At 47.7% G+C, this 112,778-nt stretch overlaps 2 protein-coding genes across 9 annotated transcripts; one reads left to right on the top strand and one right to left on the bottom strand.

The window, feature by feature from the left end:
* Positions 1–667: 667 nt before the first annotated feature.
* FARP2 (FERM, ARH/RhoGEF and pleckstrin domain protein 2) lies at positions 668–75,826 on the top strand. 6 transcript variants are annotated; one of them, XM_082056218.1, is made up of 27 exons: positions 668–747; positions 5,253–5,477; positions 21,996–22,100; positions 23,506–23,548; positions 27,615–27,693; positions 29,569–29,666; positions 31,660–31,774; positions 39,586–39,733; positions 40,728–40,817; positions 42,194–42,357; positions 42,504–42,572; positions 43,685–43,742; positions 44,798–45,038; positions 56,044–56,222; positions 58,688–58,777; positions 60,005–60,138; positions 60,761–60,842; positions 61,983–62,220; positions 63,725–63,855; positions 64,654–64,722; positions 65,117–65,206; positions 65,699–65,781; positions 67,309–67,427; positions 68,092–68,255; positions 71,554–71,661; positions 72,938–73,089; positions 74,176–75,826. In XM_082056218.1, exons 2-27 carry the CDS (start codon positions 5,274–5,276, stop codon positions 74,264–74,266), a joined length of 3,144 nt encoding a protein of 1,047 aa, XP_081912344.1. In that variant the 5' UTR covers positions 668–747; positions 5,253–5,273; the 3' UTR covers positions 74,267–75,826. The 6 variants fall into 6 exon arrangements, with proteins under 6 accessions (XP_081912344.1, XP_081912345.1, XP_081912343.1 ...); XM_082056219.1 differs by lacking the exon at positions 68,092–68,255 and adding an exon at positions 69,901–70,013 and having other exon boundaries at positions 40,728–40,823; XM_082056217.1 differs by having other exon boundaries at positions 40,728–40,823.
* A 5,441-nt stretch (positions 75,827–81,267) lies between these two features.
* Positions 81,268–99,882, bottom strand: STK25 (serine/threonine kinase 25). Of its 3 annotated transcripts, none has more exons than XM_082056812.1 (12): positions 99,715–99,882; positions 98,790–98,916; positions 91,940–92,170; positions 90,723–90,779; positions 89,500–89,608; positions 88,082–88,239; positions 87,640–87,825; positions 87,291–87,436; positions 86,306–86,420; positions 85,958–86,029; positions 82,498–82,634; positions 81,268–81,559 (listed from the first exon to the last, which is right to left on the bottom strand). In XM_082056812.1, the coding sequence occupies exons 2-12, from the start codon at positions 98,838–98,840 to the stop codon at positions 81,520–81,522; spliced, it is 1,302 nt and encodes a 433-aa protein (XP_081912938.1). In that variant the 5' UTR covers positions 98,841–98,916; positions 99,715–99,882; the 3' UTR covers positions 81,268–81,519. The 3 variants fall into 3 exon arrangements, with proteins under 3 accessions (XP_081912938.1, XP_081912939.1, XP_081912940.1); XM_082056813.1 differs by having other exon boundaries at positions 99,719–99,882; XM_082056814.1 differs by having other exon boundaries at positions 99,587–99,718.
* Positions 99,883–112,778: the final 12,896 nt, after the last annotated feature.

Genomic DNA, 112,778 nt, shown 5'->3' with positions numbered 1-112,778 from the left:
CTAAAAGCCCCAGGGGGACGGGTAGAGTATGGGATGCTCTCCCGTCTCTCTGCTGCTCTGGATGCTCCGTGCGCAGGGGCCTGGGGTCCCCTGGACCCCGCACCCGGGGCACGGGCTCCTCCGGTCACACCGTTTGCTGGGGTGCTCACACTGCGCAGGAGCGGGTTGGGGTTCCGGGCTATCCTGGGGCTCCCGTTTGTCCCGGGGCTCCGGGCTGTCCCACGGTTCTGGCCTGTCCCGGGACTCTGGGCTGTCCCGCGGTTCTGGACTGTCCCCCAGCTCTGGGTTGTCCTGGTGCTGCGGGCTGTCCCGGGGACTCCGTTTGTCCCGGGATTCCCGTTTGTCCCGAGTCCCTGTTTGTCCCGGGGTTCCCGTTTGTCCCGGGTCCCTGTTTGTCCCGGTCCCTGTTTGTCCCGGGGTTCCCGTTTGTCCCGGGTCCCTGTTTGTCCCGGTCCCTGTTTGTCCCGGGGTTCCCGTTTGTCTCGGGATTCCCGTTTGTCCCGGAGTTCCCGTTTGTCCCGGGTCCCCGTTTATCCCGGGGTTCCCGTTTGTCCCGGGTCCCTGTTTGTCCCGGAGTTCCCGGCCGCCGCCGCCGCCGCCGCCGCCGCGCGCGGCCCCGCCCCCGCCCGCAGTGGCCCAATGGCGGCGCGCGGCGCGCAGAGGGGGCGGGGCCGGCGCTGGGTCAGTGCGCGCGGGCTGCGCGGGGCCGGGGCCGGGGCCGGAGTGGCGGCGCGGCCGCGCGCTGAGGTGAGTGAGGGGAGCGAGGGGTGACGGGGCGAGGGGTGACGGCCCCGAGGGGTCCCCGTTCCCGGGCGGGCCCCGCACCGGGGTTGCCGGCGAGCGGCGCTCCAGCCCGGTGCCTTGGCCCGGCCCGCCTCGCCGCTCGGCCCGCCTGCGCGTCGAGCTGTTCCGCCGCCCGCGGCCGCTGTCGTGTGGTGCGGCCCCGGCCGGGGGGCTCCGGATGGGGCCCGGCCCTGCCCGCGCCGCCGGAGGGGCTGCGGCGCTCGATCCTCCAGCGCCGAGGCGGGGGCAGCGGCTCTGGCTCGGCCGTGCCTCCCGGCGCGCTGCCGGGGCCCGGCCTGGGCGGCTTCGCCACTTGGTCCTTAGGCCGGGGGTGTTTGAGCACCTGCGGCCCGGCCGCTCCGCTGCCCCGGGGACCCGCAGGAGCCCGCCCTGCGAGGGGCCGCTGCCGCGCCGGCTCCGCGCCCCGACCCCGCTCACCTGCGCGACCCGCCGCGGCCCTTCCCTGAGCCCGCTCACCTGCGCGACCCGCCGCGGCCCTTCCCTGAGCCCGCTCACCTGCGCGACCCGCCGCGGCCCTTCCCTGAGCCCGCTCACCTGTGCGACCCGCCGCGGCCCTTCCCTGAGCCCGCTCACCTGTGCGACCCGCCGCGGCCCTTCCCTGAGCCCGCTCACCTGTGCGACCCGCCGCGGCCCTTCCCTGAGCCCGCTCACCTGTGCGACCCGCCGCGGCCCTTCCCTGAGCCCGCTCACCTGTGCGACCCGCCGCGGCCCTTCCCGCCCCGCGCAGCGGCTCCAGGGGCCGCGCTCCCTGCGGGGACAGCCAGGAGGGGCTTCCCGTGCCCAGGGACGGTGCCGCTTAACGGGAGCGAGGGGTCCGCGTTTCAGCGACAGGCGTCTCCCGGGGCGGCGGGGCACTCGTGGGCTTCATCTGTCTTCAGTGCAGTTACGTTCCTGATGTGTGTGTTGGTGCCAGTTTGCTGTAGCGGTGTTAACGGGTTGCTGTTGCCTAGCGAAACGGGTCAAAGAGGAAAGATTGCATCTGGTGAACTGAGAGGACCTGATTTGGGAGCTCCTGCTGAGGGTGCTCCCGTGCTGCTCCCTGTGGGCTCTCACCACACACGGGGATCCCCTCCCACAGGGATCCCCCTGCTCACCCAGGAGCCTGACTTCAGAGCAGCCTTTTGCATGGGTGAGGGATGGAGCGTCATAGTGACCCTGTCAGGGACCAAAAGACACTGTACTTGGAGGAGTTCCTTTGAAAGCCCTGGGTATCTTGCACGAGCATAAGCTGCCTTTCCAGGTTTGCTGCTAGCTGAAAAAATGCTGTCTTTCTTTTGAAAAATAAGTTTGTTCTGTCCGGGTAGAAGGTAAAATTCATTACGACCTCAAAGCTATTTCAGAAAGGCAACAAAAAGTACATAGGTACCTTATTTTTGTAAATTTTGTTCCTGCCTGCTTCTTTAGACTCCCTTGGGGCTGAGAGCAACAATCATTCTGTCACTGTGCTTCTGGGAGCTGATTTAGTTTGGTGCTTGGTTACTTTATAGGAAATTATTGGGATGAGCTCAATGCAAAGAAGTTCAGGGTGGCTGAATGCAAGGAAGATTTTGTTTTTCTTGAAACTGCTAATAGTGCAGTAACATTGCATTTTAGTTTTGCATTGGCGAGGAGGTAAATGAGACCTTGTTCTGGCTCTCCTGGGCTGGGAGGCTCCCTGTGCTGTTGGATGCTTTCTCTCTGCTGCCCATAGAGCCTCTGATGCTTGCAGCCTGGCTCATGCTTCATTCTTTCCTCTTCCTCCACCTTTCGTTTAGTCACCCCTTGACTGGATTGCTTTCTCAGTCATGGCACCAAGTTTTTTGTTAAGAAACGTCATGTAGTCAGCTTAGGTAAAACCTAATACGTAACTATAATCAGTGGTGAAAATGGAAATAGTGCTTGGCTTGGTTAACGCTCCTCACGCTTTTGGTTTTTGAGGCATCTGGAGCAAGCCAGGCTCTTCGGGGATTTTTAGTAATTGTAGCAGCATTAGTGGTGTGCAGCTGGGGGTGCTGGATGTGGCACAGGGAGATGCTCACAGCTGCCACATGGTAGACAGGGCTCTCCTTTCCAGGGAAACACGTCTTGCTTCTGCTCTTGGTGACAACCAGTGATAGGACAAGGGGCAATGGGTGCAAACTGGAACACAGGAGGTTCCGCTTAAATTTGAGAAGCAACTTGTTGGGGGTGAGGGTGGCAGAGCCTGGCCCAGGCTGCCCAGGGAGGTTGTGGAGTCTCCTTCTCTGCAGACATTCCAACCCGCCTGGACACCTTCCTGTGTAACCTCATCTGGGTGTTCCTGCTCCATGGGGGGATTGCACTGGATGAGCTTTCCAAGGCCCTTCCAGTCTCTAACATTCTGCAATTCTGTGTGTGTTTTCTGCCCAGGTGCTTGTTAGACCTTAAAAATCTGCATGTGTGCTGGCCAGGGACTAGTCTAGTGGTACATATTTTTAGGAATGTCTTAGCAAGATGTGAGGCCAAGCCCTGTTGATTTCATTCTTCCTGTTAACACTTGTGAGGAAGGACTTTGACATGTGCAGTTTCTGTTTGATGTGACTTTGGTCTCTGCTGGCCGGTAACCAAAGCTTGTAAAAGCAGCTGGGAGCTCCTGGTTTGGTCCGGGGTGCGGTGGCCAGGCAGCCTTGCCCTTGGGCGCTGGCTGGAGGGGACGCTGCATCGACTGTCACCACGCACGGCTTTTCCTTTTTGAGTAGCTGCAGTGTCTGTCCCTTCCAGTAGCTGTTGTTTCAGATCAGGATGAATGTGTTGATGAAGTGCTAATTTTAAGAGTGGTTGTCTAATAAATAGCCTTATGAGGAGTATAACTGATTCTGGGCAACTTCAGTTGCTTGTAAGCTCCTGAATGGCAGTAACAAAACCCTTCCATAGGGTTAAGTTATAATGGACACAATATTGAGGGGATATAGGTGACACCCACTTGTGGTTTCTCTTGAGCTTAGCAGTTAGTTGTGTAACCTGGACAACTGTCTCTGCTGATTTTTGCTGTTGTGGTGGTTTTAAAATCTGTGACCTAAAAGTTTTTCTCCTTGGCTGCGTGATCACACAAGCTGGTAAGTTTGGCGAAAGCGTATAGACAAAATGGTCTGAGAAAGAAACTTGCTGCTAATATGTCACCTAAAACTGGTAGGTCAGGTACTGGACACTGCACGGACACTTTCATGGATCTGCAAGCATAAAGAGAAAAAAGAAGAGTGATGTTGAAGCAAGCTGGTCTGAAAGCCAGCAAAATGTTTCGCCGGTCTCAGTGCGTGCAAGGATTAAAACCGAAAACCTCCCACTAATTTTTAACAACATATAAGGCTGGCTCCATTTAACTCCCCAGAGCAGGCTGCCTACCTACTCAAAGCACAGAGGGACAAAGGACCGTTGTCATGATCTGCCTCTCTCCTTTCGAGACAAAACACGTTTATTACAACACAATAATCTAACACTTCATTGAATTGTTTGTAGTGCGGTGGCCACGCAAAGGCCGTCCCAGCGGCAGGATCCGCATACTTTCGATTGTTCAGACCTAGCGTGGTATTTGGGAAATGCAACCAGCAGCAGCCAGGAGCCTGGTGGTTTCCGTGTGCGTTGCTGCTGAACGCCTCGTACGTTGTTGGCAAATCCTCAGTGCCTGTGGTGAGCGTGGGGCGGTGGCTTTGCTGGGCGCGTTGTGTCCTGCGATCGTGCAGACCCTGCTGCAATCCCCCCGCAGGCACCTTGTTGGTTTGGGTCTTTTTTCCCCATGTCAAATCAAACATTTTCTCTGCAACAACTGCCACCAGACCATGAAAGTGAGGATTGAGATGCAGGAATCGGCCTCCCTGAGCTAGTATACATTTCTGTGATTGAGATTTTTGCCCGCTGACTTAATCTGGGTACAGCACCAGTTTGTTAAGAAGGTGAATAACTGTTATCTGTGGCACAAATCTGTTATGAAGGCTCCGAGCTGCCAGCATTGGTTGGAATAGTTACGGTTCTGTGTGAGTCATCATTTTGGGGGATGAAGAAAGTTAATTGTTCCTGTTATCTCAGGGCGCGGTTTGACGTTCAGCAGAGTCAGTGGCATGGCTGGGTACTGGTGAGAGTCTTGCCTTAGCCCTCCCTGCCAGTGGCTTTGCTCCTGCTGCCAGCGGTGCCTGGTTTAGGGAGCTAAATCAGCAGAAAAATTAATCAGAAATGAAAATGTCAGTGTGTGAGGAGGGTGGAGGGCACAGGTTTGACTATCCTATTTCCTAACCATGTTTCAGAATATCTTTGGGTTTTTTTTTTGCCACCTATTTTTCTTTCCAGCAGCTGGATTTTTGACCAGACTTTTATCAACTTTAGTATTGCTTTTGGTAGTGGGGTGAAGAGCATTAAATAAGGACTTTGTTTGCGATTGGGCTTCAGTGGGTAGTATTTTCATATGGGATATCAGTGGAAAACTATCTTTCAGGTTGTAATCCTCTGTTTTCTTCCAGATTTCTGCTCGTCGTTGAAAGATGGGAGAGATAGAAGGAACATACAGAGTCCTGCAGACTCCCGGCTCTCGTTTGGGCGTCCAGAAGACCACGGGAGTGAGTACCTTGGAGCCGGGACAGAACCTCTCCACTGCGATGGCATCGTCACCTGCCAAAACGCACGAGCGGGACCTGCTGATCAAAATAAAGATGCTGGACAACACAGTGGAAGTACTTGACATTGAGGTAGGAGAGGTTTAAACCCATTTCGAGTGTGCTTAGCCTCTGGTAATGCAAAGCTCACAGGATGCGCTGTTGTACAGAGCGGGGACGTTTATTCAGTGTCTGAATAGAGATTCCTGTAGGGATTTTACCTGCTTACAAGTAGTGAAATGAATAGCACATCTATTTTTTTTTAATCTTTTAAGCATAACAAATGTTTTGTATTTTTAACAGACTTTAAATGCGAGCACATACTGTAACAAGAAGCTTTAACTGTTATTTGCTTTGGGGGAACACCAACTGTCTTCTGCCAAACTGTTCCTGCTTCCTGAGCCACATGCAGCTTTTTCGATTTGGCAGTTGGGAGAGCAGAAGAGTTTTTTTTTAGTTACTGCTTTCTATTAGTTATTTTAGTGGTTTGTGTCCTCTTCAAGTAAACTTGCTTCTGTTTGAACGTTTTTGCTTGTTGCCACACTTTGGGAGGGAGGCGCCGGAGGGATGACAGCGTTTCTGAAAATTTGTATTTAAAAGTGAGCTTGCTTAGGAATTAGGGAAATCTGCCTTAAGAAATAAAAACCATGTTCAGATTGGGGTGCTTCTGTTTTTAAACAGTTGACAATTTTTGTTTTTCAAATTCTTATTTCATTCTCAGCATTAACCTCAGACTTTAATTTTAGCTTGCCTAAAGATTCGTTGTTGGCAAACAGCTCCGTTCTAGTGAAGACACCCAGCTATCAGCTATTCTACATTAGTGTCGAACTGAACTGCATGATTAGCACTTGTAGCCTTAGTTTGTTGCATAAGCAGGTTTTTCCAAATAAAGTGAAAAAGATGTCTGTGGAGCGCTAAAGAAATAGTGACTTTTGGGGATGTCTCCTCCAGATTGCAGGCCAGCTGTTCAACTCTCAAACATGAGCTCTGATTTTGTTTTTGTTACGTGTGAAGCTGTGCCCGTGTCCCCTCCTGAGGACATCCAGCCCTCATTTACTGCATAGAACACAAAAAAAACCCCATATGCTGACTTTGGTTCTTTTGAAGTGTGATGTTTCCCCCTCCCCCACCAGTTGATGTAGACATTGGTGCTTTTGTGTTTTGATTCTAAAGATTTTTTAAAAAAACACAACACCCCCCCCCTGCAATTTTTTAAAATCAAGAAAGAATTTACAGCTTCTAGTTCCTGCTTTATTACATGAAGTCAATGACCAGAAATCTCCTATATATTAGCATAGATGCTTTCCTTATCTTCCTTGTCATATTTGTACCAACTCCATCTGCCCTTCTCTTGCAAACCATCTCCTTCCCTCAGGAGTCCTACCCTCATCATCTTACTTGGAAACTCTTCTCTGGCTCTTCTGACACGGCCAAGCCTGCTTTCTTGTCTTTGATCTGCTGCTGGAGGGAAATCCTTTGACCGTGCTCGCCCCTGACAGCCGGGGATGCAGGTTCCCCTGCTCCCCGAGCCTCCCCGTTTCCCCTGTGCTCACTATGGTTCACTGCTTGTTTTTTGAAACTCTCTTGACCTGGTTCTTCTTTGCCTACCGGAGCAGTCTTGACTGTACGTCGTTCCAGCTATCTGCATTTCTCTTCTGGCAGGTCCAGTTTAGCTCTGTCCTTAGCCCCGTGTCTTATCCTACAGCACTTTGTTAGTTTTTCCACCGAACACAAATTCAGCTGTGGCTTGGTTCTGTATGATATCTCAACTCTTGACTGTCTCTCAGCTCTAAAGAAAATCAGCCTTTGCCTTGTGACACCTGGTTTTGATATTCATGTGTTAACATCAAGCTTCACATGTAAAAAACCCATAAATTCCTCACTCATGGTAATTTTTTGAGCGCTGTGAGTCAGACTCCAGTCTCACCTGACAATAATGTAGTTTCTGTTCACCTCCGATACCTTCCGTTCCTTCAGCAGCCACCTCCTGCAGGCATCACTAGGGTGATGCCGTTTAACTAAACGCCTGAAACTCATCCCATCCAGGATCACCGCCGCATTTCACACCCTCATTGTGATCACCTTCTTGTTGGCTTTAGCCTCTCTTGCTGTGTACGTACCGCTTCACAAGTCGCAGTGAGGGTCTCCCTGCTCAGTCCTTGTTCCCCGCAGCAGTTCCTGTGGTTTTTGCATCACTCCTCTCTTTGTGGCTTCAAATGTAGTTGCTTCTCTCTGCTTCTACCTGGAGTCTCCTGCAAGAAGGTACTTGGGTTCATCCCCTGACTGGCCCACAATGCAGTGCTTTTGTTGTTTTTTCCCATCACAAGACTTTTCCCATAATTAGGAGCTATCTTAGTTTTCTCTTTTGACCTGGAATGCTCCCTCTGGCTACAACATCCGCAGAAGCACCTGAATTTGGGTAACTATAATAGCATGCTGAGGCCATAGTTAATATCGTACTATTCTTCTTTGCAAGGTCAGTCGGAACCAGAGCAACTTAAAAACTTTTGCCCGGTGTTGCAAGCAGTGAAGAGAAGGGATCATCTGTTCATCTGTAGAGCGTCGAGTGCAAAAAGGTCCACAGTCAGCAACTCTAGCATTAGTCCCACTAATACATCGCCTACATCTCCTTTATTTTTGTCTAAATGAGGTAGCAAACAGGGATGAGGTATTAAATTGTAACCTTCAGCCTCCTAATTTATTCAGTGGACTGGAGGGATAGCAGTAACTGCTGGCTGCTGTTTGTGATGGAAAATGAAATGTCTCTCTCAGGGACTGAGGGCAAGAATTAGGCAAAGTCAGACGCTTTGCTGAATAGGTCCTGTGGGCTAGCACAGATGTTTATTAAAAAAGCAATGAGAGAAATTCATAATTAAGCAGCTGTCACAGAGGGATGAAGGCTCTGATTGCAGTGCTGCTTGTCCATTCCTCTTTGCTTTTGCAATTTTTTCCACTGGTGTGGAAATGAGAGGTGGTGTTGTCTTCATTACCTGCTTCATGGGGCTTGTTGGGATTGATCCAGATCAGCAATAATTTTTCAGTGTAGTGGGACACTGAGGCGTTTCTTATAGGTCACTGCCTTCTAATGGAGATGTAGCTTATGGCAAAAGGTGTTTTCTTCCCTCTTCAAATAATTTTCCCTTCAGTCTGTGAAAAATGCTGCAAATAATTTTAACTGGAAAAGAGAGGTGTTTGGTGGAAGAGGCTGCCAGGGCCGAGTGGTCAGTGCCGCGGCAGGGGGGCTGGTGCCAGCGCCCTGCTTAATGCCTTGCTTGTGAAGCCGCCTAAAATGAGCCCATCAGCAATTTTAACTGTACAGGATGCACAGGGGAGCTGCAATAATGGTTTCATCCATATGGCTTTTCCTTGTTAGCCGCTCCTTTCTCCAATATGCATTTAAAACACTTGCTTATCTACTGGTAGGTGTGGGTGGATACTCTTGTTTGGTAGCTCTTCCCCATCATTTGGGTTTTTTAACTCGCCGAAGAGCAAGAAAAGAGACTGACACAGTGGCGTAACAGATGGGATGAGAACAAAATCGGGAAGGACGGTCTTTCCTTCATGTTGTTGTTGTACCTAGAAGAGCATGTTAGAAGTTCAATATAGCTACATTCCAATGTCTTTTGTCTAAAATCTCTGCTCTCACCATCTGTACTGGAAGGTTTTCTTTCCATCTATGAATTCTGTTAATCAGTAAGAGGGAGCTGGTTTTAAAGGATGCTGGGGCCGAGTTCCTCTCTGGGGAATCTGTTTTGAATGTTAGGGGATGGTGAAATGCTCACATGTTTCTAAAGTTCAAAAACTGCAAATTAGGTATTTATAGTTTTTCCTTTCCCTCCCAAAACAGAAAAGAGAATGAAACATATCCATCCAAAGCTAGACTGGAATATTCATTATTTTTATGAGCTGTATTGTTTTTTCTTTTACTCCTTTTTACAACCAGCTTGTTTAGTTGGTTCAAATCTTGCATGTGCCATATCACAGGTTATCTGTCCTCTTCCCTCCACGCCAAGTCTGTCCAAATGGGTGGTTTTGCAGACTACTAAGTGAATGATCGGAAATTCAATTTAATTCAGACCGTGGGCACGCTTCAAAGTAATCAGGGTTTTACTGTATAATTTCTGCCAGTTTTCCTGATTTTCTTAAGAGATTAAACTTGGAGGCCTATGATCAGCATGAAAATGTGGCAGACTCTTAAGCAAAAGGTACTGGGCTGGGTTAAATTTGCCAAAATGACCACTTGGTGGAATTATATTTGTCTGGGGCTCGTTATGGAATGTGCTGCAACAAAGGACAGCTTAGGCTATAGGAATTTAGGGTATAGGAGGTTGTGTTTTATAGTTGCTGAAAGCTTTTCTGTTGATTTTTGGTAGAGTTGCAGGTTGAGGGGCTGTAGAAGACGAGGAGCGCAGCGTGTGAGCCTGGTGAGAGAAAGTGGGTTTGTTTTGCAAGGCATTGTTGGAAGGAGAGTGATGCTGGTGACAGGTGGGAGGCTGATGCTGTCTGAAAGTCCCAGGCAGTGAAGCAGCAGGTTTGGTCAATAAGGAAGGGGTCAGTCTAAGCACATCTTGCAGCGACGTTGTCCAGGGCAGTACTTTCCTGGGGCCTGCAGGCAGGCACACTAAGCTTTGCCTCTCTGACCCAGTTCTCTCTTTGCACCAGCTTATAAAACATTTAATGGAATTGCTGCCATAATGTGATGTTTAATATTTGATCAATCCGTTGTTCCTCATGTAGGAAATATGTGTGCTTACTTTCACGTGTGAATTATGCTCTATGCTACGAGGAAGTGCCCCAGAAAAAGAAGTTTAGATTATTATGCTTCAAGTTTATTAAACTTTGTTTGGGGAAAACTTGACACCGCTTCAGTTGTGCTGACTTCCACTTAAACATAAAATCTGTGAGTGAGAAATGCTTATGCATTGTATTGTAGTAGAATTTTTCGGTATTTTCACCTACTGGAGAATGAATTCTGTTGAACTGTAGTAGGCATCATGAAATCATAGCTCAGTTCTTAGCACTCAGCAAAGCCAGGCCTGCCTGCCTGCTCTGCTCAGCGGGGAAACTTCAACTGGACTTTTCCTTTCATGCTGTTGTCATGTTGCTTTGAGCACACAAGCCTGTTCTTTCCTTATTTTTTTTTATTTTTTAATATAATAACGTGCTTCTCAGTAATATGTTATCTTGATGTTATGTATGTGTTAGTAGTATGAGTTGGCTTTATGTTTTTTGAATTTGCCTTAGATTTCAAATATATGGTGTTTCTTGTGGTGGGATCGTGCAGTCTCACCGTGCTCTGAAGTTAATTATTGTTTAAGGCTTTCTCTGTTCTTCCAGTGCAAGCATTCTGATGCCTCCGATGGAGAAAATGCTTTTCCGTTTTGTCAGGATTTTTCCTGTTTACTCTATTTCTTCCAGGCCTTGGGCCTGACTCAGTTTCTTGAAGGTGGTTGTTTCTTTTCTCATTTTCTCACCAAGCAAATGAAGGACGGAGCATGTTCCGTGCTGCTGTAGCGCTGGGCGGTGTGTCCCTGTCCCCACCCCGGTGTGTGGCTGGGGGACACGCTCAGCCCTGCTGCCACTCGTGGCCGCAGGCCTCGGAAACAGGATTGCCCTTTGTTTCCCTGTATTTTCTTAGTAGGTATTTTCTTCTCACTGCTCCTGTCTGTATCAGAGATTACTGATGTACCCTGTGAAACTTACTGTTGTATTACTACAACATTTAAGTGGTTTATTCCATACAAAGTTGAAAAAAGCTACTTGATGATTACACTGTGCAACAGTGATACTGTCTCTCCTGGGCACCTCTATATGACTCTTCACAGAATCCCAGAATGTCAGGGGTTGAAGGGCCCTGGAAAGCTCATCCAGTGCAATCCCCCCATGGAGCAGGAACACCCAGATGAGGTTACACAGGAAGGTGTCCAGGCGGGTTGGAATGTCTGCAGAGAAGGAGACTCCACAACCCCCCTGGGCAGCCTGGGCCAGGCTCTGGGAAGAAGTTTCTTCTCCTATTTAAGTGGGAACCTCTTGTTTTCCAGTTTGCACCCATTGCCCCTTGTCCTGTCACTGGTTGTCACCCAGAAGAGCCTGGCTCCATCCTCCTGACACTCCCCCTTTCCATACTGATCCCCAGGAATGAGTCCCCCCTCAGTCTCCTCTTGTCCAGCTCCAGAGCCCCAGCTCCCTCAGCCTTTCCTCACACGGGAGATCTTCCACTCCCTTCAGCATCTTCCTTGGTTTATTTAAATTTACAAATGGCATTATTAAAAGTGCGAAATTATTTTCCATCCCTATGTTTAGAATAGAATAACTATGTTTACATATTGCAGCTTCTGTGCAGTTTGGAGGCATTGGTAATTGAGAAGGTGCCATGAAAGCGGCAGTGCTGTGCTGCCTGTTGCTCCTGTCGGGTTGTGGGGGCCGTGGCTGTGACTCTGCAGTCGAGGGCGCTGGGTTCGGGAGCTGGGCTGGGACATGGGAGGATTTTGGGTTGGTGGGGGCAGCGGTCTGACAGCTTGTACGTGCCTCCTGACTTCCCGTGGTTTGCAGAGGGTGCTTTCAGCTTGTGCACACTGGAAAATGCTGCTCATCGGTAAATTCTTAGGATAGCGTTAGTACCCTGTGGAACTTCATTAGGGCTGCAGCAGAAGTTATGCAGCTTAAAAGGCTGGTTTTGAGCAGTTTTAAGTAAAATACGCATCTCTTAAAAGTGGCGAGTGTGCTGTGGGCACTGAAATACTTGCTCTGAAATGGTTTTTCAGGGAGGCTGTGGCGAGGCCTGAGCCCAGCGCCCGCCTTCCCTGCTAGGCCTAGACTGGGGGGGCTCTGGCCGCAGCTGCTCCCCTCGCCTGCTCACACCCCCGTTCACAACGGCTTTTTTCCCTCTGTGCTGTAAAAGTATTAACAGCTTAAATATGTGGGAAGTGGGAGGACAGGCTGCTCCTGAATCCTATTAAGCGCTGTGCTGAAGGAATCGAGATGCTGTGTTAGTCAGCTCAGTGTTTTTCTTCCCTGGCCTGGAAGAAATAGTCAAAATTCCAGAAAGAATCATAGCCAGATGTTTGTCATTGCTCTGGTTTGACTCTCCTAAATATGGCAAATAAGCTGCCTTAGGACTTATTTTTGTCTGACCTCAGAAGAGAAAGTTAGTAATTCACAGTTTAAAATCTGAAGTTATTATAGGGTTTAAAAAAGAAAGTAATTGAAGCTTTGCAATTTGTGTACTGTTTGATTCAACTACATATTTTTTTAAACCTGTATTTTGTGTTGGGGGGTTTGACTTTTTTGATGCCATGTAGGAGTGTGGTATTGGGTGGGGAAAGGTAAAACTGCAGCCATTTTATTGAGAGACATTTGGTGTGTGATGTTTTCTTTGTATGTTTTTTAAGGGAAGATGTGAGCTTAAATTGTATTATAAAAACAATTTACTACTTTACCTTTTCCTGGACATTAGGTATCCCAATATGCGAAATGAAAATAGAGCTATGCGGCAGCAAAGGAGAACAATCTGAATATTCCTGTAGGAAAAGTCTCTTAAATGCATGTATTGTAACTTGAAACCATTTAGTAAAATTGCAGCCAAGTGTTATCACAGTCCATGGAATATGATTGTAATGGATGTGTATGGCTGTGCTGTACCATAGTGAATGTGCTTCACCATGGGATGTGTGTAGATGAAAAGCTTCTCACGGCGGGTTCAGAAGAGGAACAGTGCAAGGGCTGCGATGACTTGGCTCAACACTAAGCTGGTGTAAAACCGAACTCTTTCTGAGCTCTCTTCAACAGCACACTGAGAACTCCCAGCAGAAATTGTTTTGTCTGGATGAGATCTAATAAAGGAAACCAATGCGTAACTTAATGGGCTTGGCATGCGTGCAGTGGTACAATTCTTGTACTTAATTCCTTTCAAGTGCCTTCTGAAGTACCCAATACACAACCTTGTAAAGAAAAAGCTGTTTCCTGTTGGCTTCCTTACGAATTCCAATAATGAGTCATCATCACTAATAAAGAAAGGAAATACTATTTGTTTCTTAAACACTTCTGCACAATGCAGCTGTTCATTTGTTTTTTCATAATCTAGTGGCGAAGGATAGTGAAAATCCACTGAAATTAGTCTTACACTGTTCTATCAAAATAACGGTAAGAAATGCTGTATCAAAAAAAAAAAAAGATCTTTTTGGACGCCTTGTCTGGTTGTGGATGATACTTAAAGTTGGTTCCACAGATGGATAATTCCATAGACTATATAAAGCCTGAAACGGAAAACCGATCACCTAAGAAACAACCCGCAGTCAGCTAAAGACAGCGGCAGAAATGCAGTGTGCTCAGAGGCGGTTCGGAGAGGTTTCAGGTTAGTGCCTGCTGAAAAAAGGGACTCGATGCTGAGCAAGGACAGTGGCTCCTGGCACCCGACTATGTCACAAGCAAAGCCTTGTGAACATGCATTTAAACAAACAGGGTTGCAAAAGCGTACCTATGTATCATCTGTTTCTCCTTGCAACAAAACACGTTTCTGGCAGGGGCAACGGTGCCTACTTGTGCAAGAGGGAGACCGTATAAACTGAATATTAAAAAAACTGTGCTGTGGTGACGATACATGGTGTAAAAGATTTACTTTTTAAGACTGTGATGTTGGATGTGGAGGGGAGAAGACCTGTCTGTGTGACAGAGCAGTCGAACATGAATAAAAGTAAGAAATTTAAAAGAAAAGAAAATAGTACTGAGCTGCCAAGTAGTCTGTATTGTGAGTTCAGAGATGCTTCTGGAAGTCTTTGAACAGCTTCTACATGTGCTGCTGCTGTGGTCGAAATGCAAAGGGGAAGCAGAAGTCAGGTTCTAAACTGGAGCGTGTTGCTGTTCAGTCATCTCTTTGTGCTTGTGGTAGAACTTGTAACATCCTTCTGACACATTTGGGGCACCGTGCTCGGGTTTTGCACACGTGCGTGTACCACTGTCGTGATGGTGAAAGCAGGTTTGAGTACATCGCTTACAAAACCTGAAGCTGTGAAGGACGAGCATCCCTGTGCCCCTCAGCCCGGACCAGAGCTGTAGGAAAGGCCCCTGATGGGAGGGAGCATGTTAACAAAGCTTTGGCCTTGTCTAACCTGGCCTGTAGGTATTTATTAACCAATGGCCGTGGTATTGAAGCTCTGCTCAAAGTACAGTGGGGAGTGATGTTAGGACAGCTGATGCAATTTCAGCTTTGCACAAAACAGAAGATAACTTTGGCCTTTCCTGTAAAAATACCCAATCTGTGTAAAGAATCTTTCATGGTCAGCTTATTTCCATAGTGTTTTAAACTGTTTCCTTCGGCGAGGCTTCTTCAAGTGGTGTGCCAGCCTGGAGTTCCGTAACACCTCATAGGGAAAGCCCAGATCAATGGGTGATGTGAGCATGGACGGAGGTTTTGAGGCAAAAGTGTAATTAATGGAGAAGGACTAGCAATTTAAGTGTGTGTGGTTTTTTTTGTGAACAAAGGGAAGCAGAGGAGTGCCTCTGTTTAAAATGGCTTAAAAACTTAAAATTGTATTTGTATACATATACAAACACGAAATGGTGCTGTGTGAATTCCTGGAGTGCCTGCTGCGGTTTGCACGGCATGGAAGGCCTTGGAGCAAAGTGTCTCCTAGCTTCTAGTTTCTTAGCTTTGTTACACTATTTTACAGCTCCTATGAACAAAGTAGGTGCTTAGTCGTTCTGTTATGAACCTTAATTTCTTGAAGTGGAAAAAGGTTTTTTTGAGAGTGGCTGCTGAAGGCGTACTGCCCGCATCGGCAGCAGGCCGCTTTATAACTACGCACTTGTATCCGTCCCCCGTTATTTGAGCCACCGAATCATTCGAAGGCGTCAAACAGTGCAGGTGTTGAATGGAGCGTGAGCTCTTTTGCATGCAGGCTCCGTGCCTGAGGAAGGTGTTGCCGTGGTGTTGCTGTGGCTCTTCGCAGAGTATTTGAAATACTACGTGTTGTAAAAACTGTGCTGGCATCACCATTAGCGCGATTTTGTGGCATTTTAACCGCCCCAATCTTTGCGTGGGCCTCACCTCCACGAAGCAGCTGCTTTCCGTGCTGCTGCCACCACTGTCGTCTGCATGTTAAATTATTAGCAAGTGTCAACTCTAGTGCCAGATTGTCACAGAGTGGTGACGTGGTCCAGGGTTTTAACTGGGGTGACCTCGCTCTTCTCCAGGTAGTCTAGAGCAGAGTACGAACCAGAGGTATCGGGGGGTGCACGTCGGTATTTTTCTCTCTGGGTAATAAAAGTGACTGAGAATTTCTCCTCGACGCCTTAGAGTTTTACGTGGATTTTGTGTGTGCTGTTTGTACACAGGGCTCAGGGCCCCGTGTTGGTTGAATGCTTAACACAGTGCTGGTTTTTCTCTGGGCACAGTGTGGTTTATTTCAAGTGCTCCAGGTATTTCAGCACGAGAGCACTTCTGGAACTTGGGACCATTTTTGTCCCTACGTGCTCTCTACCTAAGTATCCATTTCCCAGTCTCGTTTGCATAATTCCCTCCCTCTTGGGGATCTTTTCCCATGTCAACAAATTGTTTTCCTCCTTTCAGGCATCTGGCAAGTCTGGCCGCTCTGGAAAAGCGTGTTTGTTCATTTGGCAGTGAAGTGCTTTAACGCTGCTTGAACCTGTCCATGGCCACAGGTTTCAAAGCTAACCTTAATTATACGAGCCAGAGACTTGCACTTCTAGAATGATTTGTCTGACTGGATTTGTATTTTTTTTTTTTATTCACAACAAAAGCAACCACTAAAATCTCAGGATTAAAATGAAAATCTTAGGATAAAGAATCTTGGGGGCAAGTCTTAGATTTATTTTTTTTAAACAAAAAATTATACCGAATGTACAGTGTAATAATGTAATTTAAATCAGCTCAGAAATTTGTATTTGGCTTTGCAGCTTCTATATTTGAGTAGGTTGGGTTTCAGTGCCATGTAGAAATACCATGACGCACAACATTTAAAAAAAGAAGTACATTTTCCACATGAAAATACATGCTCTCTAAATTAGTGAAGAAGTTCTGAAGTGGTTTTCAGGGTGCTGGTGTGTTCCCAAAGCTCGGTTTGTGACGGTGAATGACATGCGGGTGTCGGTGCGGTGACGATGCTCTGTAGGTTGGTACGTGCTCTGCAACCCCTTTTTGCTGTTAGTGACAGAACCCATAGTTGGAACCTGTCGGCATATAAGAGTGAATAAAACAAATCTATTTATAATTAAAACACAATTTTCCTCACAAAGTATTGAAATAATTGAAGCTGAAAGTTCTTGTTAAGTGTTCAGATTATCAAAATGAAATAGTACGTAATCAGTTACTGGCTGAGCGCATGAAACCGGAGTTCCACACATCTATTGTTACCAGGTACCCTTTTTGTGGGGAGGCAGGGACTGTTTGCATTTGAGTTAGTTGTTCCAGTCAAAATTGAGGAAATTAAAGGAGTACTGAAAAAGAAGACAGTTGCTTTTATTTTTCCAGCCTGCAGATTAAAAACTGTATATGCAGTTGCAAGGTCATCTTGTTTGAGCCATGAAAATAAAAGTTAATGAATGGTATTCCTTGCCATCTTATGTGATTTCCTTCTTTAAAATAAATATGGTTTGAATGTACATGCTGTATTCCTAAGTGCAGTTTTTGTTTACACGTGGCATTAATGATCATTATGAATAGGGGATTTTGAAGGCATTTTTCTGTATCACGCTGCGTTTGGACAGAGATCTGAGAGATTACACAAGGGCTGTGGATAAACAGAGCGATAAACTCACCGAAATGTTTGTGTGGTTCTGGGTAAGAACGGAAATAACAAGTCCAGTGTAACCACTGTGTTTACTTGCTGATTGTCATTTTTTTCATTTGCCAAAAGATAAGAAATCACATTTTCATTAGGAACACCAGTGCACAAAAGGCAAATCAGTGAGTGCTGCAGGGCTCTGTATTTCGGCCAGTTTTTGCTTCTCGTCAGCCACTCTGTGTTGGCCACTTGATGTCAAATCTAAACTTGTTCTCTCGTGCTGTTCATTGTCCCAGCTCTGCAGGTTCAGTAGAACAACATGCAGGGTTTGCTGGGGCCGGCGGCTCCTCCAGCTCTGCGTGCACAGGAGGTTCCGTTCCGCACCTCTGCTTCCAACTCGCATTTTTCTCCAAACTGTTGACTTTTGGAGTGACTTTTTTTCTCTGCAGCCTGGCTGCTGCCAAAAGTGGATTTTCATGTTTGGAAAGTCTGAGCAGGGGCAGTTTGTCCGTTTTGGAGTATGAAAGTACTACTCATTATGAAAATACTGTGTGGGTGGTTTGGGCTTTTTTAAGTTGAAATACGTGGAAGGAGAAAGTTAAGACATTCTGGAAGACAGGTTTGGGAGTTATGAAGGAAGAAGTGGTTTCGATAATACTGAACTCCGGTCTGCTGAAAATCCCAGGCTATGCGTTCCTAGTTTGTTTTCCTGTCTTCCTAAGCTCGACCGTTCCGACAGAAGGAGGCTCCGCCATGGAGGTGGTGGTTGAGCAAACAGGAAATAACAGTTGGGATGATAAAAGAAAAGCAGCTGTTCCAGCTTTATTCTTTTCAATTTACATTTTTACTCCTCTGTCCTAAAAATTGCTCACACTGAATACGTTTCCTTTTCTGATGGACTGAAAAATACAGATGCCTCCTTCAGACAAGAAACTTCAGCTTAGAATTTGTGAGCTGGTGGTCTCTTCCAGCTGCATCTGAATATACAGATCCATTAAAAAATATATAATTGGACCGAACAGCTTTCTGATGATGACTTGTTAAAATAGTCTGTGCACAGTTAGGGCTGGGTCAGCGGGGAAAGCTTTGGCCAGCTCTCCACTTCATTCTTTTTACCCTGTTTCTTTTCTTTCTTTTTATACGGAATAATTCCGTAATATCAGTAGTCGTCGTCTTGGCAGCGTATAAAGAGTAATTGAGAAGTCTGGAATGGAAAGCATGCCGTGTGGTGAATTTGTATTGAAAACAGGACCTTTCTGAAACACATTCATGCAGCTTCTTGCCCTGACGTCAAAATCACAGTAATTAAGTAATTACTTCAAAGATTTTGCTTTGTGCTGCTTTTGTGCAGATTAAACAATGATGTGGCGGTACCCACTACATAACTTTTTTTGTCAACTTCAACATTTTAAGCTTTTCAGAAAGATGGTTATAAATGTAACAAACAGTTTGAGGAACTAAATAGCTCAAATTTTTCCCTGACAGCATTTGAGACATAGTAATAAAATATTGTGTTCTGTCTCAAGCTGTTGTAACCTGTTTTTATTATAAAATAAAACTAATACTGTTCTTTTAAAATGTTACATTGTTATTGTTGCTTTATAGTTTGAAGGAAGTGCTATGAAATGACATTCAGCTTAGAAAAAGGTTTTTCTCAGCTTGTTATCGTAAGTGACATTTAAAGTTACAGTAGATAGCCCAGTCAAAATAATTTTACACTTTTCCCATTTGGGTGGCACCTCGATAATTTAATGAGGTGCAAAGTGCTCCCATCTCCGACCGTCTTGGTTTCTCGGTGGGTTTCTCTGGCCAGGAGCGCAGGGGTGGCCGTGGCACGAGGTGCTGGCGCCGTGTGCCAAACAGATGCTTTTTTGGGGCGAAATGAAGGCAGCTGGGCTGCCCACGGGGCCACAGAAACATAACTTGGGAGAGACCTGCGTATCGCAGTCTGATCAGGAGCATTTTAACACCTGTGTATAATCAGCCACAGACAGGACTCGGTTTGACTGTAAAGCTTGTCTGACTCTCACCAGACGTCTTTCAGCAGTGAATCCGAGTTTAACGATTCTAACAGAACTAGAATTCCTGCTTATTTCACAGACGAGAAATGCGGCATCTCCTGGGCTGTGGCTCCCGGAGGTGGCCACGCGGGGCTGACGCAGCCCATCTTCTGCAGGGGGAAGTTCATGAGGCCACCAGAGCACCACTGCAGCTCCATCTCGGCATCGCTGGCTTAATAGCATTTCTTTCTCAAATGAATGGTGCCTGTGAATAGTAGGCATATTATAATAATAAATGCATGTGTATCTGTACCATAAAATATATTGAAGGATATATTCTGCTGTTACTACTTCAAGATTTATCCACAAGCGCAAACCAAAAAATGGATTTCATTTGAAGTTAAAAATTTAATTTTCAAAATGCATTTCTCCGGGAGCACGTGGGCCCTGTGGCAAGCGACCCGTAACGCGCCTGAGAAACGTGTCTGTAGACAGACGAGGAACAATGGGATTTACTGAAGAGCTGGTTTACCATTACCTGTGCCATTCCTTATTTCATTGTCGTCATTTAAGAACCCAAACCCACACCCACAGAGTCTTCTGCAGGCTAAAAAATAAAAAATAATAATAAAAAAAAATCACCTTTGTTCTTACAAAGAAAATGCCATTTTAGCCATCACAAAACTCATCCTGAGAAAGAGGAGAGTGCTCCTTCTGTGTCATATCTCACCCAGGCATCTCTGTATCGCTGAAATGCTGAACAACTGGATTGTTTCTCCTGACTTGCAGTTTTATTTGGGGGTTTTGACATCAGTGGCATGACCCACCGTGACACCAAGAAACGTTCAGAACAAATGGAGCTAGGGCCGGGTGCATTCGCATCCAGGAAGGTGTTCCTGGTGAGAGTGCGGATCGGCGCTGTCCTGTGCCCCCTGCGCTCCCTTGGTGCTGCAGCGCTGCCTTCGGCTCTGCTCCCACGCTGTGCTTACCGACGCTGTGTTCAGGTTTGCAGTGCTGCACAGCTGCTGTGCTTTTGCTCACTGAAGTTTGGTTTTTGGAGTGGTACAGAGGTATTTAGCCAAATGGCAGGTTTTTAAACATCAACAGTTAATCTCTTTTTCCTGTAAGCTGCAATTACTCTTGAATTTTTATGCATCTCAGTAATGTGAAACAATTTCCCCAACTTTCCTCGTATTTTTACCTTTTTAAACCCGCTGTTTTTAAAGTGGCCCATTCTTTCTGTTAAATATTTTCATTTGCATTTTATTAAATTATTCTCTCTTACAAATTTATTATAATGCCTAATACTTTTAAAAGATACAGCGTTGTGTGTTTAAAGAGTCAGTTACAGAACTGTGTTTGGATGAGGAAGGCTCCGGGCCCTCTGACTTTTCCAAATGAGCCAGCCATGGCGAGGGATGCGAAAGCCCTTTGGATTCTTGTCTGTGTGATCTGGGTGGGCTGGGGCGGGTCCTTAAAAGCTGTTTTTCCCGCGGTGGCTGCTGCAGTCGTGCAATAATAGTTGCTGAGAGCAAGCTTGGATGTTTTCAGCAGCAGACCCAGGTGTGGTTGTGTTGGGTGTGCTTTGCAAGTTTATCATTTTGTGCTGTGTTGCCACAGCCAGGTATTTGTTTTGTGGCTTTGCACCTAACTTGGCTCTGAAGGGGCTGGTGTGAGAGGTTCTCGAGGAGAGAATCATCACAAACGCCTTTGCACACAAAGCGTGGCGTGGGGAGGGTGTTTGGGTTCCAGCTGGTTTCTAGGGCAGGGAACCGTAGCCTTCCTGTTTATTTCTTAATGACCAGAATAAATACTATCGCCTTGGGTTTTCTTTACTCTGTTGTAAGAAAAAAGGTAGACTTAGGGTTTTTCGAAGATGTTCCTTTGCAGAAAATGGATTAAAACCCATTGGATTAGAACCCTTTGCAGTTTTATCCGCAAAGGCCTTGGCTGTGCCGACGACGCTGGGTCAGTGTCGTCCTGGCAGGTTCTGCTCATGCAGCCCCTCCTGTCCTGTGGGGTCGCCTGGGCCATCCTAGGCCAGGCCTAAATTCAGGTTGGGTGCGACCTGCATGCACCATCTTTGCTCAGCCGGCATGGACTCGCATCACAGAATCCCAGAGTGTCAGGGGTTGAAGGGACCTGGAAAGCTCATCCAGTGCAATCCCCCCATGGAGCAGGAACACCCAGATGAGGTTACACAGGAAGGTGTCCAGGCGGGTTGGAATGTCTGCAGAGAAGGAGACTCCACAACCCCCCTGGGCAGCCTGGGCCAGGCTCTGCCACCCTCACCCCCAACAAGTTGCTTCTCATCTTTAAGTGGAACCTCCTGTGTTCCAGTTTGCACCCATTGCCCCTTGTCCTGTCACTGGTTGTCACCCAGAAGAGCCTGGCTCCATCCTCCTGACACTCCCCCTTTCCATCTTGATCCCCAGGAATGAGTCCCCCCTCAGTCTCCTCTTGTCCAGCTCCAGAGCCCCAGCTCCCTCAGCCTTTCCTCACACGGGAGATGCTCCACTCCCTGCAGCATCTTGGTGGCTGCGCTGGACTCTCTCAGCAGTTGCTGGGGGAGCTGCAGGTGGTTGCAGCTGATCTGATCTGATGTGGTGTCCCAGCTGACCCTGCTGTGAGCAGGAGGTTGGACAGAGGTGACATTGACCTCCAGCAGCCCTTTCCAGCTCAAGTTCCTTGGCTTCTGTGGAAGCTGTTAGTGGAGCCATCTCTGTGTAGGGGGTGTTTGCGTGTTACACTGACAAGAATGATGGCGAAAGTCTTTGAGGTATTTTTCTATGGTTTCTAAAGATGACTTTTTTTTTTCATTTGCTGTAGACTTATTAAAATATATTAATCTCACTTTTTTACTTCCTTAGTCAAAGTATTATGGCCAGACGTTGTTGACAGAAGTTTACAAGCATCTGAATTTGATCGAATCGGACTACTTTGGGATTGAGTTCCAGAACATCCAGTCGTATTGGGTAGGTACAGTCTCCTGACCCATTCGGTATAATTCTTGGCAGTGCTACGGTAACAATTGAATTTTAAGATCTTAAAGGTCTTTTCCAACCAAAGCAATTCTATGATTCTATAATAAAAAGATCGGGTGAGTGCTGTTGCCTGCATGGCAAAAGTTTCAGAGTCTGCTAGAGGATTATCTCTTTGATTCCTGCAAATCTGCTTTACTCACCAGAACAATGGCAGCTAATAAAGCAGAGGGGAGGAATCAGATTCTGCTTCTTGTTAAATCTCAAACTATGTATAAAGCAGCTAAATAGTTGCTGATGTTCCCACTTTCAGGGACATAAACTCCTTCCCTCTGGAAGGAGGGACATCAACTCAAAGTGTAGTCTGTGGAACACTTACAAAATCATATTACACGGGTAATTTTGGTAGTGTTCATATTCAGTTAGTTCAGTATTCAATTAATTTCCCTGAGGAGTCATTATGAACCTCTTTCTAATAAATATAAACCTCAGCAGACATACAGACCTGCAAGCTTTTATAATCATTGATCTAGATAAGTACTGGTGCTCTGTAAGTGTCCTAGTCGCTTATCCTCTGCCTTGGGAAGAGGACAATGTGGCTTCTAAACTAGAAAATGTTAACAAAACTGTGTCTTTGTTATTTTTTTCTATTACGCACAAAATATGACTGAGAACACAAGAACGTGAGTAGCACTAATACATGCTGCTCTTCAGTGAAGCAAATACAGTCAAGCTTGGTTAGTTTCTGTTCTGCAAAACCTCTAAAGTGTTTCTGCATCTAATAAGGTTCTTATAATCCTCAACTCTCTCTCAGACAGACAAGTAACTAGTGAGGACCAAACTTCACTGTCTTGTTACGATTCTTTTTGGAGGGGTGGGAAAAAAAGAATAGTTGAGCATCCACTCCACTTTGCATTAGTTTTATGGATACTTCTACTAGAACAACAGAAGTCTGGCTTTGAAAATGTGCTTGTCAAAAAAGAAAACTTTGTGGGGAATTGATCCTGAGTAAAAATCCGTAGGTAGGTAAGAGAGACGGACAAAGCACTGAAGGGGAAAAAAGTTGTACGGTGTCATTTTGTACAGACCTCGTGTAGTTCTGTAGCCTGACTCCTGCGGGTGTGCTGTGTCACTTCTGTGTTCGGTGGCTGCTTTTACTGTCGTGACTCCTGCCCAGCTGAGCTTTAAGCACAGATCAGTGGTTTTTCTATTGATACATGATAAATGTCAGTTCAAATAGGTGAGTATATTTTTTAAAAGCAAAGGAGTTGCTGTGTCACTTCAGGGAGGAAGAAATGTATACTCATAAATTACTGCTTTATTTGAATTTACTTTTGATGCGTTCATATTGTATTCAAATATGAATGTCAGCTTGTAATTCTTTTTTCTTTCATTTCAGATTTGGCTGGAACCTATGAAACCTGTTATTAAACAAGTACGGAGTAAGTACCTTTAAAAAAGGAAGTTTTCCTTCATTTGCATCTGCTTTTATGTGGGTTGCTTTCACAATTATGACTTGATTTACTGGTTATGCTTCCCTGAAAATGGTACTTGCTGGGGGTGATGGCGGTTCCTGTTCGGGCATGCAGACCTGATGTTTTTAATGTGTAATATGTGGTGGGTAGAATGGAAACGCGCTGAAGCCATGAATCTCTGTGATAAGGTTGGCTCAGCTGGTGTCGAGTTGAAGTGAAACATGACATGTGCTGGCTGTGAGCTTTTGTAAGTTGTGTTGTCTGGTGATGGAAAGAAAAAGGAATGTTCTGATTTATTGCGCCGGTTGCGTCTCAGAGCTTCTTCTGCTCTGCGGCCAGGAGAATGTTGCAATAGCGACGCTATCTTTGCTTTGTGCTGCTCTAAAAGCAACGTGAGAGGCACTCGAAAGGTTAAAAATAATTGAAGAATACAGTATGGTAGTTCTTCCGACACTGAAAGATTAGATCAAACCTTTTTTTTTAACCTTTAGAATGAATTTAATCTGTTTGCTTATTTATTTTCCTGAGTGCAAAGGCTTTGTGAAAAAACAAGATCCACAAGGGTGTGGTGGATTCCTGGTCCTCTCAAAATCTTTCTTGAAAAATGTTGACAATGAGTACGGGGAGGTAGTTTTTAGTTACTCTTCTGCCTGAAAGTGATTTCCAGAAAATTAGAAATCACCAACTCTAGTGAGATTTGTGTAACTTTAAGGTCATGGTTTTAACCTTTACCAACATTGGGTTTTAAGCAGAAGAGCCAAACCGGCTGTAAAAGGCGGCTTCCTCAGGAGGGTTTGTCATGCTTTCAATTCCCCCCCTACCCGCCAGAATATTGTTGAGTGCCATTATTTTTTACATTCCATGTAGTTTGGTCTTTTCCCAGTGTTCCTGGCTGGAAGGAATTGTATCTTAATCAAAAGATCTGGTGGAGCACAGGTGCTCCTTGGTTGCTCCTTTTGTATCCTCTTCGGTAGCGGATCCATTGGGGAGATTTGCCCTTAGGCCGCGTGTTCCCTGCTGGTGCTTATGTTGTTCTAAAATGGTTTAAAACCATGAGACTCTGCTAAAATTTATGGCTCTTCTGTTGTTGAATCTGGCACTGACATGATTGCTCAGGAGCGTCTTCCTGGGAACTCCTGAACGGTTCTGCTGAATCCACAGCCTGCAGAGGGGAATTAACGTTACTGTTTGACAACGTGCACATTAAGAACTTTCCGATATTTTCACTTTCAGAAGTTTTGCTGAGGTTCTTTTTTGTTGTTTTCTTGGTTGGTTTGCTTTTTCAGAATGGAATGATTTTGCAGTTCACCTTGTAACTTTTCGCCCAGCAGCAGGGGATGTGTGAACTGGTATCGTGTGCTTTAAAGAACCACAGCCCAGACCTGGTACTTTGTGTTGATGACTCTTCATGTTTAATGCAGTTCTGAGTCTAAAGACAAAAGCTCTAAATTATTAACGTCTACTTCAAATTAGTCTTGGCTAATGACCTCTTTGGAGATGTGAAGAACGTTGTGTTGTATGAGAAAGATTTTATTTTTGATTCATTTCAAATGAACAGAGTCAGTTTTACTGCTGAACATCTCCGGAGGCCGAGGGGTTCAGATCAGACGCTTGACTACCTGATAGGCGTACAATATTGGGTTGGCATGTGGGTACCTTCTCGGGGGTGTTGCCAGTTTATATAGTGCTGTGTTCACCATACCTGCGTGGGTAATTTTGCCTGATGTTTTTGGCGGTGTTCTTGGTTTTGCTCAGATTTGGTTTCTTACAATGTATTCTGTAGCTTCGTTAAGACTGGCTCAGTGTTTCTTCTCCTAATTCTAATGGGACTTACAGAGGAAAGGCAAGATTAAAAAAAAAAAAATGTGCTGCAGAAGCAAATATGCAGTATTATGTACAAATATGCAGTGTTATGTGTTTAGTTGGTAATATTCATTGTCATTTGCTGTAAGCGATGCTCAGAACACTGCCCAGGTTGCTCTGGCAGAGATACTTTCCTATTGATGGGCAAGAGTAACGCACAGATCTGTTCATAACCTTGTGGAGCTCCCCAAAGGCTCCGAGTATTTTCAGAAATTTGATGTAAAGTTGTTGTTTTATTGGTGGTGTTTTCCCCCGCCCCCCGCCCAGAGTAATTAAAACTATTTATTTTCCCCAATTGGTACATCTCAGGGACTATAAAATCCTTAGTATGGTTTTAGTCTCTGCCAAATGCAAGCTTTGTGTATCTTTATAAGGCGTTATTTCCAGCTCCTTTCATTTTTGGATGTGGCACTGTCATTTGGGTGAGGATTTGCGGATTGTGTTCACCAAAGCTGTGGTAATTCTGGGCCCAGAGGCTGGGAGCTGCTCCTCTTGCCGCTGTGTGAGCCTTAGTTCTCCAGCTACTTGGCAGGAAGCAGAGTTTGTTATTCCCCTGTTAGCAGACAAGAGCGTGAGTGAGTGGAGGAACGTTTGGGGTGTGGGAATCGGCTATTCCGGCCAGAAGAAACCAGTGTGCTTTGGGACGGGCAGGGTTAAACTGGGCTTTGTCAAGCTGTAAGAGATCTTAGAGCTTAAAATAAATTAAACCAGGCTGGTTAGTGCGCTTACCAACACGCTCAAACAAATTTGATTATTATTTTTGTTTTAATTTGGCTAGGCTTGCTTTGGAACTGCAGCAGCTGGTGGAATCCCAGGGCAGACAGGGCTGGAAGGCGTCTCCCCCATAAGCAGGGCTGGCCTTGAAGTTTGCTCGGGTCATGAAATCCATGGCCAGCGGTGTAGCAAGAAGCGGGGCTGCAGTTTTTCCTCTTCCCAGTTCTTCCCCTGTCTTTTAGAGGGGGTCTGTCTTTCCAGGGTTTGTCCTGCCTTGTCCAGCTCTGCACGCTCCAGGCGACCTGTCCCTGCTCCTGGGGACAGGTCCGGGTCCCTGGCAGGTGGCTGGAGATGCCATGAGTGGGGCTGTGGGATGAGCAGCTCCTGTCCCGGGGGTCTGCAAAGGGAGCTCAGCTGGCTCTGGAAGCAAAGGTGGGTCAGTGCTCTGCCTGACGAACACGCGGCTGTTCCTGCTTGGAGCCGGGAAATCCCAGCGGCAGAGCGGTGCTGCCCAGTCGTGGCGATGGTGGTGCCCTGTCATATCCCTCTGAAAACCCTGCTGACATGGCTTTGTGGGTGTCACAGAATGTCAGGGACCGGAAGGGACCTCGAAAGTTCATCCAGTGCAATCCCCCCATGGAGCAGGAACACCCAGATGAGGTTACACAGGAAGGTGTCCAGGCGGGTTGGAATGTCTGCAGAGAAGGAGACTCCACAACCTCCCTGGGCAGCCTGGGCCAGGCTCTGCCACCCTCACCAGGAACAAGTTTCTTCTCCTCTTTAAGTGGAACCTCCTGTGTTCCAGTTTGCACCCATTGCCCCTTGTCCTGTCACTGGTTGTCACCAGAAGAGCCTGGCTCCATCCTCCTGACACTCCCCCTTTCCATATTGATCCCCAGGAATGAGTCCCCCCTCAGTCTCCTCTTGTCCAGCTCCAGAGCCCCAGCTCCCTCAGCCTTTCCTCACACGGGAGATGCTCCACTCCCTTCAGCATCTTGGTGGCTCTCATTGAGGCAGCCAGAGTCATGACACTGAAACTGATAATGTGGTCCAGTCACAGTTGGGTTTTGTTGATATAAAATGTTACACGGAGCATTATGGACTATTCCAAATAGTTACTAAGGCTTCTGTTTAGATTTAAATGTTGAATTTTTTTTTTCCCTGTTGTTGAGATTGACAAGAACAGCATTAAGAAGGGGATGAGATGGGTATTGGCGGGCATGCCAGGACCAGGCCGCAGATGGACTTTTTTCCAGAGGAACTGGACAGCCCTGTCTGCTGTGTCTCCGTTGACCTGGGCTATCTATACCCCACGAGCCCTGCTATAGGTGGCCAGCAAGCTGAAAGCTGGCCAGACTTTGTGTGCGCTGTATTGCTCTGCGTGTTGGAAAACGTAATCTGCATGTGCTGATGAAGAACAAGAGTTTGTTGTGAAATGACTCAATGTTTTTTACAGGACCAAAGACTACAATGCTTCGTCTAGCAGTCAAGTTTTTCCCTCCAGACCCGGGTCAGCTGCAAGAGGAATATACCAGGTAAAGTCTTGTTTTGAAGATTTGGATTTGCATGACCTACTGAAACAATAGGAAGGTAAGAATAGGAGGACATGGGTTCTGTTTCCAAACCAAACTGACGTTGAAGATGAGCAAAAAAACACTTCTCATTAGTGTCACGGTTTTGGAAGAGACACGTCGGCAGATGAATGTTATTGGAAAACCTATTTTTCAAGGCAGAAAACAGCGCAGGTTAGGGGTTGCCAGACATCACAGTGCCAAGAGACAGGCTAGAGAGGAAACACTCAAATTTATAAACAGTAACTGGATAAAATAACCAGTACATACTTTGTAAATGATTGATCGTTTAAAATTCCTAAGTCCACACTTCTAAGTGTTCTCCGACGGGCTTTGCTGTGCACGTTTTTCACCGGTGCTCCCCATGGGTCGCTTTGGCCAGTCGCTCGCTGATCATTAGTGAGTCAAGCAGACACTTGCTGGCACCTGCGAACGTGCTTTGAAGTCTGTGCCTCTAACAGGCACATTCCCTGGGATTTTAGTGTTTGAAGAGCTCCTTTAATGCGTTTCCTCTTTTAAATGGAAATCCTTGGAGACATGTGCAGCGTTCCTTATTTCACAGTAAACCAGCAGAACTGCTGTGATGAGATGCAATTGTCTCTTGTAATGATGAATACTTTCTCAATGTTTCCTTTGCTCCCCATTTTCCTATGTTAATTGCAGGCTTCTGTAGGAATTTCATTAGGAATGCATCTTTTTGGAGCAGGAACTGTATTTTTGCCTATTTATGGAGTATTTATTGTGGAATTCTGGTCTGCACTTAGAGCGTCTTGGTATTTCATAATGCTATTAATGATATGTACGCTTTATTGTGACTATATTGAAGAAATCAAAGTAGCTCAGTCAGATATGCAGAAAACAGAGCATACTTTGTACAGGTTTTTAATGCATACTTTCAGTACTTCAAAAAACCCCACACACATTCAAAATGTATACCTTTTATTATCTTTTTGCCTAAGAATATGATACATAATGTTTTAAAATCAATTAATTATTCTTTTAGAAAAAGTTACTGTGTCTTTCAGGGTGTGATTTCATAATGAATATTAATCAGTCTCTCAGTTCAAAGGTTTATAGTAATGAGCTGCCTATTTACTGGAGTCCATATTACACCGTCTTTCAAGTAAAAAGGAAATCACAAAAGACTTGCCAGCATTACTTTCATAGAAATAGATTAAGTTTGGGTTAGGTTGGTCCTTTCAAGGTTGGTGCTTTCAAGGCTGCCATGTTTTTCCTTCTACCCTTGTATGTTTTTCAGGCAGCTTATTATACAAAACTGTTAAATAGAAATCTATTCCTCTTTAACAACTGATTGGAAAATACTTTAGTTAAATGAGCATAGCAGTATAAGAAAGCAAATTGAATTTCTTACTGTCTTTGTAGGCTGCTAACGTAGTCCTGGAAAATACAACCACTGCATAAACAGAGTGCTAGCAGAAATGCTCGTTATTTTTCTTAACAGGATATTAGAACCAGCAATGTTCCTCTGTCTTTTCTCTAATAGATAAAACCACTTGAAGTATTCAGTAAGTTTCTTTCCAGCTGAAAATGACAGCTGCTGTTACTTCCCATATCCGACTTGTCCAAAGTGTGGTTTTCCTTCTGCCCGTGTTCCTGTGTGTTCATTTGTACCGATAAACTGCACTGCAATAGTCACGGGCGGTTTGGTTTGATTCGACTGCCGTTGGTAGCCAGGCTTCTGTGTTACCACGTGTTTGGAGAGGGGAAGAGCCAGGAGATGCTGCTTTTATAAACTCCTGCTTTCAGAAAGCCCTTGTCTCACCGTTTTCTCTGGTGCCGAGGTGGTGTTTGTAACTCCAAGCTGTGGCTCGCTCTCAGGTACCTGTTTGCGCTGCAAATCAAGAGGGACCTGGCGGAGGAACGTCTGACCTGCAGCGACAACACGGCCGCCCTGCTGGTCTCGCACCTCCTGCAGTGTGAGTATCGCGCCTGTGGGAGCTGAAAGCGTTTTCCGTCCTGCACTATTTCCCTCTGCGTGTGCAGTGAACCCCTTGGTTGTGAACACCGCGATTACCCCAGGGCTAGCTGTGGGAGGAACAGCCGGTGCTTACGATGGGATAGCTTTGGCTTCGTGGATGCTGTAGGAAACCAAACCCCCCGCATGCTGTCTGTGAACCAGCTCACCAGGACTCCCCGTCCTGCTCCCGTCTGCCTCCTGGCTTCCCTGCCTTGGTTTCACAATTTCCCCGTGGCTGGCGGGACATCAGTGTATAGAGACTGGGCTGAAATAAAACTAGTAACGCGCCAGAACAAGTCCAGCAGTGGGGCTGTTCCTCCTTGGAAATGGGAAGCAATTGCTTTGGAAGTTCTCCATGTTGCTGCTTGTTCAGTCTGTATGTGCCTAGAGGCCTAAAAATGTGGCCTTGAAGATGAGCAGCTTGAAATCCTTGAATGTGTTCAGACACTGAATCAGCTGGAGCAGCAGCCAAATGATGAGAGTGGTTACAAATCTGTAACCTGAGCTACAGAAAGGGAGTTTTGTGCCTCCCCACTGGCCTGGAACAAAAACCGTTAAATGATACCTCTTCACATGTGCACTGCTAAATAGTTGTTAGTTATGTAATTCTGCATTGTAATATAATAATACAATTAGTTATGGTGATTTTAGTGGAAGAGCGAAGCCATCTTGTGCGTGACATCGGTGAGTGACGCAATTAACATTTGCTGGTGGTTTCCAGCAGTGCCGTGCAGAGCTGGTGGGCAAATCTCAGCATCTCCCCTCGCTTAACTTGCTTCTGCTCTCCTAGAAAATTAGAAATGAGAAAGAATATGATTATTTTTAACATAAACGATATTACAAAAGTATCTTTCAATTTTTTTTCCTTGTCATTTCATATGCTGGCGTGATTTTAAACTCTTTTTAAGAACAGCTGCCCTGGATGAGATGATTAGTTAGATGTTTAGTTGCCCTTGATGAGCTTTGCTTCCATGTATTTGTCCAGTTGTTGAATTTGCTTATATTTTTGGCAACCTTCCATGAAAATGAGCTTTACAGCTTAGTTTTGGTGAATTTTGTAGGGTGACATCTACCCTTTTGTCTTTTTAAAACTTTTTGTATTTTAATTTAATATTGTAACTTCATAGTTTATTATCAGAAAAAGTAAATAATTTTTAAAGTGTATTTATTCATATATGTATGTAATTTTTACATATGTCTGCACAGGTTCTGCCTGCCTCATGCTTTTCTTTTCCAAGCCAAAGTCTTCTGGTTGCTTTGTGTCTTATCACATGAAGCTGTTCCACACTTGGAATTAATGCTTTTTTCTTCTGTAAATCTCTTCCTAAATCCTCAGCATCATTTCTGAAAGGCATCAATGTGTGAAGGAGACACCAAAGGCTCTGAGGGGATTATAGTCACATAACACTCCTTTCTTGTTTGCTATGTATTTATTTTTGACAGTTCCTAAAATGTAAATTCCCCTCTTCCCACGTAGGCTTGTCCATAACTGTTTTACGTATATTTGCAAAAATTAAACGGAAATATACTGGTTTGGTATGAGGTGTCTGTAAGAAAGGAATATTTATAACTAGTCCTACGTTTATACTGTCCTAAAATGAGATTCGGCCCTTTGAAGGCAATCGCGAGGCTGATGTGCCCCTGTGAAAATGGGTTTGACACCCTGGATGAGAGCACCTCATGAGCCTGCTGCACAAGTCTCGATCTTTGACTGTAAAGTCTGCATTTCCCAAATGGTGTTCCAATAGTGCTATAATCCCCAGGAAGTCTGCTTGGAATAAACATGGGTGTTTCGTAAAATGAAGCCGGATACAAAGCGTAATGCACCAATTCGAAGCACTTAAAGGAAAACGCATTCTGGCTCTTGGGGTCTCTGTAATTCCTTACCAAGTATTTTCTGTCATTTTCCTTTGGTTCTTCCTATTCTAATGTTGTTTTCTTTTCTGTAATAGCTGAAATAGGGGATTTTGATGAATCAGAGGATCGAGAACACCTTAAAACAAACCAGTATTTGCCAAACCAGGAAAGAATTGAAGGGAAGATTCTGGAGTTCCACAGGAAGCATGTGTAAGTGAGGATGAATGTGCACCCCTAACGTTTACTCCTGGGAGCAGATGGACTCGCTCGGTAGAGGTTGAGCACGCTGTGCGATGGCATGATGTGAAGATTGTATAAGTTAAACACCGTTTATATCTAACAAGCAAAGTTGGATGCAGCAGTAGTTACATGGTTAAGCCAGAGTTGTTGGGCAATAGTTTTTCTCCAGTGATTTTCCAGTGCACCTTAAATAATGGGCCAGAGAAAGCTACTATGAGCTTATAATAGTGGTTTTAAGCAAAATCATTCTTCAGAATTTCCAGTCTACCAAGTTTAAGTTCAGCTTGCCATCAAATGCATAGGTCTTGCTTTTGTCTAAATAATTATAGATCAGTTGCATTGTACTCATTCTGTACTCATTAAGCATAAAGGAGATGGGGAAGGGTGGAGGGAGTGGGGGAGAAGTCACTTTCATCAGAATCAGATCATTTTTTAAATCAGTAAAGTTTGTTAGGGACAAAGAAACTATTTCCCACAAAAATAAAATTAATTGCAGTACACAGTCAGGAAGTCCAGAAACAAAAATTTCATTGTTTGAAATGCTTGCTTCTGTCCATTTGTTGTACAGTGAGGTTGCGTGTTTTACAGTCTAATGTGTCTGCTCTTAAAATGTGAAGATCTACCCTGCATGCACTGTAAAATCACAGAATCATTTTGGTTGGAAAAGCCTCTCAAGCTCATCGAGTCCAACCATAACCCACCCCGGGCACTGCCCCTTGTCCTGAGAACCTCATGTCCGTCTGTCCAACCCTCCAGGGATGGTGACTCCAGCACTGCCCTGGGCAGCCTGTTCTAATGCCCCACAGCCCTTTGGGGAAGAAATTGTTCCCACATCCAACCTCAACCTCCCCTGGCGCAACTTGAGGCCGTTTCCTCTGCTCCTGGCGCTTGTTCCTGGGGAGCAGAGCCCGACGCCCCCTGGCTCCAAGCTCCTTTCAGGCAGTTCAGAGATCAGAAGGTCTCTCCTCAGCTCCTGTTCTCCAGCTGAACCCCCCAGGTCCCTCAGCCGCTCCCATCACACTTGTGCTCCAGCCCCTCACCAGCTCCGTTCCCTTCTCTCCACTCGCTCCAGCACCTCAAGGCCTTTCTTGGCGTGAGAGGCCCAGAGCTGCCCCCAGGATTGGCGGTTTGTCCTCCCCAGGTCCCAGCACAGGGATGGTCACTGCCCTGGGCCTGCTGGCCACACCAGTGCTGGGACCAGCCAGGGTGCTGGTGGCCTCTTGGCCACCTGGGTACACGCTGGCTCATGTTCAGCCGCTGTCACCAACAGCCCCAGGTCCTTTTCCTTTCCAGCCGCTCCTCCCCAGCCTGCAGCGTTCATGGGGTTGTTGTGACCCAAGTGCCAGACCCAGCACTTGTCCTTGTTGAACCTCAGACAATTGGCCTCAGCCCATTGATCCAGCCGGTCCAGATCCCTCTGTATGGCCTTCATACCCTCCAGCAGATCAACACTCCAGTCCAACTTGGTGTCCTCTAAGCTTACTGAAGTTGCACTTGGTTCCCTCGTCCAGATCAGTGATAAAGAGATTAAACAGGACTGGCCCCAGTGTTGAGCCCTGGGGACACCACTTGTGACCGGCCACCAACTGGATTTGGCTCCTTTCACCACTCTTTGGGCCCGGCCCTTCAGCCACTTCTTTACCCATCATAGATACACCATCCAGGCCATGAGCTGCAGCTTCTTCTGGAGATGCTGTGGGATACGGTGTCAAAGGCTTTACTGAAGTCTAAGTACACAACACCCACAGCCTTTCCCTCACCCACTCAGCAGATCACCTTGTCATAGGAGATCAGGTTGGCCAAGCAGGACCTGCCTTTCATAAACCCCTGTTGAGTGGGCCTGATCGCCTGGTTGTCTCGTATGTGTCACATGATGGCACTCAGGATGATCTGTTCCATGACCTTCCCTGGCACTGAGCTCAGACTGACAGGCCTGTAGTTCCCTGGATCCTCCTTCCAACCCTTCTTGTAGATGGGCGTCACATTTGCCAACTTCCAGTCAACTGGGACCTCCCTAGTTAGCCAGGGTTGCTGACACACAATTGAAAGTGGCTTGGTGAGCACCTCCAGCAGGTCCCTCAGTACCTGTGGCTGGATCCCATCCGGCCCCATAGACTTGTGTCTCGGTGGTGTAGCAGGTTTTTTGGTAAGTAACAAGATTTGGAGTAGATTCAACATGGTGGTTGTAAAGGAGAAGCCAACCTACAGGGAGGATCTGTCATGACCAAAACACTGCTCGGAAGATCAGGGTTTGCACTGCGTGACCTGCATTTGCCCTGACTTTGTTCTTTTAGGCTTGTAAGCACACAGTATTAATATCCCTGCGAAATTTCAGTGTGCGGCCTGCCATCACGGTCCTGACCTCATGTGTGCGGTTCAGAGCTGATGGCTTAAACCAGGAGAAGCTGTTTGATAAAATGGTGATAAAGGTTTGATTTCACCCGATAGGTCTGTCTTTTCTGTAATTTTTGAGACCTCAAGTGTTAGAATTTAGCAGCTTGGAGTGCTTTTATTAGTTGGGAATATCCACACATACATTATATTAAGCATGGTTATGTGTTGTAATGCAAATACTATATTAGAAGTTTAACTTTTCCTTTTGCTCTGCGTGGGGACTCGGGGATTGTTGCTGACTGACTTTAAGACAGAATGGAGATTTTTCAGGGCGGCATCTGTGTTTAAGGCATGTATTTTCTAATAATACATAGCCTTCTGTATTAGAAAATAAGTTCCAGAGCATTTAAATAATTAACTGTGTGCTTTTTATGGTCGCTCTTTTTTATTAGTACTGAAATTATTGATACTGATGGAGGTGCAGCTTTGTTGATTCTTAATGAAATCAGATGTTTTTTCTGATTTTGAACCTTTGAGGTGCGTGTGGAAATGATGAAGGAACATATTAAATGCTGTTTTGAAGTAATTTGAGGTAATTTTGAAGAAAATGAATATGTTTGCTAGGATTCTTCACCTTGGGAAATATAGCTGGGCAAAGAAAACCATTAATTGCTCAGAAGTATTTAATCGTTTTTCTCATGTCAAAAGAAAAGTGCTGAAACAATTAGGCAGTAACTTCAAAGCAAATGAAAGGAAAAGGGGGAACGTCCTTTTCATAGAACTCGTAACAACATTGTGAAACTTCAGTGCTGCAGGACGCTGCGCAGTCTAAAGCTACAGGTGGCTTCAGGAAAGGGTTTGATGGTACCATACAGTATAGGCCGATGGCTTCCAAACTGGAGATTTCTTTCGAACGTGAGATGTGTGATGTTGTAGTTGTGAGATACGTCCATCCAGACCCTGCCCAGAACAGCCCATCGTGAACCTCGTGCCTGGATCCCTCTGAGTGGCTTCTGCTCGCGGGGAATTTTCTGGGTTTACTTTGCTTGATGGGAAGGTCATGACTGACTTCCCAGTGAGTCAGGGACTGGTTGTTTTATTAATTAGGTTTGAGCTTTATTCAGACAAGTTACTTCTAATCATTCTTTACAGTAAGGGAAGTTTGTATTTTTGCCTGCCAGAGGAAGATTAACAGGAAAAGATTCCTTGCTTCATAAGTATACTTTTCATTAGTTGAATAAGAATTGCATCTAATAGAACCATTTTATTAAAATGATGGCAAATCCTATTTTAAAACAATGTTTTAGAACTGTATGTTCAAACCACGGTAAGATGCAAGGCCGAGGCGCTGGTTAGAAAAGGTTCCAGGTGAAGGTCAGTGATACCCGAGCACCTTGGACATGTGCTCTAAATCTCCCCGTGCCTTTGGAGAAGTTGTTGTTAAAGGACGAGCTGTTTTGGAAGCACTGCAATCCTAAAACCAGCTGTGACTTCCTTCTCCCTTCCCAGCCCCTCCCTGCTCTGTTTGCAGTGGGAGTTGTGACGGTGCTGTGGTTTTGCAGAGTTCAGACACGTTTTTCCTTGTTTCAGTTCCAAAGAGCAGGCGGGAACCTGGACCGTGGGCCCTGTCTACTTCCCAGCGACACACAGTGCAGTTCAATGGACTAAATGCTTCTCTCTCCCATCATCCTTCTTTGTCATATTTTTATTTTTGTGGTTTATTTTCATTTTTTACTTCCTTAGCGGACCTTACTATTCCCTTGCTTACATTTGGCAGGCTGATGCTGTGGTTTCTTCACTGATGATTGCTTTTGACAGGGCCTTCTAAAAGCAGAGCCTGCAGGAGAATCCCGTTTCTGGAGGACGACTCAGCTCGAGCGCCCTTACTCAGAGGCCAGTTTGCAGGGGGTTTCTGTGTCATATCAACTATTCAGAAAGATGTCTCATCATTTCCTTGTTCAGGTTGCTGTGTTTGCTCTTTTTTTGTGTGTGTACATATACATAATTTGGGAACGAAACAGAATCTTTGATATATGTATATTTACGTTTACTTTCATGCCTTGTGTCCTTTCACAACTTGTGAGCCTACTTGTCAGTGATTTAAGTTCTTTTTGCAAATAGACTGTTCATAAATTGTGTTTAAATTAGAAAAACTGTAACTTTAGGTTGCTACGTAGTCTAAACAATTTCTACCCATGCAGCATCTTGATATGTCATCTTTAAAATTCTATATGAATCACTGGTTTTAAATGCTCTGTAAGTCAGCTGGCATTTAACAGTGTTTATTTTGAATCGTTCACCCCAATTGCCACATGAATATTGTAACACGCCACCAGTATTTGTCTAGATGGATGTACATAAGGAACCTTTACACTAAAGCCTGTTGCAGCTTCTACCAGAGAATACTTGTAATAGATAGTGTGTTGTCCATTGACCTGGCGAAGACTAAGTAGATTTATCTGCTTAGTGGCTGAACAAAATTAGAGCAGATTGTTTTCAGGCCGGTGTGTGCGGCTTAGTCTGCAGCAAACGTCTGAGGGACCGGCCAGCACATTGTGTGCATGAGAACCAGCGGCCGCTTATTGCTTCGGTTTGTTTTATTCGTTCTGAGATGTGCTGTGCTTTGGGTCATACCTGACGGAACGTAAAATAAGTCTCGGTGGTTCTGCATCAGTTATACCGGACTGTTCGTGAGGAGTTTTCAGGACTGTGTAGCTCTGATTTCCTAGTTGCCGTTTTATGCTGATTTTGGTTTCCCTTCCAGCCCTGCTTCCCAACCTCCAGCAACCTCAGCATCCTTTTAAAAGACAAAGCGCTGCTTTCATGCTTAAATGTGCTCTGCCCGGAGGAATTACAGCAGGAATTAGTGTGGGTGTGAGTTACACACAGTGCTCAGAGTGTGACGCGGGAAATGGTGGCCAAAATTAATATTGATGATCTATGTTTTTTTTCTTGTATGTGTTTAACGAAGAGGGACTGTGGTATTTTGATGCATTTAAGGAATCTATGGACGAAGTATTAGTAGCACTTAAAGCCGGTATGAAAACACTTCTTCCAGCATTACTCATTTCACTAAGAGGAAGAGAAATTTGCTTCGCCAGTTTAAGCTTTTAGACATAACTAGAATATGTGTTGGTAACACTGGTAGAAATGCAACTACAAGACTCTTTATGTGGTTTGGCATTTCTTTTTCCATTTGAAATCAGATTTTTGTTCCTCTGTGTTTGTTCTTTACAATCCATTTATACATACCTGGTCGTATAATGCTGACATTTGGACATGGTTGGAATTATAGACTGAACTTATAAAGTCAGGAAGTGCCCTCAATCCTGCTTTCTCCAGATGGAAAAAAAAGATTTCCTGTTGTAGTGGCTTAGGTTGCTTTTTTCCCCTTCAGAATGAATAAGGCAATAGAAAACTGTTGAAATCCTATCGACAAATATATGTGTGTTCAGGCTTTACTTTCTCAGTGCATTTTTGTGTATGTGTGCATTTCAGTCTAAGGAGCATTTTGCTAAGAATCAAAGCAGCATTGTTTCTTCTACCAACTTCCATTTAAAAACGTTAGCACGCTTAAAAAGTTTCCTAGTTGCACTCTGAATTTTAGAGACAGCTCCTACATGCAGTTTATAGATATATTGTCCCCGTTTCTGATAAATTCAAAAGAAGTAATCATCGACTTTAATATTATAAATTTATATTTACAAGAAATCTATATGGAGCAAAGAGGTTGTTTCATCTAGAGCACGGCTGCAGGTAGGTGGGAGGTAGCAAGGGGAGCGGGAGAACTTCGTACTGATGTTGTGGTTGGCACTGCACAGTGCACCAAAATAGATCATGCTACAAACAGCCTCTCCTCTGGTTTAATTGAACGAAATCAAATACAGATTTATGGAAGGAGGGCCATTCCTTGGAAAACAGCGTTTATAAAATTCGTCTTCGACTGTGTGTGTAGGAATCTAATCTGGTGTCAGCACTAGTTGGTTGTAAATAGAACAATAATAAATTGTTGTCCTGTGTCTTCTTTATACCGTTACGTTTATCCCAATGAACTTGTGCCTTGTGGGAGCAGTTCATTCAGTGCCCTAGCGAGGTGGCTCACGCAACACTTGCTTGGAAGTCCCGTAATATCTATTATTTGTAACAGTTTTCAGTGGGGACGCGGGGGTCACTGTATATACAGCTCACGGGTCCGAGTACCCAGCGTGTCCTGCGCTGCTCGTGTTTCCGTGCGCTCTGCACGGAGAAGGGGCTCCTGCCTCAGCCAGGCCTGCTGGACCATACTTATGCCTGAAATTAGCTGGTGGTGTTGTCTTGCAGTATGTTTTTAGTTCGGGCACTACCTGAAACAACAAGCCTGTGTTTGTCTTAAGGACTTTTTTACTTTGCAGCATGATTGGGGCATGCTGAGTAGCAAGAACTCTCCTGCATTTTCTTGGAATGCCCTAAACTCCCCATCAGGATCCCCAAACTGACTCAGACAGGTTTGACTTGTAGGGAAAAGCCCTCGTCAGTACAAGTACTGGTGCTTCAGTAGGTCATTTCAAGGCTTGTGAAATTACTTATTTCAGGGTGGTCTGTGTTTTGGGGTTATTGCATGTCTTGGTGGCCTGAGGTCTCTGCACTGCGCTGTGTGTCCTGGGCAGGGTCCATGGCCACCCCTGTTGTTGAGAGTCAGCCCAAACCTGGACTGTAATCCAAGGAACTCCCCCTCCTGGAGAAAAATGGGGGCGAGAAGATGCAGGAAAACAAGATGTCAGGTTCTTGTCTTCAGCAAACTTGTGAAGAAGCAGATGGAGGCTGAATCTGCGCGTGGTGCGTGCCAGAGTCTGTAACAGCCTCTGCATTTCTCACCTGACTTTGTGCACACTCCAAAAGGAGGTGCTCCGTGCGTCTACATCTTCTGCATGGTTTCAGGGCTATTTAAACAGCAGATGATGCTTCCAAAAACGTGTTTGAAATCCTCCTCTGGATTCCGTGGCAAGGAGGAATCCACTGCGCCCGGCAGCACGGGGAATAATTGTGATGCGGTCTCGAATCCCACCCGAAGTGTGGCATTCTGGGCAGTGTTTGCTTTGTTTCTGCCGTGCTGACTGTGCAGCTCTTTCATCTCTCGCTTTCTATCTGGTTAATATTAATGTGTATACAAGCGAGCAGGACAGGCATTGTGGATTGAATTCTGATTTGTTGAAATTTCTAAACCGGAAAAGTTCTGAACTAGCTGACATTTGTTTCAGTGCCTCTGTCTAGGGGATGCATTTTGGGTCTGTTATCTGCCCCTAACACAGAAGTTTTGATGTAATACTTGGGGTGAAACTGCCCAACTAAATGAGGCAGAGAAGTCTCACTTAGTGCCAGAGTTGAGCTTTAAGTTTCTTTGCTGTGTTGGCAATATTGTAGAATCAGATTGTTCTTAAAACTTTATTTATTTTTCTTCCTCACTCTAGGGGTCAAACTCCTGCTGAATCGGACTTCCAAGTGCTTGAAATTGCTCGGAAACTGGAGATGTACGGCATCCGATTTCACGTCGCGTCTGACCGCGAGGGCACCAAAATCAACCTGGCTGTGTCCCACATGGGCGTGCTGGTGTTCCAGGTGAGGGGAGCAGCCTGGGAACGGCTGTCTGTCTGTCTGTCTGTCTGTCTGTCTAGTAGCGTGTCTTGGGAGTGAGCCTCTCATTTTAGCTTCAGGTGCTTCTGGTGATTTTCTCTCTGGTGACACCTCAGGTGTCTCTGATTTTCAAACACGGCGCATTTTTGCGGTCAAGGGAGTGTCCTTTAAGCCCCCTGAATATTGTTTGGGGCAGTTTGCCATTGTTGGTGCAGAGAGAAGAGAACCAAACCCATTTGACACTGAAGTACGAAGTTTGTTGTTGTCTGTTTGAAAGTTACATGTGTATTCGGAGGAGATCATCAGTTCATTTGGTACAACCCTGGAACGGGCTGTAACCCTGGAGTTTTGGCTCAGTTTTCTTTCTTTTGATGTGACAGTGTATTTTTGCTTGGATAGCATTGCTTTTAGTGCATAGAAGTGCTGTTTTGTTGAAGTGATCGGACCAATCAGAACGACTACTTTTGTTGTATTGAGGAAGCGACTCGATGATCAGAGTTCTGTTTCTGAATGCAATCATATTATTTTCTTCCCCCAAACCACACAGGCAGCTGACCTACTGAATTTTTTTCCATTTGGGCACATTTTCCATTCTTTTGGGTCTTACCTGTTCTTTTGTTACTGGGGGGCAGCTTCTCTCCAGGGATCCCTGCAGCCTCCGCTTCCTTAGTCCTTCCCAGTGGCCTCTCAGCCCCTGAGGTTTCCATCATTTCAGTTCATTTGGGTCTTTTGAATGACTGAGTTTTGTCTCCCTTTTCATTGAGTTCCCTCAGGTGTGCTCAGAGACAGACATTGCACACTTGTAGCTATCCCTGTCCCGAAAGAGAAAATTGTCTAAGTGAATATTGTTGCCAGAAATAAAAATGGGTTGGAGAGGTTGGTGTGTGCGCTCATGTCTCTGTACCCACAACAAAATTTAGTTTGCTGCTCTTACTTGTGGAACCTTTCCCAACTTTTAACTGTTATCATTTTAATTCAGGGTAATACGAAAATCAACACCTTCAACTGGTCAAAGGTCCGTAAACTAAGCTTCAAGAGGAAAAGATTCCTTATTAAACTCCACCCAGAGGTCTGTGTAAGTTTTATCACAATAGCAGGCTGATCAGTGTTGAAAATAATATGTATATGTAATTTTATTATGAAATATTCTAGGGTTTATCGTTTTGGAAAGCAGCTTCAGTGGGGTGGGCTTGGCTTCATCATTCAAGTAAAATCTTTCCTTTCTCGCCCCACGTCTGTCATCTTAGATTTTTACATTCTGGATATCAGGCTCATCCTTGACATAGGCACACATGTCTGTAACATTCAGATAGAAAAAGAAGATAAAACGCCTCTTTGCTGCATCCTCTCTCAGTACTTTTACTCTGGAAAATGTTACATTGAATATTTCCCTTGCATATAAACGGAGGGTAGCGCTCTCGTGAACTCTCTGGTCCATTGTCATCAAAATGAACCTAAGTAACCTAAGCATTGAAATAGTAAATCTCTGTTGTTTAGGTAAAAGTGTATTAGGAAGGTACTTTTGGCTGTAGCTCCTTAAAGGAACAGTAGTCCACTGCTGATACCAACAGTGGTTGCTCTATATGGCTGTTTCCTCCAGGAACTTGTTGAACATGTGCTGCTCAAATGAAAAAGCAGCTAGAGATTCCCTTGATCCAAGTGAGAACAACCTGATGCGCCTCAGGAAAGAATAGGTGGCTGAGATTGTATTGTTGGAGCTGAATTTTAGAGACTGTGGGATGATCATGCTACAGCCTTATCTTTTTTTGTATGTCTGTATATCAGGAGGGTTATTTTTTGTGCGTGGCTGATGTACTGCAGATGTTTTTGATTGTAGTTAGCATCAGAGTTGTTGTGGCCTCCACGCTGAGTGACTCGATGATATTCAACATGGGGTTGCATTAAAATGGGGGGAAAAAATGTTTGGACATAATAGAGTTGTGTGTATCAAGGAAACCTGAAGCAGGACACACCGTCTGCATGTGCAGTGACGTGTCTAACGGAGAGACCCTCACAAGTTTCTTGTGATAACCGTACTCTGACATACATGGTATTTTCCAGTCTCGTCTAAATCTCAGGCAGTAAGCATCAGAAATTATTAGGAAAAATTTATGTTTTTTTTAAATCGCTACCATTTCACTTAAGTGTTTTAATTTCTTTCACATTACTAACATTATGATCCATATTTCTCAAGGCAGACTATACTAACCATGTTTCTAAAGTCAAGCACTCTTTAAACATTTTTACAGTTTGAAGGTAAACAAATATTTTTGGGAGCTATTAAATGATTTAAACTGCATTCAGAATCACTTCCATTGCTGTGGGGCATTTGACTTGTCAAAACACTGCATCTCCCTGGGGTTCAGCTTTTCGTTGGCACCTGTTTGTACTTTTCTCCTTCATTGCCATTTTCTGTTCTACTTAGCTTTTGTGTTTTGTTCCCAGGGCCTTTATCAAGATACACTGGAGTTTCTTTTGGGAAGTAGGGATGAGTGTAAAAACTTCTGGAAAATCTGTGTTGAATATCACACCTTCTTTAGGCTCTTTGACCAGCCAAAGCCAAAGGCTAAAGCCGTGTTCTTCACCAGAGGCTCATCGTTCAGATACAGGTAGGGAGAAACACAATGGATTTATTAAAGCTGAATTCCTTATCTCTTAGAAAATGAGATCAAAGGGAAGAAGTATTCTAAAGTAATTCCATCTCTAATTCTCATCCACTGCATTTCATAACATTTCTGCTTTTGTGGATTCACAGTGGCCGAACACAGAAGCAACTGGTGGATTATATCAAGGACAGTGGGATGAAGAAAACCCCATATGAAAGGTAAGTACAAATAATTATGTAAGGTGAAATGTAGTTGAGTCTTCCACAGTGTCCGTATGTCCTTAATTTCAGTGGTTTTAAGTGATGCTTGGAGTCATGGGCATTTCCTGATTGTTAGTTACCTGTAAATGGATATTTGAGATATTCGTCTACCTCAAATTCAAGGTAGCTGAAATAAATTGTAAAAAATATATAATTCTGTGGTGATTTAATAAGCTTAGGAAAGTTTTAGTATTACGTTTCAGTGTCCGTGGGTAATGTGTGGCTTACCCATCCTAAAGCACAGTGTAATTCAAAGATTCACCCAAATGAGTAAGGGCTTGTCTGGGTGTCACTGCTGTGCCAGTGCCAGAGCACGTAATTGAACGGGGGGTCTGCAATCTGTGGCCTCAGATACTCATTCGTTTCTAAACATATCCAGAAATACATTAAAAATGTGCCTTTTCATTATGAAACCTTACTTGACTATGAAACCATCCTGTCAGCCTGTGGGAAACTCCTCATAGTCTTTCATCTGAAAGATTAGAGGAACTTACTGGAATTTTTAAAAGTTTGCAATTATCTACCATTAATGAATATTTTTAATGCCTTCAGCTCCAATTGAGCTCTTTTTCTGTAGGAAAGATTGATTCTGTGGTAAATTATTGACATAGAACGAGTCTAACCACAAGTGTGATGTGGGATACCACTTTTGGGCATGCAGCATATGGAATTTTATACACTAGAAATTGTATGGTTGACCGAATTGTAGGTCGTTTGTAAAATTCTCACAGCTTAATTCATTTTAGTTTTGAAGCCATTTGTTTGTAGATGTTTATACTGATGACAAAGGAAGAAGTTAAACTATTTAGTCTCATGTTCTGCCCCAAGCTGCTCTTGAGTTCTCCTTCAGTGGTACAAGTGATCTGGATCTTGCTTTATTCCATTTTCTATATGTTTCTTACTCATGTACAACTGTTGTGACTTGCAAAATCTTGAACTAGTTATTAAGAAACCGTGGTAAAATACAGCTTGAGCTGTTTATAGTGGCGGCTGGAATGGAAATGGCCGAGTGGGGAAGGGAGAAGGCTGCTCTGTGTCCTGGAAGCTCACGGCTGCTCTCTGTTCCGCAGGAGGCACAGCAGAGCCAGGGCGTCCACTCGCACTCCCAACACCGACGTGCCAAAGCAGGTGAGTGTGGCCGCACAGCAGCATCCTGAGGTGCTGAGCAGAGCAAACCCTTTGTCTGGAGTCGCTTTCACTGTCCAGCCTTTGCTCTTGTTCTTCTGTTTGTGAGTGGTACCAGTTTTGCTAGTTGTGAGTAATATCACAGAATCACACACAGAATCCCAGAGTGTCAGGGACTGGAAGGGACCTGGAAAGCTCATCCAGTGCAATCCCCCCATGGAGCAGGAACACCCAGATGAGGTTACACAGGAAGGTGTCCAGGCGGGTTGGAATGTCTGCAGAGAAGGAGACTCCACAACCTCCCTGGGCAGCCTGGGCCAGGCTCTGCCACCCTCACCAGGAACAAGTTTCTTCTCCTCTTTCAGTGGAACCTCCTGTGTTCCAGTTTGCACCCATTGCCCCTTGTCCTGTCACTGGTTGTCACCAGAAGAGCCTGGCTCCATCCTCCTGACGCTCCCCCTTTCCATATTGATCCCCAGGAATGAGTCCCCCCTCAGTCTCCTCTTGTCCAGCTCCAGAGCCCCAGCTCCCTCAGCCTTTCCTCACACGGGAGATGCTCCACATCACAGCTTAACTGTGAAAAGAAAATACCATACTTTCTAGTATGTTATTATTTCACAGGATTAGTTTGTCTTCAGGCACTACCTACCTGCTTTCTCTGGAAGTCCTGAGTTCACTGTAGAGGTGTCTGCTACAGTCAATGGCAAGAAGCAAGTGTTTCTCTGAATGCACTTGCTTTACATGCAAGAGGTTAAGAACACATCATGGGCTTTTGCAAGTCATTGTTTTGCATTGCTTTTCCTTGTGGATGCTTATTCAGCAGAGGCTATAAAATACATACCTGTAATTTTCCATCCAGTTATCAGAATTCAGGAAAAAAAGATCTTGCCTCTTACTAGAGATTCTGGATCTGTTTCTGTATGCAATGTTTTGTTTGCTGTAAAGTGAGCTCTTTCGAAGCAAGTATTCCTTCTGCATCAGGAACCGGATGGTGCATTTGGTTTTATGTGTTATAAAAACCATTTTATCTGTTGTGTTTCTACTGTGTTTCCTCTTAGAGTGTCCCATTCCCTGAGGGCTTGAGAGCCCCAGGGTCTCCTGCCTCAGCAGCCACCTCCTTCCACTCAGTTCACTCATCGGCTGCTCCTGCTCCTGTCCGGCCCATCTTTGCAGAAACCAGCCCTTCCTGTGTGGACCCCCGCATGCCGTACACCAGGGTGCCAGAAAAATCAGCTGCGGTGCCAGCAGAAGAAGCGGGGAGGAAAGCGATGCAGCAGCCTGGATCTCCTGTGCTCCAAGGTGTTGGGTTTGGTAGTGTTGCAGGAAACTGTAACCCTGCTTGTCCTGTTGGTGAGAGTGGTTGCGGTTTAGATGTAGATGTAGAGGAAAGTAGTAAGGAGAGCAGGGTGGCTGTTTGTGCAAATGACAATGATGAGGATGACTTTACCACTGGTGGTTTCGTTGCTGAACAAGAGCATCAGCAGGGCAGTCGGGGTGCCCCTCTTTTCACGTTACCGAATTCCCAGTTACAGGTGTCAGAGGAATTCATTGATGATGACCCAGCAGAAATCTCTTTTTTCGCTGGGGGCTCTGAGGCGTTTTCCTACGTGTACAGTGGTTTAGAGTTGAAGGGCTCTGATTTTTCTAGGCTTGTGTCAGAGTCACCTGCCTTGACTACAGATGCCCTTCAGCAAAATACAGTCTCTTCCCAGTCAAGCCCTGACAGGTACTCAACTGAAGCCGTAGATATGAATATGGAAGATGAGTTTGAATTTGAAGGAGGGAGCGATTTCAATGGCAACGAGAGACCATCGGATACCTCGGAGCTGTTTGAGGTGAAGGCGCAAGCGAGCAGAATGCAAAGCCTCCTGAGCCCCTCCGAAACGAGCTCGCTCGTCAACAACCGCTCCGAGAGCAGCTCCCTCAACAACCTGCCACTGAACGGCACGTCCTCCCTGCACACGTACGGCTCCGCCAACCACTCGGAGGCCAGTTCCATGGTGAACTTCCCCGCCTACTCGGTCCGCTCCGAGTCCAGCTCGGCCTTCCAGTTCACGGACATCATCGACCAGCTGGAGCAGCTGAGCTGCCCGCCCACCGCCACCGAGGACTCCAGCAGCACCGACACCGACTCCTGGGACTCCGAAACTGCCGCGCCGCGGGATGTCAACCTTTTCTTCAGTAACCCTTTTGCCCAAGCCACCAGTGAAAACTTTGCTTTTGACTTTCAGAATAACTTGAAAAATCTCACGCAAGAAGACTGGACAGAGAAGGCACACGTCAATTGATTCTTGTTTTTGCGATGGATCCCTCTTGTGCTGGAAAGTCAAAAGGGGGTGATGGCAATCACTTTACGCAAGAAAACTCTAATCCGGTGGCTGGATTTTAAATCACATAGCATAGCTGATTTTTTTTTTTCCATATATCTCTTCAGTTTCCCTCCAAACTTTGGTGCTGCATTATATGCATCACAATGCATTCTGAATGTATTATAATAGGCTACGATGTTTGCAAAATACTGCAGTTAGGAAAAACCACTGATTTCAGAGACGTATCATCAGCTGGCTCCTGCAGACATCACAGATTACAGTGTACTGAAGGATTTGTTTGGCTATACATGTATCTGTAAGAGTCCCATATAATACGCTGTTTCTCCAGCACCCGAACTCAAGTCACTTTTGCACATGCTTGTTAACAAGCAGCTGCGTCAGTAAATGAGCTGTTTTCCTGCACTGAGAGTTCTCTCTTTTTGTTTCCACAATCAAAAAAGCAATCTTCTAATCAGATATGAAGGAAAGTTTTAAAATATCATCCTATGCAACACATCTGTGGTATACGGGGAAGAATAAATAACCTTCTCGGTAGTTTAGAAGAGAGAATGTATACACAATCGAATGAAAATAGCGGTCACCAAAACTTCTTATGAAGACAATCATATTTTTTGATTTCCAAGTGCCTTCAGCAGCCCAGCAGCAAAGTGCCTCCTGCTTTGTAGGAGTTTGGAAATATATGCATAGACTATAAAAGCACTTAATCCCTGTTGCATTCTATCTCACTTTCTTTATCTAATCACTCTGCATAAAAGTGCTTACAAATTAATTCATACAAGTGGCCTTTATCTGTGGAAGGCAGGTGGTGGTAAACCTGGTGATAGCTTTAGCTTTTCCTATAAAATATGAGCAGTATTCAGGAAAATACTGTAATCTTTCTGAGAATGTTAGCAGGAGTGAATACTCTAGACAACAGTTAGAGCTTCACTGTTTTATAATTGTTTTGTAATCAGGTGGGTCCAATGTGAGACTTGATCTGCAAGTTTGAAAGTGTAATTGAAAGACCAGTTACTGAACTGGTCACGTGTGATTTAGCAACATTTATTGAACTGAAACAGTCAGAGTTGTGAACCATCCTTCCTCTTTGCCAGCCTGATGTGTTGGGAGGGTGACATTTGGAGCTTCAGCTCGTAATACCATTTTTTAGGGTATTTTGCTTTTGTGGGAGCAAAGAATTTGAAATACATAACAGCGAGTGGAAGCTGGTGCTGGGAGCAGCAGCTCTTTGGGTTCGGGTTCCGCGTTGCCCAGTTTTCAGTCCTGGTGCAGCCAGCGCCTCCAGAACAAGCAGCTTATAGCCCGAAGCAGAACTTTATGCTCCATATTACTCATATCTTAAATGTGGTCTTAATATAGCATTTAAAGACCTTGATTCTTTACTCAAACATTTAAAAAAATACTATTATTTCTCAAAATTCTGATAACGAAGACCTCAAGGGAATTCTTCTCAATGTATGTCAGAACACGGGGAGATAAAACCTCCTCTGGTCGCATGTTTAGTTTTTACAAGTGCTTGGTTTTATGTTGTGGTTACTGTGTTTGAGCGGAATCGCTCTCGTCCCATAAGAACCCTGTCGCCTTCGCCAGCAGCACAGAAAGTTAGAGCACATTCAGAACACAGGATTAGTCTGGACCTACAGGAACGCACAGCAGTTTGATTGCTGTTGCATTATTTATAGGTGCTATATGTCATTTTCTGTTTTCTCCTTGTGCTGAGTGTGCGTTGTGGCTGTTTGTGTGACTTCGTTCGTACCTGTGGAGATGCCGTCGTGGACGTGTAGCGTAGAATTTCTAGACAGGCGCTCGGGAGAGGTCTGGAATTGTGTGCAGAGCTGGTACTTGAAGCACGTTTTGAGCTGGTTTGGTTGGTTTCCTCCCCACAGCTAATTACATTATGTAACTTTAAAAAGGAAAATGAACAACAGCAAAGTCTTCTGTCTGCAACTCTCACAGGTGGTAGAGTCAGGGACAGATACGTAGGTGAAGGTTTCTTTTAAAGAAAGAGTCAGGATTCAGCTACTTACATATAACTGTGTCTGCCTCCATTTCACACTCTGTGCCTCAGTCACAGGCATTCTCTCTAAATGTTGTAGAATTGCTTGACCTGGCTATAAATCCAACAAAATTTTCTAGGTTTTCAAAGATCTTAGGAAAAAGCTGCCTGTGTTTTAATAAACACCCCTGAGAGAAGGTTTGCCGATACGTTTTCTTGCAACGCAGTTAATTTGAAAAGGCGTCTTCGAAGTTTGTTTTCTCTTTTATTTTGCAGCGATGCCCATCTTTTATTGGGAATTTTAAATCTCAGGGATTAAAAAAAAAAATTAATGAGTCTTAATGTAACGCCCCTTTTGTTTTCTGAAGGAATGGAGAGACTGGGATTCCAGTCCTTCAGCTTAGAGCGAGATGTGCGGAGCCACAGGTGGGACGGGCTGGGGCTTTGTCCTGGCTGGTCGGATGAAGGTGGTGTCACCAGGAGCAAGGGTCGCCCATGTCAGCACCTCCCCTGTGTGCTGGGACTGGGGACACTTGCCCAGCACCACCAGCCCCCGTGGTGTGAGGCTTTGGTGCTGCTGCGTGGGCCCCGGCGCCTGCTCGGTATATCGGTCCCGTTGCTAATTAATATAGCACAGAGCTGCCGTGGTTTCTTTCTGGGCTTTTCTGATTTTCAAAGCTATATTGCTTCTGATGATCCAGTTGCATGCTTAGCTCTGTTAGTTTTTTTGTGGTTTCCAAGATAGGCACAATAGAGGAGAAAACTTAGTTTGCAAGTAGGGTGTTTATTAGAGCAAGAAAGCTGTGAGAAAAGGTTCTTCGGCATTTCCTCCCTTGCCAATAGAGGTGGAGACAAAACCAGCTTGCGTTGGAGGGCATGGGGACGGCTCCGTGCTCCGCGGGGAGGTATTTTAGTGCGTTAGAGCTGTGTCAGACACCCCAGCTGCCCCCGCTGTCCCTGGGCGGCAGGAGGAGATGAGGGAAGGGGGTTCTGTCTGTCCATCCACAGCGTTTGTCTTGGGCTGGCGTAGGGAACTTCAGCACGGCGTGGTTGTGGCCCGAGTACCCACAATCCTGCAAAGCTTTCCGTGTTAATCGTGGAGTTTTGGTTGCTTGTTTTGGTTTGGTTTGTTTTTTTCGGTGTTGATACTACTAAAACTCAGTTCCTGGTACCGATATCTGTTTTTTCCTTTTCCTGAGCACACAAGTTTTGTGTTCGTAGGATGCTGGAACTGGCGCCAGCCGCCTGACGGTGAGAGCCGAGGCCCTTGCAGACCCCGAGCGGCAGAAGCTGCTGCAGGAATCACATGCTGTGAAAAGGGGGGGAAGTTCTGTAGGAAAAATCAGAAGATCTTTGTTGAGTATCCCATGCATACTTGTCTTGAGGAGGCAGCATTTGAGGAGCTATGGAAGCAGGATGGTAGGAGCAGATGAAAGCCGAGGTGTAAACCTCCTCTTGTCCTCTCCTCCCCCTGCCAGTGTCTCTTCTGCAGGTACATTCTTTCCCATTTGCTTTCCACCCCCATCTGTAGGAGGCTGGGGGGACGTACATAGATACTTATATTCTAGTTGACGTCCAGGTTTTAGTGCCGTGTTTTTCCTGTCTGGAGAAGCACAGGGGTTTGCTCAGAACTGGTGCTTCCATCCTCCTGCTGGAGCAAACCCATGCGGCCGCAGGATGGGTGTCCAGATTAGCGGCTTTCAGAGCGAGTTAGGCTGGGTTTAGCTCTTTTGTGGTACTCAACTTGTGTGTCGCAGTGCGACTAAAAGAGGCTCAGAAATGTGTGTCTTGAGTGGGGAATTAAATCTGCACCCGCAGTTCTGATATGTGTACTTGTGCTTAAACACATTTATTAAACCTAGGGCACTATATCAGAACATTTTTGATCTTTGTGTATGCAGTTGCTGGAGCTCTTAAATTTGCACAAAACACAGGCCATAGAATATTCTCTGCCCCATCCAGCACCCAGTTAAACTTTGGTAAACTTTACAAGCCTGTGTTATCTATTGTGTGTACACTCTCTAATTTTAAAGTGCTCATTCATTATTCAAGTAATACCTGCTGTATGTTTCCCAGGACTTATATTTTATCTTAGCATGGAATAGGGCAATATATTGATCTGCTCAGCTTTCACTTTAATTTCCAGTGAATTTCAGAGTTGCTGGATAATACCAAGTATTGATCTCCTTTTTCCTGTGTATATTTATGTTGTGGTCGTAGGTGATTTTGTTTAAGGGAATTTTCTCGTTGTTGGTGGCTTGGTTTTGGTTTGGTGTTGGGTTTTGGTTTGGTTTGGTGGTGGCAGTCCTTAGTTGCAAATCTTGATAAGGGTAACATTGTGTGGAGACACTAATAAAAGTCATAATTTCATGCTTTTTGGTGCAAACCTCTCGGTAAGTCATTCCCATTATTGTCATTTTGCAAAAAGTTTTAAGCCATAATTATCCAGTATTGATTGAGTATACAAGATAATTTCAATGGTAGTCTTTTAGCTGTAGTTTTCAGTAGATCTTGCATGGGTGCTTGTCACAAATGCTGTGTGTATATGTATGGGTGTACATATACACTCTCTGTATGAATACGGGGAGACTTTACGGTTCCAAATGTGTCCTAAAATCCACTTATTTATTACCAGCTATGGTGGGCTGGGTCCCCGGGCGAGCTGTAGCTTTGCAGATTTCCGGTTTGGAGCGTGGTTCATTGAACCTGGTTGCTGGGGAAGGTGTTGCTATAAATTTTCCCAAAGTCCTGTAATGTGCTGTTGCTGGGACACACGTGGGTGAGGAGGACGCGGCTCCCGTCCCGTAGGTGCTGTTCCGTTCGGGAAAGGATCATGGTAAGAAAACAAAAGATGGCTGGAATTTCTTAATCGCTCTCTTGAACGTTCGTCTTTCATGCAGTAAATGTTTTGTTGAATTACATGTTGGGATTTTTAATATTTTTGTGTCTGTTCAGATTGCCGGTTATGAACCTATAGATTTGTACTAATTCATGATTTTAATTGTTTATGCAATAAAATAAGGAAAACTTTGATATAAATGAAAACGTGGGCTTTTTAGCTTTATTTTTCATTCCATCGTGTTTGCGATAGAATAAATACTTGTTATTGTAGCCAGGGCATCTTAGACTTTCGCTACCAGGTGTTTGCAGGCAGTTTTCCTCCTGTACCCCTTTGCTGAAAGCAGAGCACAGTTGGGGCAAATATCCATGTGTGCTTTTCACATTACTGCCTTGCAAAGACCTTTTGCTTGGGATACAGATGGACTAAAAATTCTAATATTATTGTAGGAATTATGTTTATTGTGGAGACATTTTCTTTTAAAGCGGGCACGCCCCTCAAACTCTCTCCCGTGTATTTGTTTGTATTGAAGCCCGTCCTTTTTTGCAAACATAGGGTGTGGAGGCGATTGCATGTTTTCTAGGTTGAAAGCTCTTCTTCAGGAGTCTGTGACCAATGTATGAGTAAATTCTCTTTTCCTGAATCGTGTAAACATTTGCTTGTAAGAACTCAGTAGCACTTGTGTAAGTAAACTGTGGTCTGGAACAACACAGACATGTCCTTTCTCACCCGCAAATAGCGTGACCTTTACAAGGGGGAAAAGGTGGCAAAAGTCGTTTCAAATCCTGGATGTAACCATAAAACCAGGACCAGCGTTCGGACTGTCCTACAGCATCACGTGTAGGTGGTTGCAGTGGGGGGTCAGCTGCTGGGAATGTGCTTGAATGTTTACTGTCATCTGTGCCCATTGCAGGGGAAGAAAGACAAACGAATCTTGGAATTTTAAGTTTCTTAGATGTTTTTTGTAGGCTTTTTCAAAGTTCTCCGTATCTCCCAACCCTCCTTTGTTATTTTAAAGGGAAGATTTGCAGGGGAAAAATGTGTCAGTGGTGCTATTTGGAAACAAGGAAGGTCGGGGCTATTCCAGGGTTTCAGCTGCAGTCCATTAGCTTGCTGAACACTTTTCACTGTAGAAACAGTGATTCGGTGTGTGCACGCGGTGGTTCAACAGCACCGCGGGGGCTCAGCGCAAAGGGAACTTCCTCTGTTTGAAGCAGCAGTGATAATGAAGTTCCATCTTTCAAGGGCATCAGCCAGTGAACTGCAAGGGACGCTCCCTTCTCATGAGGCCTCTAATTGCTGACATGGCTTTTATTACATCCAGTAATGCTCTTTGTTATTGGGATGCTGGTTTTGTTATCTGCCTCTGAATTGCTTTAAGCGTTCGAGTGTAAAGCTTACAGAGCCAGTACTTGCATTTTATTTTTGTCAAGCTTTGCACTCCAATCTGGCTGCCTATGTAGAGATAGAGTTTAGATTGAAGGATGGAAATATCCTCTGAAAAATAACTGAGAAGTGAAGCTTATTACCTTACTATTAAGCTTGTTATCTAAGTGTAAACCAAATGAAGTCTGCTTCTACTTAGAGTTGTCGTAAAAGCTCGTCCATATTAACATAGTCAGCAAAACCCGTATTGCAGTAAACCGGCCTAGTCGCCTAGTGGGAGCTCTCCCATTTGAAATGGTGTTAATCTGGGATGAAGCCCCCAGAGCCGTGGGCTGTGTCTCTTCTCCTGAAACAGGAGGTGGGCAGTGACCTTGGCAATGTCAGCTACGACACATCCTGCATTGGGTATTTCAGACCTAAAAATCAAACTGTGGCCTTTCCAGTGAGCGTGCCCACGGCTGCAGTGCCGTTTCAGTCCAGTTTCGGACCTGGGCCACCTCCCTCTTCCCGCTGGAGTTGGACGTTTCTCATAGACCAGAGATTTCCCAAAAGAAACAGCATTTTGCTTTGCAGTTCTAGCAACGGGCAGCACTGACAAGGAGGTGGCAGGGAAAGGGAAAAGCTGACGTGCACACAGGAAAATGAGATGCTGGGGGCCGGCACGCCGGCTTTCCAGAGCCACTGTTGAAATTCAGGCTGCAACTGAAACTCAGATACTCAACTTTTAGGTTGGGGTTAGTTTTCCAAAATTTTCCCTCGCTACCCGCACCTCTGAAGTTTGCGAGTGTGTTCCCTGCACAACGCCCCACAGGTTAGAGAAGATCTCTGCTGCATTTCTGTTAGCAAGGCAAATGATTTTGGGATATTGGCCACTAAACAGATGTATTGAGAAATAAAAAAGGAAAGAAAGAAAACACTTGTATGTTAACTGGAATAATGTCAGTGAGAGGGATGGGACTCAAGTACTCTTGAAGAAAATAAAAGGTAAGGTCATGGCTACAGCATCTGGCTTAAGGTTGTTTTGTATTCCCGTAGTGAACTTGTTGTAGCTGGTTTTCTATAATATTTTAAACGCATTTCCTTTTCAAATGTGAGTATGAATCTTCACACTTGTATACGCTGAAGATCCTTTCAGTAAGATCTGGAGTGAACAAACACTTGTATCAACTCATACTTTTATATATTAGACAGAGGCTTTTGCATTTTTATACCTGGACAAAAGAAGCACCACAAACAGTAATAAACCAGTTGGTCAATATTCCGCGGTAGCTGTGGAAGATAAGGTGAACATCCTCACTGAAGCCTGTGGCCGTGTTTATGCAAACTGCCGTCCCTTTGCAATGTTCTACGGTTAGAATTGATTGGTTTTCTCCCAATTATATGCATGCTGATCTTTTCTGAACCCGTGGCTTTGTTTGCTTAAGGATAGCTGGTTATAACGACATAGTGTAATTAACTAAGAAGTATTGATGTTCTTAAAGATCTTGAAGTATGTGGGACGTTCCACTCAACTGTCACACTTCTGGATGTTGCGCTGAGTTCAGTGTACGCGCGTGAGCTGTGAGAGCAGGAATTTGCTGTGTGGAGAAGGCAGCCGTGTCTGGTTTCCATCGCTCAGTAGCCACGTCACTGCATGGAAACCCTGCCCGCCGCTCCCAGCCACGTTTGTGCAGAACAGATTTCCCCTTCCCGCAGAACGCTGAGGCTGGAAACGTTCCTCTCCAAGAGCAGTGGGGACGCTGCTGCCCGGGCCGGGCACCGTGGGGCACCACGGTTCGATGCCGGAGGAAATCGTTCACGTGTTTTCACCTTTGCACCAATATTTCTACCTCATTAGGAGTGTTCTGTTGCACGGATCTTCCTTTAGCAGGGAGCAGAGAATGGCTGTACGTCTGACCTGAGCCTGGGGGCTCCGCTCTCGCTGCTCTAGTGGGGAAATACTGTTGGATTATGCAAAGGGAAATTTCAGCACATGCTTGTACCGTCATCTGCCGAGGAAAACAAAACCACCCAAACAGAACAACTCCGTTGAAGTAGGCAGGCAGTGCGGTTTGTAGCAAGTTGTATCCTTTTCACTCCCCTTGTATCTGAGCATTCAGTCTGTCCAGAAGCAATTCAAGTGACAAATTCTGGAATGTGTTGCTACATCATGTTAAATTCCAAGCATTTAAAGAAGCTCCTCACCCTTGTGAGCCTGTGGCTTGTTTGTTTTTAAGCTGTTGTTTCAGCATCCCTGACATGTAAAAGCAAACTTGCAATAAACTCCTGTCCCCTGTAGGTGCAGCTAATGCCAGACGTTGCTTTCCTGTGCTGATATCAAAAGCAGCTGGAATGAAGAGAATGCTCAGACAGAAACAAAAACCCGCTGCAGAGTGACTAGTGTATTAATAGTTAACCCGGCAGCCCGGAGGCTCTGAATCTCTTCCAGGTGACCGAGCACAGCACTGTTTTGCTTCCTGCATTAGTCCGTGTGCGATCCTGCACTCAGGCCCGCTCAGCTCGGCCCTGACGGGGCTTTGCAGGTCTTCCGAGCCCCAGAGCAGCCGCTCGGGCGCGGGGACACGGCAGCTCCCACCCCGCTCCCCGCGGCGCTGCCCACATAGCGCCTGTCCACGGGGACCGGGTGCTATTATGTTTTTTAAAGCCTTTGGGGATGATCTTAAGTAGCCTGGGAATGGACGAGTTGGTTCTTTGGGCTTTGCTGTTGGCGTAGGTGTGATGCAGCCCTCGCTTTCTGCTCGTGGCGCACAAGGGATGGCGCTGGGAGCGCGGCCGAGCGTTCGAGCGGCCGGGTCGAAGCGGCAGTTCTGAAGCGCTTGGTACCCGCTTAGCTCCCTGAGCTGCCCAAGTTTGACTGCCCGGCTCAGGGAAGAGCAGGAAAAAAATGTAGGTGAGGTTAGGTAGGAGTTTTGCGGGCACGGTGAAATTGGAGTGTCTGTTGCCTTCGTTTGGTCCCAAAAAGCAGAGCTGCTTGCTGAACCCCGTGGAGGCTGCAGGACACAGGAGAGCAGCTGCTTCTCCCAGGCTTCAGGTGACTGGGATGGTGCCTTGTATGTCAGAAAAGGCCTACAAATGAAATAATAGAGATAAAAAGATTGCCAGTTAATAATCTAAAGCAAAGCAGTGCGTGTTACTCCTGCTTCACCCAGGTTTTGCTGTGCAAGATTGTGTCCATCCAGTAAATACTCACTGTTGCAGAATTGGTTCCTTTGTGATGTGATTCATAAACTTCCCTGATTCCTGAATGCATTTTTAATGAGCTTTGTCTTCTGGATTTTTTTCTGGAGTGGGGAATAGTGGAATGATTTGTCATAGGTAAAAAACAACTCTTATTTTGAAAAGAAAAAATGGAAAGCTGTATTCTCGTTAGTGCGGTATAATCCTATGTTGCAAACCCTGCTGCTACTCAACAAAATCCAACGGGATTCGAGCACTTTTTCTGAGACACTGAACAATTTCTCTTTTCCCTTACGTGCACTTGTAACAGTGTCTGTCCTTATCACGCTGCCACGCAGCAAATGGGTTGTGGGGAACGTTCCGTTTTGGTTTGAGATACGCACTTAGTCTTTGGATTTATGTACGCCCCTTTTATTTCTTTTCTCTTTTCTTTTGCCTTTTTTTTTTTTTTTAAATAATGCGAGAAGGCAATTATGGTTTACACTAACAGCGGGTAGTGTTAATAAAGTCTTAGATGCGCTGTCTTCGAAACCATTTTCTCTCCTTTTCCGCTCCATCTTCTCGTTCTCTCCTGCCCAGGGCTCCCAGAGGAACATGCTCCGCTCGCTGCCCTCGTGCTCAAGAGTCCCCTGGGCCTGACCCCGGCGTTCCAGGTGAACTTGAACGCAGCTGGCCAGGGTTCATCTCCTCTTCTGAGCCCTGTCCTCAGCGACGCTGGCGGTGCCAGGATGGAAGAGGATGAGGAAATGAAGCGTAAGGTAAGGAAATGTGACTGGGAACGTGTGTACCGCAAACAGGGCTGGTTTTGGGTGAGGAGCTGCGCTGATGTTGATTGCACTACGTTTTGTGGTAGAACAGATGTGTTTGGTGGTTAGTGTTAAAATCTCCGCTGCAGAAGGTTTGGTCGGGTCTGTTTCTCTTGTTGTTGTGGCCGGAGCCCCCGCTGCCCCCTTGCCGTAGGGCTTTTCTCAGCCTTCAGCTGCTGGGACCACCTCCTGCCCTATGTGCAGGAACCGAAGGTCCCAGCACAGCAGGGGCTCTGCTTGAAATCTGCCTTTTATACCCCAGAATGGACACAGGAGTTCAGCCAGGACATCAAGAAAAGCTTCTTCACCAAGGGGCTGGTTGGTCGCTGAACAGGCTCCCCAGGGAAGTGGTCATGGCATCAGGTCTCTCAGAATTCCAGGGGCATCTGGCCGGTGCTCATAGTCCTGTGGTTCAGTGCTGGGCAGTCCTGCGAGGAGCAGGGAGTTGGTCTCAATGCTCCTGATGGGTCCTTTCCAATGGGAGATATTCTAAGAAATGTGGCCTCCCGAGATGAGCGTTGAGGGGGAAACGGTGGATATGTATGTGAAGTAAAACAGTGGCAGTGCACCTGGTGCCTTTTGGGCTGTAACTGTTCTATTAGAATGTAAAAGACCCCATTGTCTTTGTGCCGAGACTGTTGAAGACACTGCAGAGCAGGCATAGAGAATATAGTGCAGAGCTAACACTTGTTGATATAGAAGGTGCGTTCTTCTTAGGTTCCTTTCTTCCCACGCAGTCACACCATGGTTGCATTGGTCCAAACCACCACACGCTGGTCCTCCAAGCCATTCTTTCTGATCACAACAGGACCTTTAGAGTGGTCCTCTCACGCAGCAGAAGACCTGACCTCGACTCCAGCTTTCTCAGCAGCAGCCGTCACGGTGACTCCTCTGATGCCATCGGTCACGGGTGGTTCAGCAGAGCCTGGTCACTGGGGCTGCGTTCTTCATCTGCTTTTCAGATGTGGATAACAAATTACCAGACTTTGCCTTGGCAGGGGCATGGTATATAGTATCTGACAAACCGCACTCACAGAACGCTGCGTTGCTCCCAGTAAGGTAGAGAAGTCCACCTAGCAACAGACTTGTGTGACCATTTTTCTGCAGGCTGCTTTGTCTTGCCTGCTTGCAGAAGGGTAATGAGAGCAGCCAGGTTTGCTCACTCTTTGGTACTTGAGAAGGATCCAGGACCTTCCATTACGGTGCAAGGCAGGCTCCATCACTCAAACTCAGTTCCTTATGGAGTCAGTGTCCACACCGTAATTTATAGTTTTCTGTGCAGCCTCAACGAAGAAATTGCCTTGTGTGCCCTTCTGATCTTCTGCTCGCCCCATCCGATGTTCTGGTTGTCTTACCTCTGTCAGGATCCTCAGACAAGAAGGTCACAGGCCCATGCTGTTTGCTGTCTTCACCATGTCTTTGGGTCCTTCTTGTTGCCAGCTTGCTCACTCTTGTTTCATCTCGGCTGACCTCATCCCAACTCTCAGGGAACACACAGAAATCCCACCACGAGCAGAGGTGCCACTCTGGATTTGGTGCTTCCAAAGCTCACTTCTCTTGTGATTGCTCCTGAGCACAAAGGGACCCCCTCTGCTCTGCCCTGGGGAGACCACACCTGGAATCTTGTGTCCAGTTGTGGCCCCTCAGTTCCAGCAGGACAGGGAACTGCTGCAGAGAGTCCAGCGCAGGTTTGCTGGAATTTCTTTTCACCAGGCAAGGATTTGGCACAAAACCGTGGCATGGCATAATGAGCTAAGCAGACAAGGCAGCATCTTAGCTTTAAACTGGTTAGTTCCTTTATATGTGATTTTTTAATAATGTATGTTTTCAGGCTGTCGCTGATTTTGGTTCATTGCAGCTGCAGAATATCTCTCTTGACCATTTCATTCCTTTGTGCTTCCACATCCATTCTGTCCACTGTTCTCTTTAAACAGCAGCCCTGGAGCAGCCATGCAGCCAACAGTTGATGTAGTTACATTTTTGTGTTTTCTTAACTAATTAATATGATCTTCAAAGGATTTGGGTAAAAGCTGTAAGTGGAAATACAATGGTTTTGGAAAAGGACTGTATTGCAAATCTGCTGTGCTTCGTTTGATTAGGGATGTGTTTAAAACCTAGGAAACTTGAAATAACTGTTTCCATATTTTTGTAAAGTGCTCTCTTGATTTTGAAATGGAAGTTCATACAACTGACATATAATTGACAATATTTTAAAAAAAAATCTTGAAATACAAATAGTATGTTACAATAGAGTCAGTATTTGAGAAGACGATACTGAATACAGAGGCGTCCTGTTAGTGATCAGTTGCTCCATTTGCACGCAGCAAAGGGAGACGTGTGTAAGGTTTGAGCTTGTCCTTAGTAATCAATAGAACATTTATATTTAAATGCTTTTCAATTACTGTGTGTTCTTTCAGCGCTATCCAACTGACAAGGCGTACTTCATAGCAAAGGAGATCCTTGCTACGGAACGGACATATTTAAAGGACTTGGAAGTTATTACAGTGGTAAGGGGTTTTAATGCTTGTCCTTTTCTTAACGGATTTGTAATTGTTAATTTGGAAAAACCTGGGATTTCTCCCATGTAACAGAAGAAGGAAGTCCTATGATAAAGCATAATCCATGGGCCGTGTGGCTGTTTCCTTCTCTGGTACATAGATCCTTGCGTGGGAAGGCAGATATCTTCTCTGCACTTCTGGTGTTAACTCCAGCAGCCACATCACATGTCATTTGGATGTTTTAGGCAAACTTTTGCTCTAAAAACTGTGATCAGGAACAGCCTGAAAATGTTTTGCATTGAGCTGCCAGCACAGTTCGTGCTCCCCGCTCTGCTGCCACTGCAGCCACTCTGGGGGGCTCCAGTCTCTGTGCCTTCAGCTTGGGAGAGCAGATGGCAATTGCAGAGAGTATTAAGGATCCATAGGGGTTCAGTCTTTTTTTTTGTCGTTTCTTTTCCTTTCCCCTCCTTTCACCCAAAGCAGACATGGGAGTCATTGTTTGGAAGGCAGCTTGAGTTTCCAAGTCTTTTTCTTTAGGAGCTTTTAGTTGATTTACTCCAGGTTTGAGCACGGTCACTGTTAGGTTCCTGTAAGCCATTGTTTTCCTTTGATCAAAGGGAAGTTTGGCTCCTTCAACGCTGTACATCTCCGGCTGAGCTGTTTGCGAGCTCAGCGAGCTCCATCTCATTCCAATTCCTCCTACAGGCCTCCCAGCACTTCTCCTAAAAGATGGGGGAACACCTGGCACCCCGGAGGATTTTTGTGCTATTCGCCTCCCTGCCAGAGAGCGGGGAACCGAAAGCAATAAAAAAAGTGCAGTATGTGACATGCAACAAGATGCCTCCAGCTACTGAATAACTTGCACAGGGCTCCAGGTGTTAAGAGCGAGCAGTTGTGTCTGCGTGGAAGGGAAAGCAGCGGTGTAACATCAGCTGCGGCAGCCGCTCGGTAATTGTCTGTAATTTAGAGCCGTTACCAACCATCTCATCATTGCATTAAGAAACATGCTTGTGCCCACAACCAATAATAAGCCTCATATTTGTAATGTTTGGCAAGGAAAAAAATTACATCTTTTCATCTTTCCCAGATTACGTCTTCCCTAAAGATTTCCCCTTCCTCCTGTTTCCCTGCGCACACACTCTCTCCTCCTCCATCGCTGCAGGAGCAGAAATTTTTATGCTAACGATTAATTTCTGAAGTGGAGAAGTTTATCATAGTTGATGATTTTCCCGGCAGTGGTTCCGCAGCGCAGTCATCAAGGAGAACGCTATGCCAGAGGGATTGATGACGTTACTCTTCTCTAACATAGACCCCATTTATGAGTTTCATCGAGGCTTTCTGAAAGAGATTGAGCAAAGGCTATCACTCTGGTAAGTGTTAATAGAACTTTTCCTACATCCACGTGTCAAAACTGTAGTTAATCTATATTAAAACTGGTATTTCTGCATAAGCAGAGTCAAGGAAAAAGTCTTTAATAAATTCAGGTTTTAAAAACGTGCTCAATACATTTTGCAAAGCCTATTTTTCAAGCACTGCCTTGAACATCATATCCTGTAGTGGAACGAGTTGCACACTGCACCAAGGTTTGTGTACTCACAGAATCATTTAGGTTGGAAAAGACGCTTAAGATAACTGAGTTGAACCTGATGTTGTCTCTCCAGCCTTGGAAAAGAGAAAGAACACAAGGTCAGAAAGATAATGTGTGTTTTTTCAACAACTTCCACTTAATGAATCTGCAGGTAAAAATCTAGGAAACACACACTTTCTTGTAGTTAAGATTATAGTTCATTTCTTGCAGCACAACTTATTTCAAAGAGCTTGGTTTTAGTCCCTTAATTTTACTAAAGCAGTCCTTAAAATACACAGATACCTGGGTAGCGTTTCTTAATGTTTATTTCTTGAGGTGCAGGGGAAGGTGGAGGGAGGACATTGAAATCTCTTGGTCTCCCATGTACTGCACTGTCTGTCTTCACCTGCTCGTGTGTGTTGCAGGGAAGGAAAAACCAACGCTCACGTGAAAGGAGATTATCAACGCATTGGAGACATCATGTTCAGGAATATGCGCACTCTAAAGGTAGATAAAGGAGTTAAATAGTGGAATCTCACGTTATAGAGTCATTTTTGCCTTTTGTCAGGGATGAGAGGCCAAGGTTTAGTATTTCCACTGAACTTGAAGTGACTTGCAAATAATTATTGTTGGTAAAAAAATTTAAAAGAAAAGATAATAAAATACTTACAGCAAGGCTTTATACCACTGTTGCTTATTTAACCACCTACATTTACCTTGAGTAAAGGTTGTTTGCTTATTGATTATTGAGCAGAAGACAAAGAAATATTATTTAATTAGCTCCACCGTCTTTCCTCTATTTGCACAACGCTCCCCTATGGAGACACTGTTTCAGAAGTTGGTTTAATTCCAAAAGAGACATATTTTTTAACTGCGGAGCAGGTTCTGAGCTGACGGCACCTCTACTGGGAGTAGAGTCCCTTCCGGAACAACCCGCCAGTGTCTTTAGTGTGTAAACCTGGCTGAGAAACCCCCTCAGCACTGGCTGTCCTGACTCGCTCACCGACAGGTGACCTCATCAGAGGCACAGGGAGCCGTGGCTGCGGTAAATGTGAATGGAGGACAACCAAGCAAATATCTTTATTTTTAATACCTTTTTAAAAATGAAGCCGTTGAAACATATAACGTTAATGCTATTTTTTCATCATCATTTATGACAATATATGCAGTTCTGGCTTATATAACCATGGTCGGAGACAAAAGCAGAGTGAGGAGAGGTGAGGGATTAACAGCACAGACTCTCAGTGCCGGTGAACCAAGAGACCTTTTATTTTGGCAAGGCACTTACCTTTATAGTTAGTAGCTGTTGTACACGTGTTTAACTTTCTGTTTTAATTGGCTTATGCCAGCTGTTCGCACGCTCAAAGATATCTTGCGATTGGTCTAATAGATCTTTCGCGTGCTCTAGCAGTTTGGCTAACACATCGTAAGTATCTTTTCTTAAACTAAAAACATTCTGATTTCTCATTCTATTTTAGTTCTATCTCTTCTTGTACTAAACCATTCTGCTTTCTTATTCTGTTTTAGTCAAGGTCATTCCAGTGACTCAAGGTAACTGTTTGCAAGACATTCCACAGAGAGGATGTTTTTTTTCCTTATTCACTGTGAAATCAATTAAAGACCATTATCGTTTGTATGGTTCAACAGGAGTTCACTAATTACCTGCAGAAACATGACGAGGTCCTGACGGAACTGGAGAAAGCAACGAAGCGCCTGAAGAAGCTGGAGATGGTTTATAAGGAGTTTGAACTGCAGAAGGTTTGCTACCTGCCCCTCAACACGTTCCTGCTCAAACCCATCCAGAGGCTGATGCACTACAAGCTGGTGCTGGGACGGCTCTGCAAGCACTACACGGCCGAGCACCGCGACTTCGCCGACTGCCGCAGTGAGTGAGCGCGCGGATGGATACACGCGGGGCACAAACCTGCTCCCCCCGCTACAGACCACATTTTGCCTGTGCCTTTTGGGGAACAACAAGCAGATACAAATTCAATGTAACTTAAATATCTGGAAAAAAACCCCACAGAATATAGCAAGTAGGTCGAGAGAGGTTCTCCTGCCCCTTTGCTCTGCCCTGGGGAGACCACACCTGGAATATTGTGTCCAGTTGTGGCCTCTCAGTTCAGGAAGGACAGGGAACTGCTGGAGAGAGTCCAGCGCAGCCACCAAGATGCTGCAGGGAGTGGAGCATCTCCCGTGGGAGGAAAGGCTGAGGGAGCTGGGGCTCTGGAGCTGGACAAGAGGAGACTGAGGGGGGACTCATTCCTGGGGATCAAGATGGAAAGGGGGAGTGTCAGGAGGATGGAGCCAGGCTCTTCTGGGTGACAACCAGTGACAGGACAAGGGGCAATGGGTGCAAACTGGAACACAGGAGGTTCCGCTTGAATATGAGAAGCAACTTGTTGGGGGTGAGGGTGGCAGAGCCTGGCCCAGGCTGCCCAGGGAGGTTGTGGAGTCTCCTTCTCTGCAGACATTCCAACCCGCCTGGACACCTTCCTGTGTAACCTCATCTGGGTGTTCCTGCTCCATGGGGGGATTGCACTGGATGAGCTTTCCAGGGCCCTTCAACCCCTGACACTCTGGGATTCTGTGGAGTAGAACAGCAGAAAGCATGCAGGAGGCAGCTTAGTTAAAAAAAAAAAAAAAAAGAAACAAACAAAATACAGTTTAGCTTATGTTTTAAAATTAACTTTGTTTTTCTTTGAGGTTTTTGGTACCAGGTTTCATTACTGTCCCGCTGTGCTCTGGTGTGGGGCTCGTAGACTTTCTGCAATAGCTAGAAATGGTCTTTACTGCTCATTTAGAAGATGCAGAAGATGTAGACTGTTAGGTGTAGACTGTTCTCTGCATTGATTGAATACTTTTTGTGGCACTCCAGAAAGTGTTTTTCTCATGGTAATCCTGATGGATCTTAATGTTTCAGCCAAAGCTGAAAAATTAGTCCTTTTCTTGTCTTCTTTTTCAGTGGGGAAAAAAGTAAGTTTTTTAGGAACTCTTCATTATTTACAAAATATGTCAAAAAATAATTGCTTTGTAGCACCAAAAGCTTGCATAGTAAATTCCATTCATTTATAAAGTAATCTTTGGTACAAATAGTTGGCTTTAATTTTTTAATTTGCTTTTGGCTGTGTAGTAAAATACTTCCTATATGCAGAAAAGCTGAGATAAGCAATAATCTCCCGGAGCACGGGCAGTGCTATGAAGTTGGCTGGTGGTCTCCATTTTGCCCTTGGGTAGCTACAGAACATCCTTTACCAAGCTGTTGTTGGGTGCTGGCCGTAGGTCCCTCCCGGCTGCGCTGCTCTGTCCTGCTCTCTGGCTGCGGTTCTGCAGGGACGTTAGCGGTGGGCTCGCTCTGTGCCCTCACCCGCAGTGCCGTTTCCCTGCAGGTGCGCTCAGGGAGGTCACCGAAATGACGGCTCAGCTGCAGCACAGTCTCATCCGCCTGGAGAACTTCCAGAAGCTGAGCGAGCTGCAGCACGACCTCATTGGGATAGAAAACCTCACAGCACCCGGCAGGGTAAGTACCTTTGCTTTTAGAGCATTTCTTGTTTTGATTACCAAGGAGGTGCCTTTCAACCATGTATAATATTTACCTCTGTGTTTTATGGAGCAACTGTAAAGGCTTTGTAGAATTGTCTTCATAGTAGGTCCCATGGATGTCTTGGTGATGTCCTACAGAACAGATCAAAAATGCTTCTGCTTAGACTCTGGCTACAGTCTAATGCTTCGAGTACCGCAGAGGCCAGTGTGCGGGGCCGCAGGGCTGTGTTCACGTGGGAGGCGGTTTGCCATGTCCTCGGTAGGAAATCACGGCCAGCTCTGCTCACATCTCCGGTGCAACCTCTGTCTGTGGACAGAGCGGGGAACAGAGCGACGGCGAGAGCTGCGCCACTGGGCAAAACTGGCAGAGATGACTGTTTTTCTGGGAGGTTGTTTAGTTCCTGCTTGGTTTTTTGTTTCTTTGTTTTCGATAGATATACTGAGCATAAGTGCAGGAGCATCGCATATGCTTGTGGGATGCTATGGCATCACTACGGTGGGATGTAAGTGCAATAGGTGAACTGCTGGTGTCCAGCAGGAACTCTGCTCCTTTTCCTTCTCTTCCTTCGCTGATTTAAATGCTGGCTGCAGCAAGGAGCTGATTCAGGTGACAAAACAGGAGGAAAGTTGTCATCTGCAGTTCAACAAATCTGTTAGCAATCATTGCTGGGCACCAATCAACATCTGTATACTCTGGGATGAAAAAAAAACAACCATTAAAATTCTCTGTGATTGGAAAAGACCGAGCTTTGCCTGACTTTGTTTTGTGCTGCAGGAGTTCATCCGGGAAGGCTGCTTGTACAAGCTCACTAAGAAGGGTCTGCAGCAGCGGATGTTCTTCCTGGTGGGTGTTCCTTCTGCTTTTCATAAACCCAAAGTCTTCAAGATGAAGTTGTTGTGAAAGTATGTTTTCTACTTGTGATGAAAATCAGTAATTATAACTGAAAAGTCACTCTGAGGGAATTTTAGATAGAGGGTGACCGTGACAATACACTCTCTTTAGCTTGTTTCCTTAATGACATGTAGTTTAAACAGGATATTAAAAAATAATTGCCTCTTTTGTAAGTAAACGAAAGAGTGGTTTTAAGGAAAGTAGGTCAAATTGGTTGAGAAATGGCATTTTTTTCCCTGCATGTACAATGGCCTTTAAACAACAGATTTTAGAAACTATGTCAGAAAACACTTGGGTCTACCTGCTATCTTGGGAATGTTGATTGTGTTCTTCCTGCCTTTCGCAGTTCTCAGATATGTTGCTGTACACGAGCAAAGGGGTTACAGGGACAAATCAATTCAAAATTCATGGTCATCTTCCTCTGCACGGCATGTTGGTAAGTGGTTCCCAGTTGCATCCCAGCGTAAAGGAAATGGCTTTGCCTGAAGGCAGGTTGAGGCAATTCCTTCAGGGCACAAGGACCCAACGTGTGGCCGCTCCGGGGCAGTGACAGCCTGGCGGAGGATCAGTCCTGCTGCCTCCCCACCCCTGTTCTAACAGGACTGTTCTTTCTGTCTTTGGTTTGCAGCTGATAGTGCTTGACCCACCGGTAAGTTACCAGCTGTATCCTGCTCAGAACCCTCCTTTTCCTGCCCTGCTGGATGTGGTGCTGTGCTGCTAGGCGTGCGGCCGTAGAAACGCACAGTATAGATTATTGTATAGAGCAAACATAGACTTGAAGTAGGTGGTATTCCTAAAAGAGCAGCTGTTTTGTACTTAACTGCCACCGTGTTGTAATTGCATCGCGACTCAAATTCCCAGCCAGCCGAGGAGGACAGATTTAGTGGTTTTCAGTCGCTGTAGTGATGAGAAAAACCTGTTTCCGCAGGTGGAGGAGAGTGAGAACGAATGGGCTGTCCCACACTGCTTCACCATCTATTCAGCACAAAAAACCATCGTGGTGGCAGCAAGGTAATATTAATTTTCCTCAGTTGCTGGTAGGTGTAATAGATTATCTCCAAAGAGTTCCTGTTAGATTGTGTGGTTGCAGAGCCAGGGGAGTGTTTCATGCGCCCTCTGGAAAGCGTCAAAACAAACACGAGACACTTCGCAGCTCCTTTATCGGGGTTGTATTTTGGGAAGGAGCAGTTTATCTCACTGAAGCCTGTGTTGTTAAGCACACAGCAGCAGCAATAATGTGGCCATTGTATTGTTTTCTAGTTAGCTGAGCCGCCAATGTCACCGCCATGAAGCAGGAGACAAAACAAAATGTAAACATCCAAATCTTTGAGATGCAAAAAGCATTAAAATCCAGAACATGCAAACGTGTGTCAGAAGGGGAGAGTTCCTGCATGGATCTCATGGGAGGAGAAAAATTAAAGGGCGGCTTGGAGAAAAAACTGATTTCTTTTCTGTGTAATGTGTCCCTGTGCAGCGAGTTTGGCGTTTGTTGTTGTGGGGGTTTGGTGGGGGGGTTGTATGGTTGGTTGGTTTGGGTTTTTGCTTGTTTTGTTTGTTTGTGGGAAGGGAGAAACTTGGATTGAGATAAACACAGTTTAATAAAATTACAAAATACTAATACAGTACTAGTAAATATGTGTATAAAACAGAAATAAAAGGTGCTCAAGACAACCCCCCATGAACTTCATCCACGAGCAGCCGGTCCCAGGAAGCAGCACCTGGTCCTCATCCCAAAGAGAGGACAAAAGGAAAAAGGCAGAAGGGCTCTGAGGCCTCTGGAAAATGGCAAAAAGCCAAACTAAATGTCCTGCACCAAAACTCCCCCGGCCCCGGCAACAAGAAAACGAGCAAAGGAAAGAAACAACACATGCGAGAGAAAGTGCCCAAGAACCAGAGCAAGAGCGAGAACACCCGAGAGAGAGAGAGAGATCCCCCCACCTCCTTAAATAATTGGCATGAGGCTAATGGGCTGGAATACTCGTACTGCTCAGTCTGTGTGTCAGTCCAGCTCTGTCCGTCCATCCCCTTCCTCGCTGCCTCACACCTGCGGGCAGAGCTCAGAGTGGCCTTGGCTCTCAGAGCAGAGCAATTACAAACATGAACCAAGTGCTGGGGTATTATCTCTTGTTCTCACACTAAGTCTGAACAATGACCGTGCTAGCTATGAAAAAGAAAGCGTTCTAACTGCACAAAGCAGATTAACTCATTTTCTGTCAAACCAGCACAGAGGCGAATCCCAGATCCCTTTCCGGATGCGCCGTCTTTCAGGTGGCCTTTCATCCTTTGAAAAAATAATTTCCAGTACGGTCATACCACCCATCTCCAAAATGTTTTTATGAGGGAAAACGCAATTTGATGTTTGAAATTCCCCATCAGCTGTGACGCTTTCTGTATGAAGAACAGCGATGGCCTAGACCACGTAATTCCTCTGCTGAGCCCGACAGCTCCCGAGGGCGATGCCACGTGCCCTTCTCTTTGCTGTCAATTCCAAGTTTTTAGGGGTTATTTTAGTCTCTGTTTGCACTGCTTGTCTTGCAGTACCCGCCTAGAGATGGGCAAGTGGATGGAGGACCTCAACGTGGCAATTGAAATGGCCAAGAAATCTACTGAGAAATCTGACATGCTGCTGGAAAACTCAGTGTGCAACCGCTCCAACAGTAAGTGCTGTTCCCTGCCGTCCTGAAGAGCGTCGCTTCTCCTGTCCTTTTTATTTTTCCTTTTGTGAATTTGCTGACGTAAATGGAGTATTTTTATAATTCCTATGGTAATGGAAAGTTATTGTGCTTTTGGTTTGTTTTCCTAGACTGGAGTTTCCAGTTGCTTTGGATGCGGCAGAGATGTTCCAGTTGCAGAACTGTTCATCTTATAAAGTCCTTATTCATTTCCTACATAGATTTTTTCTCAATTTCACCATGCAGTGTATTTTCTTGTCCAGAAATTTGGTGTCTTTGGAGATCCACAAGTTCTTTTATAGCCCAGCATTCTCGTGCCTGTCTTCGGTGGTTTTATGGATGTGTGAAACTTGTAGTATCCCTCCTTGGAGCATTTCTTCCTATTCCTCACCAAGAATCGACTGAAGCTGAAGTGTGGGGATTTTGGTTTGTTTTACCCAGAACTGGGCCAGCTGCCCCGAGCAGAGCAGAGTACTGACAGCCACAGTCTGCTCCGAGCGGCCTTGGGGAGCTGTCTAACAAATCCAAGTTGACGTGTTTTAAAACGGGACCATTGCAAGAGACGACAGTTTTCCTCAGGAATCCCTGCTTCTCTTGCTCTTTGCGTTGCACACTTTTCTTAAACCGCTGCCGAATTCTCCTCCCCCAGGATCCTCTGATGAGGTCTCTCTAGAACAGGAGTCCGAAGATGACATACACTCTTCTCGTAGCTCCCTGGACAGGCAGAGCCACCACCGTGCCAACACCACCATGCACGTGTGCTGGTACCGCAACACCAGCGTCTCCATGACTGACCACAGTGTGGCTGTCGAGGTACCGGGCGCAGCTCTCGCCTCTCGCTCTGTCCCTCCCGGCTCGCTCAGCCACCCCTCGGCCTCCATCTCCCCCGGGAGGGCACGGGCGCTGCATGTCTGCCTGTGCATGTCTGTGTGTCCGCATGCATGTCCTGGCAGCGGGGCTTGGCTTTGGCAGAGGCGCTGGAGGAGGGAGACCTTAAAGGAAGCCCGTGATATCCTCGGACTGAGTTGTTTCTGGGTCTCTTTAGCTTGGAGGAGACTGAGGGGTGACTCATTCCTGGGGATCAATATGGAAAGGGGGAGTGTCAGGAGGATGGAGCCAGGCTCTTCTGGGTGACAACCAGTGACAGGACAAGGGGCAATGGGTGCAAACTGAAACACAGGAGGTTCCACTTAAAGAGGAGAAGAAACTTGTTCCTGGTGAGGGTGGCAGAGCCTGGCCCAGGCTGCCCAGGGAGGTTGTGGAGTCTCCTTCTCTGCAGACATTCCAACCCGCCTGGACACCTTCCTGTGTAACCTCATCTGGGTGTTCCTGCTCCATGGGGGGATTGCACTGGATGAGCTTTCCAGGGCCCTTCGACCCCTGACATTCTGGGATTCCTCTGGGTTTCAGCAGCCTCACTGGAGGATAAATTAGATATCCGTGATGTTTTCCTTTAGAGAATTACCTCTGCTGTGCTGGAGTCTGGCTAGCTACTCTACTGCACCTAGAATTACGAAGAGCGTGTTAAGCTCCGCGGGAACACGACTCTTGTGTGCCCTTCCCTTGCTGGCAGGGCAAGCAGCAGACATTAGGAAGTGCCGTTCTGGGGCACTGGTGTGTCGTACTGAACAGGGGCTTATTAGGTGTCCCCTGAGCTGCTCCTACCTTGGGTCTCACCGCTCAGCATGGCTTGATGCAGCACTGGTGGCACATTTTGGTACTGAATGCTGCAGATTTCGAGACAGCTGTCCGTTGAGCGCTCCTCACACACAGCGCTGCTTGCAGCAGCACTGCGGTTTGACTTCAGGCGACAGCTTGGCAAGGTCAGGTGGGTAGGATACCTCCTTGGAGGCTGGGATGCTTTGAAGACTTTCAGAAGTGGGGAGGACCATAAATACCGAGAGGAGAACAACGAGGTCACTAACTAGACAAACAGCAATGGGGTGGAGTGCTGCACCTCTGTGTTTGTACCCTCCTGCCTTCCCTCCCTTGCTCTTAAGGCACTTTTTGTTTGATGGAGAGAGTTAAGAGTTGGGCACTGAAGCTCCTGGGTTTCCCTGATGTAAAGCCCGTATCGATCATCTCAGTAAAGGGCGCCCTATAGATGGCACCCTGGCTTACAGTCCAGATGTTGGGCACTTTAGCTGGCAAAGAAAGTGGTTTCTATCAGAGGGACAAGCCTCCTTTTCCCTGCTGGTAACTGTGTGAAAGGCACCATCTTCTGTACGCGGATACTGAGGCCTCCCTGCGCCACGGTCTGGGACTAAACATCTGAGTTCTTGCAGCTCCCTCTCACTTTGGTCTGTTCCATGTTCTAATACTGTATTTTTTTTTTCACAATCCATTTTCCTTTAACAGACGCCTTTCTTGCATCACTTCTCTTATCCTAATATTCCATTGTTCTCTTTCTCTCCCCCTTTTCTCTGCTCAGTTTTCTGCTCTCTTGCTGTTTCTCCAGAGCTTCCTCCTCGCTATTTGCTGGGCCAGGCCCAACGGCCCAACACAGCCACCCATGTTTGTTGGTACCGGAACCAGAGCCTGTCCCTGTCTGATTACCTGTGCATGATCCAGGTAAAAATGCCTCTTGAGCTGTGCTGGTGGGGAGGAGCATTGGGATGCCCAGGAAAGTGTAGAGTCTTGAATCTGGGCAGGAACAACCCCAGGTTCCAGTGTAAGTTGGGGAACGAGCTGTTGGAGAGCAGTGTAGGGGAAAGGGACCTGGGGGTCCTGGGGACAGCAGGGTGACCATGAGTCAGCACTGGGCCCTTGTGGCCAGGAAGCCAATGGTACCTGGGGTGGGTTAGAAGGGGGTGGTCAGTAGGTCAGAGAGGTTCTCCTTCCCCTCTGCTCTGCCCTGGGGAGACCACACCTGGAATATTGTGTCCAGTTGTGGCCCCTCAGTTCCAGCAGGACAGAGAACTGCTGGAGAGAGTCCAGCGTAGGGCAACAAAGATGCTGAAGGGAGTGGAGCATCTCCCGTGTGAGGAAAGGCTGAGGGAGCTGGGGCTCTGGAGCTGGACAAGAGGAGACTGAGGGGGGACTCATTCCTGGGGATCAAGATGGAAAGGGGGAGTGTCAGGAGGATGGAGCCAGGCTCTTCTCGGTGACAACTAGTGATAGGACAAGGGGCAGTGGGTGCAAACTGGAACACAGGAGGTTCCACTGAAATACGGGAAGAAACTTGTTCCTGGTGAGGGTGGCAGAGCCTGGCCCAGGCTGCCGAGGGAGGTTGTGGAGTCTCCTTCTCTGCAGACATTCCAACCCGCCTGGACACCTTCCTGTGTAACCTCATCTGGGTGTTCCTGCTCCATGGGGGGATTGCACTGGATGAGCTTTCCAGGGCCCTTTCAGCCCCTGACGTTCTGTGACTCTGTGACAGCGCAGTGCTGCTCACTGTGCCACTGCCCCACCTGCGCTGGCACGGGGATGCCTTGAGACAGGATACCTGCCTATTTCTGCTTCCCAAAATGGTTCTCTGTGTAATTCTGCTGTGTATCCTGCTTTTTCCTCTAATTATAAAACTCGTTTGCTCTCACTCCGTGCCGTAGGTTTCTTTATCCCGCTGCACAAGCTCTGAGCGCCTTTGGCCCCGAGGCAGTGATGTTCAGCTTCCCCGCAGCCTGCTTGCCGTGCTGGGCTTGGCTTTGCGTAGCTGCCACGTGGAGCTTGGCACAACTCTGGCACCCTTGGTTTCCTCTTCTGCTTTATTTTCCATCTCGCACAGTGTGTTCTACCTGGGTTTTCTGCCTGTGACAAAATGTGGCTAAAGGGTTGGACGCCCTGGGGGCTGTCACTGTTCCCCTGACCACGGGCTGCAAGAGGAGAGCGGTTGCTGCAGGGATGGGCCGGTGCAGCACCCTCCTGTGCGCTGCCTAACGCTGCCTGCACTGCGGCCAGCGCTTACTCGTAAAGGCAGACCTGCCCTTAGTGGAGAAAAATTACTGATTTGTTCATCAGAAGATAGCTGTGAGTTAGTGAACTGAAGATCCAAAGTCACTCAGTCACCATGTGAAATATCTGGAAGGTCTTTTGCAGCAGGGGAGCAAGGGCTGGTTTAATCTGCGGCAGTGACCGGGGGTCTCACCGGAGTTTTCTTTTCATTCTGTGCTAGAACCAGCTCTCTGGATACTTGCTGAGGAAGTTCAAGAACAGCAACGGCTGGCAGAAACTGTGGGTCGTCTTCACCAACTTCTGCTTGTTCTTCCACAAAACGCACCAGGTGGGCGAACGCGGCTGCGGGGCTGCGGTTGGGGGTCAGGGCACCCGGGAGCCCTGGGGTTCTGTGGCTCGGTGCTGCGTGGGGGAGAGTGGGACAGGAGGGCATTTGAAGCTGGTCTCTCTAAGGCTGCGGGACCTTCTTGCAGAATTTAATCAGCGTTTTCAGTTCTGTTAATGGTGCTGACCTTGTGGTAAGGGGGAAAATGTCTCCTCGGTCAGTGACTGCTGGAGGGGAGGCAATTGGCAGCCTGTGCTGGGTCCCTGCTCAGTCCCTGCTCAGTCACTGCTCAGTCCCTGCTCGTCTCTGCTCAGTCCCTGCTCAATCTCTGCTCAGTCCCCGTTCAGTCCCTGCTCATCTCTGCTCAGTCCCTGCTCGTCCCTGCTCAATCTCTGCTCAATCTCTGCTCAGTCCCTGTTCAGTCCCCACTCAGTCCCCGTTCAGTCCCCGCTCATTTCTGCTCAGTCCCTGCTCGTCTCTGCTCTATCTCTGCTCAGTCCCTGCTCATCTCTGCTCAGTCCCCGTTCAGTCCCTGCTCATCTCTGCTCAGTCCCTGTTCAGTCCCTGTTCATCTCTGCTCAGTCCCTGCTCAGTCTCTGCTCAATCTCTGCTCAGTCCCTGTTCAGTCCCTGCTCATCTCTGCTCAGTCCCCGCTCAGTCCCCGTTCGGTCCCTGTTTGGTCCCTGCTCGTCTCTGCTCAATCTCTGCTCAGTCCCTGCTCGTCCCCGTTCAGTCCCCGTTCAGTCCCCGCTCATCTCTGCTCAATCTCTGCTCAATCTCTGCTCAGTTCTCTCCCTGCTGGGCATGGGCAACAGGGATTTTTCTGCCCATGGTGCATTCGGTGCCTGCTGGGTAATGAATTCTGCTGCAGTGCAACCCATAACTTTGAATCTTTTTAACCCAATAAACCTTGTTTATTTCTTCAGGCTTCTTGCCTTGAGTGCATGTTTCTTTTGGGAGGGTGTTTTAACTTTCGTGTTGGATCTGTGCTTGGAATTACAGAGAGGGGATGTGGAGGGGGAAGAGGGGAGCCCGCGGAGGCAGTGACAGGCGAGGGAACAGAAGCAAATAGCTCTGTAAAAACACTGAAAGGAGTTGGGGAAGGGTTTTGTTATCAGCTATTGGAGGCTTCGCAGAACATAAAGGCCACTCCTCCTCCCGTTCTCTCCTACCAAATCCACCAAGCCCTGGGCTGTGTGGTACAGAGCAGTGAGCGCGCGTTGGGCGAGCGCTGAGGCCGGGCGGCCCCACTCAGCGCCGGGCTCTGCGGCTCTTGCAGGACGATTTTCCCCTGGCCAGCCTCCCGCTGCTGGGCTACGCGGTCAGCTCCCCTGCCGAGGCCGACGGCATCCACAAGGATTACGTCTTCAAGCTGCAGTTCAAGTCCCATGTGTATTTCTTCAGGGCTGAGAGCAAATACACCTTTGAGAGGTAATCTTCTGTTTTCTCTATCTGTCTTGGTATATAACGCACTGTTAACTCACTGATTGGTCACCCAGAGCCCTCCCTTGGACTGCCTCATAGTCTGAGTGACCTTATGACGTTCCCTCCTCTTCCTCATGGCCGTGGCTGGGGATCCGTCCTCTCCAGAGCCGTCCTGGTGGGGCAGAGCTGGTGGCTGCACCGCGAGCTGGAGGCTCCGGAGCCAGGCGGGTTCCCTGGAGCTGGGGGCAGTGCAGTGGGGCTGGGGGACGCTCAGCCCCACCAGGTCCTGGGACTCACCTTTCTAAGTTAGAGTTCTGGTGAGAATACGGTTGGTTTGGTTTTGTTTTCCCCTCTCGATCTCTGGAAAAGGGAGTTCTAACGCAAGGCTGAGAGCAACAAGTGCAACACTGCTTTTCACTTTCCTGCTTTCTCTACGGTTACGTTTAGCAGCGCTGTCAGGGGCTTCAACACATGGTCCAAAGTGAATTGTGTTTCAAATGCATCACATCCTGAACTCTGCCGTTGGAAGTGCTTGCGCTGTGTTCTGCTGCGCAGGGCAGTGTTGCTTGTTTTGGAGTGTGGTTTTATTGAGGTGCCCGCGCTCCCGTGTCCTCGGGCGGCGACTGCAGAGCTGGGAGCGCACGGACCAGCTCCTGGGGAGTAGTTGTGCTCCTCAATCCCCTGGGCTCGTGCTGACTTCAAGGAAAAAGGTGTCTAATCCGCAATGGATGTTTGTCTTGCTTTTTTCCTTCTTCCTTTGCTTTCTTCCATATGATCAAGTTTATTACATAATTTCTTGTAAGAAAAGCAATCCATCGACTAAGGAAAATTTTTGTCAGCCTGTCCTCCTTGGTGAACACGTTCTGTACACGTACAGGAGAACAGAGCAGCTGTCACTTGGACAGGCAGCCGTTTCCCGCGGTGTATGTACCACATCTCAAGCTGCTCATTTGCAGAATTAGTTTCCTAAAAGAAAGGTAGAGGATGGATGTGTTGGGAGGTTTGGTGGGGGGAGTGCAGCTCATAACCGAAGGACAAGATGGTGCGTCTGTGGGTGAGGGGTCGAGTGTTTATCCTGTGTGTTGTTGCCAGGTGGATGGAGGTGATCAAGAGAGCCACCAGCTCTCCGGCCAGGTCCAGCCTGCAGCTGCCAAAGGACGACAAGGACAGTCACAGCGACTGAACCGGCAGAGCTGGGTCTCTGTCGACATCCGCGGAAGAGGCAGGTGGAACCAGGAGTCTCTGGACTTGATAAAGCAAAGAACCAGGAAGCTCATTTCCACCTGAATGGAGATGGGAGCGAGGGAGTTGCACCCGGGGATCACATCCATTCGCAGCGCTATGGAGGGTCAGGTCTGTTCCAGCTCAACCTACTTAGGGAGAACCTAACAACCGCAGAGATCCGCTGTGCACACATCGCGGAAGGTTTATGTTCCAGTTGTACCTGTACAGTAACACCCTTTTGCTTGCCCTGAAGGCAAATGCCACCTCGTTTTTACATTTTACCGGATGGTCAGCATATACGGGAGAAAAATAGCAGCTGTCTGGTGTGACGGGCTCTCAGCTGCTGTGCCAGGGCTCGCTGCCGCTCGGCCGCTCTCCCGCCGCTCGGCGCGGCCGCCACGTCGCTGCCGTTAACGTCCTGCTGGCACCATCGGCTTCGACCAGCGGGACCCACAGACGTACTGGCTTAAACACCATTCAGTTTGAACTGAAACTGCAGCTCTCCTAGAACAACTGCTCCTCAGAAATGCCGTGGGACGCTCTGCTAAGCTGTGGAGGTTTCGCTGTATGTGGGTTGGTACAGGTAGGGTGTGTGGTTTTTTCTCAGAACTCAGCTACAGCACGTGCGAGAGGGTCGGTCGCTATTCTCATATCACAGCTCCAGAGTTTCTGTATCCTGTAGTAGGCGTTACTTAAGGCATGGGATGGCAAACGCGTTCTCCACCCCTACGTGGGTGATGTTCTCAAGGCATTAAGGCAATACAGGAGAACAAACTTCTCTGAAAGTCACTGTTCCTTTTGCTCGTATCACGCAAAGACTTCTGAAAATCCCTATTCTTTAAATTTGGGGTGGGATCCATCTTCTGTTTCTCATGAAGGTGTAAAAGTCACTGGATTCCAGATGGAGCGTTACTCTGTGGACTCCATTAAATCTCTGCATTAAATCCAAAATCACTGCAGTTCGTTCTGTTTCTCTCAAGCTGTCACCTTTGGTTCCCGCGGAAGGACGGCGGCCCTAAGCTGAGCCCTGCACAGGCTGGTGGACACGGCTCGGGCGGCTCTAGGGACTCTGCTTTCATATTAGATAGAAAAGTGTTTGTGTACTAGGAGAAGGAACAATGAAGTGGTGTAGCGGAAGAAAAAGGCAAGTGCTGCATGTAGTGAGGACGGGCAGCGTGGAGACCCCGGGAACGCGGGAGGCGCCGCGACCAGCGCGTGCATCCCCGGGCCGGATCGGGTGCTGGTCCAGAGCACGCGCGGGGTGAGCACGGAGGGACGTCCAGGGACATTGTCCAGACCGCTCGCTTGGCCTTCGCGTCACAGAGGAGACGAGTGACTGCAGATCCAGCCTTCACTACCACTGGCACAATGACCGGTGCCCCAGCCAAGTTAAATGTACTTAATTTATTAGTGATGTCATTTTTTTTTTTTAAATTGTAGGTATACACATGTAGATTGACTACATCATGTTATAACACAGCTGCATATGACTGTTGAAAGTAAATAGCATCTTGGTGTAAAACTATCTCAGCCTCTTATTCCTGAGCCCGCCATCCCATCCGCAGAAGGTGGACGCGTCTGCACAGAAGCGTCGCTTTTCCTCAGAACGGAGAGGTTGGTTAATGGGTCTTTGTGTCCCATGGTTTTCCTGGACACGTGGCACACAGATCAGTGCGAAGTCGCGCGTGGGGGAGCACGTTCCCCGTGGCGCGGGCGCGGGGTCCCCGCAGAGCCGCGGTGTTTGTGGAAGGGCTGCGCGCCAGCTCTGGCACCTGTTCCAAATGCCAGGCCGGGCAATGGCCGGGGGAGCAGGAGGAACGTGTGTTTCTGTGAGCACAGCGTTTTCCGCCTGGGCTGTAAGAGCCTCGTATTTGGCCCTGGGGGTTTTAATTATTTGTCCTTCGCTAGCTGACAGAGATAGTTTGTTCTCTTAACATCAGCTAGACTTGTCTAAATTGCCTCCATCAATCAGCTGCGCTAAAGATCAGACCGAGACATCCCAGGTGTTGCGGAAGGAAGGTACGAACAGCGGCGCAGAGGCCGGGCTGGTGTTCGCTCCCCTGCAGGCTCCATCTCCTGTCACAGGAGCTCTGCTTCAGCCTTCAGTGCCTCTGACATTTCGCACCACGATCACAGAGCACAGTGGAAGGGCACAATGTGACGGTGTCAGCCCACGGCTGATCCATTCTGTGTGAGCGCCTGCGCTGTTTGTCTTCCCGTCAGCTCCGTGCAGGCAGCGCTGTGAACTCCTGCCTGCGGGGTTTTGGGCAGCGGAGGAGCGGAGGATCATGGAGCTGGCACCAGCTCAGCCTGCAGCTCCGTGTTTCCCCTCGGGAACATGCGTGTGCCAGTGGCAGCGGCTGCCGTGGGCCTGAGGAAAGGTCCTTTGCTGCGCCTTCCCCACCACCTACCAAAGCACAGGACCAGGCGGTTCCAGAAAGCCGAGCACCCAGCAGGCAAGGCCAGAGCCAGCTTGGTTAAGCAGGGATCTTGTTCTTGAAATAAGACAAAGACAGCGGGTCAGCGGAGGCGAGGTTGGGCCCCGTGGGAGCGCTGCGGCCACGCTGCTCACCACGGGAGGCAGGAAATTTGTGCCCCAAGGCTCAATTAGAATTGAAGCTGCCAGTACTGTGAGGGACAATACAAAAGGCTTTTTAAAAATACGTTGATGGCAAAAGGCAAACTAGAAATAACAGATTGGCCCATTACTCGATGACCATGGTTACCTTATTAACACAGACAAAGCTGAGACATTTAATGCTTTCTTCGCCTTGGTCTTCAACACCGAAGATGAGCTTGAGGGCCCCCATGCCCTGGGTTAGAAAACCACAGCTGCGAGAACAATACACTCCCAATCAATCCGGAATTCGTTTGAGATTCGCTGCTCCAGCACGAGCCCTGCAGGGCGGTGGGGCCTGATGCTGTATCATGGGTGCTTAGAGCCGGCTGGTGTCCTACTGAGACCCCTCTGTGATTTTTCAGCACTGCTGGGACTCTGGAGAGGTCCCAAGGACACGAGGCTGGCAAATGTCCCCATCTACAAAGAAGGGCAACTGGGATGACCCTGGCAACTCCAGGCCTCTCAGCAGCGCTGCTGTTCCTGGCAAATCAGGGAGGAGATGCTGGGAGTTACTGAAAAACATCCGAATGACAACACAGTCATTGGTCCCAGTCTTGCTTAACAAACTCAATTTTGTTCTATGACCAGGTCACCCACCTTTTGGATTTCAGTAAAGCTTTGACACTGTCTCTCACAGTCTCCTCTGGACAAGATGTGCAGCACAGCTGGATAAACACAATGCAGCGGGTGAGCAACTGGCTGACGGGCCGGGCTCAAAGGGTCCAGTAAATGGGGTTATGGATGTTGGGCTGGGGACCAGTCCCTTGCAGATTCCACAGGGACCCATCTTAGGGCCAGCGCTCTTCAATGTCTTTATAAATGACTTGAACACAGACCATGAGGGATTGCTTAGTAAGTTTGCTGACACAAAATCTGGGGAGCTGTCGACAGGAAGGCAGAGAGGCCCTGCAGAGGGGTCTGGGCAAACTGGAGACCTGGGACACGGGAACGCTGGCTGTACAGACAGACTGGGGACGAGGTGCTGGAGAGCAGCTCTGCAGAGGGGGCTGGGGCTTCTGGTCAATGGCAAGTTGGACATGAGCCACCAGTGTCCCTGGAGCCAAGAGGGCCCCGTGTCCTGGTGCACCCAGCACAGCACGGCCAGCCGGGCGGGGGGGGGATTGTCCTGCTCTGCTCTGCCTGGGGTGGCGTCACCTGGAGCATTCGCTGTGTGCAGGGCTGGGACACAGGAGAAAAAAGGTATTAACCTACTGGAGAGTGTCCAGAGGAGGCCACGGAGTCATTGAAGGGTTTGGAGGGGAAGCCGTGTGAGCAGCGGCTGAGCCCCTGGGTTTGTTCAGCTGGAGCAGAGCAGACTGACTGAGCGCAGAGCTCATGGGCTGCAGGTTCAGCAGGAGCAGGAGGGGCAGGGTGAGCTCTGCTCGGTGACAGTGACAGAGCCCAGGGAACGGCAGAAGACGTGCCAGGGAGGGTCAGTGGGACATGAGGAAAAGGTTCTTCACCCAGAGCTGCTGGACACTGAACGGGCTCCCCAGGGAGGTGTCACAGCCCCAACCTGACAGTGTTCAAGAAGAGACTGGACACCGTGCTCAGACACACGGGGTGACCTGTGGGGTTGTCATTGCAGGGACAGGAGTTGGACTCAATTCTCACATGGAGAACAGCAAGCTCAAGTATCTCTGCATTTAGATTTCAGGAGCACAGGCTATAAAAGCCAGAAACATCACTATTCCTGGCAAAACCTGCCTGGCAAGCTTTCCAACTGCTGAGGATTTTGGTGGCACATCAGTTCTGTGACATACCCTGCAGGATTTTTACTTTACCGAATGTGCAGGAGTATTCTTTTTGTCTTTGCTACAATCATGAGCAGTTTCCTTAACAAGAGCACAAGGAAAGAACAGACACTTGGTCCTAATAATGAGTTTCTTGCTGGCAGGACATGAAGGGAGAGACGAACCCACGCTCTTGGTGCCTCAGGGCTTCACATCCCTGGTCTCATTTCAAAAAGCCATCGTTTCTGGTGAACGCCCCCAGTTCTCCCTGCATCCCACTTACAAGAGCAGCTCCTGTTACACCAGATTAATTCATGTCCCTCTGTCAAAGCGGCTTTATCTCTGTGAGCTGTCACTGACACCACGGCCACTCCTCCTGCACAGGTGCAAATGGATCAGTGCTCGTGTGCAGTGGAGTTAAACACGCTGGGGGGAGCGTTTCGAGAGCTGGGGGAAGCTAATTGTCACCCCCCATGGGCTGTTGAGCAGAGGTGACATTTAACTGAATTCACCAAAAAAAGCACACAAGTATGTTTGTCAGTGTCTCCTTTTGGCTCTTGGGAGGGAACAGCTGAGGCAGTGCTGCCCGGCTCCAGTGCAGACCCAAGCCCAACCTTCACCTTGTGTTCCTGCTTGGGCAAGGACAGGCACAGGTGAGGTTTTAAACACAGGCTTAAAATGCCTTTCCCCACACAGGATTTAAGGGGTCTGGCTCACAGGTCCCTGTCAGACGCACACGAGGCAGAAGGTGCATGGAAAGACGAAGAAGAATCCAAAGAAAGTGCAGCTTGAACAAAACCTTTTTCCCTAATAATACCAAGTTACACCAACCGCCTTTGTTTTGTTACTTTATTGAAAGTGGCAGATCCCTTGCAACAGTTTTAAAAACCTAAAACCACTGTTGCTTTGAATACTGGACAAAGTTTGTGGGAATTGTTTCCTTTAAAAAGTTGACTCATTACACTGCAGTGCATGTGAGTACTAATACAAGGTACCTTATTGACACAATTTGCTACCGTCACGAACAGCAACTTCAAAAGCAGCGGGAGCCCTTCAGCCGCCTGTGCCGCTGCAGCCTCCGCCTCCCCCAGGACGCTCCTGGCTGCACCTCGACCCCTCTCCTGACGAGCGGCAATGGGTTGGTTCTGCTCCTCAGGACCGCAGGCTCCGCCGGCTCTCGCAGCAGATCCAACAGCAGCTCCTCCTCTCTGCTGGAGACGTTCGTGCAGCGGCCGGGCCTGGATTTATCCACCGGAGAGGAAGACCAAGCGAGGCCATGAGCTGAAGCGAACACCACGAGGAGGGGACGTGGGGTCTTTCTGAGCTGCTTTTAGCCCAGCACTTATGATCTGCAGGTCTGAATCAACGTACCAAAAACCAAGCCTTGTAACCAACCGAGTGGCCTGTCTTTTAAAAACCTGCTGAACAGCCGGAGCTTTTGTTGGGGGTGGCTTTGGGGCGAGCCCCAGCACCCACACAAACACCCAGGCACAAAGATCTGGCTCTCTAAGGTCTGGCTGACTTAACAGGAATATCTTTACAGTTAGAGAGCAGATCTCTGAGCAACCAACTACCATAAGTTATTTTCATAAGTCTATTTTTCTACACCTTTAAAGTACAGGTTTAAGCTCTGTGCATTTACCTGGATTAAAGATTTGCTTTATAAACTAGTATTGTACAGAAAGCAAAGCTGGTTGGGGATGGCTCTGCTGGAATAGCTTGAGCAGCCAAGCAGCATCCGCTGCTTGAGCAGCGGATGCTTTAACCTCTGCCAGCAAACACCAGCGCGGCTTGTCAAGCCGAGCAGAGCCCCGGCTTCCGTGAGCTGAGATCCCAGGCTGAGAGAAGAGCTGGAAAGAGACGGCAGAGAAGAAGGGGAAGGAGCCTGGGTCGGCTTTTGCGACCCAGCACCCACAGCACAGGGACACTGTCACTGCCACCCATTCAGACCTTTCTGCAGAGGGCTCCCGCCTCAGGAACTGCTACACAACGCTGATCTGCCCCTGGAACTGGAGCCCTGTCAGCACTTTCGCCTGGTGTGGTTTTTTAATCCTGAGTACGTGGGGCACGTACTCAGCTTAGAGACCCTGCCTGCCAAACCTGCGTATCCAGTTGCTTCAGCTGCAGAAAGCAGCAGCGAAGGAACTCCACCGGCTCCCAAAGCAGCCGCAACCCCTTTGCCTTCCAGTCCCTGGAGACACAAGGCAAGTTCTGCTGTGGCCTGAATTAGATGAACCAAGGCCTAATAGAGAATGATGTCCCAGAGCCACAAAAAGAACAGTCAGCAAACCCCAAACCTGTCCTGTGAAACCACAAGCTGGGAGAGAGCAGCAGCGTGGGCTGCTCCACTCCAAAGCTTCTTGTTGCTAGTGCATGAAGGGGTTGGATCAGTCCTCCAGAACAACGAGAGAGCTGCTCTACCGTGTGGAGAGCTCGACCGCACCTGCGCTCGCACACAGCTGCTCACAAACGCTTCTCCAGGAAGGGCGGGAGGCCAGACCCATCAGACTTGCCTTTGAAACATATCTCAGTGGAAGAGTCTCCCTCTTTTCCAGCAGCCAGGCATTGACCAATAACAAGCTGTGAATCAAACCAAGCCAAAATGGATACATCCATAGGGTAACAATTAAAAACTGCATTGATTACATGGTAAAAACAATTAGACCACCCATCTCGGGTTCTGCAAAAGGTCTAAATTGTACTTGTGTTGCAAACCCCACCCTGGGTTGTCATGGAAACACGTATAATATGAAGGCTCTGAAATGTTCTGGAGTCCGTAACACAACGTTACATCCAACAGCAGATGGTGGTCGGGATTAGAGATGTTGTTCTCATGAAAAGAGCGGCAGGGAACGGGTGTCAGCGGGCAGAGCTGAGGTGGTTCCGACTGTGTGAAAACCTGCAGGGAGGAACAATGGGGGGAACCGGTCACACTGGTACGGCTGGACCTGTCAGTCCCGCTCCCACTACCAAACTTTCTAGGTAAAGAAGCCTTGAAAGAAAAATCCAGTACTTGAGCAAAAAGCCAAGGCGGCACTTTTCTCACGCCGTTAAGATTCAATTTTAGGCTAATGAGAAATTTTGAGTGTAGTGCTTTGCAGTAAGAAATCACCCAGGGTCTCTGAGGTGTTGCAAGACTCCAAAAACCAGTCTCCTGGCCGATGCACCGTCCAGCAGCGCTGCTTCCAGGCTGACCGACCTGAACGACGCTCAAACAGCTGCACCCAGCACACATCTGTGAGTCCCTCCTGCTCAGAGGCTGCAGGCACCACCAGGACCCTCTCTGTGACCTCTGTGCCTCAGCCAGAAGAGACAAGAGCATCCTCCTTCCAGCTTTAGGTGATTATTTGATGAGGGTTCTAACCACTCCTTCACTGGTTTAGTAAGTAATTCACTTCAGGAAAGGGAGTTTCCTGTTCCCCGAGGCTGGGCAAGCAGAGTGACTGGCTGCGCATCGTGCTGTAAATCACATTTCTTGCCATGAAACGCAGAAGCAATCCTGATGACATTTTGCATAGTCCTTGCTTCTGGGCCATGGGACCAGCAGGATGTCATATACAGATATATGCAAGAGGAAGGTGAACACCAGCATCTTTCTGTGCTCTGCAGCGTTCATCTACACTACAAAAACCTGTTCAGTGTGAGAAGGGACTTCTGAGGCAGGAAGAACTGCTTCTGTTACATGACAAGCAGTTCAAAGCAGTGATTTAGGGACTGTCAGGTCAGCTGTCATCACTATTCGCTTTCTGGGTGTCTTCAGTGCCCCGTGCCAACCTTACGCAGCCGCAGGGCAGGAGCGGCGCAGCTCCCGCCAGCTCCGCCCCAGAGGACACTCACCTTTGTACCCGCTCCACCATGTGTGCGATCAGCTTGTCCGAGATGCCTGGGCAGGACTCCTCGGCCAGGCTGAACGCGTTCTCCAGCTCCTCCATGGCTCCCACGTTGCCCCCGGTCTGCTTGTGCTTGTCTTTCAGCTGCAACCCAGAAACACGGCGTTAGTTCCCCACCTCCTTGCAGAAAGACAAGCAGTGCAGGACAGACGTGGAGTCCCTTTCAGTGGGACTGCACAAGGGTGCAGAATGACACCCACGTTCTTCTTTAAAAGACATGAATAAAGAAGAGATCTTTTTGTAGGTCAGGAAGGCAGAATTCCAATGTCTGGAGTTCAGAATTTCTTCCAGGTGCTAATAGCGACTCGAGTCCTTAACAAACAGGTCCTGGTGTACTCTTAAACAGCATAAATTGTATTAGAAATGGATCAGCAGCCCCAAAAACCCAAAAGTAGTAAGAGAACAAAGAACTCCAGCTATATCTGAACCAGTGTTGTCACCTTTGCTGCTAACAACAGCGGCCAGGCGCACACAAAGGCTTGCTGACAGGCAGGGCAGAAAATACCCTAACACCAGGAGTTAGTTACCACCACTTCTAATAACCACAAAAACGTCTGAGTTGCTTTTAGTGGCTGGAAGGCCAAGGGAGACTACAGCCACGCTACAGATCCGGAGCTGCTCGGTCTCAATCGCTCCTCCCCGAGAAAGAGCTTTTCCCGGGGAGCAGGGAATGGAACCACGCTCCAGGACCTCCACGGGCAGCATCTGACCCGGATGAAAAGTCTCTGCCCGCATCTGTCATGGTCAGCACACCCCGAGCCAGCCATGAGTCCACCTACACATGGTTCCAATTGGAACGAGCTAAACCTCTGGCATTAAGGAGCTCCTGACAGGTCACGGATGCTGAGCCTGAATGATCTCTCATTGAAAACACCCAGTGCCATCCTCTGCAGCATTTCCCCAACTCCTTCACACAATCAGCTGGTGTGACAGCCCCTTCCTGACCGTGCCTCATTACACAGCGAGCTGAACACAAATCAAACCTTTTTGTTGAACAGGCAGTGTCTGCCAGCTAACCACTGTCCAGTTCAGTTAAGCTCCTGTTAGGCTGTGCTGATTAAAGGGCTTTACATAAGCCTCAGAGTTGTTTGCCTGCAGTTCTGGGATCAGCCTTTCCTGTTGCTGGAGCTCACCTTTTCTCCATGGTGCAAACAGCACGAACACGGGAATGCCGGTCCCCAGCTGGAGCCATCCCTGTGCTCCATGCCCTCCACTGGACACAGAAAGAGCTGCTGCCTCTTCAGTGGGGTAATTGCTGACTAAGGCAAAGCTGTGGGAGCAACTCGCATACACCTCTGCTCAGCCAGAAGTGGCCGGGGGCATGGAGCGCAACTCAGTTACACATCAAGGACACAAATTTCTTAGGCCAAAAATAGTTGTGATGCTAAAGCCAAGGATTTTATTTGATGTCTACCTGATCAAGGACTGCCTGCCCCGAGCAGAATGCGACACAGGGTCCGTCGAGCAGCTAAGCTGCCGGTTTCTGACCAGCCTTTGATCCTGAGCCCTGACCTTTAGCTGGCCTGGCAGCCTGTGGTGTGAGCAGTCTGTGTGATCTGCTGCTTTCCAAGGCAGAGTAATTTTCTGGGGAGCGGCAGGGGGCCGAGAGCAGCACTGCACACAGCCTGCAGCGGGGCTTCTATCCGCTGCCCAGCCCTCTCCCCCCTGCCCCTGAGCGGGCAGACACATTTCCAGCTTCACAGTTGCCCACATCTCTGTTAATGACCCACCATGGGTCATTTTCAGTATTAACACACACAGGCAAGGCATATAAAAGATTATGAACAGCATCTCTGTAAGATTTCAACTCACAAAGCCTACGAGGCACTAATGCGACGGTGAGAAGGAGAAAGTCTGCTGTTGGTAGGAAACTCACACTGAAAAGAACAACAAGTGTGACCAGCAGTGGAGCAGATTTCCTTCCAGCCCCCTGCTACTGCACACAGAAGGCAGGTTACCTCACAGACTGCCCAGAACCTTCCCTGCACCTGATTTTACTGCGTGGGGTCAGCAGAGAAGTCTAATCAAAGGAAAGGAAGACCAGCAAATCTGGGGCAAGGGAGTCAAACCAGCGGAAATGAAAGGCCCACGAAGCCACTTCCCACCTGGAACTGGCGCAGTGAGTTGGAAATGAGAAGCACGAAGATGTGCTCATTGGTTTGAGAACTCACAGCTCTGAGAATCCCCTCCCTTAGAAGGCTCCTACAGAGAAAGGACTGAGAACCAGATGTGGGTGATTACGCTGCACGGACAAACTGCCTGCATCAGGAACCAACAATATTTTTATCCATTTTATCTCATAGGTCTTGGTCTACAAGACCCAGACCATCTGCCCTACGCTCTGACCTCTGGAAGTCAAGCCCTGTGGAGGCCAGTTAGCTAAACTCTCAATTTCCAAAGCGGTGCTGTCTCAAGAGTATTGCATGCCTGCTTTTCAGAACAAGCTCCGCTTCCCGCTCTGCAGCAAACTCTCTTTCTACATAGCACTAAACCTGCGGAAAGAAATTTAAGTCCAGAGACTATGCCTGAAAAAGCACAGCTCTCTGCTGGACCATTCCTGGAACAGCATTGGAACTGAGAAAAGAGCAACTCATCAGGAGCAGAAAAAGGGCTGCTGTCTGGGTTAGCTATTTCTTCTCAAGCAGAACCTCCTTTCCTACACTCCTACTGGAAACAGCAACTGAACTGTGTAGCCAGTCATCCCTTATGATTATCATCCTCTTCTCCTCCCTTTTAAAACATCACCCAGCTGGAAAAACAATTAGCTCTCTGCTGATACAGACACTACCCCATCACTAATGGTACGGCAACTCCACATCCCCACCTAGAACACAAGGGAGGGAAACAGGGTGGATTTTCCAAACCATTTTCTGTGTCTCTCTTCCACAGGCCATGCAGTAGGTCACTCCTTGGCATGCCAGCAATAGCAGGCACGCGCAAATTAAGAAGGTGGCCTAACAACGGGCAAAGCCAGTTCCTGTTTAAATCCACCCACGTTCCCCTCAGCAACTCTGCTGCGGGCAGCAGCACCCAGCGTGGGGACAGGGAACAAGCACAGCCACAGCAAACTCCAATTCCTGCCCACCCTGACACGAGCTGCACGTCAGCCAGGGACACGAGAGGCCAGAGCTGCCACTGATAAGGAACAGGTTCTCTTAGGCCTTGTCCTCGCCAGCAGACACCGCAGTAATGCAATGCTGCTAGGAACACACTCGTATTGGAGAGGACACTCAGGGGCATATTCACTTTGCTAACACAGGGTATAGACCTTTGAACAGATGCACAACCCCTTAACCCCACTACATACCTTACCCCACCTCCCTTCTCCAAATCCTTCCCAGTTGCTTACCCATATCAGGTATCTCTTCATCTCCAGCCACCACAGACACCAAGACGGTTCTACTCACCTCCCCAAAAACTGGGTGAACAAGCGTGGAGAGACACTGTGACCGTGGTTGCCTCTTGATGGGCTCAGTAGGCTAGAAAGCAACATGAAAAACGTTACAAGCACAGGCCAAGGCTCCCAGGGCACACAGACTGCCAAGCCTTCAGTAAATCCGCAGCACCCCCGCGGCAGTGCCCCAGCACGCCTCAGGAAGGGCACAGACCACAGTACCCTGGAACAGGCAACTCTGGGCCGCTAGCCCTTGATACCAGACTAAATTTTAGAGCACAAGGGCCTGGTAGCTTCCACGAGACCCTCAAAAGCTTGTGTTAGTTCAGTCCACTTCCAAAGGCACTGATGGCAAACAGACCTTCTGGGAACCATGAAGAGCCATTCCTTTGTGCAGCTTGCTTAAGGAGTTGGGGCGAATCGTTGGTGGGAATGTCCAGATTGGACCTTGGTCTCCATCTTCTGTGTCCACATCACTGCAAATGAAAAGGCGATGGTCAAGACAAAGCCTCAGCTCCACACACCGGGTGTTTTACCTGCGCATTCCCACAGCCACAAGCTCTCCCTCCCAACTGCCGTATCACCGCAGGGCTCCGGGCGTTTCCCTGTCCCAGAAAAAATCCTAAAGAGAAACCACTACAGCACCACAGAGATCTGAGCCAAGTACTACAGCGTATTTCCAAATCACAACAGCTACCTTTCTGCTCTAGCCAGCATAAGGACAGTTTCAAGCAGTAGTTAAATTTAGGAGAACTTCAAGACAATCCAAGCTCACAATTTGAGGGGCCAGGCTTAGATGTTGCAAGCCAGCTTCCCAGAGTCCTCGGTCACTTGAGTCACTGCCCCTACAGGTGAAGAGAAGCTCTGTGACACCAGCCAGGCAACAAAGTGCCCTGTCCTCACCCAAGGAACATATCCTCCCCACCAGTAGCAAAGCTACAAAAACTACAAATACACAAACACACACAGCTGTTGCAACAGCTACTAACGCCTGTAGCTCTTTGGAAAGTTGATGTGTTTAACTAAATGTGCACCAAGAGCCTTGTTTTACTAGTTATGCACAGTCTAGACGTTTCTTGTTAGTACTTCTGATCCCTTACACTCAGCAAAGAGGCTGCGCTGGTTAAGGCCAGAACAGAGTCCCAGGTCCCAGCGCACAGGAGGTCACAGACACACTCTTCAGTCACTTGCTCCCACAAGCAGACACTCACAGGGCTCCCTGAGCTTCCGCAAGATCCCCAGCGCAGGCAGGGAAAAGCACAGAAGGCCCCGAGCTGCTCGCAGTGGGCTGTCCCAGGGCGTGTAGCGTACAGCAGGGACACCCCACGCACAGAACACGTACGTACATATCTGAATCGCCAGAGCTGGAATCTTCTCCATGGCCCTCTGACTTCCAGCGCTTGAATCGATCTATCAGCTCCATTAGGAATGAGGTTTTCTTGGTGTAGCGTGTGATGAACTTGTGCTTTAGCAACTCTTTAGCTGTCGGCCTCTGGAGCAAATAAGGAAAGCATGCAATATGTAACCATCTCTGTACATGAACCATGCAAGCATATTGACTTCAATTCTTGCCAGACTTGCCCGCCCTTTCCACAAGCTCAGTACTTCTTTCTCTCCAGGAGCCTTGCACCAAAAGCTCTTCCTGCTAAACGAATCTTTGGCCTCTGCAATTCACAGGGGGAGAGCAATACTCACAAATCTAGGATCCTTATTGAGGCAGGCTTCCACAAACTCCTTGAAGGGCTTGCTGTGGTGACCCTCAAGTGTTGGAGGGTTATTTTTGGGGATCAGGAAGAGAACCCTCATAGGATGCAAGTCAGAATTTGGAGGCTCTCCCTTTGCTAGTTCAATGGCTGTAATTCCGAGGGACCAGATGTCTGCCTGAAAGAAGAGCAAGAACAGTGACAGCACAGAGCAGCAAGGAGCAATCTGCAACATGGAAGCATGCAGCTTTAGCACAGCTGAAGGGCTGATCACATAAAATCAGATACGGTGTTTCACATCTCATAGGCAAACCTCTCCAACAGACCCTGAACTGTAACAGGAAAACATCATTCTTGCAACAAACAGCACTTACAATCCCTATATAAACCCTAGCACCATCTCATACACAGCAGCAATCCTGCTCCCAGCTCACCTTGAAGTCGTAAGCAGACTGTTTGATGACCTCTGGTGCCATCCAGAATGGAGTCCCAACAAAGGTGTTTCTCTTGATCTGCGTGTCCGTCAACTGTCCAGCCACCCCAAAGTCAGCCAGTTTCACATCTCCTTGTTCCGAAAGCAGCACATTGGCAGCTGTTCATGCAAATAAGCATTAAGGCCACTGGTTTCTGCATCATCTCCAGCCCACACAAAACTGAATACTGAGAACAGACCTCCCGTGGCATCCGCCTTTGCCCCAGAGAAAACCCTCAGCTGGGATTTCCAGCCTCAGACTCATTCTCGTGCTCTGACCTCTGCTGTGTAACATGGAGCAAGTTCGTACGCCTGGCCAGAGCAGAAGGGGAATATTTCTAGGGTAGGAGCAAGGAGCAGATGTGAAGGGCCACACAGTCCACTACATGTGATTCATGGCCGCACAAAGAAGAGAGGGTAGCGTGACCCAAGACACCTCAAATGGTCTCAATTTTTTTTCAGAGCAGCATTCAGCACAGGTTAAATAGAAGACGTTTCTAAATAGCTCACAAGTCCTAGTCTTGTACCGATTCCCATTCACTCAGGTTAATGCAGTGGCATTGTTCAGTTTTTGGGATGCTTGTTTTTTTGTTTGGGTTTGTTTGGCAGGTCTTTTCATTCCAAGAGAGACTCTACCTACAACCTTTCAGCACTTCCCTACTCTGCTGGTGGCCAACAGTCCTGCACGGCCTGCAGCACTAGAAACCTGGTGTCTCACATACGCAATGGAATCTTTTCTACCCATCTCCCTGCATGAGGTTTCTCTCCTTTGCTTGTTCCCACTTCCTGCAGAGGGTCAGAGCAGTTGGCCACGTCTCCGCAGCACCGTCCCCTCATCCTCCCGCTGTCCTTCGATGCTCCGTGCTCTTCGGGAAGCAGATGCCAGGTCTCCCTACGCTGCACACAGCCAATGACTATAAAAGTCAGGCGCAGGATAAGCTGAGACAAGCTGCCCTGATTTTCTAGGGCTGTGAACCCTGTGTGAGGACAGCTCACCTTCATGGTAAGTTACAACCTCAATAACCAGCACACATGGGCCTTGAGGTCCAGCACTAAAGCAAATATCCAGACATAACTGAGAGTCAGCTAACATCTGAGCGTGCCCTTCACCGACTCCTTTGCTTTAGCCCCCTGCCTGTCCAAACTATAAATATCAGAAAAGAGCTACAGATCCCTACTGTTACTTTAAACTCTAAAGACATGAAAAACATGAGTTGCAGTAGACTGACAAGCATCAGACTTAGAAACAAGCAACCCAACAGGAAAAGCAGCACTAACAAACAGCCTTTGAAACCTCTCATATTATTGCTGTATAATACTTCTGAATCTTATGGTAGTAACTTCTCTTACAAGAAAGAGAGCCCAGCTATCCACTCTTACCTTTGATGTCCCTGTGGATCTTCCTCTCAGAGTGTAGATAATCCAAACCCTTTAGGATTTCTCTCAGGATAGTAGCTATGTAAGTCTCCTCAAGGGGTCCCGGCTTCAGCTGATAAAGGGCAGAAAGATGATTTTTAAGGAGGGTGACTGATGCCTTGGATTTTCCAGTCTCTCAGTTTGTTACTTGGGAATCTTGGCCAAACAGGTCGTACTCCGCAGGAAGCACCTATTACACTCCTGATGCGCATTCCGCAAGCAGAACACTGGACTTTGCACCTGGCAACACTAAATGGAAAACTTTTGGGGGATTTTCTGTTAGTCTATTAAAGGCTTCCCCAGCAAACAGCAGGATGCTCATCTCTCACTTTGGCTTGGAAATACAGTGGTGAACAGAACATCTGAGCAGATTCTCTTGTGCAAGTCTCTGCTAGCATGCAAGAACTGAATTTTAGCCACTGAAATAGCCCGGAGACAACTTCTTCCCTCTGGCTGCGGAGTATTGTGTTAAAGCTCTTCTCCTTTCAATCCCTTCCCAAAGCAAGCTCAGCCTTCGCAGTGCAGTAACTGAGGTTCCGACACTGAGTTCTGCTGCTGACAGCCTCCCACACACGCTTCCTCCAGGTCAGTGCAGGCTCGGCAGCTTTCACTATATGACCTTAGTTACTGCTCTGGAAAAACAGGCTTTATTATCCTAAGGAGAACAGCAAAATTCTGTGACAGAATACAGCACAGCAGAACTTTGCCCATGTGTTTATTCTGCATTTGCATTCCCTCAAAATCTGGAGTAAGTTGTTAGATGCAATTTGTACTATCAAACACCCGAGAATCCTGATTGTAGACCAGTTCCCTGCTGAGCTTGATGCCACGCAAGCACTAAACAATATCACAAACTCTTTGCAGGCACAGAGCTTTGATTAGGGGAAATATGGATTTGCACTGCTCAAAACCAACTGGCTGCTGTCACGCATCAATTCACTGGCTCTTCCCACTGTAAGGCAGCAGAGCGTGCTAGAGAGGAGTGCTTTGACAGCTGAGCGCCGTGCAAACATTCCCTCTGTCCTAGGACACACAACAGCAGCTTGTCTGTCCTGCAGTGCCTACCCTTCCAGCACAGGGCTGTCAAAAAGATGGTATGTGGCAAGTGAGTGTCTGGCTTAAGGACATTTCACAAACTAAGGTTCCAGCCAACATTTTTCATGGTCCAGAGCTCACCACGTACTTACCAAATCCAGGGCTGAACCTCCTCCTAGATACTCCATGATTATCCACAGCTTAGTGCCCTGCAAGCAAGAGCACAATCAAGAACAAAGACACTAGTAAAAGCAGGGAGAAAAGTGAAACACTCCAGAGGCAGCAAGACACACGAGTAGTCCTGTACGCAGTCCAAGAGAGGCTGCACACCACAGCTCTCAGAAGCTTATGGAGGGAGCTCCCAGCTCTCTCTTTCCTGCTGACACAGCATTGTAACGGCAGACCTGCCACCAGTACATTTCTCTCCCTTGGTCTGCAGTTTTATCTGAGCAAGCTTAGTGCCCCTATAGGCACCAGACTACACAGCCCACAGATATATTCATATTCTCAGGTTGGAGACATTTAACTTCACTCCATCAGATCTAGCACATCTCATTCTTGACAATGACAGGGGAGCTCTGGAGCCTTTGATCTCATTAACACAACTGCCAGCTTGAAGGGCATGATAAACAAGACACTCTTGTACGCCTCAAGAGAAGAGATTTCCAGACTGAGATTCACAGTGTCCTGGTAGGACATCAGAAGCAGATCCATGCAATAGCTTGCATTACGGCATTATGGCCTTTGAAAAATACGTAAGGAATAATCGGGATCCAAAGAGGTCAGGAACTGTTTGCTACAGACCCAGTGGTACATGCACCTCCAGCAGCCGTTGTGCAGAGGCCGCTTCTGGTCATCACTACTCGTGGCTTGCATTGGGGACTCCTACACATCATCTCAATGGCAGCAGTATCAGCCCCCCACAAAGACTCGGGTCCTGTTCTCATCAGTTCTGACAAAATGATGATCACAACATCACAAAGTACAGTTTCAAACTCCTCTTTTTTCCAGAGGCATAAAGCCCTCAGCGGTACTACCTTAAAACTGTGGCATTTTGGGAAAGTATTCCACAAACTTCCTTTCAAGAATGGTCAAACTGAGGAGAGATCAGCATCTTCAACAAATAATTTTCTCTCCAGTGAAGTGCCCTCCTCTTGGGACCACACTGTACCAGGCACCTCATTTCCATGTGCTTGGTGAGTGTCTTAAAGCCCAGCTTCCTACTAAGGCCACAGAAGGGCAGTGAGCAGAGCCACTCGCAGCTCGGGCACCTTTCAGCGCTGTGTGCCACCATCAGCTGCAGCACCCACGGAGATGCCGACCCCATTCCCAAACTGCTGGCAAGAGAGTTGCCACGGCTTTGTCCTACCTTCAAGTAGGAGCCATAGTACCGGGTGATGTAGGGACTATCGCACTGGCTGAGCACCGTAATCTCCTGCTGAATGTCCTCAATTTCATCCTCAGCCTCCTCCAGGTCAATGATCTTGATAGCAACTACTTCCTTGGTGCGGTTGTCGATCCCTTTATACACTTCACCAAACGATCCTTTGCCGATCCGCTCCAGCTTGGTGAACAGCTCCTCAGGGTCCACCCTGGAGTGCTACACCAGAAAGCAGAGATGAGAAAAAATACACTAAATCTCACAGCACCTGCAGACCACCAACAATACCCCCTGTACAGCACATCCCCCTACCTGCGCATCTACTGCAGCATTTAATTCACCCAAAACTCACATATCCTAAAGGGTCTCCATGTGCTGGGAAACTTAACACAGAACATATGCAAGATGGGAAGACCTGAAGGAGTCTTTTACACAGCCCCCACAGACAGTAGTGAGGGAGGAATGGGAGAGAAATCCAGAAGAAGAAAATCAGCAAGAATCTCTACGGAATGTGGCAGCTCCTTTGGGACAGGACTGCTCAACTGTGGGCACTAAACTTGCTCCATGAGCAAGCACTTGCTCACGCTTGAATAGAAGGGCAGGCATGGTGTACCAGAACCAGCCTTCTTTGGAAGATCTGGATGAGAAAATGGGCACCAGCAAGAGGCCATCAGAAGCTCACACAGATGTTTCCCTAGTCTGCCTTCCTGCACTCAAAGACTGGAATGATCTGAAAGATTTTCACCCTTCCCTACTTGTTTGGAGAGTGAAATACTCCGGTAATATAAACACCAGATCACGTCAGCCACTTCTCTGCTGCAGCCAGATGGAAACCCAGCACAACTCTCTTCAGATGTTTGCAGAAGGAGCCTTGTGTTTTTTGGAAGGTCAGCAGCACAGAGGTCAGGCACCCGCCCGAACCACAGAAGACAGGAGAGCTGAATGGACACCCCACCTGCTTTCCTGGAACAGCCTCTCCTTTGGCCAGCATGCCCAGATGCAAAAGCAAATATTGTTAGATAAGCACATCAACTGGGAAGACACTAACATGATCATCATCGGAGAAATACTGAGTCTTCAGAGTAACTCTTTATTAAGATGAGTATGGCCAAGAAAAGGGAGAAATGAAAATTATCGAGTTCATTCTGCCCAGCTGCAGGCCAGGAGGTCTTGCTCTGCTTCATGCTACTAAAAGGCTCCTTGTGCTTAGTTTCTCTGACTTTTAAAAAAATCAGTCTAGTTTAAAAAAAAAATAAATAAATCTGGAAAATATGGCCTGACCTAGAGGAAGCAGCCAAGCTGTTACAGTGAGGTTCACACACCCAGAACTACCCGGTCTCACCTCCAATACATCACCCAGAGGGACCACTCCCTCGCAGGGGCCTTCAGCTGGCAGGGATTTTATCCAAGAACAGGGCAGCTGCATTTTTCCATCTAATACCGGTTCTAGCAGCAGGCCATCACTGCTTAATGATTAAGCCAGCCAGTCATTACAGGTTGTTTGCCCTCTGTGCCCAGGGCACTGCTGTATGGAGTTAAGCCAGGCCCAGAGTGAGCTTTACAGTCACAGAATCACAAAATCACAGCCCAAGATACAGAAGGATAAGCAAATATCCTTGTGCATCCATGGCAACACCCAAACAGGCTGTACTTCAACAAATGCACCGGAAACAGACTGGAGGGGATACGCAGAGATGAAAGGAACTGGAGATACATACCAGGCACACTGGAAAGGAAGAGGATTTGAGCTTGAGAAATGCCATGAGACAAGAACGATGCCTGCAGCACAGGGAGGTCTTGCTAGTCCAGAAGCAGTGTCCACCTCTTGACCAACTAACAGGAAGGGGCAGCAAGCTGGCTCTGCTGCTCCCCTGCACAGTGACCTACCGCCCCTTAAAAATGCCACTCGCCACTCCACACACCATAGGAAGGGAGAAAAAGAGGATCGTCTCCTAGAAGCACTTGGCTCAGCTGGTAAAGGAAACGCTATCCACGTGAATTCTGCAGGGAAGCAACCCTGCAAGAAAAGATTCCTCCCCTCCCACGTAAGCAATTTTTTCACGAGAAATGTCAAGGTGTAAGTTACTGCTGCCCTCCTCAGCCTGGCATGGCACATCAAAGAATCAGGACTCATTCTTCAAGAACATGACATCAAACAGAAGCGCACTGGCTACTGCAGGCAGCTTTTTACCTATCAGACTCTGCAGTCACAGACAGCTTCGTGAACAAGCTTCCATACCTTGATGTCAGATTATCCCATTTTCTGTGGAAAAAAGCAGCTCATGTAGGGACGGTGAGGGAGACAAACCTTCCTGATGAGCACATGGAAACTTTGCCCAAGGGACTCAGGAAAACAATACAGCTCTGTTGAGCAGAAGAGACAGGCCTACTACCTTAGGCTGGAACACGAAACTTCTTTTGTAGGTACTTGATTTTCCTTCCCATTACCTGTCACTTCAAAACTGATCTGGAAATGCTTCAGAGCTCTCAGGTGCAAGGGCAAGAGTCTGACTCCATGGAGGGCCTGAGGATGTTTGCCAAGTTGCCAAAATCACACAGATCATACCCAGCAACAGGCAGAACCTAGTGAGCGAGTATGGAACAAAGTGGTAGAGAGTCATTCCAGCCATGGCTCCAGTCTGCCGGACGCCCGCCGCAGACCAGAGGCTGCTAAAAAAATCTCTTCACTTGCTGCAAACACGGAGGAGGAAACAGGCTCGTTCTTGATTCAAGCAAGCCAGTGCCTGCCCAGTGGAACACCTTGTGAGCTGCCACTGAGGGCACCACAGAACATACTGCGAGCTGGCACCTTCGTGCAAGCAATCCTGAACTCCCACGACAGACCAGGACAGATAAAATTATGCCAGTCTGCAGGACATCTGCTCTGACGCTCTTGTCCATCAAAAGAGTCTTGTCTGAGCTGCCACACAGTAACTCACTGCTGATGAGCAGATGTTCCGATTCATGGGCAAAGAAGCCTCAGCACTCAGCAGAATAAATGCAGTTCTGGCAGGAGAATGCATTCTGTGTAGCCTGACTCTCCCTTACCCCAATAAATCGGCATCCGTAGAGCACTGCAAGGAGGGGTGTAACACGCAGGATCTGCCTCTTTTCTAAATACAAACTGCTCTCACTGCCACTCATTAGAGAATTATCCTGGAAATGCACAGCTATGAACACACCTGAAAAGCTTCATCAGTACAAAGTAACGGCAGCCAGCTGAAATTCTTTACACCTGCATAAATCAGCACAGGTGTCCCAAAGAATCATTTTGGTTGGAAGAGCCCCTCAGGATCATAGACTCCAAGCATTCCCCCACCCCTGGCACTGCCCCATGTCCTGAGAACCTCATCTCTGTCTGTCCAACCCTCCAGGGATGGTGACTCCAGCACTGTCCTGGGCAGCCTGTTCCAATGCCCGACAGCCCTTGGGGGAAGAAATTGTTCCCCAGATCCAACCTCAACCTCCCCTGGCGCAACTTGAGGCTGTTTCCTCTGGTCCTGGTGCTTGTCACTTGGGAGAAGAGGCCAGCACCTTCCACACCACAACAAGAAGAAAGGTTGTTGCGACAGGATAAGCAGTGATGGTTTTAAACTAAAGGAGGGAGGTTCAGGCTGGACATGAGGAAGAAATTGTTGTCCCTGAGGGTGGTGAGAGCCTGGCCCAGGTTGGGCAGAGAGGTGGTGGATGAACCACCCCTGGAGACATCCCAGGCCAGGCTGGACGGGGCTCTGAGCAACCGGAGCTGGTGAAGATGTCCCTGCTCATGGCAGGGGTGGCACTGGGGGAGCTGGGGAGGTCCCATCAACCCAAACTATTCTAGGATTCTATGACGCTTATCAGCAACTGTCAACTTTGCAACTGCTCGCCAGCTTGGGATCTTTCCATCTTCTTCCACATTCACAGAACCCACCAGAGGTGCAAAACGGAGCTCCAGGACAGAGTGTGAAGAGCTACTGCTCCTTGTTCTACTACAACACGTAAAACCTTTAAGGGATGGTCACCTCACATTTTACTTGACTGAATGTCAGCTACATGGCAGTTCTGGAGCAAAAAGCCTCGTGCTATTTCTCCCCTATGAGAGCAGTCAGACACCAGAGACGGCTCAGTCAGGCATGAACAACGCACAAAGTGCTGTCTTGGTTGTATGTGCAGGAAGGGGAGGCAAAAAGAGGGATGAGGACAATCTATTAGTAACGTACTCTGCTTCTGCCCCCCAGGATTTAATCTCACACCCCAAGAAAGGAGGATGCTCTGTCATGACAGGTGTGGGGGCATTTGTCATCACAATTAATGATGCCATGTTTTAAAACAGAGCAACTCGCTGCAGACATCAGGAATTAAGAATTGCAGTGTGTTATGAGACAAGTCTGGCAGTAACACCAGCTGCTCCATGGGGAAAGAAAGGGTTTGGCAGCTCTGCCACTTCCAGCTAGAGACCTGATAGCCACAGCCTGTGAGAGGAGACTAGAGAAGGAAGGTAAATATCTACCCTCATTTCAAAGCTGTTAACTGGAAAGATAAGCTGCATATTGGGAACAGAAGCAAATGCCCTTTGAACCAGCTCAAGGTCTTCTCTCTGGGCTGTGGCTGGCTGGAACTCACTCTCAAAAGAGTCACATTCAGCACCATGAGCAAGAGACACACCTGCATCTGCTGCATGAAACACAGAGAGGTGCTTAAACCCTTTTGGAAATGAGAGTTCCTCAGTCTGAAGCAGTCAGCATCAGAATCACTGTTCTATGTGGCAGAAGTTTGTAACAGAAAAAGACTGTCAAGGTCTCAATACTTTAAGAGCTGAAGCGGACTGGGAGTTTGGCAGCCAACAAAGGTTTATATGGAACTACAGCAGCATTTAGTGCTACTTCTGACTAGAGCACTTTCCAACCAGCCAAACAAACATCATTTTCCTCTGCCAAACACAGTGGAAGGAGGAAGTTGGTTTTAAAAAAACCTCAGCTACTGACCTTCTTTCCTCCACTGGCTCCTCTCCTCCCCAACCTCCCATCCATTATTACCCACATTGCACGCTACACACTCATCTCTGGGCCACCACCAGAGATACCTGCAGCAGGCACTGTGTTCTCTTAGGGGAAATCAGCTTCGTACCTGAAAACATTTGAAAGCTTCCCTGTCTACAGGAAATCTGTGCAGAGCTCTTTTCAACTGCTAAACCTGAGACAGTTTTCAACTTCTGTGGTATAGACAAGAGGGAAATTTGCGTTCAACCCTTTGAAGAACACCAATTTGTCTGAGACTCCCAACTGGCTTCACAGATAGTATTCTTTTGCTTCAAACGAGGGAAGCGTTACACAGGCAGAGAACCTGAACGCCTCCTTCAAGGTCACATAAGGAACAACAAAACTAGAAACAGAGCTCAGGTCAGAGCTTTAAACACTGCAAATACATCATCTAGCAGAGAGAGCTTCCAACAGAGAGCAGAGGCCCGCTGTGTGCTATGTACAAAGGGCAGCCAAGAAAAGAGAGAGACAACTACTGGAGGCAGGGAAACAGAGGCACAGAGGTAAAGCAGCCGGGGGATTTGCCCGGGGTAATCCTGTATGTTAGCAACAGAACTGGCAGCCAAAGCCAAGTCCAGCACCTCTCAGTTTTCACAGTGCCTCCCACCACTCCCCAGCCTCTGGTGAACAGAACTGCAGGCCAGTTCCTCCTGCTCTTCCAGCAAGCCCCAGTTGCAAAGGCTACAAGGTCCCAGCAAGGATTCCTGAAGAAAGGACAACACAGGCTGCTTTCCTATTCCAGGTTCAGACTGAGAGTCATGGGATGACAGAACCTGAGAATGCCCTACATCTACATAATAAATTCTGAGATGAGACCACCAGAACTCTGATTAGCTTCATTAGTGAATGCTGGGAACAAAAAAGCTTCAGAGCAACCTCTGCTGTAGCTACAGAACTCAGTTTTCAGCCCTAACCAGACAGTATCCTTTCCTATTCCTTTCATTTCCCTCCCTGTACCATGACTCACTCAAGCATTATATTTGCATTTAATTCCATACACACTGCAGGGAAACAGTTTATGTGAAAGACAGCATGCAAACTAAGATGCATTGCAAATCACTTCTAAATCAGAAAAGGCTTGGTGAAAGCATCATCTCGAACCACTAAGGCTTTTAGTATTATAATTCTACACCTAGGAGCAGAACAGAAAAACGTCAAAAATTCTCACAAAACATGGTTTAACAAGACGTACATTCAGAATTGACATCTGCCAATAATAAAACACACCCCACAACCAAACTCAGAAGAAAGAAGATTCAAGCCAATACTATTAATGTGGTTTAGCTTCTAGTCCCAAGCCATGACATCATCCTTCCATATTCCTCTTATGAAAATGTCATCACGACAACGGGATTTAACCGCATCCACTGAGGCTCACATCTCTCTCAGAATGGTTAAACATTCAGTACCAAATATCACTACCTTTTATGCATTAAGGTTACAAGCAACCTGAGGCTACTGCTATGAACACTCCAGTAAGGTACGTCTAGCACAGCCTGCACACACAGCTTTTCTGTTCCCATTTCTAGACTTCCCCCTCCCAAAAACAGAGAACAAATTATTCCGGTCTCCCTAAGAAGAGCAAAGTTAACCTCAGAGAAAGGCAGCACACCGGGTGAAGAATTCCCTTTCTATTTGGCTGGCAACCTAAAGCTGTCAGTCCAACGCCACCACGGACTAAGACACAAATCAACTGGCTAACAGGACTAAGCCAAGACATGTGAAAGAGAGATAAAGAGTGGCAAAACGTGATTTTCTGGGGGTGTTATGTTTGTTATTGATACAAGAGTTTAAAACAAATGTTAATCGCCACTTACCTGGCTGGCAAATTCTCTCAAGTGAGCCATGCCTACGGGATGGTCAGACATCCGCTTTGGCAGAACCAGGGAGGGTTGGGATGTCGTAGCACAGCGGGAAAGCAACGCTTTCTCATCCACCGGTCAACTGCAACAAGCAAGAACACAACAGCTCTGACTCAAGGTTCTTGGAGCCTGGCTCATTCCCCAAAAGAGCTACTTGCATCGTTTTTCACCTCGATTTGCACTTCTCCTTGAACCTCAGCCCATTTTAAGTATGCCAGCCCCTCCTTGCAGACCCCATTTCTCAATTCTTTCCAGACATGCTCTCCAGATGTATCAAGAAACCCACTTTAATGATGTATACTGACAGAGCCTCAGGCACCATCACCTCAGCTTGCTCCCAGTATTACAGTTGTCTCTCCAGCACCATCTCCTCATCACCATCCCCAGTATTATCCTGACACCCCCTTCCTCCTCGTGCTCCCCAGCAATCCTCTGAGGGTTCCCCTCTGCTCCCCAGTACATCCACTTGCAGAGCTCAGTTCCCAGCACCCTTCCTCCTCCTCCTCCTCCTCCTCCCAAGGGAACCCCAACCCTACCCCACCCCCGGGTACACCCGCCAGTGCTCCCCGGTTCTGCCCCGGGCCTTGCGCTCCTCAGCAACCCTCTCCACGGGGCTCCGCAGCCAAAGAGCCCCGACCCAGCACAGTCCCCTCAGCTCCTCTCCAGGGCTCCCCCACCTCCCCACAGCCCCCTCGGTGTCCCCCAATCACGGTGCCCCACGGCCGCCCCCCGGCCCCGCTCTGCCACCCCACCTCACGGACCCCCGCCCCACCACGGCCTCCTCGGAGCGCCCCACGCCAGCCGCCTCCTCAGGGCCCCTCAGGCGGATCCCCGCCCCGCACGGCCCCTGGGGCCCTCCCGGTCCCGGGCGCCGCCGCACCTACGGCGAACGGTCCCCGCCCTCAGGGCGGCGCGGTGCCATGCCGGGCCCTGGCGCACGGAGCCGCCGCCGAGCCCGCTGCCGCTCCGGGCTGCCCTGAGACACCGAGCTCGGGGCGGGAGCGCCGGGAGCGGGGTGGGGAGGGCCGGGCCGCGCCGGGCCGGGCGCAACAACACGGCGCGGTGGGGGACGCGGGCCGGGAGAAGCCGCGCCGCGCTGCCTGCCGGGAGCTGTAGTTCTCGCGTAATGCCGGCGGGCGGCGGGGCTGCCCCTGCGGACTACAGGGCCCAGCAGGCGGCGCGACAGGACGCGGCGGGAGGGGAGGGCACGGCGCCCGCGCGGGGGCTGCTGGGACGGGGAGTCCTCCGGCGCGGGCGGCAGGGACTACCCATCCCAGCGGCCCCCGCGGCGCGGGCGGGGCCCCGGTGCCCGCGACTGGGGGCGGGGCGGGGCGGGGCCACCGGGTCCTCCGGGCCGGCCCGCCCGCCAGCGCGGGCCCCTCGGGCCGGGGCTCAGCCGGCAGCCCGCGGTGTCACCGGGCCGCCCCGCCTCGGTGGTTGCTCCGCTCCCGCCCGCTGTCCCCGTGAGGAGCCGGGAGCCCCTCAGCGGCACGTGTCACCCTGAAGGGAGGCTGCCCAGTTAATGTGCCCTGTGATATCAGCTGCAAAACACGTACCCGTCAGTAACCAACCGACGGGATCAATGCTTCCTGACCACCTGCAAAACGAGGGGATGTAAGCAACGCAAGAGCATCCAGTGTTTGGAGCACTAATGGAGGATGATCCCCGGTGCTGATAAAATAAAGAATGACGCTTAACAGTATAATTGACTCTGCTGTTAAGTTTATTTCTCCATTTCACCAGGGTGGGCTTTGCAAGGTTGGTTTGTTCTCCGCATTAAATATCAGTGACCAATTCACGTTTTTAAACAACAACAAAATAATTCTCAGCAGCCCAGTTTCCAGTCAGCTTTAGCGCCAGGCTTGACGTTTCTTCCCCACAGCCGACAAAACCGACACAACTTTTTCCCCAGCTCAGGTGTGTCTGCCTGCACACAAATTGTCCTTCATCGGCTGCTGCTTCTGGTGACGAATTTGCGCTGCTTTCGTGAAGGCCTGTGGCAAGAGGAAGAGCCCTGAGAGGGCTGGGCCGCGGCAGCAGCCCCTGGTTCTCTGCCCCCACCAAACCACCTGGTACTTGAGTGAAAACATCGGTTAGAGACTGGTATCAAATACCCCTGTAATGAGATAATACCTTAGTGTTTAAATGAACTGTATCTCGGTGGAAGGTTTCCAACAAAGGGCTTACCTGTTGGATCCCTGGGTTGCTTGAGGTTTGGGGTTATATCTGCAGGACCATTCTAGCCCCACAGACGCATCTCATAAACGTCCCTATTGCAACATCACAGCTCGGCTTAGGAGGTCCAGGAGCACACGGAGGAATCGAAGCTTCCTTGCGAAGGGGAAAAGGCAGGAGAAGGGAGTTCTGCTCCAGCAGGGGCCGAGGCCTGAGCGCTTCTCTTGGTACCGCACGCGCCGCCTCGGAGCGGGACGTTGTGAGTGTTTGTTACCCGGGAATAGTTCCACCCCGACAGCCCAGCTCTCATGAATTTAATGACGTAATTTCTTTCTTGGCATCAGGCAAAAGTCTCACAAAAAATACTTATGTTAATTAATGTGCCAAGTCTGACCACACTCCAAAAAGCTGCCTCGCTAAACTCACTCATAGATTTTAGGGTTGGTTGTGCAGTGTCAGGATAATTGTGTGGAGCTGCTAACAACTGCAGGGAGGAGCAGCAATTAACTTGTTTTGTCAGCTTAATTTATGTAAGTCTTTAATAAGGGCGATTAGTATGTGGAATTAGCATTGCAGACCCAGCTTAAAAGGAATTGCAAAAGCTGACCAGCTGTTTTAAAAGCACAGGAGACTGAGAGGGGGTTCAAGCATAAGCTGGTGTCCCCCCTCATGTGGGCCGCCTACCTCATAACAACAGGGTCCACAGACGGGCAGGAACAGTCGTGTGGGAATTGTTCTCTGGTCACCACCTACAAGAAACCACATACAGGTCAGTGCCTGGTCGATTTAGTTTGGACAAGTTGTATATATATATGTATATATATATATAGGGCTGGAGATGATTGCTCTGGCGTAAGGCAGTTATTTCTGTGACTTTCTTGTGTGAGGAGAGGATTTAGTAATCCTAGTGTGCTCAGAAGAGTGCAAACCCAAATTGCTGACCATGGAGAAGCAGACTTCCCTGGCTTCTCTGTGGCTGCCATGGCATGTTTGTGTCATCCCCACCTCCATTTGATTCCCAAAATCCAGGAAAAGAACACAGAAGTGTTCCTCATATTCAGTTAGAGCTGTATTTCTAGTAGTCGAGCCCTTTCTCTTTTGTTTTTTTTAACATTAGGCATTGTGGTTACAGAACTATCATCATACAAGTTGTGTATATATATACATCTAGTTGTTGCTTCAGCATCCAGAAGCTTCTTGCGCTAACAGCTGGACCTCCAAAGAAAGAAACCCGGCCCCTGTTTAAGACCTATGTTTAAAAAGAGCCAGCGAAGCAAGTGCAAAAGAAGAAATATTTCAGTTGGAGGAACGCAGCAGAGGATTCATGACACGTTCCCAGGCCTACAGAGTGTCTGTCACTTGCTGTTTAGGGTTGAAACTTTCCCGACTGCAGCCGCGCTGGGAGCCGCGGGGCAGCTTGAGCAGCAAGCCGGCCGCACCGCGCCACCCTCCTCTTCTGTGCCAGTCCCAGCGCTGCTGTTAGTCTTTTCCTCCATAGCAGGGCTAGTAAGTTCTTACCTTTTGCTTCCCAAAATTGTAGGAACACCATGTTTTGGGAGTTCCTGCTCCTTTTCACACACAGATTAAAACTGGGCGAAAACTGAGCAGGGAAGAGTCACATACGTACCCGTGTAGGTGTGTGTGCTGTATGGCTGCCCAGGCCTGGAGGCTGTGGGGAAATAAAGCCAAAAACCAAAGGTATCTGTCTATGTTGTTGGGGTTTCTTCTCACAAAAGATAAGAAATAAATTATTAATTATTATTTTAAAGGGGATAAGCTGGTTTAGTTGATTTTTTTTCTTCTTCATGTTCTAGTTTTGCTTATTTATTTATTTATTTTTGTTAAAGCAGAAATATAAACCTAAAGAATGAAAAATAGATTAAAACTGGTGACAAAAAAAGAAGTAGTACTTAAACAAGCCTTCTGCTCACCTCCACCATGTGCCCCCCAAACCTCACCTGGGTTCAGAAAGCTGCTTAAAGAAAAGCAGTGCTGCGGTCCCCATCCCCCAGCCAAGCGCTGCCTGGCAGCGGAACCTGCTCTGTTCCTGTCCGCAGAACAGGAGCCTTTGTCGGAGCTGAGCTAAAAGTAATTATTTCATAAAATTGTTATATTCTGCTGGCAATGTGGCACGAACGCTGCTTGAGATAACACATGTAATTCTCTCATGGAAGAGGAATCTTAGCAGAGATGTTTACAGCTCAATAAGCTCAGACACCTGGCTGTGTTTCGGCGCAGTCCAGAGAAGAAGGTGAATAGTTGTTAAAGAAACTTTGACTGATGTGTTCTTCAATGTTCCACCGAAGCGACACAGCTTTGACATTTTGCCAGGCAGCGTTGGGCCCATCACAGCCCTCTCTCCCGCTGCTCATTGAGCCCATCACAGCCCTCTCTCCCGCTGCTCATTGAGCCCATCACAGCCCTCTCTCCCGCTGCTCGTTGAGCCCATCACACCGGCTCCTGCCGCCTGCTCTCCCACTGCTCGTTGAGCCCATCACACCGGCTCCTGCCGCCTGCTCTCCCGCTGCTCGTTGAGCCCATCACACCGGCTCCTGCCGCCTGCTCTCCCACTGCTTGTTGAGCCCATCACACCGGCTCCTCCCGCCCGCTCTCCCGCTGCTCGTTGAGCCCATCACAGCCCGCTCTCCCGCTGCTCGTTGAGCCCATCACAGCCCGCTCTCCCGCTGCTCGTTGAGCCCATCACAGCCTGCTCTCCCGCTGCTCGTTGAGCCCATCACACCGGCTCCTGCCGCCTGCTCTCCCGCTGCTCGTTGAGCCCATCGCAGCCTGCTCTCCCGCTGCTCATTGAGCCCATCACACCGGCTCCTGCCACCTGCTCTCCCGCTGCTTTTGAGAACAAGAAACTCTTCAGTGAGGCAGCTCAAAGTCACTTCCTTGCCTGAAGGAAAAAGTGATGCAGTTGTATTACTTTATCCCCACCTGTTGTGGACTTACCTGGGGGATATGTGTTCAAAAGTGTGATAAGAGATGCTAAGGAGGGTGATCTGGAGCCCAGAATGCTGGTCTGTAGACAGGATCTGCAGGCTTGCCAGGGGCTGTAGCTGTTTATGGCCAAAACAAACCATGAGGAAAGGACCTCAGGAGCTGTTGCTCTACGTTTTACCTGCTCTGGCTTATGGGACTCTTCCAAGGAAGTATCTGTTCATGGTTGCTTCAGATTTTTCTTTATGAATTACCCAACACACCCAGATTTACATTGTTCAGTACGTCTTGAGAAACCTGTTGCAGCGCTGCTGTCAGAGAGCGGCATGGTGTGAATGGAAATATTTGGAACTCCTTGTGGGTTAAGGTTACGCAGCCTAATTTCTCATGGCTTTATCTTATAAATGCTGCTACTTGCATAGTTCTATTATCTGTTCTAGTCTTACTGAAGTTTTAAAAATGATGGTAAAGCTGAATTTAGGCTGCAACTCAACTATATACTAATCCGGCTACATGAGTCGGAATTTAAGGAATTTTGACAGATCATATTTACTCATTAGTCTAGAAATAGCTTTTGAATTATTAGTCTGTGAAGGTGAGAAGTATGGCTGTGCTGTGCTCTCTGAAGCTCAGTTTCACTTGTGTGCTGTGGCTCGATATTTTGCTGCTTTTGTTCCAAAATATAAACAGAACGAGGTAAGAAAATAGAGCAGTGTGTGCGTTTTTAAAAGCCTGGTGGCTCTAACTTTTGGATAGCGTGACTGTCTAAAAATTGAAGCCAGTTGCCTATGCTTTATTTATCCATGCTATTCAAAAGAAGTCATTAGGAAGTTAAGGCAGTATCTGAGAACTTCTGAGTCGTGTCATTTGGAACCCTCCAAGTTTGATGAACAACTGGTTTCTTATTCTCTCCTCTAAGTCTTTTAGGTGAAGCAAACTGTTCTAGGACTTAAGAAATATCTAGAAAAGGTGTTTTGATTTGGGTGTTTGTTTGTTTGTTTGCCTTAGAGGATCTCCCTTCTAGGCTGTGAGGTGTCCTGCAGTCCCTGGGCTGTGCAGGAGCTGCTCTGACCTCAGGGCAAGGACACCAGCCTGGTGCTGTTGTCCAAGTCCCGGGGCTGGAGCAGCTCAGGGCTTTCTGCACACACCGTGCTGTCTGAGAGCTTTTCTGCTAAGCGGTTTTAAAAGCAAACCCGGGCCGCTCTTTTGTTGGTGTCAGCAGGTGGCAACAGCGCATTGCAACCCCACGCTCCTCGCAGGACGGCGGCACATGGCGGCTCCCACTCCTGCCAAATCCCCCTTGCTCTGGTGCTGGAGCATGAAGCAGCGTTCCAAGCCACTCACCCCACGCTGTTTGCTCTGCTTTAAACCACACGTTGCTCGCTTGCGAAGGGGAAGATGGGGAGCAGGGGCGGTGGCCGCATCGCTACCGGGGGACGCCCAGGTTTCCTGCTGTGTGGCCCAAGTCTGGTTCAGTTTCAGTCCACCCCGGGTACAATAAAAGCAATTCAGGCGCAGGGAGGGTAAAAGAGCAGAGAGTAAAGTGTGTCTCACAGAGGGTGACGATGGAAACAGCTGCGAATGGACCGGATTATGTGGTGGCTGGATGACACTGGCTCTGGCATCTCAGCTGCTTCTCTACCGCTCTTTGGAGTCATTCTGGGATGTTATTTGCACCTTGAGGCTGGAGAGCCCTGAAAAGCGGCCGTGCTCTCTGAGCACAGCGCTGAGCCTCGGAGGCTGCGCTGGACGGTGAGTGCTCTCCCTAAGTTACATGGGTTAAACTTTACTGTGAGAAGTACAGCAGAATAACTCTCTCAGTGCTGCGGTGCTTGTCCACAGAGGAGATATTTCTAGCTCCATTAGTACGCCGAGAGGCTGAAGTAGTTTTCTGTATTGTACTTCTGGAGATCAGATTTGTGGAAAAGTGCTATTGCTGCGCTATGCAGTTAAACATTAACACTAGGGTAACAGAAGGCAAGTTATCTTCCTGACAAGAAAGTCCTTTTGAATTTGTGGCTTTCCCAAGGTATATCCTTTTGCCCAGTGCAAAGTGGAGCTTTCAGGCCCACGGAAAGAACACACTTGTACAGAGAGAAGCAAGAGTTGGCATTCACCTGCTGTTTTCCTCTTTGCCAGACTGGACTTGGCCACTGAGCTTCTCTATACCAAATGCTACGTGAGCTCATGCCAAGCAGTCTCTGCTTGAACTTGCAACCTACACTGACAGTTTAAAATGTGGATGTTCTTCCTGCTCACCTTTCTTTTTGGTCAAAGTTTGGAATTGCAACATTAAGTATCTTACCTGCATTTAGCAAAGTAGTAGCAAAGAGTGCTCTACATCTAAACTGCTCTTCCCTTTGGTGAGAGGCATAGGGCTGCTTAGTTCTGCTCTACCTGGGCGCATCACAGTTACTGATAAACATGAAGCGATAAGCTTTGTTTTGGCACTAATGTACTGCTCTGGGCCTTAAACCTTGGTCTTTGTAGGAATGCAAGAGGGGATTCAAAGAGGACTCCACACCCTTACAAGATAGACCCAGCTGAGCTGGTATTGTAGAAATCCACAATAGCTCTTCAGGAGATCCCTGGAGACCAGAGCAGACTGTTAAAGCCGAAGTGCTCTTGTTCCTGGAGTCTGACTATTGCTACAGACCTTGCAATATCAGTTGCATGGGGCAGTTCTGCTGGCTCTTAAGGCCGTCTTAGAAAAAGCCTTTATCTCCCAATTCTGCTGGCAAAGTGGAATAAGCAAGAGTGATGCTTGCAGCTGCAAAGCTCAGAGTGCAGCTGACTCTCCCGTCTCAGCATCCCTTTGCTTTCCACAGTGACTACCCCCTACATTAAACTAGGGTTCTTTCAAGCCAAGAGCATGGAGTACTTGTTCTTCCTCTTTAGCGGTAGGGGACAGTTGAAGATGACAAAGTTGAATCCTGGGCTCTGTGCTTTGCTGAGGCAGGAATGGATGTGCCCAGTGTCGTTCTTGGAGAGATTTTTTGCTTTCCTGCTAGTGTGTTCTGACTGCCCTGGAGCTTGTAGGCAGATGGGTGCATGGGCTCCTGTTTAGCTGAGTGACAAAGGGTAGGTGATCTGAGGATGGGCCTGGCACTCCCTGAACTCTTCAGGAGAGAGTCCCGTCTGGAACCAGGAGGGATCTATGGAAATTAGAATAAATGCTCCTTGAAACAGAGAACAAAACACTCTGCTGGAACCGAGAGCATGACGTTATGCTTCACTCACCTACCTGCTTTTAAGCTGGAACCACTAAATGTGGTTGAATCCAGCTGGAATTATCCACCCAGGAAAATTAGGAGAAACAGAAGGCACTATCCAGAACTGCTGGAGGAAAGAAAAGTGTTCTAGTTATCTGCCTCTGCAGATCGGCCAAACATCTGCCTTCTCACCCACGTCTGAACCAGGAACAGGAGTACTGGGCTAAAATTCTGCTCAAACCACAGTGTGGTCACACTCGTGTTTCCAAATTGCTCGGCAATTCGAAATGAGCACCGAGCTCCTCCTTCTGAGCTGCTGTTACTCCCTTGCTGATGGATTTTATTTTTTTAGCAATACATGGTTTTCGTGCCATTAAACTAAAATATAACAGTAGATGAAACCCGTAGCTAGGATGTAGGTGCTTCAGAGAAAAAAACTCCCATACTGTGCATCCGAGACACCTTGTGGAAGGGAAAACTAGCAGTCCCTGTTTCGTTGAGGAAAGACTTCTCTTCGCTCATATTTGTCCGGAAGGCTTTGTAAACAGGCAGATGCGGAGTTAGGAAAGAAGCCAGAGAGTCGCCAATGGGGCAGAGTCCAGTTGAGGCCTGTATCCAGTGCAGTGCCTCAGGGGGCAGTGCTGGGACCAGTATTATTCAATATATTCATCAATGACTTGGACAAGGGAATAGAGTGACTGTCAGCAAGTTTCCTGATGACACCAAGGTAGGAGGAGCGGCTGACACTGGAAGCTGTGCTGCCATCAGAGACCTGGATTTCTGATTTGTATCAGCTGTAGAATTGTTTAAATACACATCACATTCCTCCTTTGTAGCTGAGAAAGAAAATGTAGCTGTGTTCAGATGCAAATAAAAACAGGTCTTAATTCCTGCGAGTCTCAGACTCGCCCTCTCTTAGAATGAAATATAAACCCAGATTAAAATCAGTGACCTCAAACAAGATTTCCAGCTTGCTGATTCTTACGTACAATTAAAATTGACTTGGATCACTTTGAAGTGGGTCTACCCTGACCATCTTTGGGGGTGGCTTTTAACACCTGGCCAGATGTTGGCGGGTGTCCCGCTGATGTGCAGTGCTGGTCTGACGCACGGGAGATGTGCAGGTTCGGCAAGAGGTGAAGAGCTTCCCGGCTCCTGCGGGAACCTCTCTTAGCTGGTCTGTTCCACCACAAGCCCTGGAAGCAAGCGGTCATCTTCACAGTGCTGGGAAACACAGGCGTGCTGAGCACTCGCTGCCGCAGAAAGACCCGTCGATTACCTTCTGTCAGCATTTCCGTCTCCTGCAGTGCACTAGGAAGCTCCAGATCACCACAGCTGCATTTTTATATGCCAAAATAATGCTATAGTTTCATGGCCATTTGATGGCAAAGCTGAAATTGTTTCCTTCTGTTTGTAGCTGCCTTGGTTGTACTAATGCAACTCTGCCTGCAGATGTGCTTTGGATGGAAGGTTTATTGCATCCGGATAAAAAATAACCAGCCAGCTCCCTGAACCAGCCTGCAGTGCCAGCAAACACAAAATTATAGCAGTGCAATTAGGAAGGACAATTTGGGAATGGGTATGAGCAGCTGGAAGTGAAGGTTGCTTTGGCTGACCTTGTGCTGAAGAAAACAGCCTGAAGTAAGAGGGTAAATCTTGTTAACCAAAGCAGTCCTGAAGAAAATTTTTGTCAACATGGAGTTCCACAAAGTCCAGGGGTGTATCGTGTATGCAGAAGCATTTTGCTGGCAGTCGGGGTAGAACTGTGCATCCTAATGGCCGAAACGCTGCACGGTATAATCAACCACGCTCGAAGGAACCACGCGTTCCGAATTTGATCTGTGCAGACTACAGACCTCAGCCTGCCCTCCTTGGCTGTCAGCTTGAAAAGACAGATACTTTGCTTGTTTGTTTGTTTTTTAAACATAGCTGCTGCCCTGCCCAGCACTAGAGGCTGAGACTGAAAGTCAGGAAGGGCTTAATTGAAAGTAGGGCTACATTCTGGACGTGCAAAATTGGAGTTGAAATCCATTGGAGCGTGTTGAGGGCTTGCCGATGTGCGGCTACCAGATCCAGTGATCTGTTTGCCCATGGAGGATGTGTCTGTGCCTCAGCACGTGTCTCGAAGCAGCAGACTGATGTGTCAGAGCTCACAAATGCTGCCGAGCCGGTGCAGAAGTGCCTGCAGCCACCTCGGGCTCTCGAGATTCCAGGATCACTGGGGCAGAGGCACCTGCCCGTCTTCACCTGTCCTGTGTGGAAGTGTGAACTGATTCCCAGGCCTTGTGGGTGATCAGTCACTGGAAGAGACAAAGGCCCATCTTCTGCCTCTGTGGCTTGGAGCTTGAATGGGAAGAGATGATTCTATGATTCTAGTTCTCTTTGCTCTCTTGGGGGTAGAGACCTCATTAGATGTCTTCTACCTTTTCTGTTTTGGTGGTATGGCATATAAATATTTTACCTGTGTTTCAAAACAAGGCTATAGGTGTCGAACTACTTAAAATCTCTGATTTCTTTTGTGCGTCTGCCGTCTTTTTGACTTACGAGATGATCTGTTCAGCAGAATGTGTCATGTGGAAGCATGTTAGAAGACAGGAAGCAACCAAACCAGTTATATGTACTCAATTAGGTTCTGAAGCTGATGACACAGTCTCGTCCAAGTCCTGGACTTCACTAGAAACTGCTGGTTTAGGGTGGGCAGCTCTGCCTTGCTGCTGAGCAGCAATGTTTGGTTAAACTTCTCTCAGGCAATGTTTCCAGAATAAGATTCAGGAATACTGATAGAGAGGTTCTATGATTCAGCTCATGGCCCTGCTTGCTAACATGATTCATGCTACACTTTCCCCTTCAGCATGTTTGTACGTCCGTTCTGGAGTCCGTTTTATTTTTTTCTGCCCGTGTCAAAACATACGTATAACAAGAAAGTTGCGTTCACAGTGGCAGTGGGTTAAGAGAAGAAAATATGGGGACCAGTATTATTGAATATATTCATCAATGACTTGGATGAGGGAATAGAGTGACTGTCAGTAAGTTTACTGGTGACACCAAGCTGGGAGGAGCGGCTGACACTGGAAGCTGTGCTGCCATCAGAGACCTGGACAGGCTGGAGAGCTGGGCGGGGAGAAATTTAATGAAATAGAACAGGGGCAAGTGTAGAGTCTTGAATCTGGGCAGGAACAGCCCCAGGTTCCAGTGTAAGTTGGGGAACGAGCTGTTGGAGAGAAGTGTAGGGGAAAGGGACCTGGGGGTCCTGGGGACAGCAGGGTGACCATGAGCCAGCACTGGGCCCTTGTGGCCAGGAAGCCAATGGTACCTGGGGTGGGTTAGAAGGGGGTGGTCAGTAGGTCAGAGAGGTTCTCCTGCCCCTCTGCTCTGCCCTGGGGAGACCACACCTGGAATCTTGTGTCCAGTTGTGGCCCCTCAGTTCCAGCAGGACAGGGAACTGCTGGAGAGAGTCCAGCGCAGCCACCAAGATGCTGAAGGGAGTGGAGCATCTCCCGTGTGAGGAAAGGCTGAGGGAGCTGGGGCTCTGGAGCTGGAGGAGAGGACACTGAGGGGGGACTCATTCATGGGGATCAATATGGAAAGGGGGAGTGTCAGGAGGATGGAGCCAGGCTCTTCTGGGTGACAACCAGTGACAGGACAAGGGGCAATGGGTACAAACTGGAACACAGGAGGTTCCACTGAAATACGGGAAGAAACTTGTTCCTGGTGAGGGTGGCAGAGCCTGGCCCAGGCTGCCCAGGGAGGTTGTGGAGTCTCCTTCTCTGCAGACATTCCAACCCGCCTGGACACCTTCCTGTGTAACCTCATCTGGGTGTTCCTGCTCCATGGGGGGATTGCACTGGATGAGCTTTCCAGGTCCCGCTATCCCTGCATCTTCATGAAGGAAAACAGCCTGATGGCCATGGAAGATCAGGTCGCTGTCATGCTGTCCCTTTGGGTGGCATGTGCTGCCTGGTACTGCAAAACCTTCCTTCAGGAAAGGTGCTCCAGGGTGTTCCCGGCAGGCAGAGAATGCAAAACACTGCCTGGCTTTCAGGAGGGTTTGAGTCGAGCCCTTCAGAAATGAGAGAAACGTTCAAAAAGCCCTGGTGTTTTGCTTGGGTCCCATTCAGCTGCTACTTCCGTGTATTGTTTTCCTGTAGCAGCTGGCAAAACATTTCTGTTTAAAAAAAGTGTTTATTCTAGCCCCCCTACCCCTACTGTATGGCTCTGCAACATAAAGCCTGACATCCGAGGGGTTTTCACAGGGGTAAGTGGTAACTTCACCAGCACAGAACTGCAAAAGTGGGAGATGGAGAGGCAGTGAGGAGCAGCTGGGATGTTAACTGGGTGAGATGCTGCAGAGGAGGGTTCAGGGATGGTTCTGTCGAAGGCTTTGCCCTGGTCACAGTGTTTTGGCAGAGCATCTTCTCTTGGAAGGAAAAGCTCTTGTACCGACAGGGTCTCACAGGGCTGGTTGCCCGGCTCTCTGGCTGTTACTGGTGTGTCTGGCATCGCTTCGGTGTCTCTGGCTTCCCTAAGCCCTCGCTCTGCAGGTGTTTTAGGACACTGCCCAGTGCGGAGTTTCTGCTGTAATTGGCACCATGAGGCGAAACAAAACAAGAGCTCTGATGGAAACCAGGCTGGAAACGAGCTCTGAGGGATGCAGGGTTATTTCCATGCTGCGGCAGGAAAACGTATCATGCAGACCCCTTCATAAGCTTCGTGGGCTCACAATTAGCCAGCTATTTTGCTTCCACTGCAACTATTAAAAGGTTCTTCCAGAGACTGACTTCTTGAATGGTTAACATATTACAAGGTGCCCACATTTGGGCTGTTGCTGTGTTCTCACTGATGTGGTTTCCCCAGGGTTCACTTCCACTTGAGGTACTTTCAAAATGTAGTCATGTGTCTGTGGTCCCCCAGTTTTACTAAATGAGTGCTCCAAGCTCTTTTGGTCACCCCATTGGAGACAGGCAGGACCTGTGGTGGGAATCCCATCGTTCCAGCCAGAACACTGGCAGGGTCAATAATAGCTATACCGGGAACTGTGGGTTTGGGTGATGGAAGCTGTTTCTGCACTGTTTCCTGAGGTTTTTCCAGTATAGAACTAGTCTCCATTGTTGTAGCCTATACATACTATGGAAAAAGGGGCTCAGATTCCACTGGCAGCCCCTTGGATTGTAACACCCTGTTCTTCTGCAGTCAGCTGAGCACTATGTACTGCAGTTTCATCTATTTTTACTTATAGAGGTATCTTTCAGTGTGAAGCTGTATTTTTAGTGTATAAATAATATAGGTAGAATACCGCGCACTGTTTTTCTTTGTTTTTAAATACAGAGCCTGGTTTATTGCACATAGCCTTCACGTTTTTCTGTCTTCCTGCAGGGTGGAAGTCGAGGGGGTGACAGCCGGGCAGGGAACACGTGGGACGGGCTTGGCACCCCTGGAGGGCTGGCAGGCACTGTGACAGTTGCGTATTTGCCAGAATTCTGGAAAACATTATCATTAGTTAAGCAATACTGATATTTAAGCACTCATTTTTGTTCCAGAACTCTACTGAATAGGCACAGTTTAAATAGGACTACTGTTTCAAGCTGTCAGCTGTTGCAGGAAGCTAAGACATAGT

Source organism: Streptopelia decaocto (genome assembly GCF_964273445.1).
Source record: "Streptopelia decaocto genome assembly, chromosome: 6".
In the NCBI taxonomy this organism is placed as follows: Eukaryota; Metazoa; Chordata; class Aves; order Columbiformes; family Columbidae; genus Streptopelia; species Streptopelia decaocto.
Note: the sequence above shows the minus strand (reverse complement) of the source record. Positions and strands in the feature narration are given on the sequence as shown.

What these genes read in the sequence shown, in the direction of transcription:
- FARP2 (XM_082056222.1), top strand. Translation starts at nt 5,274, where the DNA reads ATGGGAGAGATAGAAGGAACATACAGAGTCCTGCAGACTCCCGGCTCT. An exon ending in TGGGCGTGCTGGTGTTCCAG is followed by an intron (nt 39,734 to 40,727) that starts GTGAGGGGAGCA and finishes ATTTTAATTCAG; the next exon opens with GGTAATACGAAAATCAACAC. An exon ending in ACCATCGTGGTGGCAGCAAG is followed by an intron (nt 65,782 to 67,308) that starts GTAATATTAATT and finishes CTTGTCTTGCAG; the next exon opens with TACCCGCCTAGAGATGGGCA.
- STK25 (XM_082056812.1), bottom strand. Translation starts at nt 98,840, where the DNA reads ATGTCTGACCATCCCGTAGGCATGGCTCACTTGAGAGAATTTGCCAGC. An exon ending in TGAGAGAATTTGCCAGCCAG is followed by an intron (nt 92,171 to 98,789) that starts GTAAGTGGCGAT and finishes TTTCTGGTGTAG; the next exon opens with CACTCCAGGGTGGACCCTGA. An exon ending in TTCACCCAGTTTTTGGGGAG is followed by an intron (nt 82,635 to 85,957) that starts GTGAGTAGAACC and finishes TCTGGGTTGCAG; the next exon opens with CTGAAAGACAAGCACAAGCA.